General features: G+C 44.9%; 5 protein-coding genes across 8 annotated transcripts; 2 read left to right on the top strand and 3 right to left on the bottom strand.

Annotated features, from left to right (window-relative positions):
* Positions 1-32,061: 32,061 nt before the first annotated feature.
* LOC136578434 (carbonic anhydrase 13-like) lies at positions 32,062-70,160 on the bottom strand. Of its 3 annotated transcripts, none has more exons than XM_066578497.1 (7): positions 70,114-70,160; positions 43,128-43,336; positions 42,901-43,019; positions 40,382-40,477; positions 36,298-36,360; positions 35,747-35,902; positions 32,062-32,547 (listed from the first exon to the last, which is right to left on the bottom strand). In XM_066578497.1, exons 1-7 carry the CDS (start codon positions 70,143-70,145, stop codon positions 32,410-32,412), a joined length of 813 nt encoding a protein of 270 aa, XP_066434594.1. In that variant the 5' UTR covers positions 70,146-70,160; the 3' UTR covers positions 32,062-32,409. The 3 variants fall into 3 exon arrangements, with proteins under 3 accessions (XP_066434594.1, XP_066434596.1, XP_066434595.1); XM_066578499.1 differs by lacking the exon at positions 70,114-70,160 and adding an exon at positions 48,737-48,824; XM_066578498.1 differs by lacking the exon at positions 70,114-70,160 and adding an exon at positions 48,621-48,643.
* On the top strand, positions 46,463-74,546 carry RBIS (ribosomal biogenesis factor). Of its 2 annotated transcripts, XM_066578500.1 has the most exons (5): positions 46,463-46,513; positions 62,303-62,389; positions 72,355-72,493; positions 72,572-72,691; positions 73,957-74,546. In XM_066578500.1, the coding sequence occupies exons 2-5, from the start codon at positions 62,310-62,312 to the stop codon at positions 74,023-74,025; spliced, it is 408 nt and encodes a 135-aa protein (XP_066434597.1). In that variant the 5' UTR covers positions 46,463-46,513; positions 62,303-62,309; the 3' UTR covers positions 74,026-74,546. The 2 variants fall into 2 exon arrangements, with proteins under 2 accessions (XP_066434597.1, XP_066434598.1); XM_066578501.1 differs by lacking the exon at positions 62,303-62,389 and having other exon boundaries at positions 46,479-46,513.
* Positions 74,079-98,000, bottom strand: E2F5 (E2F transcription factor 5). The gene is made up of 9 exons (XM_066578496.1): positions 97,767-98,000; positions 91,266-91,375; positions 87,719-87,880; positions 84,616-84,659; positions 83,467-83,531; positions 81,847-82,087; positions 80,962-81,135; positions 80,784-80,828; positions 74,079-79,469 (listed from the first exon to the last, which is right to left on the bottom strand). Exons 1-9 carry the CDS (start codon positions 97,878-97,880, stop codon positions 79,360-79,362), a joined length of 1,065 nt encoding a protein of 354 aa, XP_066434593.1. The 5' UTR covers positions 97,881-98,000; the 3' UTR covers positions 74,079-79,359.
* A 7,051-nt stretch (positions 98,001-105,051) lies between these two features.
* Positions 105,052-121,658, bottom strand: DCAF13 (DDB1 and CUL4 associated factor 13). Its single transcript, XM_066578495.1, has 11 exons — positions 121,523-121,658; positions 119,175-119,374; positions 117,834-117,941; positions 116,082-116,171; positions 115,493-115,648; positions 112,479-112,556; positions 110,701-110,783; positions 109,413-109,577; positions 107,632-107,767; positions 106,665-106,828; positions 105,052-105,523 (listed from the first exon to the last, which is right to left on the bottom strand). Exons 1-11 carry the CDS (start codon positions 121,590-121,592, stop codon positions 105,436-105,438), a joined length of 1,338 nt encoding a protein of 445 aa, XP_066434592.1. The 5' UTR covers positions 121,593-121,658; the 3' UTR covers positions 105,052-105,435.
* A 136-nt stretch (positions 121,659-121,794) lies between these two features.
* Positions 121,795-131,682, top strand: SLC25A32 (solute carrier family 25 member 32). The gene is made up of 7 exons (XM_066578493.1): positions 121,795-122,032; positions 125,507-125,657; positions 126,838-126,923; positions 127,361-127,521; positions 127,603-127,716; positions 129,914-130,059; positions 130,806-131,682. Exons 1-7 carry the CDS (start codon positions 121,855-121,857, stop codon positions 130,939-130,941), a joined length of 972 nt encoding a protein of 323 aa, XP_066434590.1. The 5' UTR covers positions 121,795-121,854; the 3' UTR covers positions 130,942-131,682.
* The last annotated feature ends 1,268 nt before the right edge of the window (positions 131,683-132,950 follow it).

The following is a 132,950-nucleotide window of genomic DNA, read 5'->3' as shown; positions in this document are numbered from 1 at the left end:
TGGAGTAAGAGTGACATCACATAATATATCTCTCCATTGAACCAAATGGGATTCATGAAAACCTCTGATTAACCTCATGCATGTGAAGCATTTATGGTGCCGTTATGTGGCTTAAATGTTAGCATCATTACTAGAGATGAGCGAACGTACTCGTCCGAGCTTGATATTCGTGCGAATATTAGGGTGTTCGGGATGCTCGTTACTCGTAACGAGTACCACGCGGTGTTCCGGTTACTTTCAGTTTCCTCTCTGAGACGTTAGCGCGCTTTTCTGGCCAATTGAAAGACAGGGAAGGCATTACAACTTCCCCCTGTGACGTTCAAGCCCTATACCACCCCCCTGCAGTGAGTGGCTGGGAAGATCAGATGTCACCTGAGTATAAAAGTCGGCCCCTCCCGCGGCTCGCCACAGATGCCTTGTGACTTAGCTGAGGGAAAGTACTATCGTGCTGGAGCTGCTGTAGGGAGAGCGTTAGGAGTTAGTGTAGGCTTCAAGAACCCCAACGGCCCTTCTTAGGGCCACATCTACTAGTGTGCAGTACTGTGTTAGCACAGTATTTTTATTTTTTTTTCCAAAATTGGATCTGCAGAGCATTGCGCCCTGCAATAGGGACAGAAGTGGGGGTTAGGCAGGGAGAGTGTTAGGAGTTAGTGTAGGCTTCAAGAACCCCAACGGTCCTTTCTAGGGCCACATCTATCCGTGTGCAGTACTGTCCAGGCTGCTGTTAGCAGTGTTGCATATTTATTTTTTTTTCTCAAAACCGGCTGTGCAGAGCATTGCACCCGGCATTAATACTACAGGGATAGAATTGTGTAGGCAGGGCCAGAAGACATACATTATTCATTGAATACACGCAGTGTGGGTGTTCCTTGTAAAAAGCAGGGAAAAAATTCTATTTGGCCTGCCTCTGACAGTACTCAGGGCTCTGTGTACGTGTGTGCTGTGCGCTGAACGTTCAGAAAAAAATCAGACACAGTCAGCTACGTTTTACCGCAGGCGTGCGGCAATTTTTTTCCTGCATGGGAAATCCCTGATCTGCTGTAGGTAGCGAATTACTTTGCATCACTGCAGTTCTGGGACAAATTGGCAGGGCCACAACACAGTTATTAAACTTAGTATTCATTGAATACACGCAGTGTGGGTGTTCCTTGTAAAAAGCAGGGAAAAAATTCTATTTGGCCTGCCTCTGACAGTACTCAGGGCTCTGTGTACGTGTGTGCTGTGCGCTGAACGTTCAGAAAAAATCAGACGCAGTCAGCTACGTTTTACCGCAGGCGTGCGGCAATTTTTTTCCTGCATGGGAAATCCCTGATCTGCTGTAGGTAGCGAATTACTTTGCATCACTGCAGTTCTGGGACAAATTGGCAGGGCCACAACACAGTTATTAAACTTAGTATTCATTGAATACACGCAGTGTGGGTGTTCCTTGTAAAAAGCAGGGAAAAAATTCTATTTGGCCTGCCTCTTACAGTACTCAGGGCTCTGTGTACGTGTGTGCTGTGCGCTGAACGTTCAGAAAAAATCAGACGCAGTCAGCTACGTTTTACCGCAGGCGTGCGGCAATTTTTTTCCTGCATGGGAAATCCCTGATCTGCTGTAGGTAGCGAATTACTTTGCATCACTGCAGTTCTGGGACAAATTGGCAGGGCCACAACACAGTTATTAAACTTAGTATTCATTGAATACACGCAGTGTGGGTGTTCCTTGTAAAAAGCAGGGAAAAAATTCTATTTGGCCTGCCTCTTACAGTACTCAGGGCTCTGTTTACGTGTGTGCTGTGCGCTGAACGTTCAGAAAAAATCAGACGCAACCAGCTACGGTTGAGTGCAGCCTTGCGCCAATTTCTTTCCTGCCTGGGAAATACCTGCTCTGCCACAGTTAGTAACTCTGCAACAGTAAAGTTCTGTGACAGTTTTGCAGGGCCGCAACACAGTTATTAAAATTATTATTCAGTGAATAGACGCAGTGGGCCTATCCTTTTAAACAAAAGGGAAAAAAGTATATTTGCCCTGCCTGTGTCAGTCCTAAGGGCTCTGGGTACGTGTGTGCTGCATGGAGAACGTAAAAAAATCAGACGCAACCAGCTACGTTTGAGTGCAGCCTTGCGCCAATTTCTTTCCTGCCTGGGAAATACCTGCTCTGCCACAGTTAGTAACTCTGCAACAGTAAAGTTCTGTGACAGTTTTGCAGGGCCGCAACACAGTTATTAAACGTAGTAGTATTCATTGAATACACGCAGTGTGGCTTGTCCTTTGAAAAACAAGGGAAAAAATTGTATTTTGGCTGCAGGCTTGCGCCACTTTCTTTCCTGCCTGGGAAATCAAATCACTGGTAATACACCATGCTGAGGGGTAGGGGTAGGCCTATAGGACGTGGACGCGGGCGAGGACGCGGAGGCCCAAGTCAGGGTGTGGGCACAGGCCGAGCCAGGGGTAGAGGCAGGGCCAGACCGAATAATCCACCAACTGTTTCCCAAAGCGCCCCCTCGCGCCATGCCACCCTGCACAGGTCAAGGTGCTCTACGGTGTGGCAGTTTTTCAGAGAGACGCCTGACGACCGACGAACAGTGGTGTGCAACTTTTGTCGCGCCAAGATCAGCTGGGGAGGCACCACCAACAGCATGCGCAGGCATATGATGGCCAAGCACCCCACAAAGTGGGACGATGCCCGTTCACCGCCTCCGGTTTGCACCACTGCCTCTCCCCCTGTGCCCCAACCTGCCACTGAGATCCAACCCCCCTCTGAGGACACAGGCACTACCATCTCCTGGCCTGCACCCACACCCTCACCTCCGCTGTCCTCGGCCCCATCCAGCAATGTCTCTCAGCGTAGCGTCCAGACGTTGCTAGCGCCACAGTTTGAGCGCAAGCGCAAGTACGACGCCACGCACCCGCACGCTCAAGCGTTAAACGTGCACATTGCAAAATTGATCAGCCTAGAGATGCTGCCGTATAGGCTTGTGGAAACGGAGGCTTTCAAAAGCATGATGGCGGCGGCGGCCCCGCGCTACTCGGTTCCCAGTCGCCACTACTTTTCCCGATGTGCCGTCCCAGGCCTGCACGACGACGTCTCCCGCAACATTGTATGCGCCCTCACCAACGCGGTTAATGCCAAGGTCCACTTAACAACAGACACGTGGACAAGCACAGGCGGGCAGGGCCACTATATCTCCCTGACGGCACATTGGGTGAATTTAGTGGAGGCTGGGACAGAGTCAGAGCCTGGGACCGCTCACGTCCTACCCACCCCCAGAATTGCGGGCCACAGCTCGGTGGTGGTATCTGCGGCGGTGTATGCTTCCTCCACTAAAGCACCTTCCTCCTCCTCCAACGCAACCTCTGTCTCGCAATCAAGATGTGTCAGCAGCACGTCGCCAGCAGTCGGTGTAACGCGGCGTGGCAGCACAGCGGTGGGCAAGCGTCAGCAGGCCCTGCTGAAACTACTCAGCTTAGGAGAGAAGAGGCACACGGCCCACGAACTGCTGCAGGGTCTGACAGAGCAGACCGACCGCTGGCTTGCGCCGCTGAGCCTCCAACCGGGCATGGTCGTGTGTGACAACGGCCGTAAGCTGGTGGCGGCTCTGCAGCTCGGCAGCCTCACGCACGTGCCATGCCTGGCCCATGTGTTTAATTTGGTGGTTCAGCGCTTTCTGAAAAGCTACCCCCACTTGTCATACCTGCTCGGAAAGGTGCGCCGGCTCTGCGCACATTTCCGCAAATCCCACACGCACGCTGCCACCCTGCGGACACTGCAACATCGGTTTAATCTGCCAGTGCACCGACTGCTGTGCGACGTGCCCACACGGTGGAACTCTACTCTCCACATGTTGGCCAGACTCTATGAGCAGCGTAGAGCTATAGTGGAATACCAACTCCAACTTGCGCGGCGCAGTGTGAGTCAGCCTCCTCAATTATTTACAGAAGAGTGGCCCTGGTTGGCAGCCATCTGCCAGGTCCTTGGAAAATTTGAGGAGTCTACCCAGGTGGTGAGCGGCGATGCTGCAATCATTAGCGTCACCATTCCTCTGCTATGCATCTTGAGAAGTTCCCTGCAAAGCATAAAGGCAGACGCTTTGCGCTCGGAAACAGAGCCGGGGGAAGACAGTATGTCGCTGGATAGTCAGAGCACCCTCCTGTCTATATCTCAGTGCGTTCAGGAGGAGGAGGAGGAGCATGAGGAGGATGAGGAGGAGGGGGAAGAGACAGCTTGGCCCACTGCTGACGGTACCCATGCTGCTTGCCTGTCATCATTTCAGCGTGTATGGCCTGAGGAGGAGGAGGAGGAGGAGGAGGAGGAGGAGGATCCTGAAAGTGATCTTCCTAGTGAAGACAGCCATGTGTTGCGTACTGGTACCCTGGCACACATGGCTGACTTCATGTTAGGATGCCTTTCTCGTGACCCTCGCGTTACACGCATTCTGGCCACTACGGATTACTGGGTGTACACACTGCTCGACCCACGGTATAAGGAGAGCCTTTGCACTCTCATTCCCGAAGAGGAAAGGGGTTCGAGAATGATGCTATACCACAGGGCGCTGGTGGACAAACTGATGGTAAACTTCCCATCCGACAGCGCTAGTGGCAGAAGGCGCAGTTCCGAGGGCCAGGTAGCAGGGGAGGCGCAGAGATCAGGCAGCATGTACAGCGCAGGCAGGGGAACATTCTCCAAGGCCTTTGCCAGCTTTATGGCTCCCCAGCAAGACTGTGTCACCGCTCCCCAGTCACGGCTGAGTCGGCGGGAGCACTGTAAAAGGATGGTGAGGGAGCACGTAGCCGATCGCACGACCATCCTCCGTGACACCTCTGCCCCCTACAACTACTGGGTGTCGAAGCTGGACACGTGGCCTGAACTCGCGCTGTATGCCCTGGAGGTGCTTGCTTGTCCTGCGGCTAGCGTCTTGTCAGAGAGTGTGTTTAGTGTGGCTGGGGGAATTATCACGGATAAGCGTACCCACCTGTCAACCGACAGTGCCGACAGGCTTACACTCATCAAGATGAACAAAGCCTGGATTTCCCCAGACTTCTCTTCTGCACCAGCGGACAGCAGCGATACCTAAGCAATACCTATTATGCACCCGCTGATGGAAGCTACGTTCTCTCTCACCATCCAAAACGGGGACATTTCTGCTTCATCAATCTGTGTATAATATTTCTCCTCCTCCTCCTCCTCCTCCTCCTCCTCCTCCTCCTCCTGCTCCTCCTCCTGAAACCTCACGTAATCACGCCGAACGGGCAATTTTTCTTAGGGCCACAAGGCTCACTCATATAATTTTTCTAAACAATTTTTATACGTTTCAATGCTCTTAAAAGCGTTGAAAGTTTAACTTGAACCAATTTTTCGTTAAATTGGGCTGCCTCCAGGCCTAGTTACCACTTAAGCCACATTAACCAAAGCGATTAATAGGTTTCACCTGCCATCTTGGTTGGGCATGGGCAATTTTTCTGAGGTACATTAGTACTGTTGGTACACCAATTTTTGTGGGCCCTCGCCTACAGTGTAATCCAATTAATTTTTTGCCCACCTGCATTACAGCTGACGTTACCTCAGCTGTGTTGGGCACTGCAATGGAATATTTCTATGTACCGCCGGTGGCTTCCTGGCACCCACCCATGCTGTGGGTCCACAGGGAATTATAAATGCATCTGTTTCCACTTGTAAAGAGCCCCAGTCTGACTGGGGCATGCAGTGTGGGCCGAAGCCCACCTGCATTAAGCACAACATTACTACCTCAGCTGTGTTGGGCAATGCAATGGGATATTTTTGTGTATCGCCGGTGGGTTCCAGGGAGCCACCCATGCTGTCGGTCGACAGGGACTTCACAATAGGGAGTTGTACCTGCCTGTGTCTATGAATTAAAAAGCCCGGTCTGACTGGGGCATGCAGAGACACCTTGAGAGAATGAATAGTGTGTGGCACATAGGTTCCCCATTGCTATGCCCACGTGTGCAGCTCCTGATGGCGGTGGCACAGGATTCTATTTCTCATTGCTTCTGTACAGCATTGTGGGCTATCGCCCCGCCCCTTTTAAAGAGGGTTGCTGCCTAGCCGTGCCAACCCTCTGCAGTGTGTGCCTGCGGTTCCTCGTCATGGCAGACGCACTTCTAAATAGACATGAGGGTGGTGTGGCATGAGGGCAGCTGAAGGCTGCGCAGGGACACTTTGGTGTGCGCTGTGGGGGGGAGGAGGGGCGGTTGGGCAGCATGTAACCCAGGAGAAGTGTCAGTGGAGTGTCATGCAGGCAGTGATTGTGCTTTGTTGGAGGTAGTGTGGTGCTTAGCAAAGGTATGCCATGCTAATGAGGGCTTTTCAGAAGTAAACGTTTTTGGGAGGGGGGGGGCCCACTCTTGCCGCTATTGTGGCTTAATAGTGGGACCTGTGAACTTGAGATGCAGCCCAACATGTAGCCCCTCGCCTGCCCTATCCGTTGCTGTGTCGTTCCCATCACTTTCTTGAATTGCCCAGATTTTCACACATGAAAACCTTAGCGAGCATCGGCGAAATACAAAAATGCTCGGGTCGCCATTGACTTCAATGGGGTTCGTTATTCGAAACGAACCCTCGAGCATCGCGAAAAGTTAGTTCCGTGTAACGAGCACCCGAGCATTTTGGTGCTGCTCATCTCTAATCATTACCACCTTAGTATCAGTGCCTGGAACACGAAGACTCATTTGGGTGGTTTCACACACAGCATTTTAATGAAAGACACCATTTTTTCATGACTTTTTTCATGCAGCCAGACATTTTATATATTAAAGTCTACAGAGGAACTATGAAACTCACTACAAACAATACTCTGAGGTATGATTGTGACTTATATCACATCCAACCTGGACGCCCTGGCTCTGAAACCTAAAATCTTTGCGCAAACGCACACATGAAACACCAAGGGAAAGTGAACTGCGAATTGGACTCACAGGCAGACACACAAAAGGAATGAACTGATGGCCAAAACATGCACCAAGCATACCTGCACACATAACAGTGGAATTGCTAAAAAAGTACGAGGTATTGGTTTGTGAATTGGCCAAGTTACTTAAGCCCACAAGACCGCAGACAAGGGTCCTCGTTGTCTCATCGGTCCCTACTCTCACAAGACAACTTAGCCCAGGAGTCCTGCCTACAAGAGGGGGATCATTCCAATAGGAACAGCCCCACACTAGAACCTAAGGACCTGCCTCTCCCTTGATGGTAAATGATCCAAGCAGACTGGACACAGTTCACACCACACACCAGAGATGCAGCCCACACAGAACGGGACTGTTCATAGAGCATGTCTGGCCACCTGCACAGACCACAGAACACATCACTGTTCACACCATAGGAAAAAACATACATGGATGCAAACACAAGGGAAATGAGGAAACCAGCCTTTAGCCCGAGGGGCTGGTAAATATATGCAACAGACCAGTGGGGATTGGTTGGCTAGAGAAATCCACAACCGGCCAGCTAAAACATCCCATCTTCTTACTATAACTACGGCACGACTCCTCTCATACCTCTCTCTCTCCTTACTCCCCAGACCTGCACTATCAACTGCCTCCCAACTGTCACTCCAGTGTCTTGCAGCCAATCAGAGTTCAATCTGCTGGCAACCAATCAAAATTAACTGTCCACCTGGCAGATTATTAATAGCTCTGTCATAGGGCAAATTAAGTAGTGGTTAACCCCTACTGGTTATACATGAACTGAACACCGCCATTTAAAGGCAAGGCGATTTTGTAGGAACAATTTGGGCCACTACATATTATTAATACTCTTAAAAGAGTATTATGGTTACTTTGCATGATTCACCAATAAGATTTAGTCAGCCATAGCTAACAGTAGGGTATTCTATGGTATCAGTTTGAATTGCTCAATCGTTATTACAGCATCATCCACTTTCATTCTTTTGTTCATAAATAAAAATTGCAAATTTTTGTAACTCCCTCTGCTGCATAATATCCTAATTCTGCATCACAATACCACCCATCCACAACATGTTAATAAGGCTCTGTTCCCAAATGCATTAAAGGGGTTGTCTCGCGGCAGCAAGTGGGGTCATACACTTCTGTATGGCCATATTAATGCACTTTGTAATATACATCGTGCATTAATTATGAGCCATACAGAAGTTATTCACTTACCTGCTCCGTTGCTAGCGTCCCCGTCGCCATGGATCCGTCTAAATTCGCTGTCTTCTAGCGTTTTTAGACGCGCTTGCGCAGTCCGGTCTTCTGCCTGGTGAATGGGGCCGCTCGTGCCGGAGAGCTGGTCCCGCGTCATCATCGTAGCTCCGCCCCGTCACGTGTGCCGATTCAAGCCAATCAGGAGGCTGGAATCGGCAATGGACCGCACAGAGCCCACGGTGCACCATGGGAGAAGACCCGCGGTGCATCGTGGGTGAAGATCCCGGCGGCCATCTTGGAGAAGGAAGAAAGAAGTCGTCGCAGAGCGGGGATTCGGGTAAGTAATATATATATATATATTTTTTAACCCATCCCTTGGGTTTGTCTCACGCCGAACGGGGGGGCCTATTGAAAAAAAAAAAACCCGTTTCGGCGCGAGACAACCCCTTTAAGAGACTGGTAGGGATTCCGAAGACGGCAAGACCAGCATAGGCTGCATCAGTGTTCTTGATATCAAAATGACAGAAACCCTAATAGAACTCTTGTCAAACCCTATTATAGGTTAACTGGTTCCATCAACAATTCTGTTACACCATCATGATGCATACGCTTTCAATAGTAAAATAATTAAATTCACCAACAGGAGCCGGTGGATAGCAACAGGAAGAGGTTTTCTTGAAGGGATTATCCGGGTTGTAGAAACTGATTGCCTATCCTCCTGATAGACCATCAATATCATAGATCAGAGATTGATGGGCTAAGGCTCAGCAATTTGTACAACCCAGATATCAGTAAAGTTTAAAGGGGCTAAAGAAAATAATAAACATCACAAAGATACAAAATCTTGATTTCAATATTTGCTGAATACAAACATGAAAGTTAACCAATGGTGCAGTTTCATTTTAAAGTCAACGTGTGATCGGAAAATGACCTACTGCTAGGGACGAGCGAGCGTACTCGGAAAAGCACTACTCGCTCGAGTAATTTGCTTTATCCGAGTATCGCTGTGCTCGTCCCTGAAGATTCGGGTGCCGGCACGGAGCGGGGAGCTGCAGGGGAGAGCGGGGAGGAACGGAGGGGAGATCTTTCTCTCCCTCTCTCCCGCCCGCTCTCCCCTGCTCCCCACAGCGGCACCCGAATCTTCAGGGACGACCACAGCGATACTCGGATAAAGCAAATTACTCGAGCGAGAAGTGCTTTTCCGAGTACGCTCGCTCATCTCTACTGCATATACTTTATGTTAAAAAAATTTTTTTTTTTAATGTTAAGAATTTTTGGTCCTTTTTTTTTTTTTTTTTTTTATAAATCTTCAACATCAGGATCTATATTTTAAAAATTCCTAAGCCTAATAATGGGGCTTTTATACACGGAACGATTATCGCTCCAAAAAATCATTGGATTGTGCAAATTTGAATGATAGTCGTACAGTGCAAACACAGCCAACGATTGAATGACAAATTAAAATTTGTTCGCTTCTCACTCGACCTTCATGTTATGCAGGCATAAAAATAATTCTTCATTCACATGTTGTTGCACGTGACCAACAATCGTTTAGTCCTTCACATTCACTGATGCAGTGAATGACTGAATGATTTTCAAACGCAATTCTGAGCAAAATTGCGAATGATTTATCAGCCTATATACACATACTGCACAAGCAAACTCTGGCATTATTCGCTCATGTCATCAACCATCCCCCAGGTCCTCCTCGCATGTGTCTGGATCACTTTGCTGCCTGGCTCTCCAACTTCCTATCCTGCGAAATCCCAACCCTCATTTTAGGCGACCTTAACATCCCCACCAATTACCCCATCTCCCCAGCTTCTATTGCTTACCTTCTCCTTTGGTCTCTCAACTCAGTCTCTCCCACTCACAGCGATGGCAATACTCCGTATCTGATCTTCCTCGGTCTCTGCTCTGCTTCCCACTTCACTAACTCCCCTTTCCAGCTCTCGGACCATAACCTCCTCTCTTTCTCTATCAAGTTCCCTAGCATCCCCCATACCCTCCTACCATACGTACATACAGGAACCTTCAGGCCATTCAGACGCAAAACTTTGCCGAGTCCCTACAGTCATCTCTGTCCCCTATCGCTCTTCTCTCCTGTCCCAATCTGGCTGCCACACGTTACAATGCAGCGTCCCGTAGGGCGACCGTGGACACATGGCATACACTGAGGAGCTGGAAGGGCAGGATGCTAGCTTTTCACGGTGGCACTTACTACGCTCCCTCCTGGAGGGACGCATGCAGCCAAAGCCAGGGCAGCGCCGGGCCTCTTCTGGATTCCCCCAGCATGGGGATGCCCAATAAACATTAGGACAGGTGAAGGAGTTGTCATGGGTAACGCCACTGTTCTGGTACCCACCGGCATGATCATCCCTGGGAACGGACAGGTCCTGGAAATAACTACTTGGTAACTACTCCAACGGTACAGGACAAAAACAGACAATATTCCACGTGCAGGCAGAGTTAGGAATACATATATAGACAAACTTGAAGATTAGTACCTCTACACAGCGATCCCAGACTTCAGGACGCCTGTGTGTGACAATTGTAGACGCGTACCTCCACTCTGCAGGACCCAGACTTCAGAATGCTGGAGTGTGAACAATTGAAAAGAAGAAGAGTACCTCTGCACGGGGCCTTGTGCAGTAAAGACTTAAGGCTGGCTCACACTCTCTCTCTCACCCTGGGGCTCACTTACTGCTCATGCAGATCCTTTCACTCTGGAAAATCGCTCTTCCTTCTCCATGCTTCACTACATGAGGGCTGAAGATGCCCCCATGCAGCTGGACCTCCTGACTATGACTCTAGAAGACATGGAACTCTTTTTCCCTGCTCTCAACCACTAACATTTATATAAATTGATACATTTACAGACAGTCAGCTCACACTTTTCAGACATTAACCTCTCATTTGCTGCAGCTATGCAATGCACATAATAGAATGACAAGACAGTTTTGCACAGAGCATTTACATAAGACATACATGTATGACATTATGGAGGGCCAGGAAAGCATGAACTGGGCCAGTACAACACCACCAGTCTCAAACATACCCTGGATGAAGCAGCACCCCACGTGAACCAAGCCATCCATTACAGACCGCGGCAACCATGGCTCGCATCTCAGACGCGCTTCATCCGGTGGTGCTCTCTGTGTGCTAAACAGCTGTGGAAACTTTCTTCACTTCAAATTCATACTCAGAACTTACAACCTAGCTCTCCACCATGCCAAACAAGTCTATTACACCTCTCTCATCCTCTCACTATTTCACAACCCTAAACAACTCTGACACTTTTCACTCAGCCCTAAACTGCTGCTTCCTTCTGCTCGCCCAACCAACTGCGCTAGCGACCCCCTTCCTTCACACCTCCTCCGGTCCCTCTCCCCGGTTGTCATCTCCCACCTCACCACTATATTCAACCTATTTCTGACCTCGGGTATTTTCCCTTCTTCTTTCAAACACGCTATCATATCCCCACTGCTAAAAAAATTGACTCTTGACTTGTCCTATGCTGCCAACTACCGACCCATCTCAAATTCCCCCTTCATCTCTAAACTATTAAAACGCCTGGTTTGACTCTGATCTCTCCTTCACACCCTATATCCAATCTCTTGCCCCAACAAGTCACCTACACCTAGAGAACATCGCAAGAATCTGTTCTTTTCTCACCATGGACATGCTAAAAACGCTCACTGTTGCCCTCATCCACTCTCAACTAGATTATTGCAACTCGCTGCTGATTGGCCTCCCCACGCCAGACTTTCCCCTCTCCAATCCATCCTGAATGCTGCAGCCAGACACATTGTCCTGTCCAGCCGCTACTCTGATGCCTCTGCCCTGTACCAGTAACTGCACTGGCTGCCTGTCATATACAGAATTCAATTTAAACTCCCTACCTTCATCCACAAAGCCCTCCACAGCACTGCACCACCCTACATTGCTTTCCTCATCTCAATCCACCACTCAGCCCATGCTTTGCTAACTAAATCAGATTAAGTGCCCCTTTAACTCGAACCACCTCCAAGACTTCTTCAGAGCAGCACCAGTCCTCTGGAATGCGCTATCCCAAACTATCCGGGCAGTCCCTGACTCACACAACCTCTGGCGTGCTCTAAAAATGCACCTCTACAGGGAGGAATACTATACTCCCTAAACCAAACCCTTTTTTACTCTGCTTGATAACATGCTCCTTGTCCTTCTGACTGCAATCCCTGCTCGCAGTAATCAACCGCCCCTGTAGTCATCCCCTTCCCTCCCCGTCCCTGGCTCACCTCTTCTCTCCTCCCCATCAGCTGATTGCAATAGAGGGGGTGGAGCTAAGCACCGCTCAGCCTCTTCCCATTGCTGACTGCTGACAAGGGGTGGGAGCTTATCTCCACCCCCGTCCTACCCCCTCCCATTGCTATCAGCTGGAGGGGAGGAGAGAAGAGGGAGGGATTTTAGCAGTCATGCTGCTAAACTCCCTCCCACCTCTCTTCTCCGGCAGCTGTCATTGGCTCCCATAGGAGCCCATGCAGCAACCGACATATTCCGGCTCAAAAGATAGTTCCAGGATTATTATTTTTTGCCCGACGTAAAAACGCCCAACGCTATATTGGCCTGGCTGGGCGCTTTTACGTCACGAGGATTACGTCCATGTGATCTGATGTATTGGAATCCAATGCATCAGATCAAGGCATATATCGGCCGACCGTGAAAACGGTTGTCAGATATACGCTTGTGGGAAAGAGGCCTTACTGAGAACAATCACATTTGCTCCACTGGCTAACAATGTATTTAACTTTTTTAACTGTGACTGGCTCATCTTCCAATTCCTTCGTACTGTCCCATGGGCCGACAACCCTGTGATATTAGCTATTCAACAGATTTCCACAACCAGTGAACTTTCTATTTAAAAAAAAAGAAAAAAAAAAGTGTGCCTCCACTGCTCCTCCTGCCGTTGCTCCATCAGTAAGGCCAACTCCAAATAGAGACCCCTGGCTGAGGTTTTTTCAGTCATCCCATTTGCTCCCATATTAGAAAGCCTTTTAGTTGCCAAAGTTCACTTTAGTAAAACAATTCTCCATTACTCTGCAGAGTACAGATCCTCTTAGCTCATCATTCTTCCTACCCAATCTGGGCAAATTCAATATTTAACGATCATTTCTTAACAGCTAATGTCCAAGTTTATTCAGCAGATCAATACCATACTTTATACTGTATATACAGGGGAAGCATTATTATGAAGGTGGACTTTATTAGAATTGCTTTCAGGCATACAATATACATTGAGTAGATCACCGAGGGAACCACTAAATAATAAATAAAATATAACCTTTATTAATTAATATTAAAATATATGTACACAAGGGGCGTGATCAATCCTTTTATAGATATCGTGCCTGTCACGACCAATCGGCACCGTCCTAAAAATATGATACCTAGGACAATACACAGTTGTAACATCCGTTACTACATGCGCCTATATCGGTGAAACTTCACCCCACTTTTTAATCGTATCACAGTGTGTGTTCATCATATGCATGCATCCCCCATATATGTCCTAAAGTCTGTCAAGTCTCAACCACCAGGATAGGGATAAATCCCTTTATGGTAGCATTAGTATTAAATATAAATACTTATAGAGCACTCCCACTTACTACTCGATGGTTATATGCACCAACAGATGGACAGTGATGCATGGGCTCTCATAAGAATATTTATAATAGTATCACCATACTCCTATTCTGGTAAGTATACAAAGACCAAAATAGCAAGGAGCAAGAAAGACTATCTACCATATGATGAACCAGTGATAAGGAATAGTGTATTCATGTGATAATTATGCCATACATCAAATCTATCACTGTGTTTGACTAGTAGGACAATGGGATTGGATGTATCAACTGGCCAAGGTATCAGATCATATGGTGTATAACTGTTTGGCTAGGATGTACGACCAACAGTATACATACACCATGCTGCTGTAAGTACTTATTATAGTTTTAATAAACAAGCACTTAGTCAAAAACTCAAAGAAGATCCAATATTTGAGGCAGGACCGATTTATGGTCCATCAGTTGCCTATTAATTGACCTTCTGAGTATTTGAACCCGTTTAAGATGGCACAAATAGAACCAATAACTAGGGCAGGACTGATTGTTCTAAGTCCAAAATCAAGCCCAGTAGTTGGTCTATTCTATACAGTTTGCTCACTTATTCGCACAAAAGTGAAGAGACTCCAGCAAAAAGCCTTTAAAAGTCACATCACTATTTGTTTTGAACAGAAAAAAACCATCTACGCGTTTCAACAGCTCAATACTATAAGCTGTATCCTCAGGATGGTATACTGGAATGCAATCAGAGTAGGCACAATTGCATGAAAAAACAGCTAAGTATAGCAGCAGTCGTAGGATTTATAAGACTGTGCTATATAATTAGCTAGAAATAGCAGATAAATTCACTAGAATATTGCAACAGTCATGGATGTATAGAGACTGTGCAATGTAAGTAGCTAAGTCTAGCATATAGCGAAGTGAACAGCCTGACGGGCTGTGTGTAAATGAGCAGCGATGGTCAGTAGCCCGATGACAGGGCTTAAAAAGACCAAACCACGCCTCCCTGTCTGGAGGGCTCGTCCCCGCTCAGCCAATCCGCTTCATTCCTACACCCGGCACCTATCTTCCGAGATCTCGCGATATTAGAGATCCCGCGCATGCGCAGAACCACACAGCGTCCGTGGATGCCAACCAACGCCAACCAGGAAACCGGAGGACGCAGCGGCATCAGGACATCTGGCAGAACTAGCGCACATAGTGCACAGGGGAAAGCGAGGCACAATAAAGCCCAAACCAGGGCAATATCAATCTAGGTGTAAAATAAATATGACTCCGGGAAATGGATCAATCTGAATCATATAGGCAAGTATAGGACACATATCTGTATATGAGAAGAAGGTAAGTATATGACGCAAAGGGATTCCAGCATCTATATAAGTAGTTTAAATACCAGGATGATCAGGATTATCATATATAGAGAAAAGGTAATACAGCATCTGATGGTATATATATATTAATATATATATATATATATATATAAAATAATGGCCTCTACCTAATTATTATAACCAAGTAACAGGTACATAGTTGGTGTACACCATAAGTATGGTAGATGATATGCCAGAGGACCATTAAAACATCACCCAACATACAGTGCTGGTGAGCTAATCACTCAGCACCGTTATACTGTGGCAATGATGGACAACATAGCTATTGGCAATAAAGCATAGATAGTAGATGCAAGTGTGTTTAATAAAGCATCCGTCTCCAAGATAAAATAGGAGACGTGAAGATTACGCCAATCACCGGAAAACTTGTTATTAAACTAAACCTGATAAAGTAATGATGTAATCATATGAATGCAGCAAACGATAGCTGGTCATTCAAGCCCTTGGGACTACAGCAATCCAGGCGGTGAATCCACTTTGTCTCTTTTTGTAGCAACATTCTATCTATGTTGCCTCTTCTTCCATTGGACCTAAAGATCTCAATACCTTGAAACTGAATGCAATCTGGGTCATTATTATGTACGTCTCGAACATGTACTGCCAAGCTCGTCTTATCACCTCGATTGACGTTCCCAATATGTTCAAGTATACGTCTACGTAATTGGCGGATGGTTTTGCCTACGTAATCGAGTGGGCACGGGCAGGTCGCTTTATATATGACACCACTGGATCTGCAATTTATAAAATCCTTAATTTGGTATGTCACACCAGTAGAAGAACTGGAAAAGTTTCCACCCCGTTTGATGTACTTGCACGCCTTACAACCAGTACATCTGAATGTCCCCTTTGGAGGATCAGAGCCAAGCCATGTTTTCGTAGATGTCTGTGCTGAAAAATGGCTATGGACTAATCGATCCTTTAGATTGCGTCCCCTCTTGTAGGTAATCAAGGGTTTGTTCGGAAGGTATTCTACTAAATCCGAATCTTTACACAGTATGTGCCAGTATTTACTCAACACCTGTCTAACTTCGTTGGATTGATCATCGTAAGTGCCAATAATACGGATCTTTGCATCGCCATCATCTCTCTTTCTAGATTTCAAGCAATCCTCCCTCTTTACACTCTTAGCATGAATACTGGCTTTGTTCACTACCTCCGCTGGATAACCACGATTGATGAATCTGCGGCTCATCTCTTGAGATTTTATCAAGAAATCACCGTCAGAGGAACAGTTACGTCGGGTCCGAATCAACTGTCCCTTGGGTATTCCGCGTTTAAGTGAGGTGGGATGATGACTCTCCCAGTGCAGAAGAGTGTTGGTTGCTGTTGCTTTACGAAATATCGATGTTTGTAGCGATCCGTTCGGCATTTTGTTTATAACGAGATCCAAAAATGTAATTTTGAAAGAATCAATTTCGGCCGTGAAGTACAGTCCTAGATCATTGTTATTTAGATGATTGACAAATGTGTGAAAGTCATCTATTTCACCGGTCCAGAGGATAAGCACATCGTCAATGAACCGGACCCACAGATCGATACACTGGGTCCAGGTCTCATTGTTCTCATTAAACACGGTGGTCTCCTCCCACCAGCCCAGGTACAGATTGGCATAGCTGGGGGCACACGGGCTCCCCATAGCCGTGCCCCTGAGCTGGTGGAAGTACCTCCCCTCAAACAGGAAGTAGTTTTTTGTGAGAACAAAAGACAGCAAAGTCATCAGCAAGTTGTTATGCTGTTTCAAATGAGTGCCCCTCTGGTTCAGATAGTATTCTACGGCTTTGAGTCCCCCAGTATGCGGTATCGAACTGTACAAGGCCTCAACGTCGAGGCTTGCCAGTTTCGTACCCGGGGATAGGACTATGTCCTCCAATTTTTTAAGGACATCCGTTGTATCCTTAATGTAAGCCGGTAGCGATTCCACAAATGGTCTTAATACAATGTCTAGGTACGTACTGATACCTTGTGTCAGGCTGTCATTGCCTGCAACAATTGGTCGGCCTTTTAGCGGAGTCAGGCCCTTATGGACTTTTGGTAAACCGTAAAATGTCGCTATTTGCGGTGTAGGAGAGAACAGGTACTGGAATTCTTTATCATCAATTAAGTCATCCATTTTAGCTTGCATCAAGATGTTCCTAAGTTCCGTGAGAAAGGTGTCAGTAGGGTCTTCCTTAAGGATCTGGTAATTAGATTTGTCCAATAGTAATCGATGGCACATTGCCCTGTATGTATCACGATCCATCAAGACTATATTGCCCCCCTTATCGGAGGGCTTAATAATTATGGTTTCATCCCTCTCAAGCGTTTGAAGGGCCATTTTCTCATCAAAGGTAAGATTTTGATGTTTAAATTTCTTGTTTTTGGACAACCTCTCGAGATCCTCTAACACCATTGTTTCAAAAATCTCTACATATGGAGAATCACCAGATGGAGGTAAGCTCGTGTTTTTTGATTTCAAGTTGGTAAACGGACCCTTGCTAGGATCTCTCAAGTTCTCGTTTTCCAGTGCTTCCAGAGCCAAAATCGCTTCCAAGTCCTGACCATCAAGCCCCAGGTCTGCACATTTTTTTCTATCACGGATTGCAAAGAACTTTTTCCATCGCAGCTTTCTTAAAAATAAAGAGATGTCCTTGGTCCATTCAAACAAGCAAAATTTATTCGTTGGAATAAATGACAAACCCTTCTTAATCACGGATTCTTCTTGTTTTGTTAGGTTTCTAGATGACAAATTGATGATTTGTAGCTCGTTCTCATTAGTGGTTGACACTGCGGCATTTTCGGTTACATCTCTCTCTAACATTAATGATGTATCTAAGTCTGGTGGTATGCTGACGTTTCTACCGGGCCCCGATTCCGCGTCATATAGTGGGTAATGGGTTGCCCTAAAAAATGATGGCTCTCACTGTTGTTACCTCTGCCTCTACCCCTAGCTCTTATTCTTTGGCCCCCTCTACCTCTTCTTCTATCACTCTGACCCCCTCTCTTAGTATAGTCATTAGTAGAATGTTCACTTTCAGATGAACTTAATTCACTCTCAATGGGTGGTCTCACTTCATACGCTCTATTTTCTGTAAAGTCTCGCAGGTCCCTTTGGTACTGATTATGCTTCCGCTCCTTGAGGAATCCAGTGTACCTTTCAATCGTAAATTTTAGAGAGTTCTCTCTTTTCTCATAATCCGCCTCAGCGGAGAATTTTTTCCCTTCTTTGATTAATTCCTCAAGGGTTTTACCTGCTTTTTCAAGATTGATTTTTTCCTCTTCCAAGAGGAGATTCATCAATCTGAGCGAGCTATCTGTGGACTCCTTCTCCCATCTACTCATAAAGTCTATAGTTCTCAATTTAGGCGGGGGCATAATATGAATTCTGAGGCCTCTGGGGACGATTTTATTCTCCAGGTAATTAGTGAGAGCCTGCACTTCCCACCAAACTTTAACAAAGTCTTTATAAGCTCTTGTTATATTCTTAAAGGCCTGATTCAAAGAAGTAATTTGTAATGAAGTATCCATTTCCCTGTCTGAAAACACCATTTTCGCCTCCGTAAGCCAGGAGGCCGTATTAATCGTGCTAGATAAAAAGCCTGCCATTCTTCAACAAAATTCGTCACCGAGACAGAAAAGTTCCCTGAGGAACAAAGAGTAGATCACCGAGGGAACCACTAAATAATAAATAAAATATAACCTTTATTAATTAATATTAAAATATATGTACACAAGGGGCGTGATCAATCCTTTTATAGATATCGTGCCTGTCACGACCAATCGGCACCGTCCTAAAAATATGATACCTAGGACAATACACAGTTGTAACATCCGTTACTACATGCGCCTATATCGGTGAAACTTCACCCCACTTTTTAATCGTATCACAGTGTGTGTTCATCATATGCATGCATCCCCCATATATGTCCTAAAGTCTGTCAAGTCTCAACCACCAGGATAGGGATAAATCCCTTTATGGTAGCATTAGTATTAAATATAAATACTTATAGAGCACTCCCACTTACTACTCGATGGTTATATGCACCAACAGATGGACAGTGATGCATGGGCTCTCATAAGAATATTTATAATAGTATCACCATACTCCTATTCTGGTAAGTATACAAAGACCAAAATAGCAAGGAGCAAGAAAGACTATCTACCATATGATGAACCAGTGATAAGGAATAGTGTATTCATGTGATAATTATGCCATACATCAAATCTATCACTGTGTTTGACTAGTAGGACAATGGGATTGGATGTATCAACTGGCCAAGGTATCAGATCATATGGTGTATAACTGTTTGGCTAGGATGTACGACCAACAGTATACATACACCATGCTGCTGTAAGTACTTATTATAGTTTTAATAAACAAGCACTTAGTCAAAAACTCAAAGAAGATCCAATATTTGAGGCAGGACCGATTTATGGTCCATCAGTTGCCTATTAATTGACCTTCTGAGTATTTGAACCCGTTTAAGATGGCACAAATAGAACCAATAACTAGGGCAGGACTGATTGTTCTAAGTCCAAAATCAAGCCCAGTAGTTGGTCTATTCTATACAGTTTGCTCACTTATTCGCACAAAAGTGAAGAGACTCCAGCAAAAAGCCTTTAAAAGTCACATCACTATTTGTTTTGAACAGAAAAAAACCATCTACGCGTTTCAACAGCTCAATACTATAAGCTGTATCCTCAGGATGGTATACTGGAATGCAATCAGAGTAGGCACAATTGCATGAAAAAACAGCTAAGTATAGCAGCAGTCGTAGGATTTATAAGACTGTGCTATATAATTAGCTAGAAATAGCAGATAAATTCACTAGAATATTGCAACAGTCATGGATGTATAGAGACTGTGCAATGTAAGTAGCTAAGTCTAGCATATAGCGAAGTGAACAGCCTGACGGGCTGTGTGTAAATGAGCAGCGATGGTCAGTAGCCCGATGACAGGGCTTAAAAAGACCAAACCACGCCTCCCTGTCTGGAGGGCTCGTCCCCGCTCAGCCAATCCGCTTCATTCCTACACCCGGCACCTATCTTCCGAGATCTCGCGATATTAGAGATCCCGCGCATGCGCAGAACCACACAGCGTCCGTGGATGCCAACCAACGCCAACCAGGAAACCGGAGGACGCAGCGGCATCAGGACATCTGGCAGAACTAGCGCACATAGTGCACAGGGGAAAGCGAGGCACAATAAAGCCCAAACCAGGGCAATATCAATCTAGGTGTAAAATAAATATGACTCCGGGAAATGGATCAATCTGAATCATTTAGGCAAGTATAGGACACATATCTGTATATGAGAAGAAGGTAAGTATATGACGCAAAGGGATTCCAGCATCTATATAAGTAGTTTAAATACCAGGATGATCAGGATTATCATATATAGAGAAAAGGTAATACAGCATCTGATGGTATATATATATTAATATATATATATATATATAAAATAATGGCCTCTACCTAATTATTATAACCAAGTAACAGGTACATAGTTGGTGTACACCATAAGTATGGTAGATGATATGCCAGAGGACCATTAAAACATCACCCAACATACAGTGCTGGTGAGCTAATCACTCAGCACCGTTATACTGTGGCAATGATGGACAACATAGCTATTGGCAATAAAGCATAGATAGTAGATGCAAGTGTGTTTAATAAAGCATCCGTCTCCAAGATAAAATAGGAGACGTGAAGATTACGCCAATCACCGGAAAACTTGTTATTAAACTAAACCTGATAAAGTAATGATGTAATCATATGAATGCAGCAAACGATAGCTGGTCATTCAAGCCCTTGGGACTACAGCAATCCAGGTGGTGAATCCACTTTGTCTCTTTTTGTAGCAACATTCTATCTATGTTGCCTCTTCTTCCATTGGACCTAAAGATCTCAATACCTTGAAACTGAATGCAATCTGGGTCATTATTATGTACGTCTCGAACATGTACTGCCAAGCTCGTCTTATCACCTCGATTGACGTTCCCAATATGTTCAAGTATACGTCTACGTAATTGGCGGATGGTTTTGCCTACGTAATCGAGTGGGCACGGGCAGGTCGCTTTATATATGACACCACTGGATCTGCAATTTATAAAATCCTTAATTTGGTATGTCACACCAGTAGAAGAACTGGAAAAGTTTCCACCCCGTTTGATGTACTTGCACGCCTTACAACCAGTACATCTGAATGTCCCCTTTGGAGGATCAGAGCCAAGCCATGTTTTCGTAGATGTCTGTGCTGAAAAATGGCTATGGACTAATCGATCCTTTAGATTGCGTCCCCTCTTGTAGGTAATCAAGGGTTTGTTCGGAAGGTATTCTACTAAATCCGAATCTTTACACAGTATGTGCCAGTATTTACTCAACACCTGTCTAACTTCGTTGGATTGATCATCGTAAGTGCCAATAATACGGATCTTTGCATCGCCATCATCTCTCTTTCTAGATTTCAAGCAATCCTCCCTCTTTACACTCTTAGCATGAATACTGGCTTTGTTCACTACCTCCGCTGGATAACCACGATTGATGAATCTGCGGCTCATCTCTTGAGATTTTATCAAGAAATCACCGTCAGAGGAACAGTTACGTCGGGTCCGAATCAACTGTCCCTTGGGTATTCCGCGTTTAAGTGAGGTGGGATGATGACTCTCCCAGTGCAGAAGAGTGTTGGTTGCTGTTGCTTTACGAAATATCGATGTTTGTAGCGATCCGTTCGGCATTTTGTTTATAACGAGATCCAAAAATGTAATTTTGAAAGAATCAATTTCGGCCGTGAAGTACAGTCCTAGATCATTGTTATTTAGATGATTGACAAATGTGTGAAAGTCATCTATTTCACCGGTCCAGAGGATAAGCACATCGTCAATGAACCGGACCCACAGATCGATACACTGGGTCCAGGTCTCATTGTTCTCATTAAACACGGTGGTCTCCTCCCACCAGCCCAGGTACAGATTGGCATAGCTGGGGGCACACGGGCTCCCCATAGCCGTGCCCCTGAGCTGGTGGAAGTACCTCCCCTCAAACAGGAAGTAGTTTTTTGTGAGAACAAAAGACAGCAAAGTCATCAGCAAGTTGTTATGCTGTTTCAAATGAGTGCCCCTCTGGTTCAGATAGTATTCTACGGCTTTGAGTCCCCCAGTATGCGGTATCGAACTGTACAAGGCCTCAACGTCGAGGCTTGCCAGTTTCGTACCCGGGGATAGGACTATGTCCTCCAATTTTTTAAGGACATCCGTTGTATCCTTAATGTAAGCCGGTAGCGATTCCACAAATGGTCTTAATACAATGTCTAGGTACGTACTGATACCTTGTGTCAGGCTGTCATTGCCTGCAACAATTGGTCGGCCTTTTAGCGGAGTCAGGCCCTTATGGACTTTTGGTAAACCGTAAAATGTCGCTATTTGCGGTGTAGGAGAGAACAAGTACTGGAATTCTTTATCATCAATTAAGTCATCCATTTTAGCTTGCATCAAGATGTTCCTAAGTTCCGTGAGAAAGGTGTCAGTAGGGTCTTCCTTAAGGATCTGGTAATTAGATTTGTCCAATAGTAATCGATGGCACATTGCCCTGTATGTATCACGATCCATCAAGACTATATTGCCCCCCTTATCGGAGGGCTTAATAATTATGGTTTCATCCCTCTCAAGCGTTTGAAGGGCCATTTTCTCATCAAAGGTAAGATTTTGATGTTTAAATTTCTTGTTTTTGGACAACCTCTCGAGATCCTCTAACACCATTGTTTCAAAAATCTCTACATATGGAGAATCACCAGATGGAGGTAAGCTCGTGTTTTTTGATTTCAAGTTGGTAAACGGACCCTTGCTAGGATCTCTCAAGTTCTCGTTTTCCAGTGCTTCCAGAGCCAAAATCGCTTCCAAGTCCTGACCATAAAGCCCCAGGTCTGCACATTTTTTTCTATCACGGATTGCAAAGAACTTTTTCCATCGCAGCTTTCTTAAAAATAAAGAGATGTCCTTGGTCCATTCAAACAAGCAAAATTTATTCGTTGGAATAAATGACAAACCCTTCTTAATCACGGATTCTTCTTGTTTTGTTAGATTTCTAGATGACAAATTGATGATTTGTAGCTCGTTCTCATTAGTGGTTGACACTGCGGCATTTTCGGTTACATCTCTCTCTAACATTAATGATGTATCTAAGTCTGGTGGTATGCTGACGTTTCTACCGGGCCCCGATTCCGCGTCATATAGTGGGTAATGGGTTGCCCTAAAAAATGATGGCTCTCACTGTTGTTACCTCTGCCTCTACCCCTAGCTCTTATTCTTTGGCCCCCTCTACCTCTTCTTCTATCACTCTGACCCCCTCTCTTAGTATAGTCATTAGTAGAATGTTCACTTTCAGATGAACTTAATTCACTCTCAATGGGTGGTCTCACTTCATACGCTCTATTTTCTGTAAAGTCTCGCAGGTCCCTTTGGTACTGATTATGCTTCCGCTCCTTGAGGAATCCAGTGTACCTTTCAATCGTAAATTTTAGAGAGTTCTCTCTTTTCTCATAATCCGCCTCAGCGGAGAATTTTTTCCCTTCTTTGATTAATTCCTCAAGGGTTTTACCTGCTTTTTCAAGATTGATTTTTTCCTCTTCCAAGAGGAGATTCATCAATCTGAGCGAGCTATCTGTGGACTCCTTCTCCCATCTACTCATAAAGTCTATAGTTCTCAATTTAGGCGGGGGCATAATATGAATTCTGAGGCCTCTGGGGACGATTTTATTCTCCAGGTAATTAGTGAGAGCCTGCACTTCCCACCAAACTTTAACAAAGTCTTTATAAGCTCTTGTTATATTCTTAAAGGCCTGATTCAAAGAAGTAATTTGTAATGAAGTATCCATTTCCCTGTCTGAAAACACCATTTTCGCCTCCGTAAGCCAGGAGGCCGTATTAATCGTGCTAGATAAAAAGCCTGCCATTCTTCAACAAAATTCGTCACCGAGACAGAAAAGTTCCCTGAGGAACAAAGAGTAGATCACCGAGGGAACCACTAAATAATAAATAAAATATAACCTTTATTAATTAATATTAAAATATATGTACACAAGGGGCGTGATCAATCCTTTTATAGATATCGTGCCTGTCACGACCAATCGGCACCGTCCTAAAAATATGATACCTAGGACAATACACAGTTGTAACATCCGTTACTACATGCGCCTATATCGGTGAAACTTCACCCCACTTTTTAATCGTATCACAGTGTGTGTTCATCATATGCATGCATCCCCCATATATGTCCTAAAGTCTGTCAAGTCTCAACCACCAGGATAGGGATAAATCCCTTTATGGTAGCATTAGTATTAAATATAAATACTTATAGAGCACTCCCACTTACTACTCGATGGTTATATGCACCAACAGATGGACAGTGATGCATGGGCTCTCATAAGAATATTTATAATAGTATCACCATACTCCTATTCTGGTAAGTATACAAAGACCAAAATAGCAAGGAGCAAGAAAGACTATCTACCATATGATGAACCAGTGATAAGGAATAGTGTATTCATGTGATAATTATGCCATACATCAAATCTATCACTGTGTTTGACTAGTAGGACAATGGGATTGGATGTATCAACTGGCCAAGGTATCAGATCATATGGTGTATAACTGTTTGGCTAGGATGTACGACCAACAGTATACATACACCATGCTGCTGTAAGTACTTATTATAGTTTTAATAAACAAGCACTTAGTCAAAAACTCAAAGAAGATCCAATATTTGAGGCAGGACCGATTTATGGTCCATCAGTTGCCTATTAATTGACCTTCTGAGTATTTGAACCCGTTTAAGATGGCACAAATAGAACCAATAACTAGGGCAGGACTGATTGTTCTAAGTCCAAAATCAAGCCCAGTAGTTGGTCTATTCTATACAGTTTGCTCACTTATTCGCACAAAAGTGAAGAGACTCCAGCAAAAAGCCTTTAAAAGTCACATCACTATTTGTTTTGAACAGAAAAAAACCATCTACGCGTTTCAACAGCTCAATACTATAAGCTGTATCCTCAGGATGGTATACTGGAATGCAATCAGAGTAGGCACAATTGCATGAAAAAACAGCTAAGTATAGCAGCAGTCGTAGGATTTATAAGACTGTGCTATATAATTAGCTAGAAATAGCAGATAAATTCACTAGAATATTGCAACAGTCATGGATGTATAGAGACTGTGCAATGTAAGTAGCTAAGTCTAGCCGCTGCGTCCTCCGGTTTCCTGGTTGGCGTTGGTTGGCATCCACGGACGCTGTGTGGTTCTGCGCATGCGCGGGATCTCTAATATCGCGAGATCTCGGAAGATAGGTGCCGGGTGTAGGAATGAAGCGGATTGGCTGAGCGGGGACGAGCCCTCCAGACAGGGAGGCGTGGTTTGGTCTTTTTAAGCCCTGTCATCGGGCTACTGACCATCGCTGCTCATTTACACACAGCCCGTCAGGCTGTTCACTTCGCTATATGCTAGACTTAGCTACTTACATTGCACAGTCTCTATACATCCATGACTGTTGCAATATTCTAGTGAATTTATCTGCTATTTCTAGCTAATTATATAGCACAGTCTTATAAATCCTACGACTGCTGCTATACTTAGCTGTTTTTTCATGCAATTGTGCCTACTCTGATTGCATTCCAGTATACCATCCTGAGGATACAGCTTATAGTATTGAGCTGTTGAAACGCGTAGATGGTTTTTTTCTGTTCAAAACAAATAGTGATGTGACTTTTAAAGGCTTTTTGCTGGAGTCTCTTCACTTTTGTGCGAATAAGTGAGCAAACTGTATAGAATAGACCAACTACTGGGCTTGATTTTGGACTTAGAACAATCAGTCCTGCCCTAGTTATTGGTTCTATTTGTGCCATCTTAAACGGGTTCAAATACTCAGAAGGTCAATTAATAGGCAACTGATGGACCATAAATCGGTCCTGCCTCAAATATTGGATCTTCTTTGAGTTTTTGACTAAGTGCTTGTTTATTAAAACTATAATAAGTACTTACAGCAGCATGGTGTATGTATACTGTTGGTCGTACATCCTAGCCAAACAGTTATACACCATATGATCTGATACCTTGGCCAGTTGATACATCCAATCCCATTGTCCTACTAGTCAAACACAGTGATAGATTTGATGTATGGCATAATTATCACATGAATACACTATTCCTTATCACTGGTTCATCATATGGTAGATAGTCTTTCTTGCTCCTTGCTATTTTGGTCTTTGTATACTTACCAGAATAGGAGTATGGTGATACTATTATAAATATTCTTATGAGAGCCCATGCATCACTGTCCATCTGTTGGTGCATATAACCATCGAGTAGTAAGTGGGAGTGCTCTATAAGTATTTATATTTAATACTAATGCTACCATAAAGGGATTTATCCCTATCCTGGTGGTTGAGACTTGACAGACTTTAGGACATATATGGGGGATGCATGCATATGATGAACACACACTGTGATACGATTAAAAAGTGGGGTGAAGTTTCACCGATATAGGCGCATGTAGTAACGGATGTTACAACTGTGTATTGTCCTAGGTATCATATTTTTAGGACGGTGCCGATTGGTCGTGACAGGCACGATATCTATAAAAGGATTGATCACGCCCCTTGTGTACATATATTTTAATATTAATTAATAAAGGTTATATTTTATTTATTATTTAGTGGTTCCCTCGGTGATCTACTCTTTGTTCCTCAGGGAACTTTTCTGTCTCGGTGACGAATTTTGTTGAAGAATGGCAGGCTTTTTATCTAGCACGATTAATACGGCCTCCTGGCTTACGGAGGCGAAAATGGTGTTTTCAGACAGGGAAATGGATACTTCATTACAAATTACTTCTTTGAATCAGGCCTTTAAGAATATAACAAGAGCTTATAAAGACTTTGTTAAAGTTTGGTGGGAAGTGCAGGCTCTCACTAATTACCTGGAGAATAAAATCGTCCCCAGAGGCCTCAGAATTCATATTATGCCCCCGCCTAAATTGAGAACTATAGACTTTATGAGTAGATGGGAGAAGGAGTCCACAGATAGCTCGCTCAGATTGATGAATCTCCTCTTGGAAGAGGAAAAAATCAATCTTGAAAAAGCAGGTAAAACCCTTGAGGAATTAATCAAAGAAGGGAAAAAATTCTCCGCTGAGGCGGATTATGAGAAAAGAGAGAACTCTCTAAAATTTACGATTGAAAGGTACACTGGATTCCTCAAGGAGCGGAAGCATAATCAGTACCAAAGGGACCTGCGAGACTTTACAGAAAATAGAGCGTATGAAGTGAGACCACCCATTGAGAGTGAATTAAGTTCATCTGAAAGTGAACATTCTACTAATGACTATACTAAGAGAGGGGGTCAGAGTGATAGAAGAAGAGGTAGAGGGGGCCAAAGAATAAGAGCTAGGGGTAGAGGCAGAGGTAACAACAGTGAGAGCCATCATTTTTTAGGGCAACCCATTACCCACTATATGACGCGGAATCGGGGCCCGGTAGAAACGTCAGCATACCACCAGACTTAGATACATCATTAATGTTAGAGAGAGATGTAACCGAAAATGCCGCAGTGTCAACCACTAATGAGAACGAGCTACAAATCATCAATTTGTCATCTAGAAATCTAACAAAACAAGAAGAATCCGTGATTAAGAAGGGTTTGTCATTTATTCCAACGAATAAATTTTGCTTGTTTGAATGGACCAAGGACATCTCTTTATTTTTAAGAAAGCTGCGATGGAAAAAGTTCTTTGCAATCCGTGATAGAAAAAAATGTGCAGACCTGGGGCTTGATGGTCAGGACTTGGAAGCGATTTTGGCTCTGGAAGCACTGGAAAACGAGAACTTGACAGATCCTAGCAAGGGTCCGTTTACCAACTTGAAATCAAAAAACACGAGCTTACCTCCATCTGGTGATTCTCCATATGTAGAGATTTTTGAAACAATGGTGTTAGAGGATCTCGAGAGGTTGTCCAAAAACAAGAAATTTAAACATCAAAATCTTACCTTTGATGAGAAAATGGCCCTTCAAACGCTTGAGAGGGATGAAACCATAATTATTAAGCCCTCCGATAAGGGGGGCAATATAGTCTTGATGGATCGTGATACATACAGGGCAATGTGCCATCGATTACTATTGGACAAATCTAATTACCAGATCCTTAAGGAAGACCCTACTGACACCTTTCTCACGGAACTTAGGAACATCTTGATGCAAGCTAAAATGGATGACTTAATTGATGATAAAGAATTCCAGTACTTGTTCTCTCCTACACCGCAAATAGCGACATTTTACGGTTTACCAAAAGTCCATAAGGGCCTGACTCCGCTAAAAGGCCGACCAATTGTTGCAGGCAATGACAGCCTGACACAAGGTATCAGTACGTACCTAGACATTGTATTAAGACCATTTGTGGAATCGCTACCGGCTTACATTAAGGATACAACGGATGTCCTTAAAAAATTGGAGGACATAGTCCTATCCCCGGGTACGAAACTGGCAAGCCTCGACGTTGAGGCCTTGTACAGTTCGATACCGCATACTGGGGGACTCAAAGCCGTAGAATACTATCTGAACCAGAGGGGCACTCATTTGAAACAGCATAACAACTTGCTGATGACTTTGCTGTCTTTTGTTCTCACAAAAAACTACTTCCTGTTTGAGGGGAGGTACTTCCACCAGCTCAGGGGCACGGCTATGGGGAGCCCGTGTGCCCCCAGCTATGCCAATCTGTACCTGGGCTGGTGGGAGGAGACCACCGTGTTTAATGAGAACAATGAGACCTGGACCCAGTGTATCGATCTGTGGGTCCGGTTCATTGACGATGTGCTTATCCTCTGGACCGGTGAAATAGATGACTTTCACACATTTGTCAATCATCTAAATAACAATGATCTAGGACTGTACTTCACGGCCGAAATTGATTCTTTCAAAATTACATTTTTGGATCTCGTTATAAACAAAATGCCGAACGGATCGCTACAAACATCGATATTTCGTAAAGCAACAGCAACCAACACTCTTCTGCACTGGGAGAGTCATCATCCCACCTCACTTAAACGCGGAATACCCAAGGGACAGTTGATTCGGACCCGACGTAACTGTTCCTCTGACGGTGATTTCTTGATAAAATCTCAAGAGATGAGCCGCAGATTCATCAATCGTGGTTATCCAGCGGAGGTAGTGAACAAAGCCAGTATTCATGCTAAGAGTGTAAAGAGGGAGGATTGCTTGAAATCTAGAAAGAGAGATGATGGCGATGCAAAGATCCGTATTATTGGCACTTACGATGATCAATCCAACGAAGTTAGACAGGTGTTGAGTAAATACTGGCACATACTGTGTAAAGATTCGGATTTAGTAGAATACCTTCCGAACAAACCCTTGATTACCTACAAGAGGGGACGCAATCTAAAGGATCGATTAGTCCATAGCCATTTTTCAGCACAGACATCTACGAAAACATGGCTTGGCTCTGATCCTCCAAAGGGGACATTCAGATGTACTGGTTGTAAGGCGTGCAAGTACATCAAACGGGGTGGAAACTTTTCCAGTTCTTCTACTGGTGTGACATACCAAATTAAGGATTTTATAAATTGCAGATCCAGTGGTGTCATATATAAAGCGACCTGCCCGTGCCCACTCGATTACGTAGGCAAAACCATCCGCCAATTACGTAGACGTATACTTGAACATATTGGGAACGTCAATCGAGGTGATAAGACGAGTTTGGCAGTACATGTTCGAGACGTACATAATAATGACCCAGATTGCATTCAGTTTCAAGGTATTGAGATCTTTAGGTCCAATGGAAGAAGAGGCAACATAGATAGAATGTTGCTACAAAAAGAGACAAAGTGGATTCACCGCCTGGATTGCTGTAGTCCCAAGGGCTTGAATGACCAGCTATCGTTTGCTGCATTCATATGATTACATCATTACTTTATCAGGTTTAGTTTAATAACAAGTTTTCCGGTGATTGGCGTAATCTTCACGTCTCCTATTTTATCTTGGAGACGGATGCTTTATTAAACACACTTGCATCTACTATCTATGCTTTATTGCCAATAGCTATGTTGTCCATCATTGCCACAGTATAACGGTGCTGAGTGATTAGCTCACCAGCACTGTATGTTGGGTGATGTTTTAATGGTCCTCTGGCATATCATCTACCATACTTATGGTGTACACCAACTATGTACCTGTTACTTGGTTATAATAATTAGGTAGAGGCCATTATTTTATATATATATATATATATTAATATATATATACCATCAGATGCTGTATTACCTTTTCTCTATATATGATAATCCTGATCATCCTGGTATTTAAACTACTTATATAGATGCTGGAATCCCTTTGCGTCATATACTTACCTTCTTCTCATATACAGATATGTGTCCTATACTTGCCTATATGATTCAGATTGATCCATTTCCCGGAGTCATATTTATTTTACACCTAGATTGATATTGCCCTGGTTTGGGCTTTATTGTGCCTCGCTTTCCCCTGTGCACTATGTGCGCTAGTTCTGCCAGATGTCCTGATGCCGCTGCGTCCTCCGGTTTCCTGGTTGGCGTTGGTTGGCATCCACGGACGCTGTGTGGTTCTGCGCATGCGCGGGATCTCTAATATCGCGAGATCTCGGAAGATAGGTGCCGGGTGTAGGAATGAAGCGGATTGGCTGAGCGGGGACGAGCCCTCCAGACAGGGAGGCGTGGTTTGGTCTTTTTAAGCCCTGTCATCGGGCTACTGACCATCGCTGCTCATTTACACACAGCCCGTCAGGCTGTTCACTTCGCTATATGCTAGACTTAGCTACTTACATTGCACAGTCTCTATACATCCATGACTGTTGCAATATTCTAGTGAATTTATCTGCTATTTCTAGCTAATTATATAGCACAGTCTTATAAATCCTACGACTGCTGCTATACTTAGCTGTTTTTTCATGCAATTGTGCCTACTCTGATTGCATTCCAGTATACCATCCTGAGGATACAGCTTATAGTATTGAGCTGTTGAAACGCGTAGATGGTTTTTTTCTGTTCAAAACAAATAGTGATGTGACTTTTAAAGGCTTTTTGCTGGAGTCTCTTCACTTTTGTGCGAATAAGTGAGCAAACTGTATAGAATAGACCAACTACTGGGCTTGATTTTGGACTTAGAACAATCAGTCCTGCCCTAGTTATTGGTTCTATTTGTGCCATCTTAAACGGGTTCAAATACTCAGAAGGTCAATTAATAGGCAACTGATGGACCATAAATCGGTCCTGCCTCAAATATTGGATCTTCTTTGAGTTTTTGACTAAGTGCTTGTTTATTAAAACTATAATAAGTACTTACAGCAGCATGGTGTATGTATACTGTTGGTCGTACATCCTAGCCAAACAGTTATACACCATATGATCTGATACCTTGGCCAGTTGATACATCCAATCCCATTGTCCTACTAGTCAAACACAGTGATAGATTTGATGTATGGCATAATTATCACATGAATACACTATTCCTTATCACTGGTTCATCATATGGTAGATAGTCTTTCTTGCTCCTTGCTATTTTGGTCTTTGTATACTTACCAGAATAGGAGTATGGTGATACTATTATAAATATTCTTATGAGAGCCCATGCATCACTGTCCATCTGTTGGTGCATATAACCATCGAGTAGTAAGTGGGAGTGCTCTATAAGTATTTATATTTAATACTAATGCTACCATAAAGGGATTTATCCCTATCCTGGTGGTTGAGACTTGACAGACTTTAGGACATATATGGGGGATGCATGCATATGATGAACACACACTGTGATACGATTAAAAAGTGGGGTGAAGTTTCACCGATATAGGCGCATGTAGTAACGGATGTTACAACTGTGTATTGTCCTAGGTATCATATTTTTAGGACGGTGCCGATTGGTCGTGACAGGCACGATATCTATAAAAGGATTGATCACGCCCCTTGTGTACATATATTTTAATATTAATTAATAAAGGTTATATTTTATTTATTATTTAGTGGTTCCCTCGGTGATCTACTCTTTGTTCCTCAGGGAACTTTTCTGTCTCGGTGACGAATACAATATACATTAATATAAATATCTGCAATGTTGGGTGTGTGAAGTTCAGTTTTCACCTTGAGGTAAAGTCTATTGAGGATCTTGGTTGTTCCATCAGCAATGCCCATTATAACCAGTAAGGAAAGGTCTATGGGAAAGAAAAAAATCCAAGACTGGCTGTACTGGTAATCATCCAGTGAAATGAATAGTGTGTGACCATGTTCATAGACGGCAATGTCAGAAATGTTGATTTAGGGCTTGCGGGTCTTCTTTTTGAATGAAGATCTAACAACTCTGGCCTCAATAGGTTGAATTGCTCTATGATTTTCTAATATGAAGGCGGGATCTTCAGCCTCCGAAGTGCAGTGTAAGCTGCGAAAGTGCTGAAGCTGGTGACAAAGAAGAAAACGTAAACGGTTAATCACACATTGCATACATGGTCTATTAATTAAAACACGAGCAACAAAAGGAGCATAATCAAAAGATAATCTACTCCTCAAGTGAGTCAAAGCAATGCCTTTTGAATGGGACTGTACTGAAATATTAGCCTATCGGCACGAGTGGCGCTGTGGACTTCAACTTCAGGGCTCTTAAAAATGAGTAATCTAAAAGATTAAACAAAAATGAAGCTGCGTATAAGAGAAACAAATCTGTATCATCCAGAGACTAACAAGGTTTATTTTATTGTGAACGTATATTTTCTTAAAGCAACTGTCCAGTCAGAAGCTTACAGTAGTGATATGTAAGTTAGTACCTATGTTACATGCCATTTATTTTCCTTAGGTATTGTGCCTTGTTTGTTTTTTTAGCTCATTTATAGCAGATCTGCAACTAGAGAATTTACTCAGTGTCTACAGTAGTCTGAGCCCCACCCCATGTCTCTTTATTAGCTTAGGCTGTTTCCTCTGCAGCTTTGCCTCCTCTGATTGGCTGCTGTATATAACCCAAGTCTATTACAGGATCACCAGGTAGTCAGTAAATGTAGAGATTATTTGTATTACAGCAAGGACAGAATGATTATAAAAGTACAGATTACTAAACTACCAGTGAGAAAAAGGACGATCATCAGATAATTGCTGCATAAGTGCTGAGCATTAGTAAGGGGGAACCTGGAGGGTCAACAAGAAATTCATTTAATTTCCTCCCCTACCCACCTTAGGCTAGTTTCACACAGCCAAGAATGTTATCGGGCAGTGAAACTTGGCCCAATATCGGGCGATGTACCTGCAAATGCGAGGCGTGTGTCAAAAAAACGCCTCCCATTACTTCAATACGGTTTTCAATGGGAAGCCTTGCATCGCACACGCTGTGTGATGTGTTTTCTATTCCAAGGGAACGCTCAAAGATGGGACATACTGCAAATTTTTACCAGTTATGGGATGTAAGCAAAAAATTAAATAAAAAAAAGAGATTGCTCATGTATGCGTTCAAAAGAATGGGATTTATATTAGTGAGATTTGTGTGTCACGGAACAGACAAATCTCGCACGATTATCTCAACTGTTTAAAAGCGGCCTAAATGTAGACCACATGACCATTACATATGGGATAGAAGACATGGCTTACGTGCCTTGTACTCCACCATAAACGGAATTATTCTGTGTAAACACTGGCAGCCATTGGACGAATAATAACTCATTGACTTATTGTTCGGTGTTCAGTTTAGGCAGGCATAAAAGTCAAACGATCAACCTGTTTAAATAGGTAGCCATTCATCTATAATTGGCTGCCCGTTTTCTGTAGATGGAAGTGGGCAGCCAATTATGCCTGTTAGAACCCCTGCCACAAGAGGCAACACATGTGGCCGCAGGATTTCAGGGACATATCACTGACACTAAGAGCTACTAGAGGGTGACCAACTGTGGTATACAATGGCTCCCTAGATCATCACAACAGCAGTGGTGGCAGTGTGCCACTCAACAGCAAAGGCAGGATTGAAGCGCTCACCATGAGGTCTCCATACTAGAACACGGCCCTCGTCAACTCCCAAACAGAATCGTGAATTGTCACTAAAGACAATATTGTTTTAGTTTGTGGCAGTTCAGGTTTCTCATTCATAATATCACTGCAAACGAAGGTTGGAGTATTAGTGGCAGGACACAATTGTTGTAGAGATATCAAATTTCCTTCTGCCAAGGTCCTGGAAATGGACCAGAAACAGGGGGCTGTAACGATGATGCCACCCGTGTCTGGATGGTGGACAACGAAACTGTTGGATCTGCTCATGCTTGTCGAAAAACTATCCCTACTCGTGGTCTGTCTGGGCTGTCTGCTGTATGTGTGCCCTCACATAACCACTGCTCCCAACAGCTTGGTCAGAAAGGCCTAAATGGTGGGCAAGTCATCAAAATGACCATCCTGCTTTTCTCATTTCAATGAGGCCCCCTTCCCACTCAAGGTCTGTTAACTGGGCAAAATGTCTTCGGGCGCATTGTAGGCATGTCTTTAAATTAATGAGCTCTCAACAAGAGATACACAGCATACAAGTGTTAGTGATTTGATGTGGATCCACTGTTGCCCAACCAGTAGATGGAAAAGACTGGCAGGGCAGACAGCAGATTCTGGAAAATTGGATGCTCACTGCTGGATGGCGTGACTTGGAATACAAGGTGACCAGGGAATCTAGCCCTATGCTGGAAGCAGGAGATGGAAAGTCCCTGCCTATCAACAGCAGAGAATTCGCCCTGACAAGGGCAGCCCTGAGCGGGAACCTAGGCGCTGATTAACCCTGTCAGGGCTGATCACCAGGAAGCTGGATAACCCCACGCCGTCTGCAGAACCAAGGAATGAGCAGGTTCAGGACCAAGCTCGAAGTACTAGAGCAAACTGTAGACCAAGCATAAACTGCAAACACAGGAACAAATCTGAGGCCTCTATATAGTGATGAAGAGATGATCAACAATCTGCAGCTAAGTGGAAGAGGCAGAACCAAATTAACCATGGCAGTGCTGGAAAAAGACAATCACAGATTCAGAGAATAATGCTCTTGTCTGCCAGACCTAACAAGTAGCCTTTTAAGTCCCATTTACATGCAATGATTATTGCTCAAAATGCAGTCAAACGATGGCGATAATAGTTACATGAAAATGCTACGATTGTGCACTTTTTCTTCTGAAAGAGAATTTTAAGGGGAGCTCAAAAACCATTGTTCAGACCACATGCTGTCTTCTCCATGGGAGCAGGAGATAACATTGTTTTTTCTTAACAGACAGTGCCTAAACAATGGAGCTAATTTCAGAGATCAGACCACCTGCTGAGTCTTGCAAGCAGCTCTTGGAGGCTTATTTGCATGCAAATGAAGCTGATAAAGTACTAATGGGCATTAGTGCCCATTAGTATTTTATGCAAAATGATCTCTAAAACTTTAAATTATTCAATCGTTTGAAAGATTATCTTTTCAGGTTAATAAGCCTTAAGAGTCTTCTTATAAGACATTAGGGGAAGGACTTTTACAGCTTCTGGTGCCAAGTACCAGGGTCTAATCAGACCACAACTGTAAGCATTTACATATCTGCAGGCCAAGTTTTGCAGCAAAGTACTGTAATGGGTGCCATACATGGGCTAAAAATAATGACTTTGTATTACACACCTGATCTGAGTCGATAGGTATCGCCTCCTGGAAGATAATCCATGTCACGCATTCTAGATAAGGAGTTGTTGTTAGGGACCCTTGATATGTCCAGTAATTTCGGTCATTTGGTAGCAAACTTGAAAGATCAAATTGGGTGAATGGACATTCTTTATTCTTGAAAATATAAAACATGGATATTAAAATAGCAGCGTCTGTTATTTATATAGGATTTAGAGCCAATACTTTACATTATCTGTTTTGCTTAAAATTACATTTTAAAACTATTTTATTACAATTGACTGGTTCAGGTCACATCACATTTGCGAGAGAGACACACACAGACACACAGAGAGAGACATACAGACACACAAAGAGAGACAATGGGCTTCGTTACTCGAGTAGAGCTCTCGAAATTTTACGAAAAGCTTGACTCGAATAACGAAGACCCGAGCATTTTGGTGCTCGCTCATCTCCATTATTTACCCAAATCCTTTTGCTCCAGGACCGAATATCCAACCATTCAAAAATTAACCAATTTACTCTTGATAAACTGATATTTTGGCACATACCTTTTCCTTTACCTGGTCCAGACTGTCAATTATACTTTGTATTAATGGATTTGTCTCTCCAATCTGTTAAAACACAATTTAATTCATTTAGTGTGCTTTGATAATAGTTATTGATCACATAGCCTTGAATAATAAGACAATCTAACCTATAATCATTCTACAATTATACAGTTTAGATTTGGGAAACTATAGATATGGAAGAGGGCTTCAACCATTAAAAATAACAACTTTATTGATTAAAATGCATACATCCAACAGGAAAACGCTGAACGTGTTTCAACCAGACAGTGGCCTTTGTCAACAGCATTCAGCGTTTACCTGTAAGATGTATGCGTTTTAATCAATAAAGTTATTATTTTTAATGGTTGAAGCCCTCCTCCATATCTACAGTTTCTCTCATGAAGTTTAGCTGATTGCCAATGGCCATCTGAGGACGGAGCTCCCGCTGGGAAACAGATATTGTTTTTTTCCCCTGTACCGGAGGCACTGCTGGTTAGGTGAGCCCCTATTCATTTTTTTACATTTTTCCTTAAGTTTAGATTAGAAACTGATTTAGTGACCTCAGGTTTACCCAAGGGGTATTCAGATCTCATACCATTCATAGCATATCCACAGGATACACTAAGTGTCTGATGGGTGCAGCTCCCAACTCTGGAACCCATACAAAATCGCCAGAACAGAAGACCCCCTAATCCAGTCCTGGTACACTTATGTTACCCCAGACTACAGAAACCATCAAACTGGCAGTTTAATTCTATTTCCATATAACCAGCTGTGACCTTAACAGTGCCCCTAGCTGGTTCTTCTGTGACCCAAGTGATGCCACACCTGGCCACCAACAAGTCATGAAGTTAGGCCACCTGGGCGGTAAAGCACCAGACTGGTATTAAAGTCAGGAGATAGGTGCTAGGATTTCATTTGTACAGCTTAATCGGAGTATTGGTAGCCATGCGTACAGTTTCCTCCTTCCTCAGCAGCAGGCAGCTTCCCAAGTAGCTCTGGAGCAGGAGAGTGACATGGATTTACTTCATTACCGGCATTTTTGAAATCTGAGACCAAAGTGGTCTCTGACACTTGAAAGACTATCCAGTGTTCCACCCATATGGAGTTTAGACATTCTCATGTAAAAAGCAGACATGGAACCCCACAGCAGAAACACTATGTAAAGAGAAACTAACATAGGATAGCTTCACATCACACCACGTTTTAAAATATATTCAGATGCACTGTAAGAGCAAGGGGACACAATTGTAGGTCTATGATATGCCATTTTGTATGGATCTGGCAGTAAATACATTTCTCTCACAGAGCCAAATGTAAGCTTAGTCCCAGGGCTGCATATATGTTAGGAGCTTTGTTCTAGTGTTCCATTTATGTGATGAGAAATTTTTTCAAAATTTCAGTTTGTTCAGTTTGCCGAATTTCGGCAAAAAAATTTGGTTTGGTCTAAATAAATCTGAACCAAACTTCATCAATACTCTTAGAACTGATGTCCAAGAGTTATAAAAGCCATGTATAAACACTCTTGGATGCATTCCTAGGTGACTACCCAAGTAGATTTTAAGGGGACAGAAAGGGAACAGTTTATGGTTTGGTCAAGATGGACCGACCGAGGTTCCAGTTTCCACAGAACGTAACTTTTAGAAAAGTTTGACCCAAAACAGATTTCAGTTTGCTCAACACTATTAATGAGCTTCATTCTAATTTTATATAGAAATTTTATTGTAAACTAATTAGTTTAACAAATTTTCTTCCCCGCACTACACAGTGAGCATCTCACGTACACATTCCAGTTAGTCAAGTAGGGAATGCGATATTAACTTTTTATTTTTAGAGTGTTTGGAAGCAAAACCCATCATCCCATTGAATAAACTATTAGCAGTTTTCATAGAACACTGCTCACTAGTGCGATACAATATCTACAACTAATGAGGGGACGTTTCTCTGCACTTTATGTGCAGAATAATCTGCACTCGAAATGTCCAGTGTTAGATCGCATAAAGAGGGTTACATATTTGGTTTACAGCTGGGCAGATGCATTGCCTCTCATATTAATCATTAATGTCAGAAGATTGTTTTATGGACTAAAACTTGAAAGACAAGCTATTTATTCCACGGTCCGAGGTCATTTACAGATAATGCTTATGTTTAATCTGTTTTAGATTACAAATGTAACATGCAATAGAAAAACAAAGATACAAAATCGTATATTTTTAAGGCATGACCATGAGCTTCGCAGCAAGGAGTGTACCAATAGCCCTTATCTGTACATAATGCTTTTTTTCAGCGCCTCTTAATATCCTCCCAGGATAATAACAGCATGTAAAACTAAAAAACTGCTGAATTGGAATTTCTAACCATATATCTTTTGGTAGGGAGATGTAGACTTACCTTTATACTAGGAAGCACTTGGCAAAGCAAATTGCTCATCAAGAGGTTATTTGTTATGTATAAGCACTTAGTGTGATTGTTCTCAGTGAGAGAACCCAAGTAATCCTGTAGATAGGATACCTTTTAATGGCTAACATAAATACTTGTTACAGCAAGCTTTTGGGGATATCTGCATATAACAATGCTCTTAGCCTGTATATGGATTCCTTAGATAAGAGAAGGTTACTGATCCCCTATGGGGAGGACTCCATCTTGCCCACTTTAAGTAGGATAACCTCAAGCCCCCGCAGAGTCCCCATAATTAGGTTAATATTCCTGCAAAGGAGCTCGTAGTTGTTGGGTTCGGCCTCTCCAAGCGCCCCTAAATGCAATCAAGGGCAGACAACAGGGCTATCACAAGCTAAGCAGATGGTAAGTGGGCTACTGTCTGGGAATCTGCTGGTCTGACTCCTTCACTATTTTCGCTTTAGGATTGTGGCAAAGAATCAGAGTTGCGGTGAAGGTAGAGTAGACCAGAGTGGCGAATCTGTGGAAGGGCTAGAGCAGTTAAAAAGGCGGGAAAGTCATCTGGGTCATGGCAGACCTGCAAACAAAAAGGGAATCCCCAGGAGTATCTTATGTTGCGGCATTGAAGCTCTTCCAGGAGAGGTCATAAAGCCTTTCATTTGAGAAGCACAAGGTGGGAGAGCATTTGTAATTGGTTCTCCTGAAATAGGATGGTGCGTCGTTCACATGCCCTGTGCATGATAGAGTCCTTTATTTGATATCTATGAATGCGGCATATAACATCCCCAGGGTGCCCTGGGTTTGTAGATCTAGGGACTGATGACACCTGTACATCTCAGAGGAGCTTATAAAATAATAGGATGATAGAGTTGGAAGGGACCACCAGGGTCATCGGGTCCAACTCCCTGCTCAGTGCAGGATTCACTAACTAATCCCTGACAGCTCTCTGTCCAGCCTCTATTTGAAGACTTCCAATGAAGGAGAACTCAGCACCTCCCATGGCAACGTGTTCCACTTATTGATCACCCTCACTGTCAAAAAGTGTTTTCTAATATCTAATCTGTGCTTAGAAGAGGCCATTAAATAAGTGATGGAGGGCTCCTCTAATTATTGATCAGTGGTCTCCAAAAGACCACTAATTCAGATGTGGTTTCGTTGGCCTCTGTTTTCTATGTAGTCTAGGGAGTCCACCAAAAGTTGGAGTTAAGTTAAGGCCTCGGGCATAATTGAATTGCAGACAATCCACAGTTCAATATGCCCATTGACAATCATTGGGCATCCGCAAGTAATTAAATATATGGTCTAATTATTGGACAGCGAACAGCATACAACAGCAGTGTTTTGCAAAATTGCAGCATGTCCCATTTTGGTCCTTATGACGTACCAAATTCAATGTAAGTCACAAACCAAATGCAATATGAAAATGCTCATATGAAACAGCCCTTAAAATGTAAACGATTAGACCAGCTGCACACGAACGAGTTGGATTCCACATGTAGGAGCCCAAAGCGGAATCTGGCTCGGACCCCGGCCGGTGACCCAGTTTACCTTCTTTCTGTATTGCAGTTTAAAATTTTTATTTTATGGAAAGTGTTCTTTAAAATCTTAGTGTCTATAGAGAACCCAGACATTCATAAATTATTAAGTGAGCAGACTACATGAAACACAACGACAATGTACAGAGTACCTTCAGTAGCACCCCTATTACAGCCACACCATCTGGATGCTCCAGAGCTTCATCAAATGTCGGATACTTCTGTGCATTCCAGTGCACAATATGCAGCTTCAAAGACACAGTGAAAAGACCCTTTATACATTATGCATTATTTTATACATTATCACTGTTACTGCACAGAATACATACAAAATAAAATGTTTAAATATGGTTAAATAGTAGTTTCCTAATACAGGGTAATCACCACAATTCTTAAATGGTTTTCTATTGATGACTTGATCCACAAGGGATCCTCAGTGATCACCCGATCGCCTAGTCTGCTGTCACTAGAGATAAAAGCGGAAGTCGACTAGCTGACTTCACTCCCATGGAAATCAGCTGAAGCGGCAACTACACTTCTGTGGCCGATTCTGGTGTCGGAGATGGAAGTGTAATTAGTCGCTTCAGCTCCCATTGAATTCCATGGGAGTGAAGTCAGCTAGCCTAAGTCCGCTCTCATCTCCTATGGAACGATGCTGGCGTTGCGGAGTCCGCATGGAGTTCGTAGGTTCTTCCTGCCTTTGTGTGGGTTTTCTAGCACACTCCAATACTATACTATTAGGTGAATATAGATTGTGAACACGAGTGAGGACAGAAAATATAAGTGATGTAAAGTGCTGCATAGTATATATATACACAAGTTTTGGTTCAAACGAATTCAGAGTGAACTAGCCAAACTTTTCAAGAGTTAGCTCAACATTAGTCTGCATTGTGTTGTGGCTATGAGGTTTCCAGTGGCCTTAACTTTTTTTTTCTAAGGCCACGGTCACACGGGGCGGATTCCCCTACGGAAATGTTGCGGTTTGGCCGCAGCGAAAAACCACTACATTTCCGACGGGAGAACCGGCGGCTTTGAAGTGGCCTAGCCGCTCGCTCTTCCGCTGCAGCCGGCACTCCCATAAAGGAGAGCACGGCCGCAGCGGGGAAAAAAAAAAAATAGACATGCTGCGGTCAGCAAATCCGCGCCGCAGCAGCGGCTTCTGCCGGCTTAGCCGCAGCGGATTTGCCGTCCCGCGTGGACGAGATTTCTGAGAAATCTCGTCCACATGGCTGGCTAATCCCGGGATTAGCGGCTGCATGCGGATTTGCCGTGGCGGAATTTCCGTGGCAAATCCGCCCTGTGTGAACCCAGCCTAAGAGTGCATTAGTTCATTGTTTAATATTGGGTGTGTGGATCAAGTCTTTTTGCTGTCTTTGAATGATAGGTTATGGATTTCTTTTCTCTCTACTGCTTATAAGAATTAGATTGGGAAAATATGTTGCAACTGAAGGAAGCTAGGGACTGAATCAAGGTCAAGTTTACACTGAATGGTCACTTTATTACAGATATTTAGTAGTGTGTTGGGCACCTTGGCCTTCAAAACCACAGTAGTTTGTTGTGGCATAGAGTAGATGAGGTTTTGAAAATTGCTCTGTAGGAATATTGGCCAATGCAGATAGGAAGCTTCTTGTAGTTGCTGCAAGTAAGATGGGGTACTGACATGCTCTGACCAGCTGACAGGAAGGGTTCATAGACTCATGCCGCTTGTGCCGAATTCTTACTTCCCATCAGCAGTGCAACAGAAATCTGGATACCTCTGACCAGGTGATGTGTTTCCACTACTCAGTGATCCATTCTTAATATACTCATCACTGCATGGAAAAACTCAACAGCACTAGGCCTCATCAGAAGTCGCCCAGATGGCTCAATTATTACTCATCATTTGGTCTTATGCTGCACTCCAGTGATCACAGGTTTACATTTCCATAGAGGGAAGCTCCAAAATGTTCACCGTTACCAGTGTGTTCTACTACCTACTAAGGATTACAGGCTATGGTCTAAAACGTATTTTCCTGACAACCCAGCAAAGAGAATAAAGGCTGGTTTGGTCATGAAAACAGGTCTGTCATTATGGTTTCTCCTGTACTGAGGAGGTTGGAATCCTGATGGTTTGCAGACTACACGAGAAGAATTGCACTTTATATGCAAATAATCCACTCATTTTACCTATAAGTAGGGCAGAAGTTTCTCCATTGCTTGTATTTAACGCAGCCTTTATCCAGAATAAAGGTCTATTGCAGTAAGGCTAATCCTGCACACTGCAATTTCTCTCACATCAGGGAGTATCCCTTGCTCTTCACTCCACAGTATAACTGCACTGGCTCAGGGGAGCATCCCCAGCTCCTCACACTGCAGCATAGCTGTACAGACCAACTACTTCCTGCCTCTTTTTCTGGCTCAGAGAGATGCTCCTCATTCCTTGCCCCCACTTTAAAGTCACCGTAAATTTACAAACCAGAGAACAGAATATCAAATGAGCAATAAAACAGTCAACAATGATATACCCTTCCATATACTACTATATAGTGATCCAGAACTTATTGGGGTTTTCATACAGGTGTATGCAATGAGCTGCCTTAGCGGTGGTGGCATGTAAACTAAAATTTCCTCTCCCTTCTCAAATCACAATCAGAGCGTGAAGGTTATGACACCTACTGAGACCACATCTTACCTCAGCAGGATACTCAAGTCCATCTATTACATGCTCAGAGCCATCTTTGTCAGAAGCTCCCCAGTGAAAATGGCACTGACGTAAGCGATAATAGCCAACCAATGGTCCATCACTTACAACTAAAACACAAAAAGAAGGATAGTGGTCAAACTGTTTGTAAAATGGTGGTTTTCCTTCTATCAAATTGATTACCGATGACATGTACAGTGATTTAGTCTGTGACATACCTGACTTATCATTGGTGTCTTCAAACTCCACATTAAAACAGTGACCCACGTTGACAAGTCTTTGGGACGATTTCGGATCATAGTAGATATACAGAGGCTTTAAAGAAGAATCGTATCGGACTTTCTTGGTATAAATATTAATTGGGGACTGACGAGGTCGGCATTGTCTATGGCGTGAGGTAGATGCACCCATTTTCGGGCTCTTTTTTCTGAAAAGTAAAACATGGACACAATGAATACAGGATTTTGTATGTATTTTTCTGTAGGAGGTGCCAATTAATAACCCTCAAAGCTACCATGATTCCAGCAGCTATGCTGAGAGTTATTGAGTATTGTTATGAACCAAGGCATTCATGATCCACAGTTTACTCAAAGCTATTTGGACAGACCATGTGCCATCCTGGTATTACAGGACACCCATTCATGTGAAAGGTTGTCCCATCATACAACATTTCCCTTTCAGCAAAAGGTCTCATTGGCTGCGGCTTTCTCCAGCAAAATCAGCTGTCTGCTGGAAGTGGGGTCATCAGCTGATCACACTGGGCCCCATATTCTACAAAGGGGTTGTGCATGTGGGCACAATACCTTTAAGGGGCCCTATAGTTTCACATATGCAATAGTCACACGCACACGCACACGCACACGCACACACATTTTGCTGCCTCCAAGAAATACTTGTTCCTGTAAAGTAACAAGCATGCAACATTCTAGTGGGGTGTAACCCCTGCACATGGTCACGGTCACTACAAGCCTAGCAGCTCACATTATACAAAAATGTATTTGGTCACGTAATCACAGTAAAAACAGCAGATCAGGACATACATGTTTTGCTCATTACTTCTTAGGGTACTTTCACATAAGACAACTGTCAAGCACTAAAAGGGTTGTAGCAAAACTGGTAGCCGGGTTCAATGCATGGTTTAGGTAGCTGGCTCGAGGTTGGCTCAGCCTTCCATCCTTCCGAGGTCGGTAAAATGAGTACTCAGCTTGCTTAGGGGTAAAGAGGACTGGGGAAGACAATGGCAAACCACCCCGCAAAAACAGTCTGCTTAGAAAACGTCATGATGTGACATCACCCTAGAACCCCGCCTTCACCAGGGGACTTTACCTTTTTTACCTAGCAAAACTGCAAGTTATCACCTATCCACAGGAGCATGTGCCACGCAGTAACACAGGACTTCTGTTCTCAAGATCAGGAAGGGGTCTCAGTAGACTCTGGATAGGGGACAACTTGCAATTTTGGTACAACTCCTTTGAAACACTAGACAACTGTTCCAAAGATTTTATTGCTTCTGTACTTTTACCCAGAAGCTATAAATCACTTACTGAATGGAGACTGAGCACGATGAGATCTCTTCTGGCCAGCCATCTCCACTCAGAGTAATGACTTTGTGTTCACTCAGGCCAACAGTCACTTGGTTTTTTGACTAGCCAAAAACCAAGCATTCCAACAAGTGAGCAATTTTCGCTCATTTGCCCTGTTGGGACTTTTGAGCGATCACTTGGGTGGCTATCTGCTCTAGTAGAAGTACCTTCACTCACAGGATGAAGAGAGTCCCTAGATCAGGAATAACCATATAATTCTGCAGAGAACATATAGTGGGGTGGATTACTATAGATACGCTTAGCACATTCCTCAAAGGCTAAATCACTGCAGCAATTATAGCTTTTCTCTGTAACAAGTCAATTATACGATTTGTTTCCCTTCATTATCCTTTACATTGCGAAGGATATTTTTTGTTTAAAAAAAATTGTAACTCCTTTATTTATCCATTAACGTCGCTGTATAAGCGCTTGTTTTTTGCGGGACGAGTTGTATTTTTCAATGGTGCTATTTAATATACCATATAATGTACTGAAAAACCTTTTTAAAAGTTGTAAGTGAAGTAAAATGGAAAAAAAACAAAAAACAAAAACACGAAATTCCACCATCTTTCGGTCGGTAAGTCTTGTTTCTACGGCGCACAAGCTGCAACAAAAATAACATAACTTTATTCTATGGGTCAGTACAATTACTACTTTTTTTTTTTAAACATTTTTTTTTTTTAATTATTTTCTGCTCCCACCTTCTGTGCGCAATATTTTTTTTATTTTTCTGTCCACATAATTGTGCAAGGGGTCATTTCTTGTGGGACATCCTGTAGTTTGCGTTAGTACCATTTTTGAATACATACGTCTTTCTAATCACTTTTCATTGCATTTTTTTCTTGGAGACAGAAGGACCAAAAAAAACGCATTTCTGGCGTTCTTAATATCTTTTTCGGACAACCTTCACCGAGCGGAGTAAATAATGCGTTACTTTGATAGATTGGACTTTTATGGGTGCAGCAATACCAAACATGTGTTTTGGTTTTATTATTTTGATTCTTTTATTTAGTCCAACCAATGACCTGTAAAAACACAGTTCATTAATTACACCTTACTGGTGGATGATCCGCAGTGTTTCACCACATGGAAACATACCCTACATGTTACATAAACCAACCCTTAGGGCTATTTCAGACGACCGTATATCGGCTCGGTTTTCACGCCGAGCCAATATACGGTGTCCTTGTCTGTAGGGGGGGGGGGGGGGTGAGGGTGGAAGATCCAGAAGAAGGAACTGAGCTCCTGCCCCCTCTCCACTATTTGCAATAGGAGGGGGTGAGACAGGGCGGAGCTAAGTACCGGCGCCTAGCTCTGCCCCTCCCATTGCAAATGGTGGCGAGGGGCGGGAGCTCAGTTCCTGCTCCTGGCTCTTCCATCCCCCCCCCCCCTGCAGACAAGGACACCGTATATCGGCTCAGTGTGAAAACCGAGCCGATATACTGTCGTCTAAATAAGCCCTTATAGTGTTGAATCAGTGTGCGGTGTGTAACAGTGATTGCAAAATAGTTGCTCAATCACTTTTGTGATCTTGTTTTTTATTAAGCAAGGTTAACGGTGAGCCTACTGGATTAATTATATAGGCAGATTTCCAAATAATGCAATACAACGGCAATTGGATTACATTATTCCCCATAATAGGAAAATGTTATGTGGCAGAAAATAAACGGATATCATATTTGAATTCAGTGGACTAAAGTTACTATGAGCCGCCTATCTGCTTATCTGTTACAAAAATTGTGTTGCACAGTGTAAAATATCCCCATTTGTCCAACTAGCTTGATTATTCTCCCCAATTGTCATGAGCTCTAGTGGCACTTAATATGAACACTAATCAAAACTCGTTCCCCACGCTGTGATAATCACATGTGGCCAAAACCTCGCCCACCGGAAATGACTCATGGCTGCCTCTGATTAGTCACAGCGCTCAGCCAATCAGAGGCAGCGCTTTCAATCCCCGACCACCAGAAGACAGATGAAGACTGCTGGGGACAGGGAGAAGAGCTGCACAGCGCTTCTAGGTGAGTTTCTCTTTACTACAGCTAGGAAGAAGTTTCAGGGAAAGGCTTATATTTAAAGCCCTTCCCAGAAAATCACTGCAGGGTTGCCTGAATCCCATTGCTTTCAATGGGACAGGCAGCAGTAGGGCTGGTCTAATTGAAAGCAATGGGAGAACATTGTGTTCTTTTGCCACGTGGGATGAAGGAATACCTTGCCATAGCTGTCATAGCTGTGGCAGAGGATCACAATCTTCTCTATAGGTTTTCAATGGGGCTGGCGTTGCAGACGCCAGCCCCATTGACAACAAGGTGATCCTTTTCCATTGCTTTCAATGGGGCGGCAGTAGCTCCGGACCCATTGAAAGCAATGGGCACGGAGCTTTGGTCACGCGCATTTTGAACATGCGTAGAGCGTTGCTTTTTTTGTTTGTTTTTTTTGGTGCACATAGGTGCGCAAAAAAGAAAAACACTTGTTTGACTGAGCCCTAAGACATCAATATTAACCAGGTTGACACTCTGTAAAGATGTATTTGCAGAGACATTATCCCAACATAGCCTCAGGCACAGTCTTAAGTAGTACAAGACAAACTACCTGCAATTCCTATACAGGTAGGGAGTTTTTTTTAAAGCTAAAAACATGCAGTTTCCATTAGATTTACATCTGTCTTTTATACGCCAACCCCTGTGAAAGTTTAATGGTCACTAAATTGGCATTAGGGGGTCACCAGGGCTTTGACACATCCCTTATCAGTAAAATAAGTATTTACTCCTCTACTCATCCTGTTCTGGTATGGTTTTAAATGCAAATTAATCACACCATGTCTGTGCCCGCTGGTTCATTCATAGGATGTTATCTATAGATATACACATGCTTTTTTGGAACTATATAATGGAATTGTTATTTCAGCAATTTTATGCTTTCCCAACCATTAGCCTTCACAATTGTGTTACTGCAACAGTTTTTCAATAGTGTTCTATACATTTCCAGCTTTTATTGAAATACAATCTGCACCTTTAGGCTGGGTTCACACAGGGCGGATTCCCGTCGGAAATCTCGCGGTTTGACAGCAGCAAAAACCGCAAGATTTCCGCCGGGAGAACCGCGGCGGCATGCTTTTCCGTTGCGGCCGGCGCTCCATAGAGGAGAGTGCGGCTGCGACATAAATAAACAAAAAAAAAGTAAATAGGCATGCTGCTTCTTTTGAAGCGGCGGCCGCAGCCGTGGTTTCAGCCGGATTTACCGCAGCGGATTAGCCGTCCCGTGTGGACGAGGTTTCTGAGAAATCTTGTCCACAAGGCTGGCTAATCCCGAGATTAGCGGCCGCGGGCGGATCTGCCGCGGCAAAACCGCCCTGTGTGAACCCAGCCTTACTCCCTGGAAAAGCTTTTCAGGGCATTTAAAAGAGGTTTTCCAGGACAAAGTTAAACAGGCTTAAAATGGAGAAAAATTGAATACTTATCTATATCAGCGGCTTCCCATCCAGTGTTGTATCCCCAATGCCCGCTGCACTGCATCGGAAGAAAGCAGCAGGAACTCCCGTGCCGTTCATTAGGCAAGCGATTGCTCAGCCAAGCATTGGCTTCATCTGTGATTCTTCTATGGTTTCTGAATCCTGCGAATGGCTGAGTGGTCACATGCACAATGAACGGCACGCGACCATCCGCGGTTTCTTATGAGGTCTGTGTGGCGGGCACTGGGGAGGGGATTAGTCAAACTTTCTTCAGCTTAGGCCAGTTTTACTTTTTTTAGTGTCCTGGAAAACCCCCTTAAGATGAACAGTGTTGGTCTAGAAATGTGTTGCAGATGTCCGGCATGTAAAACAACGCACCCGCTGGAGTTACATTAAATAGTTGGACTATAGTGGTTACACTGTTTATTCAAGTAGCTGGCTTATTGAATTCCCATCTAGTATAATTGTCATTAGCAGGGAACCGCAACGTGCATATTATTGGCAGTTGTCCAATACTGCATCACCGCTCCTTCATATTCTATTAGAGTTACTATGCATAAGGAAAAAGATAATAATCACTTTCCATATAAATAACTAAACCTCATCGCCATTTAATAAAATAAGTGAAAAATAATATATATATGTAATATATAGATCTACAAACAAAACAAACACACAATTCCATTAGTCATCACTGAAGACCATTATCCAGTCGCTACCATAATAGCCATGCATCAGCAGATTATACTATATACAGACACACGTATACGCTCATAATTTTATCTATACTCACAGCTTGCAGGTCTGAGCACTTCTATCTCTTCTTCTTTGAACTATCTGGTCATTACAACTCCTAGAGCCGCTGACGTCACCAGCACAGCAATAACACAGTAAGTCAGACTGGTTCTACAAGCCAAGCCCAGTAGTGGAAGTGGGTGGAACACCATAAGATAATAGGGCTGCTATACGATAAATAGGGATATGTAAATGCCGGATGCTGGGATATTTTTATAGCTGGGAATAGATCATTTCCTCTTTGTCAACCTTAAAAGGTATCAGAACTGCAAGATTCAATTTGCTTCTGTTACTGCGAACAGTGGTATTTTATTCTACCGGGTAATACGGTGCCAATTTTTTTTTTTTTTTAAGTCATAGATTAATGACAGACATTTCAAAGTAGCAACAGTCTTCATTCATACATTATATAATGGCATATGTAAGTAAATGTACTGTCACCAGAGTGCCAAAGAACTTTGGTTCCCATGTTCTCAGTATCAGCGAGAGCCCCAGAGGATATCTTAACATTAGAGGAATACCCCTATATCTTATATATGTAATTTCTCCCTCTACGAGGTGATAGGCAGATGTTTATTTGCTTTTCCCTTTGAAGCCGGCCTTCGGGCTTATTCAGACAGGCGTATATCGGTTTTCTCACGCCCAGCCCTTATACGCTGTCCCCCTCTGCAAGAATTAATCGTTAGAATTAACAGATTTTTGTCAAATTGACAGCTGTTGCTTTTTAGCAGCTCTTCGCTTTTACTCAGATTTGCAAAGAGGCAGAAAACCCATCTACAAAATCCACATCAAAAAGTCTCTATTTAAAATTATTTTTCCACCATAATTATAGCAGCTCTTAGTTTTATGCAGTTTCAACAAGCCAAAACAAATGTAATAGGAAAATCCCACTGTTGGGTCCTCTGTTTTTGTTTGAACATGCCGCACACATGTGCAGTACTTTTTCTTTTTAACTCCTGCTTTCCCGCAGATCCGCGTGTCAGCTGTAGGTGTGCCGCTGATCGGACGGCTTCCATTGACTGCAAAGGAAGCCGTCTGCATGGGATCCGTATGGAGCATGATGCGAATTCTTCCCACGCATATAGGAAGCCGACAGCTCGGCTCTCACTGCAATGGCCAGGCTTGGTATTGCAGGCCAACTTCCGGTTCACTTCAATGCAAGCTGGGCCTCCAATACCAAGCCTGACCACTACAGCGAGAACAGAGCTGTCTGCTTCCTGCAGAAAGTCAGCTCAGTACACAAGCACACTGACCCAGCAAACAGCTGATCAGAGGGGGCCCCAGAGCGCAGACCCCCTTCATTCTGCTATAGATGGCCTTTTTGTAGATTATGATAATTAATAATTTAGTTGCCCGTTTCTTAAAGGGGCTGTTCAGTTGTCGTGCCAAAAATAAAGTGGCCCATATGCAAATGTGTAATTATAGTAATAGGAAATCTAGAGCGCACGTTGTTGCTGTACATTGGACTGACAGAATAACTATGAAATGCTTTCACAGCCTACATACCAGAGGTGCACTGCCGAGTCCTTGTAGTCAGTCATTTGAGAGGCGTCTACTTACATAAAATTATGTAGTTCCTTCTATACAAGCATGCTGCCATAGTCATCTTTTTACGCAACTTGTAACTCTAGCATCATTTTTTAAAAACAAAAATAGCGGTCTTGAAATACTCGAAATATAAGCATATATATTAAGAAAAAAAAAAGTACAGGACCGCTACAAAAATTCAGTTTTATTCACAGGAGTGTTTTTACGCTGCTATGTTTTCACACCCGACCAAATATCGCTAACCATATGAGGCATTGGATTGCAATGTATTCGTTCACATGGGCGTATTTGTGGCGCGTAAAAAGGCCCACCTGGAAAAAAAAATAGAACGTATGCGACTAAAATCGTCGGGCACTTTTACGCAATGCTGGGAAAGATAGAACCAAAACTATCTTTCCACTGATATATGCTGGCGGCTCCCATAGACTCCCATGGGAGCTGGGGGAAAAGGGAGGGGGGGAGGCAGTTTAGAAGCGTCCAACGTCAGGAATAGCCTACAAGTTTCTCGATTTAGCCATATGAAGTCATTCTGAGGATTAATGCTGAGCGAAGGATTCTTGGGTTGCGACATTTTTTGCACCCAGCCGTGTGAATGAAAAAAATGGCAATTAAGCTCGGGACTTGATCACGGAAATTCATCTATTTATGCTAATTAACACTGCGCATGAGCGAACGTAAAAACGCATATCCTCGTGTGAAGGAGCCCTTATGTTCAGGGCCTCTATGACATATGACATCCTGTATGAGGCAGCCTGTCCATACAAGACAAAGACCACAGTTTGGTGGTCGAAACGTCGTCTGTGAACAGGTCAGAAGTTTGGAAATAAAGCATGGAGGTTTTTTTTACTTTTGCCGGGTCATTCCTCTTTTTCCCCTAGTGCTGCCTGCTTCCCCCTTTGTTCGGACTTTGCTTTGGGGATCCTTGGTGTCCGGATCCTGGATTGGGCGTGCACAGTTAAGTACTCCCGCACGTGATGTGTGTTTATTATATAGTGCTGCTGAATGTCTGTATTTTCGGACTGTCCATACAAGACAGACAGGTCTGTTAACCAGCAGTGGTGAAATACAATTGGACCATTTGGTTATTGGCAGCAGGTGAGACCTGAATATGCAAGGCCATAGCCTCCTGGATGGCCTCTTTCGTCAAGTTGCAGCATCCCGTAGAGTAACCCTGGTCATATGGCATACGCTGAGGAGCTGGAAGGGCAAGATGCTGACTTGTCACACTCCCTCCCGGAGGGACGCATGTAGCCAAGGCTAGGGCAGGGTAGGGCCTCTTCCAGACACCTCTGGCATGGGGATGCCCAATAAACTGGGGAATAGGGGATTGTAGTTGTCACGGGTGACGCCACTGTTCCAGTACCCCCCGGCATGAACATCGGCGGGGAAATAAAGGAGCTACAGACAGTAGTATAGTAACTCAGGTCCCCGGGAACGTCAGGGCCTGGAATAACTTATTTGCCAACTTCACTTTAGCAATACAAAAAAGGCACAAGTGACAGAATTTGAATAGTGCAGGAATTAAAGAAACTAGAGTACCTCCACATGGCAGACCCAGACTTCAGGACGCCTGTGTGTGACAAATTAAAGATGCGTAACTTCACTCAGTGGGATTCAGACTTCCGGACGCGCGGGTGAGTAAAACAGATAATTGAGTACCTAGGCCTTGACAGACTGATCAGTGCATCAAGACATGACATGTATGACATTATGGAGGGGGCCAGGTAAGTATGTACTGGGCCAATACAAAGTGAAGGGCTAATTGACACCACTTAGTAAAGATATGGAAGGGAAGCCCCTAAAGGAGAAGTAGTGACTAAAACAAAGAACACTCCATAATGTGAAGGGTACATAGGGAGTAAGTTGGGAAAGATTACACATGGGTATGTCCACATTGCGAGGATGCACCAACTCCGGAAGCAAAAACGTTCTATTTTTTTCTCGTGTGATGTTTCACATGACAATCCTCAAGCTTCAGCACTACCTGGAGGAGTGGAGTCCCATCGCGGTCTACAGGAGGATTGTAGTGGAGGTCGCAAAGAGGTCCAGGAGGTCCAGGTGGTGTATTCAAGAATTTGATATTTTTGAGGCCTTTCAGTAGTGAATTGGCCTCACAGGCCGCAATTTTGAACATGGAGATTCTAAATCAATTTGCACCAAAAGCCAGGAAGAACAAGTTATGCCTCAGTCCACTATGCAAGTGTCTAGAAAAGGAAGTGGAATTTGGGTGGAGTGAGGTTTTTAGACAAATTTAGGCTGCATTCACAAGAATGTATATCGGCTCGGTTTTCACGCCAAGCCGATATACGTCCTCCTCATCTGCAAGCGGGGGGGGGGGAGGATGGAAGAGCCAGGAGCAGGAACTGAGCTCCCGCCCCTCTGCACTATTTGCAATGAAAGGAGGTGGGACAGGGGCAGGGCTAAGTTCAGCAAATTAGCCCCGCCCCTCCCCATTGCAAATAGTGCAGAGGGGCGGAGAGGAGGCAGAGAGGGGGCGGGAGCTCCGTTCCTATTCCTGTCTCTTCCATCCCCCCCCCCCCCTGCAGATGAGGAGGACATATAGCGGCTCGGCATGAAAACCGAGCCGATATACGTTCGTGGGAATGCAGCCTTAAGAAAAGCAACATTTGTGAAAAAAACATTAACACAGTGATAAAAAAAACACAAGTGTGTGGGAGCCCTTAATATAAAATAAAGGGCCCTTATTTTATACATAGCCCACATTTATAAAATAGGACCTTCAATTTTGTGTTTTGATTTGCAAGAATGACATGTTTGGTCTAAAAATTTCAGAAAAGCCTCCTCCAGTGAATGACTTGACTTTTAGGGCCTCCTGCACATGGGCGGATTTGCATTGCGTCTGCCTCTGTACTCTGCGGCAAATACCGCCCCATAGCATGCAATGGCAAAACGCCATTTCATCTCCACGAGTAGAAATAGATTGCGATTCTCTGCTTAGGGAGAAGAAAATCACAGAATGCTGCGATTTTGTGCAGGCTACGCATGGCTTGCTTCCATTGAAGTCAATGAAAGCGATCCATCCCACGGAAGTGAGCCCTGCGGAAGTATTGCGGGATCCGCGTCATCGCAGAGCGACGGCATCTACTGCGCATGCATGACAGAGTGCCAGCCTGCACATCTGCAGCGCTGAACAGAAGACACCAAACAAGTACACAGGGATCACGGGGTCAAACTCTGGTGCGGGAATCCTGCATGCTGTGTCCGACCCACCCGTGTGCAGGAGGCCTTAAAGAAAAATGAATGTACTTTCTACTACATGAAAGCAAGAGAGAGGACAAACTTTCCAAACAACGCTTTCATATAACAGAATTGAACATGCATAACACGTGCCTGAATCCGCTGCTGCGGAAATCCTCAGAGTCTCACAAACTCAGTGTATCTGAAAGTGTAGTGGCCCTGAGTTAGCGGGGCCCCTCCATAGTGTTGAATGTGTTTGTCTGCTGCAATCATATTGTCAAGAGTCTATGATGTTTATTGCACATCTGCAGCACTGAATGGAAGAATATCTGGGTTATGCCTGAAAATGTATCATGTTGTGTGTCATGTGACCTTGTGTTATATATGTGTGTGCAAGGTGAATGTCTAGAGAGTGCTGTTCTGTCTTCTGGTAAAAGAAAGCGGAGTCTGTGAGTCTGCCCACACAGACACTGCCTTATCGGTCTGTGTGAAAGCATGGAAGAGGCTGAGCAATTTCCTGTTGTGCGGCCCTGGATTACTCCGCCTGGGATGTATCGGTGCTACCACCAAGTACCGAGTGAGGAGTGGGGTCATTGCCTGGCAAGAGTACGGCACAGGAAGCGCGAGCATGGACCGGTAGAGACTTGAAGAGTGAGAAAGAAAGTCGCCGGGAGCAGGATCACACAGATAACTAGACTGTTGATTGTCCGAATTCCCCCTGAGTATCCTCCCTGTCACACCACCTCCTTCCATTGTATCTGTGCCAATTCTGCTGTTGAACCATTAACAAGTTACAGTGGACGGACATTACTGACAGTTCCCGGTTTGTCCAGAAAGTTATCCCTGTGTGTGGACCAAGTTATTTCCAGCAACCAGTTTCACCGCAGAGGACAGAATGGTGGCGTCACGAGTGACAAGACGTTTTAAGGTAACCTCTGGTTGCATATTCCCTGTGACCTCCCCCAGCAGTAACTTGGACAAGTCCTGAGTTACCCTCAGGGGAGGAGATGGTAGAATCACCGTGATAGAGATCTTTAATTATCCCCACAATCTCCTTCTCTGTGGGCCTGCTCCTCAGATGCTGCATAAGCACACATCATTCTGTTTTCCAAAAGGTCTGATGCAAGATACACACTGCAATATTAACCCTTTCCCAGCCAATTTCCCTGCCACCTGCAAACTCCTCAGCTCTTATTTATTTTGAGTGGGAAAGCGCATTGTGAATGTCTTGGAATTACTCTTGAAATCCATCAAAAAAATTGCTAATAACATAATCATGACAGTTAATTTTTAACATTAACTCTTTCCAAGGCACTGTTGGCCATTGTCCAACATCAAAATTTCTCAGCCTAGCTCTGGTGTCGGACGAGGGCCGACACATTTCTAACAGTATGCAGGACAGCACTCTAATGTCGAAGCCTGTTCTGCATATGTATATTACAGTATGCAGGACAGCGCTCTAATGTATATTACAGTATGCAGGACAGCGCTCTAATCTCGAAGCCTGTTCTGCATATGTATATTACAGTATGCAGGACAGCACTCTAATGTTGAATCCTGTAATATACATAAAACAGCCTTTGAGATGGGAGCACTGTCCTGCATACCGTTAGAAACATGTGTCGGTCCTCATCTGGTACTGGAGCTATACAGGAAAATATTAATATCGGGCGAAGGCCGACACTCATTGGAAAGGGTTAATTGGGTCAATTATTACCTTACCAAGGCTTAATGTGAAAGTATAAAAAAAATAAATCTCACATTCTCATTAAGCAGCGCCTCAGCAGTAGCAAAATACAATTTCTAAAAAGTTCTTCATGTGACAGATGTCCTTGCATTGTTCCTTCTTATCTGGCTCTCAAGGCAACAGGTCAACATCTTGTAAGGAATCGTTCTTCTTGCACTCATGTACCGTACTGGCATGGTTCCCAAACTAGGTTTCTAAATTATGTCAGTTACAATGTATGTCTATTAAGGCTTCATCTGCTACTTGGATTACTTTATGTTACATCACGGATAAGAAACTCGCTGTGAAATGCTTATTATATTTTGATGCTGATGAGGCGAGCAACCTGAAAATGTCAGCACCAATTTTACTATATAACATGTACTTAATGAAAACATACTTCAGAAGAGAACCTTGAGACACCGTACTGGTTTAAGTGTATTCTTCTCCGGTGCACCGCTGAATCAGGCATACTTGACTGAGGAGTCTTCGATATCCCTTGAGTATCACCTAAAAGTGGCTGATTAAATCTGTATTGCTATTGTTAAAGTATAGGGTTGGGAGGACCAGGGAGTGAGCAATGGTTATTCCAAACTGAACTGATTCACCTTGTATGCACGTTTCAAGGATATTTAGGGGGCAATTATTTGAGACTTTGCATTAATAGCAAGCACAGGTCATCATCTACCGGTCTAGCAGGAAAAACAAAAGAAAAAACGCTCATAAATTGCGTCTTGCCACTCCTCCACTTCTCCTGCATTACAGGTATGTTTAGCAACAATGGGTGGAATCCAGCCTTCCTGACATTGCTGTAGCTTCTGTAGACTCATTAGTCACCTCCTAGGTAATTTACAGTGTTGGTAAAGTCAGTTACTATGTCATTTCCTTACAGTATACAGTAACAAGACTTCCGTGAATACATTGCTCCATGAATCACTAAGACAATCAACCAGCTAAATGTACGAAAATATTTGGAAATGATTAAGTAACTATAAAAGCAGTTTTACAGCAAAGCTGAAATAAACTTTAGTAAATCATAAGACTCAGATTAATGTGCAACAAGTAAGAGACTATAATGTGATGGTACGGCGCTCACATACCTCCAATATTAGTCATCTGAACTCATTCAACAGATATTGTTCCCAACTGCCATGTATACACGACATTCGGTTTAGGGCACTTTTATTCGAAGCATTAAGAGTTCATTGCGTGAAACTGAACACCACCACTAATCGAAATTTAAAGTTTTTTTCTGTATTTGGTTTGCAAATAGGTCAATTTGCCCAATTTTGGGGGTGCAGAATTTAGTGGTAGAATCAGATTCTATCAGGTCACATTTCGGGTTGTCCCGCGCCGAAACGTATTTTTTAATTTTTTTTTTTGCATAGGCCCCCCGTTCAGCGCAGGACAAACCCAAGGGATGTGGTGAAATTAAAAAAAAAATTTTTACTTACCCGAATCCCCTCTCTGCATCTTCTTCTTTCTTTTCCTCCAAGATGGCCGCCGGGATCTTCACCCACGATGCACCGCGGGTCTTCTCCCATGGTGCACCGTGGGCTCTGTGCGGTCCATTGCCGATTCCAGCCTCCTGATTGGCTGGAATCGGCACACGTGACGGGGCGGAGCTACGTGATGACGTGTAGAAGGGGGCGGAGCCAGAACGCCGCTCGTGCCCGGACCGACCAGAAGGGAGAAGACCCTTCTGCGCAAGCGCGTCTAATCGGGCGATTAGACGCTGAAATTAGACGGAGCCATGGAGACGGGGACGCCAGCAACGGAGTAAGTGAATAACTTCTGTATGGCTCATATTTAATGCACGATGTATATTACAAAGTGCATTAATACGGTCATACAGAAGTGCTGAACCCCACTTGCTTTCGCGAGACAACCCCTTAAAGTATAAAGAATGGTCCTACTACGCTCCAAGCAAAAACGAAAAGGATTGTTCTCACTCGGGAGAGGGGAGAAAGAACCCAGTGTAAACCGGGTAGATGACTTCTCTTAATCCACAAATGCCTTGTATAATGGTACTGTAGGTCCTGCGTCCTATGCCAGGTCCATCAAGGTCCACAGCCACTCCATAAGGTCAAAAACTTGATTTATTGAAAAGCGACAAGACGCATTCCTGTTAATTAATGTCCAATCCTTTGTTTTCAATTCCCAATCATTGTTACAAAGACCTGTATAAACAGTTGGACATTAATTTGCAGGAATGCTGCCATCCAATAGGTGGTGCTGGGGAGGAACTGTTCCATCTTTCTTATTTACATATATTTCCCAGAGGAGCAGGCATGGCCTTATAAGTCTCCTCACACCTTCAAGGTGCACTCTTTAAGTAGTGACGATACCCCTCTCGACTCGCTTAATAGGCCTCTCACTAGTCAAGCCAGAATCCTACTGCACACCGATGAGGGGCAAAAACCTGCCCATGTGTGGTTTTCTGGCTTGGTTTTCAATTCGCAATCATTGTTATAAAAACCTGTATGAAAGGGTTGGACATTGATTTATGGGAATGCTGCCATCCAATAGGTGGTGCTGCAGAGGTATTGTTCCATCTTCCTTATTGGCATACAAGACTGAGATACACTGCACTAATAGAGGCAATTAAAAAAATAAAAGCACTCTAATTTACATATTGCAATGTTCAAACTGATTTGCTTTGGTAAAATGGAATGAAACTTTTCTCTTGTATGGAGTCCCATTAGTCTACCTAACCAAAAACAAACAGTAATCCCCATCATTGAAGGGCTCCTTGAGAACGATGCTCCATACTAAGTATATCTTGTTCTTCACGGAAGACACCACCCAAGTTTTCTGTGCGAATGTAAAGAATTTTTAGACATTCTACACCCCATATTCCTTTAGCTGTCTGATAGATCACTCACTATGGATACATAGTTCTTGTCTTTTCTGTTGCCCATAAAGTAGTGTGCAGTCACTTTGAAAGAGGACCACCAAACAGTTAATGCAAGATTTGTGAGACTAGTATCAAAGGTTGGAGCTTTCAGTAATTTTCTGATTTGTGGCCCAACAAACATGCCCTTTTTTACCTTCCCGTCGCTCAATTTGGGAAAACATTTCTCTCAGATGATTGGATGCCTGATCTTCTTTATCAAGAGCTTTTACGAAGTTCTTCATCAGGCCCAACTTGATATGAAGTGGAGGCAAAGTGACTTTACTCGGCTTAACCAATATGTATTCTTCATATTTTCATATATATAGGGTTGGGAGGACCAGGGATATATATACAGCTTTTTTTTTTTCCACAAAAAGGACACAGGGTCTTATTTTCAGGGGGAGTGGGGAGCTTTTACTTACCTGGTCTGCGGCGTCCCAATGTCCTCCTTGTATCACAGCTGCCTTCTACTGGCGATGGGGCTTTGAATACCCCACCTCCAGCAAAGCGAGTGCTGTGACTGGCTAATCAAGTGCTGGCAGCCAGTTACAGCACTCACTTTGCTGGAGGTGGGGTATTTAAAGCCCCGTTGACAGCAGAAGGCAGCTGTGATACGAGGACGCCATGCCGCTGCAGAGCCGCCTGAGACCATCGGGACGCTGCAGATCATGTAAGTATTGATTTTTTTTTTTGGGGGGGGGGGGGTCCACCGGACATAGGTCCTATTTTCAGGGGAGGCCTTATATTTCAAGCCTCCCCCGAAGACCCGATAGGTTTTACTATCAAGGTAGGATCTATTTTCGGGAACACCCAGTATACTGCCACTCAATCTTTTATATTTGATTGCCTCCAGTATTGCAGCCATGCTTTCATAGGTCTCCCATGTCCAGTGAATAGGCCAAAGGGAGTGACGGGCAGTTGGTTGCTATTATTTAGTAGCACCCCTTTAAAGTAGGTCTCCAACTCTGTGGGTTATGCTGAACACCCAGTTCCAAAATCCAACCATTTATGTTTACATACACAATTCTGCATTTCAAAATAGTCACATAAACAGCTACTGCTTGATCTAAAAGTTGAAACCTTTCTCCCTTCAGCTAGAAGGTTCCATCGCTTCAACCTAGAACCCAATAGTTCAGCTCCCCATTTAGCAAGTTGTAAATCACGGACCAAATAGTTTAGCTCCTTCTGTTCTATGAGGTGCGGCGGTCTGCCATGAGATTCAGGGTCGTGCTTTTCTCATTAGCTTTCCTCTGATGGGGACGATGCTGTGGTTTGCACGCTAGGAATAGGCACAGGTTTATGCACTGAGGACACATCTGGAGATCTTCTTTTAGGTCTGGCTTTATTGGAACATCCTGCAATATTTGTGAGGCAAAAATAATAATCCACATGATTAGTTGGCTCCCACCAAACGGCATGGCTCGGCGCTTCCATCAATTTTGTTAGATTAGTTGTACTGGCTATGCAAGCCATATGAGGTGCAAGGTTTTTATCCTGATCCCAAGAGCACAAAATAAATCAGTGATTGGCTTTCTTTGGATTTTTTGGAGTGATTTTATCGCACTTTAAAGCTATCATGCTGGTTTACACAATAAAGTTTACCTACTGCCATAGTATAAATCTTATTTGTATAGCGCCAATTTATTCCACTAAGCTGGGTACTCATTTTACCGGCCTCAGAAGTCAACCTTGAGCCAGCTACCTGAACCAAGCAGGGATTGAACTTGCAACCTTCAGCTCGTGAGCAAGAGCTTAGGACTGCATTTCTGTTGCTTTAACACTCTGTGCCACAAGGGGCTCTACTAACTATAAATGATATGCCAGAAAGTTTTACAGGAAACTCAAAAAACAGATACCTCAACGGAAACAAAAAAAATATATATACCCATACGCTGAGGTAACAATGAAGAGAAGTGCTTCATGCAGGTTACAACAAGCATTAAACAGCATAACATCAATAGTCTAAGGCCGCCTGCAGACGGGTGGGATCTCCGCCCGTGGAAGCTGACATAGGATTGCGTTAATAAACGCAATCCTATTCAGACGGCCACGATTTGGCCGCATGAAATTTCACGCGGCAAACAAATTGCAGCATGCTCTATTTCTGTGCAGGCCTTACAGAGCCCTGCACAGAAACGTCACTCACCTGCCACCGGCTCCGCTCTGCGCATGCGAGGGCAGCCGGCACATGAAAGAGGCGGGGCCGCGGGAGAGGCGAGTGCCCGCGCTGCTCTCTGCAGATGCTCGGGTTGGGTCCCGCTGCAAGAATTCTCGCAGCCGGATCCGACCTGGCCGTTTGCAGGCGGCATAATGCTAGTACCTTTCCCACACAACTACGTTGTCCTGCCATCTAGTGACCATTTTTAGAACTTCATGCAGTGTATTACATCCAAATAAAGAGTTTAGCATAGTTACTGATTTATTTTATCTACATAATTCACCAGAAAAGGAGAGCACAAACACAAAAACCTTACGTCTAGTCGGATTCTACACCCAAAATTCCATAAGAATTGATGTATCACCTACCAGATGCAAAGTAGTTGTTGACTAGTGCAATCATTCTGTGTAAACAGCCAATAAATGATGATTCGGGCATAAAAGTCAAACGATGATCGGCCCGTATAAACAGGTAGTCCATCATCTATGTACGACTGCCTGTTTACTCTGAATGGAAGCCGGCAGCCATCTCCAGCCCGCTCCATCTTCATTCAGTAAGTGATTATTATCGCTCATCTGAAAGCACAGGAGCAATAATCTTTAGGATGACCGTCAGACACTTAACCCCTTCCCCACATGTGATGTACATTATTAGGTATTGTGTTGTATGATTATTTGTCTTACAAGCAGAGAAATTCAAAGTTTAAACGTTGCAAATTTTTCCAAAATTTCTGTAAATTTAGAATATTTTATAAAGAAACACAAGACAGACAAAAATTCACCACTAACATTACGTACAATGTGTCGTGGCAAAGGTGACAGGGGGCCAGGTGATATACTGTATATACTCGAGTATAAGCCTGGTTTTTCAACACTTTTTTGTGCTGAAAAAGCCACTCTCGGCTTATACTTGAGTTAGGGAAGGCTTAAAAAAAAAAAAAAAAAAACTCCATACTCACCTCCCAGCCGGGATCTGTGCTTCCGGCGGCAGTGCGGCAGGCTGCTTGAATTCTCTCTGCTGTCATCCCCTGCCATCCCCCACCGTCAGTGCTGTGTAAGTAAGAGCTGTGATTGGATCGAGTGTCAGCCAATCACAGCCGTTGCTTGATCATTCACAGCCAATCAAGCCGCTTTAGAATTCTCCCCCCTGTCATCTTCCTGCTCGGCTTTCAAATCCCCTGCTGTCAGTGCTGTGTAAGTAGGCGCTGTGATTGGATCGAGCGCTGGCTGTGATTGGCCAATCACAGCGCTTACTTACACAGCGCTGACAAAGCCAAGCAGAGAGGATGGCAGGGGATGACAGCAGGGAGAATTCAAGCAGAGGGGAGTATGGAGGCTTTTTTTTCCCTAGTATATACTCGAGTATAGCTCGGCTTATACTCGAGTCAATAAGTTTTACCAGTTTTTTGTGGTGAAACGTATTGTCTCGGCTTATACTCGGATCGGCTAATACTCCAGTATATACGGTATTAATTTTTAATACAATTGTCTGGGCCCTGCACTGTCACCCGCCTTAAATCACTAGTCGCTGAGCAATGTGACTTCATGATTACCAAGTGTGCTTTCCCATAAATTTGTATGGGAGAGTGCATAGATGGCAATCTGAGAAGCATTACATGGCTATTTAACAAAAAAAAAAAAGATCCATCACCTGGCTCCGTCACCTTTCCTAACAGCGCTATAACCTAATGCCGTAAGGAGGTGACATTCACTTTAAGCACATGACAGTTGCCCCTTGTAAAAATGCCCTTAGGATAGGGAGTAACCTGCTGTCCAGCACCTGTCTGGTTTAACTCTGATGGGAACAAAGGATCAGCAGGTTCAAATGCAACATGCCATATACCCCCCCCCCCCCCCTCGACACCTAGCTATCCTATCGAGGGAGTGGGGACAACACCATACACATGGGATAATCAGTTGATTTTGCCGAATTCATTCCGTTGAGCCTATCTTCCTCTAATATGTACAGCGACCTTTTGGGCTCATTCACACGGGCCTATTTACAGTCTATATTACATGCTTTTTTTTTTTTTACACAGGCGTAATATGGACAGCATAGCCCCATTGGTTTGCATTGGGGTATTCAGACGTGAGAAGATTCAAAAAGATCTAGGCAAGCTTGAACGGTGGGTGACAACTAGCAGAATGGTAATTAACAAGGAGAAATGTAAAGTCCTACATCTGGGCAAGAAAAATGAAAAAAAGCACATACAGAATGGGAGGAATTGGGCTAAGCAGCAGCACATGTGAAAAAGACTTGGGTATACTAATAGATCATAGACTGAACATGAGTCGACAATGTGATGCAGCAGCAAAAAGGGCAAACACAATTCTGGGATGTATTAAGAGAAGCATAGAGTCTAGATCACGTGAAGTCATTATCCTCCTCTACTCTTCCTTAGTCAGACCTTATCTGGAATACTGTGTCCAGTTCTGGGCACCCCAATTTAATAAAAAACTAACTAGAGCAAGTTCAGAGAAGAGTTACCACGATGGTGAGCGGTCTGCAAATCATGTCCTATGAGGAACGGTTAAAGGATCTGGAAAGGTTTAGCTTGCAAAAAAGAAGGCTGAGAGGTGACTTAATAGCTGCCTACAAATATCTGAAGGGCTGTCACAGTGCAGAGGGATCAGCCCTATTCTCATTTGCACAAAGAAAGACTAGAAGCAATGGGATGAAACTGAAAGGGAGGAGACACAAATTAGATATTAGACAGGGAGGGTGATCAATGAGTGGAACAGGTTACCACGGGAGGTGGGGAGTTCTTCAATGAAAATGTTCAAAGGCCGGACAGACATCTGTCTGGGATGATTGAGTGATCCTGCACTGAGCAGGGGGTTGGACCCGATGATTCTGGAGGTCTCTTCCAACTCTACCATTCTATGATTTCACATGCGTGAAAAAAAAACAGCACGTCCATTTTGGCCTTTATTACGGACCAAAATTGCCCAGTTAAGTCTATAGAAATAAAAATTAGGGAGAGCGCCATTGCTCAGGGGAAAGTAATGAAAAATAAATACACCACTATACGGATTCTACTCACCAGGTGCCAGGCGGAGCAACAAAAAAGGTTTCTTGTGTTCCGTCAGCACCGAAAGTCCACGTTCACCTTTCAAGGTTTCTTTGCCAGAGAGTCTATGGCTTAATCCAAAATAGCCTAATGATTCGACTAAGCTATAATGGAGAGCAGCAGCTAGAAAAGTGCCCCAAAGTTCAAAAGAAAAAAGGGGAAAATGAAAATGAAAAAAGCACAGAAAAAAAACTCTTCTTTAAGCTGCGCTACACCATCAGCTTGATAAAGACGTCAGGAGACGTTGAAACGCGTTGCTTTTAACATTTATGTGTATTTTTGAGGGAACAATAAATTTAGCCTGCTATTTACTATGGTTTTAGAGGCTTATTCCCTATTGAGACCTAAGGACTGATGGTGTAGCGCAGCTTAAAGAAGAGTTTTTTCTGTGCTTTTTCCAGTTAAGTCTATGGGATTGTGTAACAAAAAGGAAGTAAACATGTACAATAGACATGTATTAATGCATGAAGGTCAAAGAAATCAATAGGTTTTCTTTTTTTAAAAACACACGTGTGAAAAATGCAGTGAATGTGTGCAAAGAAAGCTCAACAAAATAAGCAGTAAATTTTCCCATTTTCAGTGCATGAAAACAGTTTGTCATGATGAGCACCAAGGCTGTATACGCCTGTGTAATGGGCCCTTACTCTGTGTATACGCCTGTGTAATGGGCCCTTACTCTGTGTATACGCCTGTGTAATGGGCCCTTACTCTGTGTATACGCCTGTGTAATGGGCCCTTACTCTGTGACATCATTATGGTTATACCACATCATGCTTGTTTTCAGACAATAGCACTTAACCCTTAAGAAACAAGCGCAATAAATATGTAGTACTTGGTCTTTAATCCTGGCAGATGGCAAAAATAAGGCGCAGGATTAAGGCCTCCCGTCCACGGGGAAATTATATTTAGTAAATCCGCTCGTAAAAAAAACGCAAATCCGCACCCCATAAGAAAGCATTGACCATCCGCAGTTAATTAAAAAGCCACGGATGGTATTTTAAGTGATTTGTGGATTTCACGCGTGTGAAAATAAAAAAAACAAGCAGCGACATGCTCCATTTTATCGCGGATCACGCGTGCGGGAGCTCATATCTCAATTGATCTCCTGCATGAAAAAAAACACCACAATAAGGGCGGCTTCAGACGACCGTATATCGCTGTGTATTCACGCCGGCCGATATACAGCGTCCCTCTCTGCAGGGGTAGGAGGCTGGAAGAGCCGGGAGCAGTGCTCTGAGCTTCCGCCCCTCTGCACTAGTTGCAATAAGAGGAGGCGGGACGAGGCGCGGTTAAGTTCCGGGAATTAGCTCCACCCCTATCCCGCTTCCCCACATTGCAAATAGTGCGGGGGGTGGAGAGTTGGCGGAGACGGGGTGGGAGCTTAGAGCACTGCTACCGGCTCTTCCACCCTCCTCCCCCTGCAGAGAGGGACGCCGTATATCGGCCGGTGTGAATAGGCGGATGATATATGGTCGTCTGAATAAGCCCTTATAGTGCATCTGCAGCAGAAATCTGCACAGGCCTGATTTTTCCCGTGGACATGAGGCCTAAAGCCTCAGCTGCCGCAATGAAGCAGGAGCAGGTCGTGTTCTCAGTTGTTAGTAACAGCTGAGAACCCCAAGGAGAGGGGAGAAACAGTTTACCTGCTTCTACCTCTTTCTTTCCTGTGTACATAGCGCTTATTGAGTATTATGTACCAAGAAGCAAAAGCTGAAGGGTTTCTTCTACTACGTGACCCAGGGATCACACGACAGGGTTCCCCTGTTACAGCAGAGCTGCAGGGTCCTAGTAGACCCTGATCAACTCCACCAGTTACTAACTGGGGCTCCTATGGATGCCCCAGCTACAGTGAAAAAAAAAAACAAAAAACACGACCATGTCAATGTCCCCCAGAGGTATTCGGGGTCATAATAAAAAAACAAAATACACAAGTTACAAAAATAAGTAAAAACAAAGAAAAAAATTACAGAATAAAATAAAAATACATATACATTATAAAAAATGACCCAAAGCAGATGCCCACCAAAACAGTCGCCGTGTGCAACCTATACTCTGAAGCCATAGATAGTCTACATCAAAACGTCCAAAACAAAATGAGGAACCCGTTCCCATACTTTATTTTAGCGTAAATATACTAATAAAAAAAAACAAACTATAGGCGTTTTAAAAATAAATAAATAAATTAAAAAAAAAGGCAGTGAAAACAAAATATAAAAAAAAATTGCCCCATTTGTCACGGAAAAAAAACAAAAACACAGCAAAAATAGTTTTGGTAGCTAAAGCAAAAAAGAAAAATAAAGCAGTAAAACCACCACATGGGAAAAATCCCTAAAAAGTATCTGGTCCTTAAGGTACAAAACAGCTGGTCCTTAAGGGGTCCTTATGGGTAATATGAAGGCATTATTCTATCGTTATGATGTGCATTATTTGGTCCTCATATTTTTGGAGAGTTGGTGTTGATGTAGTGGATTTTGTTCAGTGACGGTATGGCGGCAGTAGGAATGTAGTATATGCACCTTGTATACACAGTATACGATATTATTTAACTGTTTGTTATACCGTTGCTAATCAGCAGGAAAATGTGACCTTACCTAAACTTTTGCACTAATCACATGTCTTCAGCTACCAAGATCCCATTGACATCCAGGGCAGAATTGAGATAATCTTGATGGTTGGTAACAGAAATTAATAGGAGGTGACTGAAACTTTCAAATCAGGAACACCGAGAAAGTAAGTCAGGAAACTTCAGAGAGTCAGGGAAACTGGTAGTGTCCAGGACAAACCGAGAACTGGTCTTCTGAGCAAAGAGTCCCCAAAAATGCTCCAGGAAATTGTATTGGAGCGAGTCACGTTCTTGGTTCATCAGGGTGATCTCAATTCTGTCCTGGATTGTTAACGGCACCTTCTGGTACCTGAAAAACCACACGATGCGATTACGTGGTATGGAAGACACTAGTATAACACCACTTTATTAATACTCAAATCGATAGCTATTGGATCTATCAATTTCTGATGACCTTCGAACCTTACATCATGGGTCCCATGACCCCCTCTTCCCATTGCACTTTCTTGGGCTGAAATCCAGATGGCTGCCAGGCAGCATTGTGCCAAAAGGTTTCTCACCACCCAACTAAGTGTTCTGCAAAGTTTCCATCTTTACGTTCAGAAGATATTCTGTGCAGCCATGACTTTTGAATCACCCTGTATCACTGAAATGCAACCATACTGGATGTCTTCAATGCATTATGAACATCCATTGTGCCATCTCTTTGCCCCGATTGGATTGGCACAGGTTAGATTGGGAACTTTCTCAGTAATTGCCTAAGCAGCCAGGATATATAAACTACATATAGTAACTAAAAAGCCGATACATTTGGCAAATAGCCAAACTGACCTTACAAATGAATTGCCTGTTAAAGGCTGGCTGCACACGACCGGGTCAGATTCCGCATGCAGGAGCCCACTAGGCAATGACGCAGGTACCAGTGACCTTTCCACTATGTCATTGCGGACAGGCCGCGGGGCGGACGGCTTCCATTGACTTCAATGGAAGTCGTTCGTGCGGAATCAGCAGCAAAATAGAGCATGCTGCGATTTTTCCTCTGCAAGCGGAAATCGTAATTGATAGTTGTGTAAACCCGCTTTTCCATAGCATGGTATGGGCGGTATCTGCTGCGGAATCCAGAGGCGGACGCCCGCTCTGGATTTCACAATGCAAATCCGGCCGTGTGCAGCCGGCCAAAATCAGATCAAAAGTAACAAAAAACTGTAGTAAAAATAAAAACTAAACTAAGTGACTAAAAGGACTTCACAGTGAGAACACAAAAAACCCCAAAACCATGCAAACCTACTATCACCAGATGTAAGGACCACTTACGAGAGTTCATCACACATCCAGCTGACTTCTGCATCGTCTTCTGTCTGTGCCTTACATTCCTACAGCTTGTATATTCCTACTACAGTCCTAGCAACTGAACCCTGGGAGAATACGTCCCGGAGGCGGACAATAGCAGCGCAGGCCTCATTAGAAGCTCCATGTTTCCTCCCGCTGGGGCAGCGATAGCTACCGGTAGTAGAAGTCGTTGCCCTTTCGATGCTTTTCCTCAGATGACGGTTTAATCGTTAGATTTTTGTTAGTTATAATGGAAAAAGCGGTTTGGTACCGTGTCAGCCAGTAGAGCAAAATGGGATTGTTCTCAGCAAATTTTGAACAACTTTTGGCACTTTGAATAGAGGGTTAAATTCTTCACGAGGATTCATGCATGACTGGGAGGTATGAGACATCTATAGCACAGATAAGACTGCTGGCCTGGTGACCCTCTAACACTAATTCAGGGACCATGAAGCTTTCTCTCCCTTATCAGGGTCTAGTTAAAAAGGTGTGTGTTTCTGTTGAAGCATTCCTTTAAGTGCTAACCAATCACATCCATGTCTGCGCCTTGTCATATGTGTGTGTCTTCGGATCCTGATGAAGAACCAGAGAGGTTTGCAAGCTCGCTATAACATCATGTATTTTTGTTAGCCATTAAAAGGTATCATATCTCCATGATGTAATTGTCGGCATTTGTTGAATGGATGACTAAATAAAATCTGTTTGAACCATAAAAGGTATCACATCTACAAGATGACTTGGTGTCTCTTGCTGGGAACAACCACATTTTTTGTTAGTGTAACACTTTCTTTATTCAGTTGTATGCAGTCAGATTTTGGACTCCCTTTATTTGTGTAGATTTTAGTCTCCATTGATAAACACTAATTACCTGACCACCACCATGTACGTCCAATACTACAAGCATTCCTCAGATTAATCCCCGGCCACAAATAATTTGTAAAAACCCTCTTGAAAATGTGACTTTGATTGTAGATTTTAAGCGCATGTCTCAAGTAAACATTCAATAGTAGATGTTCGCGGGTCCCATACGGCTTCCCCCGCAATGAGATAGCAATGAGCCGTGCGGGTGTCATGGCAGCCGGGGGCTTTCTGAAAGGCCCGAGGTCAGTCTTGGCAGTATGCCTATTAAAGGGGTTGTCCCGCGGCAGCAAGTGGGTCTATACACTTCTGTATGGCCATATTAATGCACTTTGTAATGTACATTGTGCATTAATTATGAGCCATACAGAAGTTATAAAAAGTTTTTCACTTACCTGCTCCGCTGCTGGCGTCCTCGTCTCCATGGTTGCCGTCTAATTTTCGCCGTCTAAAATGGTCGAATGGCCAAATTAGACGCGCTTGCGCAGTCCGGGTCTTCTTCTTTTCTGAATGGGGCTCCGTGTAGCTCCGCCCCGTCACGTGCCGATTCCAGCCAATCAGGAGGCTGGAATCGGCAATGGACCGCACAGAAGAGCTGCGGTCCACGGAGGAAGAAGATCCCGGCGGCCATCTTCACCGGTAAGTATAGAAGTCACCGGAGCGCGGGGATTCAGGTAAGCGCTGAGCGGTTTTTTTTTTAAGACCCTGCATCGGGGTTGTCTCGCGCCGAACGGGGGGGGTTGAAAAAAAAAAAAACCTTTCGGCGCGGGACAACCCCTTTAAGCATTCCCCGTGGGGGGAGGCTGGATAGAATGCCTGTCAGATCGCAGTATGATGTAATGCTATGGCATTACATCATACTGCAGGAGGGATCAAAGCGTTGCTAGTTGTGATCCCCTAGGGGGACTAAAAAACAAAGTGAAAATAAGAATAAAGTTTTACTAATTGTTGAAAAAAAAAAAAGTAATGAGTCCAAAAAAAACTAAACAAAAAACACCTCTTGCCATATTTATAATAAAATAGCCTAAATAAAACAAAAATACATATTTGGTATCTCTGTATCTGTAAAAAGTCCAATCTATCAAAGTAATGCATTATTTACCGCAAACGGTGAACTTTGTTAGAACCCCTCCAAAAGAAAACGCAGAGACGCGCTTTTTTGGTCACCCAGTCTCGAAAAGAAGTTGCAATTAGACGCGATCAAAAGGTCGAGTGAATTTTAAAAAATGGTACCAGCGCAAACTGCAGGACGCCATGCAAAAAATGAGCCCTCACACAACTGGGTGAACGGAATAACAATTAAAGGAAAAAGTTATGCACAGAAGATGGCGGCAGAAAATAAAAATAAAAAAGACATAAAATAAAAACTATAAGTTTGGTATCGTAGTAATCGTACTGAACCAGAGAATAAAGTTATCAGGTCATTTTTGTTGCAGTTTGTGCGCCGTAGAAACAAAACGAAAGACGGCGGAAGTTTTTTGTCTTCATTTTACTCCACTTTGAGTTTTTCCGTACATTATATGGTACATTAAATAGCGCCATTGAAAAATACAACTCGTCCCGCAAAAAACAACCCTCAGACAGCGACGCCGATGGATAAATAAAGAAGTTTGATTTTTTTTAAAGGGAGGGGGTGGGGAAAAAAGGCTGTGTCATTAAGGGGTTAAAAACAAAAATTAATTAAATTAAAAAAAAAAAGAAAAAAAACAAAAACACAAAACAGGTCATTCCAAAATAGGAAGCAAAAAAAACCCCACCCCCCCCCACTTGCACTGCCGTTTTATTTAATTTACTCCCATAAGAAATTACAGGCAATTTATGAACAGAATTGTCTAAAAACAGCGCGGGAACAAAAACAAAAATAACTTTTTTTTATATATTCGCAGCACGTCCCATTGGTGCAAAAAAGTTGCCCATGTAAATGAGCCCAGTGCAGACAATAGTTTCTACTCCGTGCGGCTTCCGTGCGTTTCACCACATACAGAACTCACGCGAAAAACCGCCCATACACCAAGTGCAGCGCAAATACCGTCCCAAAGCAGAACATCTCGGTCCCCTCATTCTCCAGCGAGGTGATCGTATACTGGAGGTGCCCCCTCGCCCGGTGCCCTGCTGGCACTGAGCCCTCACGATGCCCTGGTGGGATGTCATCTGTCAGCTCGGAGGCATAACAGTGAATGAGTCCTCCCAGCACCAGCGAGACGCCGCCGGCAGAGCGAGCGTCTTCTGCCCCTAATGTTCTCTATGGTTCTATTTCCGGGTCGCGCACTGATGACATCACTACACGTGGAGAATCTTCTGTAGCAGGTAGCTGTGTGTTTCTATGGCTTGTGCCAGTGATAATGTTACGTGCCGTGTAGCCCGAGCACTTGGGTTAGTCTGTTAGTCGCTCTACACAGCTGGGGTCACTTCTGGAGCTCTTGGTGCCAATGTCAGTAGTTGGTGCTGGAGGGTATTATAGGGTCTGCAAGTAGGGGCTCATTCACACGACCCCACGTGACAGTGGGGTCCCGATCAGCTGACTCCCAGCCAATCAACTATTTAAGCCCTATCCCGAGGATACATCATTAATAGTATTTCCCTATAGGCGGTAATGGGATTTTTTTGTCGCAGCCTACAATGTAGTCTGCTGCCTGCTAGATATCAGCACAAGTAATTACTGCAGTACTATTAGGTATTTGCGAGTGCCATTAACCACTTGAGGATTTTGACCATTTTGCATTTTTTGCCTCCACTCCTTCAAAAAAAAAAAAAAAAGTTAACTTTTATATTTTTCCATTGACCTAGCCATTATGGCTGATTCATACGGGCGTATATCGGCTGGGTTTTCACGCCTCTCTGATGCTTTGGTTTACAATGCATCAGTGCACGGGGGTGTATTTTCGCGTCGTGAAAGTGCCCGACCGGGCGACTGCATGCCAGTGGCTGCAGCTGTATAGATTCCAATGGGAGCCTATGCTAGTTGCTGGAGAAGGGAGGGATTTTAGCAGTGTGCCACCTTCTCTTCACCTCTCCGCTCCTTGCTGCTGTTTGCAATGGGTGGGGGTGGAGCTAAGCTCCACCCCTCCCATTGCTGGCTGCGAGGAGGGAGCTTAGCTCCGCCCCTGTCCCATCCTCTTCCATTGCAAACGGCCGGAGGGGAGGAAAGAGGAGGTGAGACGGGGAGGGAAGGGGGAATGTCGCCCCAGGGCATTGTGACCTTGGCGTGTATGCGCCACGCCCTTTGCCGTTCAGGTGTGTATTTTTTTACGCCTACAACCGTGTAAATGGGCCCTAAAAGAGCTTTTTTTAATAGGATAAGTTTCTTTTCTTTATTGGCACCTTTTAATGTACCCTTATAATATATTGAAAAACTTAGAAACTTGCTTTCTGTCATCTATAACTATTGTCTTCTTCCGTCGGTGGGGCTGTGTGAGGGCTTTCCTGTTACCATGTTGGGGTATATACAACTTTTTCATAATTTTTTTGATTCAGTGTTTCTTGGAGATGGTCTGAACACAAATAACCCACAATTCTGACATTATGTATTTTTTGGTGGCATTTACAATGCAGAATAAATAATGCGATCTTTTCTTAGGTTGGACTTCTACAAATGCGCCGATATTGATTTAGTTTTTTACTTTAGATTTTTTTTTACATTCAATATTGGAAAGTTTTTTTAAAAAAATGTATATATCTGTAGTATTTAAAAGTTTTCTATGCTAATATTATTGATGATGTATCCTCATAATAGGTCATTTTATTGGCTAGGGTCTGCCAGAGTGGAAGCAGCTGTCACTGATTTTAATAAGTGCTGCACTTGCAATTACAAGCATCGGCCCCTACACAGGGCAGAGCAGCGACTTCTGCTCTAACCCCGGTGTATTGTAGCGCTGATAAAGCCGGACCCCAACTGATCATCTGTTGGCGACCTATCCTGAAGGTACATTATCAATAGTATTTGTGTGGAAACCGCCTTTAATAAATCTTTGTTGAACTTTTTTTTGTTTGTTCCCTCCCTGGGACTTGAACTTGCGATCATCTGATCACTTCTATAATATACTGCAATAATTCAGTATTGCAGTATATTGTACATTTAACAGCATCCGATCAACCCCTGCCACAGACAGAGCTTAATAGGCTGAAATCCATGCCTTAAGGCCAGGCTACCATGGCAAGAGCAATGGAACCCCACAATCCCATCCTGTGAGGGGGGCAGCAGGTGATCGGAGACGGAACAGATCTGTGCTCAGGACACAGAAGAGCTAATGCCATGCCATTCGTTTTCTAGGACAAGATCAGAAGCACTTTCAGTAATGGCCAAGAATAAAGGAAAAGGACCGAAACCAAAGAACGTGTTTCATGTTGCAAACACTAAAAGTATAAAAGCAAAAAATAAAACGAAGCCGGTAATGTCCAACCTGAAGAAGGTGAGCAGCAGGACTTTTCATCTTACTTTGCACGGATTCTGTATTTCGTACGTTTCATATGTTTTCTTCTTCCTTCAGATTAATGCGGCAACAAGTGATAAAGTCAGCAAAGTGAATAAGGCTTTTACAGCGCTGCACAAGGATGTTGCCCAGATGAAAAAGAGGTCTGCAGCAGCGTCAAAGGAGACTCCAGGAAACGTACGTAAGATATTCCGCCGCACAATATGTTTTATTTCATTGAGTTGTTCCTTCTCATCTAGACCTACTTAAGAGTATCTTCACACGGAGTGGAAATTTTGCTGCAAAATCCGCAGCATTCCCTTAAAAGACATGCATTCACAGCCGATTTCAGAAGATACCGCGCTCCGCCTCCTCTACGAAGTCTTCACGCTCTCAGCGCTTCCTTCACCAGGCACGTGGCAGCCTCTAGTGAGCGCGGTGCCGCTGATCAGTTCCGCATTCCCTGACCAGCGGCGCTGAGCTCACTAGAGGCCGCCCAGTGAAGGAAGCGCAGAGAGCGTAAAGCCTTCATAGGTAATGCGGAGCACGGATCTCTTCTGAAATCGGCTGCGGAGGCGCAGTGGATTTCGAGTCAAAATCCACACCGATTGTTTTGGATGCGGAAATACTGCAAAAATTCTGCAGCATATCCGCTACATGTAACCATACCCTTAGACAATATTCTACAGAAATGCCAAATGTAAAGGTGATCCAAAAAGCCATGGGGACCTCAGAATGGTAGTAATAAAACCTACAGCTTGTCGTGCAAGTAACAAGCCTTCACCAAGCTCCAGCCATGGGGAAAAAAAAAAAAAAAAAAAATTGAGAAATTGTTATAACATTAAAAAAAAAAAAAAAGTTTGATTGTACCAACCTCCTCCAGGAGAAAAGAAAAAAAAAAGTATGCCATTTATGCTGCGCGGTTAATGCTGTAAAGGCCCCTCTAGAGAGGGCGAATGTCGGGCAAACTATGCCAGACTCGTCCCCGCACATACTCACTCTGGGGCTGCTGCACGGAAGCTAGTATCGCTGGCTCACAGCGGAGCGGCTGCAGGAGATTTCTCTCCTCGCTCTGCCCCACCCCTCTCCATTAACTTAACATAGCAGCAGTTCAAGACTGAATGGCTATTTACACTGAGCGATTAGTGTTCAGCTCATCGTCCATCGTTTTTGCTGCATGGACTGTGAGTTGATTACTCAGTGTAAATAGCGGTCGTTCAGTACGGACTACCCGCTTTGGGGGGGGGGGGGGGGGGGTGCGGGAGGAGAGAAATCTCCTGCAGCCTCCCCCCTGAGAGCCAACGATACTAGCTCCCGTGCTGCACAAGAGCTAGTATGTGCGGGGATAAGTGTTGGGCATCGTTTGTGTGACCTTCGTTCCATCTAAATGGGCCTTAAGAAAACCAATGGTGATCAGTCTATTGCAGTGTTGGGTTCACTTTGTAAACTGTTTTTCTTTGTAGATTGCCCGCCCGGCTCCAGAAGCTCCAGTGGATGTAGAAACCGCCGCAGCCCTATTTTCTCAGCTGTGATTCACCTCCATGAACAGAGTCCAATGTATAAAGTATATAAAAGAACCACCGACTCATTTTATGTACATTTTATTCAAAATGTTCCCAGAAGTACAAAAATACAAAACAAAGGTGGTTACACAAGAAGGAGTCACACGTGAGGATGGCGGTTTATTACAGATCTGTATACACAGCCGACCAAAGGGGAGAAAGTGCTACTAACTACAAGGCACTTGAAGACGGCCGTGACCAAAATGTATTCACTCGAGAAAGTTGGCAGTGATCATTCACAGACACCAACAAAACGTAGCAAAGTAAAGCGCTTTGGCACAAAATGCCGTAAGGAGGCAACATTATGTTAATGACTAGGACCCAATAAGGCCTTTGCCAAACACCACTGGTCCGGTTCCATGCCAGGAGACTACCAAATAAATGTAGACTTTGCTGCCGCTTTCCTCAGTGCTGCCCCTGGTTTGTTTTTGGCAGGAAAGACATGGATGCAGCAGAGGATGATTGAGAAATAAAAACGGCATGTAAATACATAGACGTGGTTGTATACCTTGTGCCTGGTGGGATGTGCGCCGACCATCAGATACAGGATGTCCCTGTAACACCATTGGAAGATATGAAGCTGAAATGCAAATTGTAATGTCCACTTGCTAAAATAGAACTTGTTCAATTCCTGATTTCCAACAGCATAAAAGGGGTTGTCCAGAAACCGGCCACCCCCTTTAAGTGCTTGTTAGATCCTTCCCTGTAGAATAAGGGGGTCTGCATAGTAACACATGGGGTAAGACTTACAAACAGCAGGTAAACTGCAGCACAAGTTGCTACCACATGTACGGTGATGCGAATGTGGCACAGATCTAGGTCAAATCTGCACCAAAATCCACACCGATTTCCCTTCACTTGGAGAGGTGAATTCTGCAGCATAAGGGTGCATTCAGACGAACGTATATCGGCTCTGTTTTCACGCCGAGCCGATATACGTTGTCCTCGTGTGCGGGGGGGGAATGGAAGAACCAGGAGGAGGAACTGAGCTCCCACCCCCTCTCTGCCTCCTCTGCACTATTTGCAATGGGGAGAAAAAAAATGTCTTAAGTAAATATATCCCATTGTAATGAATAAAAAGGGAAGAACCCAGTGCACACTCCTGACCTTGCCCTTTAGGGCATGTTCACACGGGGTGGACCCGCCGCACGGAAAATCCATGGCATTTACACTAGCACAAAGTGGATGAGACGTTCAAAATCTCATCCATGTGCCGTAGAAGACATCTGCACAAGACCTGTGCTAAAATTGGCACGCAGTGCAGATTTTAAGTCAGCATGTCACTTATAGCCCCAGATACACTGCGGAATCCACCTGATCTGAATGAGGGGGTGAATGTTGCATCAATAAAATTTTGCTGCAGATTTCCCCCTTATTTTAGTCAATCACAAGATGACTTGTTCGATAGTAATGGTAGCATTTTAGCCTAACGCATCCCCTGCTGTTCCCCCTCCTAATGTTGCTTCGGCTCTCCATGCACATCTCATAGGGAAAACAAATTTTGCAGTCAATGGAAGCAGTCCTTCAAGCAGCAAGCCGCCACGTTATCGCCAGCATGTCATTCTCTGCACTGTGCATGTGCAGCAGCACACCAGCTGGCACATCCGCAGAGAGAAGAGGACAGGTACGCGGGGCTCAATGCCGGGGCACAGAGTTTGATTCCGGTGCGAGATCCTGCAGTCAGAATGCGACCCGGACGTGTGCATTTGGCCTTAGCCACAATTTCAGCTTAATGAGCCAATGCTCTGATCTATTCACTCACTGACAATGTAACCCAAGAAAAAGCCTGCAAATAGCCCGCAGTGCAGGCCCAAAGACAGGTCAGTTCTTTATGCTACTATATGGATGATGGACACAAAAAGGACTGGAAAAGAAAATGAAATCAAATCCAAATCTCTGCAAGCGTGATGTAAGAGCTATTGAAAAGCTAAAGTAAACACCCAATATACGTTCAAAAGTCACTGAGGGCAGCAGAAAGGGAAATCACGGGCTTATATAAGGGAAATTTCACAGGTAGTGGATTTTGGTGCAGATTTGCAGCATATTTCACTCTCAGTTGAAGTCTGCTGCGGATCCTTGTCAACATCCGCACCAATGGCTTTTAGCACAGATTTTGGTACTCATTGACTAGAATGGTTCTGGCCGGTTTAGATCATTTTACTGGAAAAAAAAATAGTGCACCATGGACGGAAATGTTAATAGAGACTCAAGCTAGAGCTGCATAGCGCTGCACCCTCATACTGTCATTGAAGGCAGTGGGGTTGTGGTGCAAGTCACACGGGAAAAATAAAATCCACCAAAGTTGGCTTTTTGCTGGCTAATAAGTTGTGACTTGCAGCGTGACCTCATTAACCCTTTTCAAGCCACTGTCTGACAGCATTATGATTTAAGGCTGTACAGCTCCGATGTTGGAAGACGTCCGTCAGGGTTCTCTTACTGTATATTGCCAGCCTCTCTGCTATCAGAGCCTATCCAACGTGTCACCTCGTGCAGTACTAGCTTTAAGCAGCAGATAGCGCTGTTGTATTACGGCAGAAAGAGAGTAAGCCCCCTAGGAAAACCAGGATGCAAATTGGATTGGAAAGGGTTAATGTAAAGGTCAGTATGAGGTCTCAGGGTTGCATGCACCAGGGGTCACCATGTAGTCCTAACTTTGGTCCTTCCTTTATATTTCCCAATCCTTTTAAATCCACTTCTGGCTTCAACTAAAGAACACTGCATGGGACACGGTGGCAGGAATTTTTAAAGACAAAACCCAAAACCCTGTGTGTTCAAATACAGATGGTCACACTGCTTCTGTGACTGCATTAGTGGTCTTAAGACACTACATGCTGATCTGATTGGGCAGCACTAGTTAATCAAGGCAGGTGTAGCATCTTAGACTAATGACATCTTGAGCCACACTTTGCATCGGGCAATCAGTAAAGTTGGTGGGGCCACCTTTGTGTCTCCAGGCCGAGAGGGTCGCTTTAAAGGCGTTTGCCAAGTTCTAGCTCCTGTGTAAAATCCCTTCCCAAAGCAGTGACATAACAAATAGGATTATACTTATCTCTCCCCTCTGACATCATATTTACAGCCAGCAGGCTCAGTAGCCAATAACAGAGCTTAGCTATTGGCTGCAGAGCCTGTGACATTCTGTAAACTGGGCAGGACTGCAGGCTATAAACGAACACCAGAGCGGGGGAACCAAGCACTGGCATCGGCAGGAGAGGTACTTATAAACCTACTTCTGGAAGGGATTTTACACAGCTAGAAGTTGGACAACCCCTTTAAGAGCACTTATGTTACCTGCTGTCTTCTCCGCTAACAACTAGCGGACGCTTCTTTACGCAAGTGGACGAAACACCGACAAACAAGAATATTTAGGTCATCATAAGAGAGTCACCCAACAGCAAGCAAATTCTCGCTAATCATGCAATCGTCTAGTCAGAACATTTGCTTAATATAAGGATTTTGTTTTAAATCACTATAAAAGTCCCTGTATGGAAGGCCTTTAACGCATGGATCCAACACACTCATTCCATCTGTAAGCATCGGTCTACTGACAAGTAGTTTCAGCTCCAGTTTGTTAATCAAAAAAAAAAATGTCACTGTGAGATGACAAACTAGACCTGGAACCCAAGAATACCTTAAGGAAGGCGGTCACAAGCTTCATGCCCAAATAGAGAAGGAGGTGTCACTCTGGATGAGCTGGGCAATAAGGTGACGCCCGACAACTCTTCTAGGCACCTTTTTGAACCAGTAAGGCTGCACCTATATACTGCGTTTGTGTGCGCCTCTCCATCCCAGGGTTCCATCTGAAATGGCATTCTGAAAGAATCATTCTTTCATTAGTCAAAACGGAGACAAAAGGTGCAAAGCTTTGTCTCTGTCTGACCAGGATTCCTGTCTGGCATTTTTGCTGGACCGAACAGCACAGTCAACTAAAAATGCCAGAAAGAAAACGGAAACTGGGTGAAAAAATGAAAGCCTATAGCGCCTTCTGAATGTAGTTTTTCACTATTCAGATGAAACCCAGCCTTAAAGGGCCACTCTGGCGAAAAATAAGTTTCTCCATCCCTGCAACCCTCAGCTGATGTTCTGTCACAGTCTTCCATGCTGTACAGCCTCCTGTCTGATACCCATCAGGCACTATCTTGATGGTGAGATTTTTGCTTTGACATCAATCCTGTGATACATCAGCCAAGCATCAGCTTAAGGCTATACCATTTCTGCCTGCTAAGTGGACAGTTTAATAATAGTTATCTTCTATATTCACCTAATTGAGCTACAGGTAGTCGAGTTGTGATCTCTTCTATTATACTTGTGTGACAGGAGCTACATGATCATGATCATCATCATCATCAACTGTGATAAGAGATTCTGTGTCCTCCTTTAAGCAGTTTCAGTAATACACTCCATGTAATAGCATCACACAGAGTGGCCCTTTAAAACGAGTTGTCTCACCACAGCCAAAACCTAGAATGCAGCCCCAGCACACCCAGAAAATGGTACAGTGGACACATGCACCTCCACTCTGTTGGGGCTGACAGAAATAGCCGAGTGCTTGAATTCTGCCATCACTGTTGGCCCTGTTGAAGTGAATGAATGGAGGTGCGCATGCATGTCCCCCACTGTACCACATTTCTGGATGTGCTGAGGCTGCATTCAAGGTATGGGCCCTAGCAAGAAAACCAATTTTACTATACTTCTCTGTAGATCTGTGTGCAACAAAGAGGCCAGGATATACAATTTTCTATTCTTTGATTCACGTATAAGTTTTTAAAAACTTAGTGACCTTTAGAAGTTTTGATCAGTGGGGGTGTAGTTGCTAAAATGAACAGGCAGAAGCACTCATCTGAGCGTTGTGCCCAGTCATTTCCGTTACTGCTCAGAGTGGTGTATGGGCTTCATAGAAAGTCTATGTAAATCGGTACACTGCCAGCAATGACAGCCTAACAGGCAGAGCGCTCAGCCCATTAGTTTTAGTGATCGGTGGGAATCTCAGCACTCACACCCCTACTGATCAAAACCTCGCACCAGATCTGGCAATGGGTTCCCTGAAACAAATTCCTGCACTTTGCCAGTAGTTTGAGTGTTTTTTATAAAAACTTAGTCACTAAATAAAATAGGACTTCTGTTCTGCAGAACAAGTCTGGTAATAAAGAAGAAACAAAGTATTTATAAAATCTACTTCACTGTACATTAAAAAAATTATATAAATCCAAGTGTAAAATTAAAAAAAAAAAAAAAAAAAAAAGAAAAAAAGGACGCTACTGTAAGGCAGACGGAGGTAGAGAAAAGTGCGGAAAGGAGGGAATAAACCTAATAATTTAGTATCTGCACATCAAACAGATCGCACACTCCTTCACTGTCATCCAGGTTAAAATTATAGTCATCTCCGGGGGTTGGAGAAAGTCGCAGCAGAGGGAACACTGATAGGAAGAGAAAAAAAAACTGAATATAGTCACAGGAGTGGAACTGTTAATGCTAGGTATACATTGTAAGTCAATATAACAGTGCAGATGTACAAAAGCACACTAACGAACAGTTAGCATATGCGAGTGCGGTCTGTGGATTTAAAGCGTTTGTACAAGATTTATAAACCTAGTACGGTTTGTTCGTTCCTTCCAGAACCAGTGCCCTCTGTTGTCCATTGATGATATCTGGCACTGTGGATCATCCCCAGTTGCTTGAATAGGGCTGAGTTGCAACATCACTCAACCCATGGCAGTATATCTGACAATGGGACAGAACAGCCCTACAGAGTTAACCCCTTAGTGACGGCCCTACAGTGCTTTTACGTCCTGCATATGTAGGACATGTATGAAGGGAGATTGCGGGGCGACGTCCCTTCATGCATACCGGGTGCCTGCGGTTTCTTATAGCTGATACCCGATTGCAACAGGTGTTGCATCGGGGCTGTTAACCCTTTAAATGCCGCTGTCAATACCCCCACCCCCTGCAGAAAGCCCCAGGTCTATCATGGCAGAATGCCTATCAATCCCCATGGGGTAGCTTGACAGAATGCCTGCCTGATCTCAGTATGGAGTGCAAGTTTCACCTGGAACCAACAGTAGGCCACAGAGAAATCCTAGTAGCAGGGATCAATGTCATAGGTTACTTGTGAATGAAGAGAGTTCAAAAGTGAACAATACTTTGAGAAGTTGCAGCATTACATGCCTACACTTCATAAAGGCCAGTTTACACGCAAAGACAATCTTTCAAACAATTGAAAAATTTACAGTTTAAGCAATCATTTTGCATAAAGTGTTAATGGAAACGGATATCCATTAACACTTTATCAGCTTCATTTGCGTGTAAAAGGGCCTCTGCGAGCTATTTGTAGACCCCAGTATGTGGGTTGGGCTCTGCACACAGCTGTTTTGTTCTCGCATGGGCTGTCGGCAGAATACAATGCAATCTCCCAGCACCCGCTGAGAACACAGTGTGTGGTCTGTGCTCTCTCTGGCTGAAAGATGAATTTTAAGCTCACCTTAAGAGAGAGAGGGCTCCCCTCTGTTACCTGCTGCTACCCCCCGCTCCGCCACGCTTCCCGAATACGGAAGTACTCTAAAATCGCGGTGCTCGATCGAGTAATGACTCGAAAGGAGTATATTCGCTCATCTCTACTCATATGCCATCGTTTGAACAAATTTTGAGTGATAATGGTTGCGTATAAATGAGCCTTAATGAACAAACTCATTGACCATTGAGATAAGCTGGCAAGGTGAGAAGGTAATACCTACCATCAGAAGACATTAGTTCATCAATTAAGTCTCCACTTATCGGTCCTAAAAAAGGTAAAGTTTTCAGAGTTATAAAGCACACTGCTTACTGTCTGCATCTTGCCTGTGATGTTATGTAATAGTTATTAAAAGGACTTTAGTGAAAGCCTTCCGGTATAACGGACCAGTGATCCCTTACCTTCTGTATCCTCCAGCTTTGCAATGTCAAATGCATTAGGCTTAAGGAGATTATTCACATCCAATGGAAGGAAGTCACTGGAGCTGGCAGTAGATTGTGTCAAATCTGTTGTCAGGTGGGGATATAGGAGGGAGTCTGGAAGTTCACAGAAAGCTGCGTTCTCTCGCACATCATCTAAAAAGAAACCAGGAGAACAGACCAATTAGGCACATGCCAAGTAGTCCTCCCATTCTATGTGCTGAAATAAGTTGTCCGCTCAACGAATTGAGTAGCTGGTTTGAGCGCTGACAATGAAGAAACTGCAGGGACAGTAGTATAAAACTTACATCCCTGGACTCAGCCACTGCCAAGATCATCCCCTCTCCTTGGACATGCCATCCGCTGTCACAATGGACCCAGCGAGGGGATTGAGGCGGAATGTTTAAAATTCTCACCGTCTTACCCAACCTCTCCCGTACCCCTGCGACAACAGAGGACTGAAGGGAGAAGATTAAGCCCAGTGCTACTGATTTCAGTAGCCTTTGCACGAATCCCCCCCTCACCCACCCTACCAAAAGGGCAAAAGGAGAACAAGAAAGGCAAGGGGAAGTCGCTGACGGCCTTCCAAACTCGCTCATGCCATCCTTATGTTCCCCACATGGGCCAGGCCTCTTCCTCTCCAACACCCAAAGGGCCTTCCGAGATGCTGTCTGTGGCAACATAGGGCTGCCTACAGGAGGTCATATCATGTGGGGGGGCCTCCATTGTGGACATTGTGGCATTTCAGTAAATCCTATCGAGACCATTACAAAGGAAACATCCAGTTGACACCAATGTGCCCCCAGCAAGAAAGGCCATTGTACATTTCAGTTTAATTTATACATCTATATATCAAAATTTACTCACGAGTGCTCGATGCTTCTGAATCCTTTGGATTTCCCTCTGTCTGCTGAGGTTTATTCTGTGTGGACGGTTTCTGTGAACAGGATGGTTCAGCCTGAAGTTGGGGTTGTGTGATGTCATCAGGCGGAGGAACAGGGAAAGCGACGGGCTTGGAGGCATTAGATTCCTTATTGATCAGAAGCACGTTGATGGGCCCAGAACTGCTCTTCAAACTGATCTGGTACTTTTTCTGTCCATTTTGGCCCTTAAGAAAAGACTTTGTATTAAGGTGGTGAAATCATAATTTGGGCAATCACTCAGGAATAAAACCTTAATTATCTGACACTATTGAAGTTCTGGAGATAAGAACCACCCACATGTATCAGACCCATATCCTGGAGATACAACATAGATGTACAAGATCGGAATACCCTTTGATTACACAAATTTAATTTATAAAAATCCCTACACTCTCCTCAGTACAAAATATGTACATTTTGCCCCTCATACCCCATAGAACGCCCATGAACAGGTCTCCATTTTTTTTACCACAACTCTTTCCCTCAGGTGGTATGTGGGATCTATAAATGACTGCAAAGTACCCTTGTCCGAAAATGTTTATTGTAGGTACAAGTTCTTACAGGGGCAGGGCTACGGAGACACAAACTAGTGACAGCTAATCGTTTGTATGAATTTGATATACAATATATATTTTATGATATGGATACAATATGTCCATGTCACAGAAAAGAGTTCCCGACGATGCGGGTGTTTTAGTCTGACCTCTTTAATGGCAAAACACCAAACATCCTAATCTGCCCTTATAGAGGACCATTATATATATATATATATATATATATATATATATATATATATATATATATATATATATATATATATATATATATATATATATATATATATATATATATATATATATATATATTTTTTTTTTTTTTTTTTTTCACATTTCACCTGTATAGAGCATCAACAGTTGGTATACAGTAGCAGTAAAGCAAAATGCACCAGGGCTCAGCTTATTAACACTGCATGCAATTACCCCCACCCCCAAAAACAAACAAAAAAACCCAAAAAACACATCTCTGGCATGGTTTAGATCACTTTTTAGAGGCAGAGGATTGGCAGAAATATTGCTAAATGAGTGCTACTACTATACTCACTAATCTATGCGCCCCTATGGTTTAACCCCCTAAGGGCTAAGCACAGTAAATATATGGTGCTTGGTCCTGGGCTTTTATCTGGTAGTCACAGCTGAGAATGCAGAGGAGAAGAGAGAAGCGTTTAACAGCGTCTCCTTTCTCAAGTACATAGCGCTCAAAGAGTGCTATGTACTAAAGAGTAAAAGTGGAAGTGTTTCTTCCACTATACGACCCAGCGATCATGTGACTGTCAGAATGGATACTGTGATAGACCACACACTGTAATAGCGCCAATGAATGGCCAGGAAGCCCCGTCCACTTTCCTCCAAACAATCACATGAATGTAGTGAAAAGGTAGAGTAGGTGCTTCATAAATATGATCACTCCAAATACCATATTTATTAATGCAAGTGTTCCACAAAAAACAAACACCCTGAAGTCTGCCATACTGAGCAAACAACTTCGCAAGTACTCACAAACTCACCACTTCTGGAATTGGAACCTCCAGCTGTGTCCCAGATGGAGCCTGAACGGCCAGTAGAGTGTCGCCTGTAAAGTGGAGTACATGTCATTAAGGCTGGCGTCACAGTTCCCCCACCCCCCCACCCCTCACACCCTCGCCTCTTTTAAAAACACAACACCAGGACTTTTCTTGCTTTCCTGGGATCTCAGATCTAAGTCAACAGGAAGTTATAAAAACACACAAGTTTTTTGTAGCAGCGCCTTTTGGGTCCAGCTCAAAACCTTTTTGCTAGAGAATACAGCCACTTCACCTTAGAAATGGCCACAGACAAAGGGGCGTGTATCGGAATACCAACCATAAGTGCCACCCAAGCTCTGTGCCAGTTTCCTGTCATTTGGCTCCATGTCCAGGAAGTAAACTGGCACAGAGCATGGAAGACGCGGATATGGGGGGGGGGGGGGGGGGGAGGGGTTCGCATTACAAGCCCCTCCATCAGCAACCATTTCTAGGACAGAGCGGCTGCGCGCTCCAGTAATAAGATGGGACATGGAAGCAAAATATATGGTACAGAATGACTATATATTATATATTAGTAAGTTGCACACATACCCATCATACACAGTCTGGCACTTTTTAGATATGAGGTGGCCAACCCCTTTAAACCAAGCTGTATACTGGATGCACTACAGGCTATTCCCAACACTGCAATAGTTAGTGAAAAGGACTCCAGTTTACCAACTACAGACTCCACTAAATAGACTACTACATATACTACTTAAAATGACCCTCTGGTTTTGGGGCAAAATTCTGTCTTGGGACTGGAGGGCTGTCAATGATCTTCTCGGAGGTCTCTGTTGTGTCAATTCAAGACTACCAAAATGGCGGCCACCTTTAGACTACTTAATCACATATACTGCATTGGTAGCTTTATACCTGCTCAGCGATTGGCCAGCAGTGCACAGGGAAGTTAGAAGGTGTCGGCAGCCATCCCGGCCACCCGCAAACGGCATCCGAATCAAGTGGAATGGAGAGATCACCGAGAAGATTATCTACAGGTAATATACCCCTCTCGTCTGAAGGGTCACTTTAATGTAGTAGCCTGTTTGCATTGTTGCGGTGCAAAGAGAACATCGCTTCCCTTTATTTGCCCACCATCAAATCCAAACTTACCATTAAAGCAACTGCAGAGGTCATCGTGGGTTACAAAAGAGAATGTACAACCGCATTAAGGAATACAATATCATCTGTGTAGATTTTCTTTGTGTTGCAAGTCCCCTGCCCGTTCACAGACCCCCCTCTGCTAGTAAAGGCGATATTGAATGAAACTTAAAGGGGTTGTCCTGTTAAAAACTAATGACCAAATATGGTTAGACCATCAATAATAGATCAGCGGGCGTTCCCCCACCAGGAATACAGCTGATCAGCTATACATTGGGTCAGTGTGCTCATGCATGGAACCTATTTCTGCAGGGAGCAGACAGCTCCATTCTCTCTGCAGTGGCATGGCTTCAAAGTGCAGGCTGTATCTCTATTCAGTTCAATGGGAACTTAATCTGCAATACCAGGTCAGACCACTACAGCGAGAACAGAGCTGTCAGCTTCCTGCAGAAATCTGCTCGGTGCATGAGCACACTGGCCCAATGTATAGCTGATCAGCTGGGATTCCAGGTAATGGAGCACCACTGATCTACTATTAATGACTTATGCAGATAGGCCAACAATAGTTTACAAATGGACAACCCATTTAAAGTAACCCTCCAGTTTTGGGACAAAATTCTGTCCCAGACCAAAGTGGGTGCATTACCTGCAGTTCTTCCCTGATAGCTTTCTGATCAATCAGTTTTAAGTCCTGTTTTTCAGAATGGCCAACAATTTTCAGCTTACCCAATCCCCACAGTGCATTGATAGTGTTAGACTACCAATGCACTATACCTGTCCTCCGATTGGCTAACTCCGATTACACGAGCAGCCTTAGCCAATCATAGAGCAGTGCACAGACCACATTAGATATTTAAAACATTGGGTGAACAACAGGACCTGGAATTGGAAAGATTGTAGGAGAAGAACATCAGGTGATATACCCTCTTCCCCTTCTTGTTCCGGGACAGAACTTGGTCCCAGAATTAGGGGGTTGTTTTAAAGAGACTTTTTAAGTCGTTTGTAATCCTGCAAGTGATCTAGAAAAGCGGGGCTCATTTATGTGTTTTATTTTCAGGTTTTTTGGGGGGGGGGGTGGTTTTCTTTTTAAGAGGCCCGCTGCACACAATCAGATTTTAATTGCGGAATCAGTGATAATCACCGGCGCAGGTGATCTGCGGGATTCTGCACCTATTAAAAAGAAAAAAAACACAAAAAAAAACAAAAAACCACTCGCTGGTCTGCTCCGCTGAATAAATAGCAATTGCAATTTCCGCAAGCGGATTTAAATTGCGGCATGTTCTATTTTTGTACAAAATCCACAGGACGGCTTCCATTGAAGTCAATGGAAGCCGTCCAACCCGCAGCACATTCACAGTTGACAATGTGCATAGTACCCACATCATCGCCTAGCGATGGTGCAAGAAAAGCAAAGAAGAAGAAGAAGAAGGGGAAAAAAAAAAAAAAAAAGCTAAAAACTCTGTACTTTGCATCACTGACGGCAGGAAAAAATGATTAAATATAGCTGGGGGTTTAGTATAGAATTGGTGGCATATGCAAGTCAAGTGGAGCCTATAGATTTCTATGGGTCACAGCATACTGCGTTTTTTTTGTTCAGTTTTTTAAAAAACCCATTGAAATCAATGAGGGACAAAAACTGATAAGTTTATTTCAATTTTACTTTCGTTTTTCTCTGCTCTGAAGAAAGATGGAAACCTAAACAAGGGAAACCAGTAGTGTGAACTCACCCTTAATACTACACAAGCTACTAGAGCTCCCCCTTGATAGCGCTTCCATCCATAAGGCTGGCTTCACACGGGGCAGAATTGCTGCAGAAATTCCACCTGCAATCTTTAGCCCGGGACTGAGCAGCAAAGTGGACGAGATTTGTAAAAATCTTGTCCACAAGCTGCAGACAGCCCAAGCCACGCTGAAACTGACATGCCATGCGAAATTCAAAGCCGCGGCATGTCAATTGTATCACCGTTTCCACTGTGGACTCTCTTCTCTCTATGTGGAGAGATGGCCGCAGCGGAATAAGCCGCTTTTAAAACCCGCGCCAAATGTCTCGGGACTTCAGCTGCGGAAATCTCACAGAATGTCCGTGCAGTCCTACTGTGGACATTCCGCAAAATTTCCGCCCCATGTGAACCCAGCCTTAGATAGCTGCAGATGGAGCAGTTTGGGATGAGACAAGCATTAAACCTCTTCCGCTGTGTCTGCACTAGTTTCCTGTGGGCTACTATGGAGGAAGAGGATATTGTGCGATATCTCGTCACATGCTGCTACACTGCGGTCATCTAATGGATGGCAGTGCCATCCTGACAGGTCAGAAGGATGACAGAGCAAAGGGACGCGACTTTGAAAGTCTAGCAAATGGGATGCAAATTCATAAAAAGAATATACTAGTGAGGAGCATATACTCATCATTAATATACATAATATAAAGCATTGTGATCTACCCAGGACCTGTCAAATCTACCACTGGATCTCAATCTACTAGTTACCTACCCTGTTTTCCCAAAAATAAGACCTGATTTTTTGAGGTGGCTTGAAATATAAGCCTTACCCTGAAATTAAGCCCTAGCTAAATTTATAAAAAAAAAAAAAAAAAAAAAAAAAAAAGGGGGGCTGGGTCCGGGTCCTCTCCTGCTGCTGTCCAGAGCTCCGCTGCGCCTCCTGCAGTCCTCATTTACCCACAGAAGATCACTTCCTAGTTACAGGATTCATAAATCCCACCTCCTGGAAGCAATGGCTCTGATTGGCTGAGCAGCATTCGAGAACCAACCAACGCAGTAAACCAATGAATTGCCTGCGATTGGTTCTTCAACCGCTGCTCAGCCAATCAATGCAGCGCTTGATGAACCAATCACAGCCATCACGTTGTGGATGGGAGATTTATTAATTGGCCAATCAATTCCACATCTCAGCGTGTCTGAGCTCCGGAGAGCAGCGAGAGGCACCTAGACCAAGCCTGCTAGGCAAGTAGAATAAGACATCTCCCAAAAAATATGACATAGCACCTCTTTAGGGCAAAAATTAATATAAGACAGGGTCTTATTTTTGGGGAAGCGCGGTGTTTCGGGTCTAATACAGTTTATATCGGCTCTTCATAAGAGTGCAGTTAAAAGGATATATTTGATTTTCAGAGTCGTCCATAACATTATTGATGCTCTGCTGCAGCCACACTTTCTGCTGGTCCAGCTCCTTCTCCTTCAGCTCCAGATCTCCAATCTCTGCCTTAAGATTCTTCAGTCTATCCAAGATTTCTTTTGTGTTGCACCCAGCACCTACACCCCTAATAGGGAAAGGAAAGGACCTCAGACCGCAGCGTGACAAAGAAAAAACCCTGCAATTTGCTTATTATTCTCTTCCTTTCCTTCAAGGCAATTTTGTCACATACCGTGTTTCCCCGATAGTAAGACACCCCCGATTGTAAGACGTATCGGGGGTGTCAGGGGGGTCAGCCAATGTAAGCCGTACCCCGAAAGTAAGACATACCGTAGAAAAAAAAAATCATTACTCACCTCCCCCGGCGTTCTGTCGCGCTCCGGCAGGATGTCGCTCGCTCCTCGTCCCCGGCGCAGCATTGCTTTCTGAATGCGGGGGCTTGAAATCCCCGCCTCCAGAAAGCTAATACACACGCCGTCAGCCAGTTACAGAATGGCTGTGATTGGCTGAAGGCGCACATGGCTTCAGCCAATCACACTATTCAATGACATCATTGAATGGCTGTGATTGGCTGAAGGCGCACGTGGCTTCAGCCAATCACACCCATTCAATGATGTCATTGAATAGTGTGATTGGCTGAAGCCACGTGCGCCTTCAGCCAATCACAGCCATTCAATGCTGTCATTGAATGGCTGTAACTGGCTGACGGCGTGTGTATTAGCTTTCTGGAGGCGGGGATTTCAACCCCCGCATTCAGAAAGCAATGCTGCGTCGGGGACGAGGAGCGAGCGACAGCCTGCCGGAGCGAGCGACATCCTGCCGGAGCGCGACTGAACGCCGGGGGAGGTGAGTAATGATTTTTTTTTATTATAAGACATACCCCGAAAGTAAGACATAGTCTGGCTTTTGGGGATAAAAAGAAAGTAAGACACTGTCTTACTTTCGGGGAAACACGGTATTACAGTTGAGAGACAGAAAGAATTTTCAGTCTTGTCAACTTTTACAACTATCCCTGCCATCACACAGCTATAATGGTTAGCTCTTCAGCGGGGCGCTGTCACAGTGTACGGAGCAGCCATTCGCTTCAATACCACGCCAAGCCACCGCAAAATGAATGTAGCTATCCGTATGTGGCGACATCCGGCCTGCAAGCAGCTGAATGGTGGAGGATCAGCTGCTGGTGATCTATCCAAAGGAAAGTGCATTCATTTATTTTAGAGCTGGAAACCCCTTTAATGTGATTTTGGTAGGAAAAGGGAGCGAGCAGGTGTGGATCATGTTAAAGGGGTAAACTATTGAGGGCCTTTCTGCAGGACAGGTCATCAGCAGTAAATCAGTGCGGGCTCACCACCTGGGATCCCCTGATGATCAGCTGTTTGCCAGGCCAAGCTGATCTCTGCAGAAAGAACACCGTTCCAGATTTCTGCAGAGCTCAGGTTGCAAAGGTCCTATTGAAATGAACGGTCTATATTATCCCGCCTGGCCGCCTCAGTGGAGCACACAGGCCTGACAAGTAACTGATCATGGTGGATCCGAAGCAGCAGACCCCCGACGATTAACCCTTGGGGACCTGTCATAAGGATAAGCCATCAATAGTTGGCAACTGGACAATCCCTTTAATGAGGGGGACGTTAGAAGATTTGAATGTAATTATAACTACAGGGCAAGATTCTCTGGGTTGGATAATTGGAAGATTGAAAAGTTTGTTCCATGACGGACCTCTCCTTTTCAGAGCACGGCGCCAGGTCAAGTCCCCGGCAAGCAGCGATTGTGACGAAGGAAGCTGCAGCCCTCTAGAGGGGAGATGTGGTATTACATAATGACCATTTGACTGAATGGTATCATTGTAGTACAAGGATGGCTCAAGTCTGCCTGACTGGGGGCCCCGCTATGACATCCATAGGCCCTTCTAGGACAACCCATTCCGCCCCTGCGCTGTCTACAAGGCTATTTGGCAGTCTGCAGTTAGATTTGCTCCGTCCTGCGGTTCAGTGCCTGCAAAATGGAACTATTGAAAGGACTTTTCATAGATTTACAGAACCAAACGCATCTGGAGGATTGACAAGGGGCAACATGTGAGCGATGCAAGAGAGTTTAAACGCAGAATTATGAAACCAATGATTTTTCAGTTATGGAAAAAATATAAAATACAGCATGTCCTTTCTGCGCTTTGCGGTTTTTTTCATCTCCCATGTTTCTCTACAGAGCCTCCTTTATATCGCAACGTATGAACTTGCGATTTTTGCGATGCGTTTTTTGACATTAGAAACTCCTATAGACTTTTGCGGGATTTTATCGTTCAAGGGGGAAGGAGGGGGGGGGGGGGGGGGGGGACAAAACGCTGGAGGCAGCGATGTGAAATTATTCTCAGGACCGAGCATTGCTGACACTCAAAAATCGTGGGTATAAAGATGCGATTTTGCCGCGATCGCCAATATGAAGGAGCCCTTACTTATGACTGCACATTACCTACAGCTAAACAGGAAGCCCAATATTAAAGTTACCCTCCGGGCCTGGACAAACAAAGATGGCCGCACCGCTTCTGTGACGCACACGGTACATTAGTAGTCCAAGACACTACACGCTGATCTGACCGGTGCTACTCATGTGGGCAGGACCGGTTAACCAAAGCAGCGTGTAATGTCTTAGACCATCGAAGCATACTAATGTACAGGGTGTATCGGGTAGTCAGAAGAGGGTGCGGCCATCCTAGATTGGAAGCAACCCTCCGGTCCTGGACAAGTGCTTTTTTGGGACTTATGCCCCCATTCTCGCTTAAACAAGCGCACGAGTGACGTCACCGCTAGTTGATGACGCTTGTGCAGTTTATTGCTCACTTCTCGCTTAGTGCTTCACATTCTATGTGAAAAATACGGAGCGGGGAGCGTTTACACGTAACGAGAAGTGAGCAAATCCGCGATGATTTTTATGCAGGCTGCAGGTGAGAAGCAAACGACATTGTTACGTGTAAAAGCGCTATTAAGCCATCAATATCAGATAGGACAGCTGTTTGATAGGACCAAGACACTTGGATAAGTACTGAAGCCTCTTCATTGTATATCAGGCACAGTGCTGTACATTACATAGTGGCTGTGTCTGGCATTACAGTTAAACCCCATTCACTTCAATAGGACGCAGTTGAATAGAGGTCATGTGACCAGTGAACATGACTTTATAGGCTGGAGGTCACTGCAGTTGCCCAAGTGCTGCAGCCCCTTCAAACAGCTGATAGGCGGGAGTCAGCCTCCCAATGATCTGACAACCTATACTAAGGAACAGCCATCAGTATCCGAGTCCCCTGAGGGCTCCTTCACCCGCAGAAAGAAAGGGCATGCTGCAATTTATTAGTTTTTTTTCACACAGCATCGCTTGAGTGAAAACATCGCAAATGTGAAGGAAACCATTGAAAAATTATTAGTTTTATAATTCTGCGTTTTCACGAGATTTTATTGCCAGCGTGATGGCGCCCTTATTGTAAGCTGCCAAATCAGAGGCTCCTCAGATGTTCTTACTTCCACTGGATGCTGTTCTTGGACTTCTTCTCTATAAGCCCGATCCCCTCCAACACGTTAGTGATATCGTATATTCTGCGTTTCTGCCTCACGGCCAGGGTATCCGCAGCCTGGAAAGGGGAAGAATTCACTACCAGTTAGTATAGCAGTACAAATGCTACATGCAAGGCGGAAAACTTCTGAGAGCGGGAATGTCCGAAGTAGGACCACCATAAGGGCAATCTGCCGCCACCGTTATACTGCCCCACACATGGTGGTAGACCCCCTATTAACAGTATCTATCACTTCACCCGAAATGTCCATTTCAGTAACTGCTCAGATTTCCCATCTTTTCTTAGAACTTCGTTTTGTTATTCCTCTGTTACTCCTACTGGAAAAGTATAGACAGACAACTGGGTGTTACCATTCCCTGACAATCGTGGTGTATCCCTACAGTGCCTGATACTGTCAGCACCACTTGGATAGTACTGGACTGTAAGGACACCCCCTACTGGTAACACTCAGCTATCATATACACAACCTGCACCTCTGTGGCGTACATGTATGACGTGGGTTTGAGAGCCGAGCCCATTGCATACCTGGCAAGGGTCGGCTGACACCCACCGCAAACCACCACAATCACGGCTAGCTCAGCTGTTTGATAGCTTAGATGCGCTGTCAGTCAAGACTGCAGCATGTAAAACATTAGTCGGAAGGTGGGGGCCCCAACAAACTCACCATCGGCTCCCTGTGATGCAATGGGCTACCATGCATTTAACCACTCAGGCCCCGCCTGTGATAGGGCTTAATATGTGAAAATACAATATACTGCAATAATTAAATATTGCAATACATTATAGAAGTCAACCAATTGCAAGTTCAAGTCCTCTAAGGGAATTAAATTAGGTGCGGTGTCAAATAAAAAGTGTTTTAAATATTAAGAAAAAAAAAAATCCTTTTTCCCATAAAACTAAACATAATTGGTAACACCACATCCAAAAAAATCTGAACTCAGTATTGCATTATTTATCTCACATGGTAAAGGTTTAAAAAAAATAAAAACAGAATTGCAATTAAAAATTGAATAAAAAAATGACCAAAGCCATACATACCCATGATAGCAATAAAAACTACAGCTCGCCCTGCAAAAAACAAGCCTTCACACCCCCATCGATGATGAATATGATGACGAAAAGCATTTTAAATGTTTAATAAAAAAAACATAAGAAAAATCTCTAAAAGATAGTAATGCCATAATGGTACGGACCCACAGAACAAAGACAATGCATGTTAACAACACTACCAACACCATAAAAGCAAAACCTTCCGGGAAAAAAAAAAAAAAAAAAAAGCAATTGCTGTTTTTCTTTGACATTTCACCCTACTTATGTGTTTGAAAAAATTTTGTTTTATTTTGTTATGGTACCATTAACCCTTTCCAATCCAATTTGTACCCTGGTTTCCTAGCTTTGGAAAGCTTACTCTTTTTCTGCAGTTATGCCACGGCGCCATCTGCTGGCTAAAGCCAAACCTGCATTACTGCATGAGGTGACGTGTCAGATAGGCTCTGACAGCAGAACGGTACGGGGCTTAAATCATAAGGTTGGAAGACGGCCGACGTTGGATTAGAAAACGTTAAAAAAAAAAAAAAAAAAAAAAAAAAGATAAATCTCGTCCTGCAAAAAACAAATTCTCGTCGTCACGGCTCTTGAGAAAAGGATGAAAACCAGCTGCCAGTTAGGGGCTCATTCATACATTGAGGCGGAACAGAGGAACCGTATGCTGCAGACTTATAAGAAAGGTCGCTCCGTTATCTACGACATTGTTACATCCACATTTCTTCTTGTTCTCGGGTGACAACCAGAATTTCCATACATGTGATTGGTACGTGGCGGCACCATTTCTTAGCGCCGTCGGGTCTTGTGCGCAGCAGGCGGTTCCCTACCAAGTAGGGTCTCCCTCTACAACTGACTGCATCCTCAAACACACCAGTGGGCACGTACACTAAAGGGGTTGTTCCTATTCCCTATCCACAAGATAGGGATAAGCTGCTGACCGCTGGGACCAGAGTCTGAAACATCCCAGGAATGACTAGAGCGGTGGTCATGTATGAGCCGTGGTGCTTCATTCAATGTCTATGGGGCGGACGAAAGCAGCCAATCGGTGGGCAGGTGATCAATGTCCGTTATGTAGAAATCCCTTTAATGCCATAAGGCAAATATCAGACAAAAGGAAAAAACAAACAAACTAAATTTCCCCTTTAATTGAAAGTTGTCAAATTCCTCATTTGTCTTCTGGACTGCATGATAACAGAAGCTGGTGGATCAGTAACACTGTGAGAATCCGATCAAACCCCCATTCGGTTTACAGGGGTGTAATTGGCACCATTCTTTGAGGTTACGATTTAGTGAGTTACTATATCACAGATGTCACTAGATGGCGGCACGTCCAGAAGTGCTAATAAGCATTAAATGTGTTGTACCAAAAATGACTTGTCTGCCCATAGGATAGGTGAGGAAGGGTATGGCTTCTCCTCAGGGAGAGCACAAAGTCCGGAGACCTATGAGGTCGTGCATGCTCCTCTGGGAAATATGTAAATTGGAAGTTGGAACACTGCTGTAGGGGTAGGGAAGCATGCACGGCCTCATAAGTCTCCTCACTGGGTGCTCTCCCTAAGGAGAAACCATACCCTTGATGACCCACATCTATATGCCTCACCCAGCCAGGAACCTACTGCGCCCCAAGACAGTCCGTCTGTACATGGTTTACCCTCTCCTTCTGGAGAAGGCTCCGGATTTGGCTTATAGTCCCAATCATTGATACAAGCCTTGTTAAACAGATCAGACACTGACTTGCAGAAATGTTGCCTGCCGGGGGGGGGGGGGGTTGAAAAAAAAACCCGTTTCGGCGCGGGACAACCCCTTTAAGTAATGTGAAGAAATGGACAACCTGCGACCCAAACAGTGGTACAAAACTCCCCAACTGGATTAGGCTGCCTGTCCACGGGTATAGCGATGTCCCGCCGCGGGAGCCACCGCCAGCTGATGGATCTCCGCGGTGAGCCTATCAGATAGGCTGACCGCGGAGAATCTACGCAATTCGCAGCATGCAGCGATTTGCCATCTGCGAGTGGAGAATTGCTACGATTCTCCGCTCATGGACAGGGGGGCTGCGCTTCCTATAGCGACGCTATGGAAAGTGTTCACTGCGTTCCCCGCGGCCGGATTATTGCTGCGGGGAACGCAGCGAAAATTGGCCTGTGGACAGGAGCCCTAAGGCAAAGCGCTAAACCCTGAAGCACATGCAATAAACCCCTGGAGGTGGGCCATTCAGGTACTACCTCCAGTATCACAAGTGTGAACTGCAATTATGCTTGGTCCCAAATTTACAACCCCTGTGAAAAGGGAAGACCCTCATCAAAGGTCAATCCCGACCCCGCACATGTACCCTCTCTATTCCTCTATTCTCTTGATAGAGAAAGATTACCTCCTACCCCGAACCACCGAGGGGGAAAAAAAAAAAAAAAAAAAAAACAAGGGAAAGCAAAATCTCAAAAGGGGAAGAATGGAAGTGAGGAGGAACCCATCATGATGCAGGGTCTTGCGGTTATCCCCATACTATTTTCTGAACAGCACTAAGGCCCAATGTCCCCTGCTGCATCCCGCAGCGGAATCCAGCCGTGCCCGCGGACATTGGGAGAAAAACACATTTTCTTACCTGTCCAGATCCAGCGCGGGTCTTCCCCGTGCCGGCCGGATCTTCTTTCTTCAGCACAGTGGATGTGTCGGCGACGTGCCAGATTCATGCGCAGTGCAAATTTTTTATTTTTATTTTTTTAATCTCCTTTTTTCCCCTGAACTTCCACAGTGACAGCTGTGCCGCAGAGCTGACAGCTTCCATTGACTTCAATCGAAGCCATCCCACAGGATCCCCAGAAAGATTGAGCATGCTGCGATTTGTACGCCGGGATAAAAAAAAAAAAAATAATCACATCAATGCTTTAAATTGTCCTGCGGATCTATTGCCTCCCTATGGGCGCCTAGAGCTGCAGATCTAATGCCTCCCTATGGGCGCCTAGAGCTGCAGATCTAATGCCTCCCTATGGGCGCCTAGAGCTGCAGATCTAATGCCTCCCTATGGGCGCCTAGAGCTGCGGATCTAATGCCTCCCTATGGGCGCCTAGAGCTGCGGATCTAATGCCTCCCTATGGGCGCCTAGAGCTGCGGATCTAATGCCTCCCTATGGGCGCCTAGAGCTGCGGATCTCTCGCCCGCAGACATTGGGCCCGAGAGCCGGATCACTGATCGGATTTTACATCGGTGATAGACGACTTTTTTGGGTATTGATTGATAAAGCAGCAAATAGCACTCTTTTAGAGCGCAAGATCTCGTGGTAATGTGTACCACCTCACGTCCTGAGACAGACTTATGGTACCAGGGTGCTGAAACCGGGAAGCGTTTGGCTGACATCTTCCTCATGACTCCCACTTTGAGTCTCCTGAAGTAGAAGTTTTTCTATTGAGTTGTAGAATAAATATGGGTAGGTGAGGCAATAGGTCCTCTTTAAAAGATGTTACCCAGGACTCAGCAGGGGCCCGCTGTTTGGGATATCCACAGAGCAGCCGATTCCCGACACTGCTGACAGCGCTGAAGACAAATAGCGCTGTCCATATTGCAGTGGCCTAGTTTGGTACTGCAGGTGCAGCTCCCAATGAGTATACTTTTTGTCCGTTTTATAGGATTATCTCTACCTGGGATTTAGCTACAGATCCACAGATGATCACTGGCAAAATCTGCCCCAACAGGACAGCAGGCGGGTTTTCTTTCTCATTGAAGTCAACAAAGAAAATCTGCAATAAGTCAATAAATAAACCACAAGAAAAGTTTGACTCGCTAACGATTTACAGATTTCCTTACAGGTCAATTTCTGCCTGGAAGGTTTTCACAGCGAGTGGATGGGTCTGTAAAGATCTCTCCAGGAAAGACCTGCAGACTTTCCGTCTTGTGTGAAGTCGCCCCACGGCAGCATCTTCCGTTTCCTGCTGAGAAGCATACCAGAAACTGGATAGTACTTAAAGGGGTTATCCAGGCAGCGGCTTCCGGGGTCAGAGTGGAGGCGCTGCACCGACCCGTGTAGCAGTCGGCACTCATAATTGCAAACGTAGGTCTTGTTGAAGTCAATGGGAGCTGCAAGTGCGACTACAACCGCTACACTTTTTAAAGTGGGGCGCCCAGAACTGGACACAGTATTTCAGATGGGGTCTGACTAAGGAAGAGTAGGGGGGGGGGGGGGGGATAATGACCTCACGCGATCTAGACTCTATGATTTCCTTAATACATCCCAGAATTGTGTTTGCTGCTTCATCACACTGCTGACTCATGTTCAGTCTGTGGTCTATTAAGTCTCTTCTGAGCCGTCTATTTTACAAGCTAAATATTCCTAGATCCTTTAAGGCTAATGTCACACGGACGAGTGAGATATCGGGCCGTGAAACTCAACTCATTATCGCACTTGCCAACATGCAATGTCACCGCAGATGTCAGGTATGGTGTTAAAAATGCCTCACATCACTTCAGGGAAGCAGGGACCTCAGTGAAAACAATGGGCGAGGCGTTCCAAGACAATGCCCAAAGACAGGACATGCCATGCTTTTTTCCTGCAACGCGATGTGGAGGGGGGGGAACCGTTGATGTGTACGACCTCGTTCAAAAGAATGGGGTTCATATCCATGTGTCTCACAACGCACAAACCTCACACGGTTTTCTCAGCTATGTGAAAGCAGCCGTTCCTCATAGGATTTACAGGCCGCTCACCATCTTGGTAACTCTTCTCTGAACTTGCTCCAGTTTGTCGATGTCTTTTTTAAAGTGGGGTGCCCAGAACTGGACACAGTATTCCAGATGAGGCCTGACTAATGAAGAGTAGAGGGGGATAATTACCTCACGTGATCTAGACTCTATGCTTCTCTTCATACATCCCAGAATTGTGTTTGCCTTTTTTGCTGCTGCATCACATTGTTGACTCATGTTCAGTCTGTGATCTATTAGTATACCCAAGTCTGTTTCACATGTGCTGCTGATTAGCCCAATTCCTCCCATTCTCCATGGGCTTTTTTTTTTAATTGCCCAGATGTAGGACTTTCTCCCTGTTTAATACCAGTTAGTCGTCGACCAGTGCTCAAGCTTGTCTAGATCTTTTTGAACTTTCTCTCTTCTCCAGTGTTTATCATCCTACCTAGTTTTATCAGCAGATTAGATCATTGCCCCCTCCGTTCGCTCATAGCGCCCTAGTCTCGCTATCCGGAGACCAGTGATTGGTTGGCACAATCCCGCACCCCATCGCGACAACAACCAAACCCAAATGGTTCTGCTGATCCGAACTCTGCCCTCCATCACATCAGGCGACCCCGCAGTTTATTACCCCTGAGAGCAGCTCCGGATCAGGACAGCAAATGTAAACAAGATAGTTCCCATTCACTGACAGCAAGTAAATACAACTGACAGCAAAGCAGGCGGCACTCACCACTTTCAGGTCCAGCACTCCGTCTTTCGCCTCTTGCAGGAGGGACACAAACTTACTGGTGAGGAGTCCCAGACTCTTCTCATGCCTGCTGGACACGCCCGCCGGCTCCGCCATATCCACTAGCCGTGATGCCGGGGGCAGGCGATGCAGCCCACCCCCTCTACCTGGTAATACCGCGGACTCTCCACGGAACACGCGGAGCACCACGAGAGAAGCGACTACACGGGAAGTGACGTCCTGTCGCAGCGTTGCCCTGGAGACCGAAACTTGAAGGAAAAGATGGTGCCGCACGGCGACCCGGCCCCTGACGTGAGGCATCGGCCGCCATTTTGGATGATGGCAAGACTCCAGGAACGCTGTGATAAATAGTCCCACAAATACACTTACATTCTCCATACTGCTGTACACATTGTCTCCCTGACAGAGTTTGCTTTATTTATATACAGACACTGTAAGGTTTACATTTCGTAGATATATGGTTTCCCAATTCCAATATGGACTCCGGTCACCCCAGAGGCTGCGCTCTGTGTAATGACGTCAGACGGACGCGACCAATCAGCGTCTAAGGGCCATTGAGGAAGCGTCGTTCATTGGAGGAAGGAGAGAACAACATAGAAGCACGTGTTCTACGGGATGGGGACCAGTTGGGGGGGGGAGAGCAGAGTGAATGTGCCCAGTGGTCTTCACAGGGGGTATTGTGGTCACACTGTGGCACTCTACCTGTTGGGAGACTACAACTCCCAGCAAGCTTCGGCTGCCCAAACATCTGGGGGTTGTAGTTCCACAACAGAAGAGCTGTCGGCTCAAATAGGAAGCACAGTATAATGTCCCAGAGCGGTTATGTTGTCTGTGCCATATGCAGTAAAATGTGCTGATGCATAGTGCCCCCATACACAGCTCCTACCACAGAGTATTCCCATACACAGCGCCTGCAACAGAGTTGTCACCACACACAGCACCTGCCATAGAGTACCCACCATACACAGCGCCTGCCACAGAGTGCCCCCATACACAGCGCCTGTCACAGAGTAATCCCATACACAGCACCTGCCACAGAATACCCTCCCATACACAGCGCCTGTCACAGAATGCCCTCCAATACACAGCGCCTGTCACAGAGTGTCCCCATATACAGCGCCTGCCACAGAGTAGTCACCATACACAGCACCTGCCACAGAATACCCTCCCATACACAGCGCCTGCCACAGAGTAATCCCATACACAGCGCCTGTCACAGAGTATTCTCATACACAGCGCCTGCCACAGAATGCCCTCCCATACACAGCGCCTGTCACAGAGTATTCCCATACACAGCGCCTGCCACAGAGTGCCCCCATACACAGCGCCTGTCACAGAGTATTCTCATACACAGCGCCTGCCACAGAATGCCCTCCCATACACAGCGCCTGTCACAGAGTATTCTCATACACAGCGCCTGCCACAGAGTGCCCCCATACACAGCGCCTGCCACAGAGTACCCACCATACACAGCGCCTGCCACAGAGTGCCTCCATACACAGCTCCTGCCAGAGTGCATCCATACACAGCTCCTGCCAGAGTGCATCCATACACAGCTCCTGCCACAGAGTGCCTCCATACACAGCTCCTGCCACAGAGTGCCTCCATACACAGTTCCTGCCACAGAGTGCCCCTATACACAGCACCTGTCACAGAATGTCCCCATACACAGCACCTGCCACAGAGAACCCCCCATACCCACCGCCTGCCACTGAGTACCCACCATACACAGCGTCTGCCAGAGTACCCACCATACACAGCGTCTGCCAGAGTACCCACCATACACAGCGACTGTCACAGTGTTCCCATACACAGCGCCTGTCACAAAGTGTCCCCATACACAGCGCCTGTCACAGAGTGTCCGTCATACACAGCACCTGTCACAGAGTGCCCGTCATACGCAGCGCCTGTCACAAAGTGTCCCCATCTGGCATAAACAGCATGAGGCCGTATCCCATGGGTGGACCACTGGGGTTCAGTAGGCCAATGGTGGCAGTATCATGTCTGGGGAGCATTTTCCTTGCATGGCCTGGGACCATTGGTCATCATACAATAATCCTTGAATTGTGAATGCTCCAGGAACCTATTAGCTGGCCATATGCACCCATGTCTTCAGGAAGTCTTGCACAATCACAGTGTCATCTTTAACCCCTTAATGCTCCAGGACGTACATGGAGGTTCAAGGGTTCCAGCTATTTCTTATAGCTCCCGTGCTGTTACACAGTAGCGAGTATCGTTGGCTCACAGTAGGGAGGCTGGAGATTTCACTCCTCGCTCTCCCCCGCCCCTCTCCATTCACTTTAACACTGAACGATCATCGTTCAGGATTTTAAGCATCCTAAACAATGGACGATGATCATTCAATGTAAACAGCAGCCAGCTGCTGTGTTAAGTGCATAGAGAGGGTCGGGTGAGAGTGAGGAGTAAAATCTCCTCCAGCCACCCCAGCCCCCTGCTCTTTATCTCTCTCTCTGTTTCTCTGTCTCTCTATTGCTATCTCTCTCTATTTGTCTCTCTGTCTCTCTACACTCTCTCTCTGTGTTTCTCTGTCTCTCTATCGCTATCTCTGGCTCACTATTGTTCTCTCTTTCTGTCTGTCTCTCTATTGCTCTCTCTCTCTCTCTGTCTAACTCTCTCTTTCTGTCTCTATCGCTCTCTGGTGCAGCTTAGCAGTGTATGCTGTTGCTTAGCAACACTTCACTCATTCCAGCACATGCCTGAAGCACAGCAGCGCCGCCCATAGACATAACATTGTATCTTTCACCCCGCCTGACAGTCCCTGACTGTATTAAACTCACATTTGATGATTTTACGGCACCGGTGAGCATGTGTGTCATCTAATGACACCAACATCATACACCAAAGTTAAAGCAAAGGGGTCAAAGTGCTGTGCAAGACAAAGCATGTAGGCTTATTTATATTAGATTTCATACTGTTTGTTTGTTAAAATGATATTAGTCCTGCTACATTATCCTCTACATATGGGATACCGTTTTTCTTTTCCTTCTCTTTCTCATGCTAGATCGTTTTTGAATGTGTGCAGAATGCCTTATAAGTCTCCTCACTTACCTTCTAGATGCTCTTCTTAAGGATCCCTCCCGACTCACATCATAGGCCTCTCACTAGCCAACCGAAGATCCTACTGCAGGCTAATGAGGGACAAAAACCCTGAAACAGCTGTCTGTGTATGGATTCTGGCTTGGCTTTCAATTCCCAGTTATTATTCTGAGGACCTGTATAAAGGGTTGGACGTTGATTTGCAGGAATGCTGCGATCCAAGAGGGGGCGCTGCAGGGGTATTGTTCCATCTTCCTTATTCGCAGACTGAGTTAGTTACATTCCCAGCATTGGCCTCTTCCTCTTGGCTGGAGTTTTCCACACTAGATTGGTTATCACCTGTGTCGGATGATACAAAGGCCGCCTGCAGACGGCCGGGTCGGATCTGGCTGCGAGAATTCCGCAATTCAAATCCAGTCATGTGCAGCTGTCCTAAGGCAGAGAACAAACTGGTATATTGAAACACTTAGAGCTCCTTCATACTGGCGAGGGCGATATCGGGAAACAGCCTCGCATCACTGCGGGATGAAGAGATCCCCTGCCGCCACGGCTGTCAGAGCCGCAGCAGAGGAGCACAGTGTTTTCCCATTGTTCACATTCAGACCGGCGCTGCTGCCACCATCCCCATAGCAAGCAATGGGCGATCTCACAGAAAGATAGGACATGCTGCGATATGTTTCCCGCCTCACATCGCGGTGCCATGCAGGTAAACATCGCGGTGCCATGCAGGTAAACCATCCAAGAGAATAGGTTTTATATTTGTGCGAGATTTGTATCTTGCAACACACAAAATTCGCACGTTCTTCTCACTGAAGGATGGCTGTCTATGGGTGATTTGTCATAGCATGATCCACGGCGATAAATCGCACGCATGACACGCTTTCCATAGGATAACTATGGAAAGCGCAGCCCAATATACACAAGCGGAAAAATCGCAGCATGCCGCGATGAACATATCAGGTTAGACAGGTTCATCGTGGAATATCATGCGGAAAATCATGGTGACATTAGCGCGCGCTCGCGATATTCCATCCTGCCCGTGGACACTCAGTCTAAGGCCCCCTGCACAGGGCCGGAAATTCCGCAGCAGAATTTCCGGCCGAATTTCCGCCCGTGGAAGCTGCCATAGGATTGCGTTAGTAAATGCAATCCTAGGCAGACGGCTGCGGTTTGTCTGCACGAAATCACGCGCAGAAAACAAATCACAGCATGCTCTATTTCACTCCCAGGCCGCCGGCTCCGGTCTGCGCATGCGTCGGCAGCCGGCACATTAAACAGCTGGAGCCGGGGAAGCAGGCGTGTACGCGCTGGTCCCTGCAGTGGCGCGGGAGGACCGGATCCAACCCGGCCATCTGCAGGCGGCCTTATAGTACCAATTTTCAAACTGTGCAGCCATTGTTTTTCTCTTATCTACTCCTCCTAAAACAGGACAGAATTTTAAAACAAATATTAGAAAATGGCATACATGTCTTCCAAAGAGAAATAGAAGCTTTAATAACTCTCTGCGCTGGTTATCCCTGAGGGGCTATTTTACGTGTCGTCGCGCTAGATGTGGAGCTCGTAGATACGTGATTAAAGCTAAAGGTTTTAAAAGTGCAGAAGGAAAATCTGAGATTAAAAAGGTCATCAATTGTGACAGGGCGTATTCCCGTCGGAAATCTCGCGGTTTGGCCGCAGCAAAAACCGCGAGATTTCCGCCGGGAGAACCACCGCTACGGCTTTGAAGCGGCCCGGCCGCTCGCTTTTCCGCTGCGGCCGGCGCTCCATAGAGGAGAGCGCGGCCGCGATGAAAGTAAACAAAAAAGAAAAGTAAATAGACATGCTGCATCTTTTGAAACCACGGCTGCGGCGGTCGCAGCCGCGGGTTCAGACGGACTTTCCGCAGCAGATTGGCCGTCCCGTCTCGACGAGATTTCTGAGAAATCTCGTCCACATGGCTGGCTAATCCAGAGATTAGCGGCCACGGGCGGATTTGCCGCGGCGAAATTCTGCGTGGCAAAACCGCCCTGTGTGAACCCAGCCTAAACGTGTTATTTACAGCATATTTTGCACTAATTGTAATAAAATTTGCACAAGCTGCACTATTCGCAAGTTAAAACCACGTATCATGGAGCTTATTAATGGCAGAAACCAAAATGACTCAGGAGTTGCAAGACAGTTTTTGGAACATCATGCAGCTCTTTGGAGTCAGTCACATTCTGCGGTACTGAAGCTGTAAAAACAAAGAAAACCCTTTAAAGGCTAACTTCACATGTGTGAGCGCGATCTGGGGCTGTGAATCCCACCCCCATATCACGCTTCCCAGCGTGTGAATTCCCCACGGATGCAAGGTGTTTATGTTAAAACAGCCTCGAATGACTTTGGGGATGAAGGGATCCTCCGGCGCGGAGTTTCTCCCATTGTTAGTGGGAGACCTCACATCGTGTCATGCGCACTCAGCATGTGTCCCATTAATAAACAGTGGGCTGTGCGATGCGAGAGCACACACAAGACAGAACATGCTGCGATGGTTCCTGCATCGCGGTGCCATGCAGGAGGACATCGCTCATGTGTAGGACCCCATTCAAGAGAATGGGGTTCATATCTGTGCAAGATTTTCTCGTCCACAAATGATTTTAAGGTGAAGTACCAAACATTTGTAGACACGGTGTCACACGGTACCAACTTATCATTTTGTGGATTACATTGTATCTGCAGGTTTAGGGGGCCTCGTGTGGCAAGGCAGCAGAAATGCAGTCCTAAACTCTCCTTTTTGACCTGAAGGTTGTGGATTCAATCCCCACTTGATTCAGGTAGCCAGCTCAAGGTTGTATCAGCCTTCCATCCTTCTGAAGTCGGTAAAATGAGAACCCGGCTTGCTGGGGGATAAAAGATGACTGGGGAAAGCAATGGCAAACCACCCCACAAAAACAGTCTGCCAAGAAACTGTGACCATATGACATTACCCTAGGAGTCAGTCAGGACTTGGTGCTTGCACCAGGGGACTGTCATTACCTGCAGGTTTTAGAACTACAGCACATGTGGCTCCAGTACACACAACTCAAGCACCAACATCAGTAACTACGGAGCACCTTGTGGATTTTGGATCCTCCTCTTTATTGAGACAATTTTCTGGCGCCATTGCAGGTTTGCAATGGTTTTCAGATGAGGCTACATTTGTAGAGCACATGGAGGTGGCGAGTACATTGAAACCCCCTGAAATGTGACCACATGTTAGAGACCATGTCCTTTAGGGCTCATACCCATGGACGGAGCGAGGTACACCCATGGATTTATGCCGTGGGAATACCGCAGTGGTAAGCAAAACACGCCTTTATTAATGCTGTATTAATGGAGACCCCCCATGGCGTTAATCCACAGAAAATAGAACATGCCCCATTTTTTTTTTCCCCTGCTGCGGATATCCTCTGTAAAATTCCGTGCGTAGAGATTGGCAGGCAGAAAAGCCATTAGGTTCAATAGAACCTAATAGCGGAACAGCGGTACAAATCCGTTCATGGGCATTTGGCCTTAAGAGTTTTCATCTAAGGTTATAGGAAAGATTTTTGTTTGGGGTCTTACTGATCTGCGCCCATAGGCAAACATTGGACACCTGCAGGTAATTAAATACCTGCGGATGTCATTTTTCCCTGGCACACGAATTGCACATGCGGGAAAGCACCCGCAGCATGCTCTATTTTGTACAGCTTTCCCGCCCGTCGGCCCCCATTGAAGCCTATGGAAGAAATCCGGTTCCGCGGGACAGAGGCAACTGTCATGGAGTCCGTGCCGCGGACCGTAGGAAAGCAGGAGTTTAAAAAAAAAAAAAAAAAAAAAAAAAAAAAAAAAGAAAAAATGTGCACGGCGCATGCGTGCAGCCAGGCAGAAAAAAGATCCGGACGCGATGGACAGGATACTGGCAGTGTCCGGACAGGTAAGCATTATCTATTTCTTGGCCTCATGTCTGCGGGCAAGGAGGGACCCGCTGTGGGATTCTGCACAAGGAATCCACGCGGGCCCGAATTTCCCCATGGCCTTATTCTCAGGGTTCGTATTACTACAGTGATACTAAAGTCATAGTTTGTAGTTTTACTATTGTTGATCATAAAAAGTAATTTTTCAGCACCATATTTAGAGAACCATAACTTACCTTTTATTTTTGTACAACAGATCTTTTTATGATGACACCTCCCTCTAAAGATAACTGGACAACCATTAAATAACATGAATGTTCTGTGAAAATTATCACTTTAATTCAATAGATATGCTTTTTATTTGAAGATGATGTTCAAAAAGAGTATAAACAGGTACACAAACTTTATAATCGAAGGTGGAACTTATTTCTATAGTCTGTTATAATATCCTCATTCATCTGTTTGTGTAGAGAAAATCCTGTTCGTGGATCATAAAGCCACAACCAGATCCTTCTGCAATACACGAGCCTGCCAATAGTATCCAGGTCAGAAACACAGTGTTCAGAGCCGTACGGAGATACCGCATCTCACAGGCGGATCTTCGCTGTAAATACGGTGTTGTGTCCCATCCGGTCCGCTATAAATAAGAGAAGGTTTCCATAATGTCTGTTGGAGTCCTGGACAACACAGAAGGATGGATTCTATTCCAACACTGCCACAACATGCTTCTCCTTCGCCCGTACATTGGGCACTGCGTTCGGTTTACTGTGCTTGCGCCGATTCAAATCCCTGGAAGAAAAAAAAAATAAAGTTATAAAAGTTATTACAAGCTTTATCATGTAGTAGATACGGCTTTAAAAGGTAGAAGGATACAAATATTATGCACCATCAACTAAAAAGGTGAACATACATTATAGGGACTGCCTAGCTTTATACTTGTAATGCTTAGAAGGGGGTTGTATGGGGCTAGAAGAACATGGCGGTTTCAGTGTGTTGTGTCTGGTATTGCAGCTGAACTCACATTCACGGTCTCATTTTCGGGGAAACGGGTATGTGCCAAAGCAGAGACCTGCTAAGTATTTGTGGCAGACTCAAGCCATCCTGGTTTCATTTCAATAGACACCATATAATACTACTTACACCCTGCAGCGGTAGTTGCAGGAGGTCGGACCACGGGGCCCCGTGTTGGTTGCTGCTTTCAGCAGTAATACGCCATTAATGTCTGTGATGGTGCAGGGTGCTATAGACTCTTTAGACATTAATGGCGTATTACTTTAATCCCATTAAGTGTTTTGGTCCTTTGTTTTAATTAGGAGTACTGCCCGCGGATCCGCATCCCATAGGGATGCATTGACCACCCGCGGGTAGATAAATACCCGCGGATGGTCAATAAAAGTGATTTAAAAAAAAAAAAAAAAAAATGGAGCATGAAAAAATCTGGACCATGCTCCATTTTCGTGCAGGTCTCCCGTGGGGACGGCTCCCGCGGGCTTCTATTGAAGCCTATGGAAGGGGTCCGGATCCGCGGGAGACAAAAATCGGAATTTACTCACCCTCTCCGGTTCTTCCCTCCGCCGCGGCTCCATCTTCTCTCCATCGCGGCCGGATCTTTTTTTTTTTTTTTCGGGCCAGCGCATGCGCGGGGCACGTCACCAACGTGCCCTGCGCATCCGCCGAGCCGAAGAAAGAAGATCCGGCCGCGGCGAAGGGAAGATCCGGAGCGGGCGATAGGTAAGTTTATTCTGATTTTTATGCCTCATGTCCGCGGGGCAGGAGGGACCCGCTACGGATTCTCCATGGCCTGATTTATTGCCGTGGACATGAGGCCTTAGGTTCATGCTTCAAACTGTATTGATAGCGGATTTTGCACAATATTTGGCCACCATTGCTGCTCCACACTTTTACAATAGATGGCTGCACAGATACGTACTTCTTGCGACGAGCTTCCCTCATGATGCGCTGCTCCTTTATCTGGCTGTATATGGATTTGGGGAGGTGTCTATTTCTGGCAATTCTCTTGATCTGTGGATGATGCTGAAATTTTTCTTTTAGCTTCTGGTTGTAGTTTTGTGCGTCCTTCTCTCTTGACGATAACTGAAAGCGAATGATACAAATGTTGTAGCCACAACCACGTGATTCAGAGAATGAAAGTACTGCAGACTGCATCTTCTAAGTTTTCCCTGCTCCATGGTGGGCCTCGCTACCAGGCTGTGCAGGGAACTGCAGCCAACTCCCCACTCGCCCCGCGGCCAGCCGCCCCCACTCGCCCCGCGGCCAGCCGCCCCCACTCGCCCCGCGGCCAGCCGCCCCCACTCGCCCCGCGGCCAGCCGCCCCCACTCGCCCCGCGGCCAGCCGCCCCCACTCGCCCCGCGGCCAGCCGCCCCCACTCGCCCCGCGGCCAGCCGCCCCCATCCCCACTCACCCTGCGGCCAGCCACCTTCCCAAACAGCATGACAACCTAGTTTAAGGTGATGTTCCAAGGAATTTCGTTTCCCTCATTTCACTTAGAATTTTTTTTTTAGTTTTTCAGTACATTATGAGATACATTAAATAGTACTATTGGAAAAAAGAAAAAAAAATACTCGTCCCGCCTAAAAGAAGCCCTCAGACATCTACATTGATGGATAAATAAAAGTAATGACTTTTTTTTTAAATTGGAGAAGAAAATCCAAAAATCGAAAAAAATAAATAAATAAAAAGCTTGTATCCTTAAGGGGTTAAAGCTTTGTGGAGGTATAACCATGAACTTTTGGTACTATACTCCAGTTGGCCTAGCCCAGGCATATGCCAAATTCTCAGCAAACAGGGAAATTGCAGCAGTAGAGGCGTACTGCTATATGGACCTCTGCAGCTGCCATTAATGAATTGCATTCTGGGACAAAAGCAGCGGACTTACCAGGCCAAGTTTCTCGGAAGCGTTTGCTTTCCAAATCCGGATGTTCATTTCGTCCGAGCCGCACAGAATGTACTTATTGTCAGAAGACCAGCGGACACAAGTGACGTGCTGCATCCTCTGTGTGTGATACACTTCCCTGGGATCAATCATACAGGTCACCATTAGTTCTGAATACACAACATCTACCATAACACCGCCATTACCGCCATGGGCTGCAGCCACAGACCTTTTCAGTGCATTCAGTCCATTGCTATTAATGCTTGTCAACACACAAGATATCTCCACTCTCCTGATGGTGGATACCATTGTCTCTATAAGCTATCAGTATAAAAAGCTACCTGTCCCCAGAGAAGTGACTAGGTCTGGGTACAATTAAGTTGGAGGTACAACTACATTACACTGCCCCCCTATAAATATCTGACCACCCGGTTTCTGAAGAGTTGGAGGTCCAACTGAAATGCATTGAACCCTTTTTTCCATGTAAACCTACAATTCTTACTTTGAGCGCACTCTGGTTGGATTCCTTCTTTAGGAGTGATCTATAACCAGACATCCATCTACGCTCTTTCATCAGGCTATCATTTATCAGTTATGGCTTGTCAAAAGCAGTACTGAAATCTACTACTAGTCCACATGGATTGATCGATTGAGAGGATAAGTCATTGAGATTTCCACTACAATAGGCCCCATTTGCAGTCGGGTTAGACTTGATTAAGGGGTTTCCGAATAGCTTATCCCATAATAACCTCGGCAAGGGTAGATATATGTACATCGGTGACCGACTGCCTTAGGGTCCGGTACTAGGAGTCATGACTACATAGTTATATAACCACATATCTAGTATGCTGGGTGACTGTCAACTGGGTATCCTAGTCATCTACTTTGCCTAGTTACTCATAACAGAAGGTTTCCCACGGGAATATATTGGAGCGTTAGATTCTCCTCAGTCTGCATGTACCGATGTCCCTCTGCAGAATGTGCCACCCCTCCCACAGGACCTAAAGAATGGTTGCACCAAATTTCACACTTGTATGACACTGGGAAGTTACCCTACATAGGGGAGCACTAACCTTTACAATTAGCATGGAATAATTGAGTTGTGACCCCTTTACTTTTCTTATTTAGGACCTAAAGAATGTTCATGCCAAATTTCATGATTGTACAACAACGGGAAGTTAGAGAATTAGTGGCGAGTCAGTCACTCAGTCCTTTCACATACATACCGGTACATACAAATAAGATATCTAGCACACTACGGCTCCGCCGCCGCCGCTCTCCCCTGCCGGCGAGCCGCTGTTTACATTGGCTGTAGTGGTGACATATTTTAGACCCACGTGAACATTGTAGCCAGTGTCCTGCCTTGGAATGTCAACAGTGATGTACAGTATACAATACTGGGTCTATTAACTACAAGCCCATGTGACCTGTACACGGAACGTCATTGGGCCTAGATAAGGGGGTGACGTCAGTCATCTTGAAGAACGCATCCAAGAAACCCTGAAGCGAATTGCAAACTTCCTTGGCACAGCACAGTGGTAGATGAAAAGAAGAATAAAATGTCGGAAGCCATGTTTTAGTGGCCTTAGGGTGGCTGCATGCTCACATTTATTTTGCAGCTCTAAGTATGAATGTTACCCCCCGCAGAGATCCTGATCCTGCTTCTCTCCTTACAGACTGTACGTTTGGGGGTTATACTGTATAGTCACCCCCCTTGTAGCAATCCGTTGTACAACTAGATGTTTAACTGTATCCTTTATCACTAGTTCTGGGGAGAAACTCACCTGCTGCTCCCACTTGTAACAGGAAAGATGCGGATAGATTTATCAAAGCTGGCAGTCACAAATTCCTTCCCGGTTGGAGAGTAGTCTACATCCAGGACGGCCGACACATGGTCCGTGTGCATCCTTATGGGGACTTCCATACGCCGCATGTCGTAGGTGTACAGCCTGCAGGACGACATAACACAGTAAGAACAGTTGTTGGGGGGGGGATTCAGAATGAGATATTAAAGAGAACCTGCCATCTCCTAGAAGCACCAGAAACTGAATTTTTTTTCCTTCATCTAATCTGTGTCTCCTCCCTTTCAGTTTCATCCCATTGCTTCTAGTCTTTCCTTGTGCAAATGAGAATAGGGCTGATCCCTCTGCACTGTGACAGCCCTTCAGATATTTGTAGACAGCTATTAAGTCTCCTCTTAGTCTAATTTTTTGCAAGCTAAACATTCTCAGATCCTTTAACCATTCCTCATAGGACATGATTTGCAGACCGGTCACCATCTTGGTAACCCTTCACTGAACTTGCTCCAGTTTGTCTAAGTCTTTTTTTAAATTGGGGTGCCCAGAGCTGGACACGGTATTCCAGATGAGGTCTGACTAAGGAAGAGTAGAGGGGGATAATGACCTCACGTGATTTAGACTCTATGCTTCTCTTAATACATCCCAGAATTGTGCTTGGCTTTTTTTGCTGCTGCATCACATTGTTGATTCATGTTCAGTCTGATTTCTTAGTAGATGCAAGTCTTTTTCACCTGTGCTGCTTAGCCCAATTCCTCCCATTCTGTTTGTGCTTTTTAAATTTTTCTTGCCCAGATGTAGGAATTTGCATTTCTCCCTGTTTAATTTTGTTAGTTGCCAACTAGTGTTTAAGCTTGTCTAGATCTTTTTGAATCCGCTCTCTTTTCTCTCGTGTTGGCTATCCCTCCTAGCTTTGTGTCGTCGGCACATTTATTAAGTTTCCCCTCATCTAGATCATTTATATCTAGATGAGGAAATCCTAGTCCATGTAATATATGGATGGTCTGGGTCCGCTAGACTGGATGCCACTGATACTTATTGGCTCTTTCTCCAAACTCATAAAGGAAAAAGTATATGGAAAGCGGCTGTCTCAGCAATTTCTCATTGGTGTTACACTGGACGAGGTAATGGTGGCACTTTCACATTCATCAGTTCCTCCCTTACCTGTAAACGTACCTCCCACAACAAAACGATTTAGACAGCTCTGTTCAACCCAAACGGAATACGCAGCCTGAGGGCGGCCAAGTCACACAATACATGTGCTATATACACTTACTTGTAGTTCTCATTGGCTGCTGTAAATATAAAGGCTTCCATGGGGTTCCAGCACAAAGCATTTGTCCTCATTTCTAGAATCAGCTGTCCAACAGGAGAAAAGCCTGGATTATTTTATAAGTAACTTAAAGAAAGAAATACACATTAATTTGTTTTCGTAGCAAAGCCCCTTTTAAGATAGTGGACCAGCAGATTCCTGAATGAAAGGAGTAGCAGTACTACATGCACACTGCCCCTCCATTAAAAAGAGTAACTGCACTTTTTAAAAACTTTTGACATATCAGAGCAACATGTAAAAGTTTGGATCAGTAGGGGTCCAGGTGCTAAGACCTTCCCGATTGCTGAAATGAAAGGGCTGCGGTGCTCACGGGAGTCCTGTGCTCATTTGGTTGCCTTTGTTGCAGTTCGGCTACTAAAGACACAGTCATAACTGTGGACAGCAGTCTGTGTGTCCGTCTACTGCTCTCAAGGAAAGCCAACAGACAATGAAGAGAGTTGAAGAGGTACAGCGTGCATTTGAGCAATGCGGTCCCTCCATTTCAGCAATCAGCAGGGGTCTCTGCACCCAGACCCCCCACTGAAGAAAACGTAACATTTGCTCAGACACGTCAAACTTTTAAAGACTGCCAGAGATAGTTGAGTGCTTGAATATAACCATCTCCAGTGGTTCCGTTGAAAAGAATGGAGCCACTGCACAAATGTGCAGCTGCTACTCCATTCATTCAGGCAAGCATCAAATCAGATCTTAGTGTTGGTAGGGGTCCCAGTGGTCTGACCCTCAGCAAATTGTGCTCTATCCACAGGATAAGAGAACAACTAGTTTTCTTGGTATAACCCCTTTAAAGAAGACGTGCCAACTAGAGATGAGCGAGTACCAAAATGCTTGGGTGCTCATTATTCGAGTCGAGCTTTTCGTAATATTCGAGAGCTCTAGTCGAGTAATGAACCCCATTGAAGTCAACAGCTGGGACCTCCAGAAATCATGACATATCTGTGCAGCCCAAGTTCCCCATGTGAATGGGGAGGTGGTGCGCTTGTGTCACCACTTCACTAGTCACCTCCATGAGACGGACAGAAGTTAAAGGGGTTTTCCAGTGAAATACTATTGATGGCCTATCAGGATAGGTCATCAATGGTTGATCAGCCGGGGTCCGTTGCTTGGGACCCCGGCCAATCAGCTGAGCAGGCGCATGCTGTCAGCGCCACAAATATACAGGAGGTCGGAGTGGAAGTCTGTGTAGTAACACCTATAATGACCATATCCTGCTGGATAGAGGGAAAATGTCAGTTAAAAACCCCTGAAGCCACAACTCCACTTAAAGCCGGTGTCACACGGGCATAATTGCATCTATGCACACATTTGCACAAAGGGCTTTGCATATCACACTGTACTTCTTGAGCGTGCAAATAATGCGCATTAGCATGTGCGAACCCCCTCCCCTCCCCCCAAAACCATGTTTCCCATTCAGTGAAATGGGCCATTTGTTCAATGTATGACCTTTCCTTGTGCAAATAAATGTGCAGGAAAATAGAACATGCGGCGTATTCTTTTGCGTAAACACTATGCGTGCGCAAAATACGCTTATGTGAATGAACCCATTGAAATCAATGGGTTCAAGTTAATGCATACGCGTGAATCCGGCTTAAGGGTTAAAATGTTCCTTAAACCACTCGGGTGATCTTGAGGCACCACAGATGAGCACATGTGAAAAGTGGGATGGAGGCAGAACACAATCAGGGTGCTCACACCTAAGGGGAACGGTCATAGAGGGGACTTGCCTTTTTCAGTGGTGTGGGCTTTCGCAGGTCGTACAGAACAATACTCCTGTCAGCAGCGCAGCTCCCTAGTACATTTGTCTGAAAAACAATTTATCACATAACATTTATAAGAGAACCCCAATCAAAATTTAAGAAAAAAAAAAATTTTTTAATAAGCATCCAATCTACAACATCCCACAACGAAGGGAGTGCGGCACATGACCGCTGCGGCCACCGATTGGTTGCGGTGGCCACCAATAGTAGGATACATCTAAACAGCAATACAGGACTTCAGAGAGCGCTGGGTCGCTATGGCACAAAAGTGAATCTTTTTTTTTTTTTTTTTTTAAATCAAGATATAACACCTCTAATATCTGTCATGTGATGACATTCAGGTGCATGGCTCATTGCATTATAGCTTAAGGGTGCGATCACACATTGCGGAACCACAGACCATGCTGCAGAATTACTGCAGCGGTTTTTCCCCTTTACACATGAGCAGGATTTGCTTTGATCCCACTCACTTTAGTAGTGAAGGTTTTTGCTGTGGTTTTTCCGTAGCATTTCTGCTATGTGAGAAAACTCCCATAAAAGTCACACACCAGCGTCACATCACATGGCTAGGACGCATCATCATCATCCATGGGAAGTAAACAAGGGTTCACATTGACTTACAGCAAGCAGGAAACAATACGCACAAATGGGAAAACTGCAGAAAGCTTTTCATTATACCGAATAACCCAAAACAGGAAACCAGCACGGCCAGGAGCGGCTCCCTCCGATAGAGAGGAGATAGACCTGCTTCTATTTCGAAGGCCTCATGCCCACGACCGTGATGGACTCCGCCAGCGGAATATTGCAGCGGAGTCTGTCATGGCGCCCCCCAAAGACCCCATACTCACCTCTCCAGATCCCCAGCTCAAATCCCGTCCGGCGAGCATGCGCAGTACAGAGCTGCGGCATAACGCCACGGGTTCCACACGGCAGAAATCCGGCCGCGGGCATTAGCCCTAAAGGGATTGTCTTCATGAGACAGCCTCCTTACAGAAGGCCCATCACCTCCCCAGATATAAAGTTTTACTAAACCCATGTAACAAGAATAGCGGAGCATTTTTTTTTTCTTAGAACTCTGTTGTGCCGTTCCTCTGTTATTCCCCATACAAATGTATGAATAAAATTGGCAAGTGGGTGTTACCATTACCTTTGACAAAGAGGTGTGTCGCAACACAGTCTGGAATGGTCAGCAATGTGAGTGTACAGAGACCCTTAACTGGTAAAACCAGTCCGTTTAGTCATTAATTTCTAGGAGAAACAGTGGAACGGCACAACAGCTCTAAGAAAAGATGCTCCAGAATCGCTATGCTATGGGTGAGGGGGGGGGGGGGGGGGGACGACGACAAGTATTTAGCACAACAGATAAGTCAGGAGTGGTGATGGATCCAAGAATGACAAGCAATTAGTGGAATACTTGGTTTGTATGGATATCGGAAGGATGTCACGAAAATCATGAATAGAGACGGCTGATTTCGACTCCTATTAAAGTGAATGGGAGTAAAAATGGGGTTTACGAATTTGCCCTACTTAAGGTCTCCAATGCATACAAAGCCCCCCAAAATTGTGTGGGAATACAGTCATATCTGGGGAGCACTGGGCTCCTCTCAAAAATTGGTCAAAATAGTGTACAGCGCTGTAGGGGGTCAATCATCGCACCCAGGTGTCACGGAAAACAAGAGAAGACTTTTAATAGGGCCTCTTGGATGAAAGATTGTGCCAAGGAAGACAGCAGGAGCGCAGCTTGTTTTAAACGCAATAAAGCAATGTCACAAATTTTACAAGGAAATATTCTGCCAGGTGAAGACCACACTGAAGCACGGGCCCGCTCCAAGGATCGGCAGGTGCTACCAAATATTTCGCCATAGAAGAGAGCAGCTGCTTGTTCTTAAAAACAAGGTCAAAGTTTGCATATTACAAATTCTAGCAGGTGAACAGAACAGCCGAGCACGGGCCTCATCCAAGGAACAGACGGCTGTCTGTACTTTGGAAAATTGTTGTTTTGAGAAAATGAGGTGCAAACATAGCGGAAGCGTCATCGCGTAGCTCCGCCCCCGTCACGTGCCGATTCCAGCCAATCAGGAGGCTGGAACCGGCACCCGTCATGGGGCGGAGCTACGCGATGACGCGTACAAGGGGGCGGAGCCAAAACGCCGATGCTGCCGAGCGGAGCCGAATGGAGAAGACCGCACAGCGCAAGCGCGTCTAAAAAAGCAAGAAGACACCGAAATTAGACGGAACCATGGAGACGGGGACGCTAGCAACGGAGCAGGTAAGTGAATAACTTCTGTATGGCTCATATTTAATGCACGATGTATATTACAAAGTGCATTAATATGGCCATACAGAAGTGTATAACTCCACTTGCTTTCGCGAGACAACCCCTTTAAGGTTTCACACCAGCAGCAATATATCCTCTGTACAATATCTGTTCCTATTAACAGTAGACCATATATGTTATATAGGCATATAAATGGGATGCAGCTTCTCTGTCATGTGCTGAACTGTAAAATGGCCACCGATTACACTGTCACTATATATATGTCATGTGATGCAGTCATCCAATAAAACTGCTGCCCATGTGCAAGATGGAGGACATTTGTTGACATCAGCAAAGCACTCTGGCTACTGATTGGCTGCACGCCGACCCCTGCAGCAGATCGTGTGGGAGATTTTTTCAGCAAAAATCAGTTCGTACGATTTTATCATCCGACTGATCAAGACGAGCAACTAACCTCATGAGTGAGAATACTTTTATAGTTTCTTCCAAGCAGCACTTACTCAGAACCTTTTCCTTTTTTACATAAGTCATACAAGGACAGATGCAGTTTTCTACCTAATAAGCAGTCCCGTCATGTCCACGAGCCGTCGGGTATTGCACTTAGGCACTACTCATATGAAAGCGGCTGAGCTACAATACAGAACAGAGTGGAAATTCTAGTTTTCTATAAGCAGTTGCCATCAAAGAAGAAAACCGGTCTTACCTCGACAGGATTAAATTTGACAGTAGAGATGCTGTCAACTCCCCAGGTGTAGGACTGCATCGGACTGGTCCTTTGTTCATCCCAGATATCCACTTGTTGCCCACATGTAGCAAAAATAGCATCCGTCCAGTGGTGATCCACACCGGTATACACTGTCTGCAGAGAGGGAGATGAAAAATTAGTATTTGAACAAAAGTGAAGCAGGTGGGGGGGGGGGGGGGAAGAGAATAGATCAAATAAAAAATATAAAGCACATTTTGGTGCGAAAAAAAAAATGAAAAAATTAGGGCCATTTAAAGATGTTTTATTCGATACAGGTATTCAGTGGGTAGTTTACTTACATTAGGTGGAATATAGCTGCAGATAACAGGGGGAAGAATAAAGCTGCCAGACTGCGGGTCACATGACTAGTTAATGGCTGACAGAGCGCAGGCGCATTAAGCTCAAGCAGTCGGCGCAGGTCCAGGGGGCCGATAGTACGCAGGCTACTGCATTATTCATATTGGAGGTAGATTGCAATATGAAAACCCAACAAGTTCCCCTTACAGCTCTAGGGAGAGCTGATCCCCATCAACCAATCAGCATGTACCTTTCCCAGAACCGTATGGATGGGCTCCTCTTTCTCGCCATATCCCGGACTTTCCATCTTCCACTGCTTCACGGTCCTATCATCACCAACCTGCAGCACAAATGAGAGCTCATTATAAAATATATGCAGCAGTGGGGCGTGTTCACACCTCTAGATTTCTAAAGCTTTAGCAAAAAATAGCTACCAGTTATCTTAAAAGTAGAGTCTAAGAATAATTCATTTTCTATAAAATAAGGTTTTTTGCTGTAACAAGTTTTAATTTTTTTTAGCCTAAAAAAAAAACAAAAAAAACCACGTTCATCCAGTTCATTTTCCTGCAATGTTGATCCAGAAGAAGACAAAAACAACCCAATGAGGTACAAGCCAATTTTCCTCAGTTTAGTAAGGGAATCAAAATAATCCCCTGATCACCGACCCATCTGAAGTAATCAGTGACTAATGTGTAATATTGTGTCACTAAGAAAGGAGTCCAGACCCCTCTCTTGTACCGTTTTATCAAGTTCGCCATCACCACGCCCTCAGGCAGAGAGTTCCATAGTCTCACTGCTGTTACAGTGAAGAACCCCCTTCTATGTTGGTGTAGAAACAGCCTTTCCCCTAGACGTGGAAGGTACCACCTTGTTACAGTCACAGTCCTGGGTATAAACAGATGATGGGGGAGATCTCTGTATTGTCCCCTGATATATTTATACATAGTTATTTGGTCGCCCCGCAGCCCTCTTTTTCTAAACTAAATAACCCCAATTTTGATAACCTCTCTGGGTATTGTAGTGCACCCATTCCATTTATTACTTTAGTTGCTGCCTTTGTACCCACTCTAGTTCTGATATGTACTTCTTGAGTACCGGTGCCCCAAACTGTCCATATTATTCCATGTGTGGTCTGACCAGAGACTTGTAAACCGGAAATGAAAGACTTTACAGCAAGTACGAAAATCTTGTTTTCTTATCCGTGTCATTGGGAGACAATGCAAACTGTGAGATGTTCTAGAGCAGGAAAGGAAAGAAGTGCTGAGGTCAGGAGCAATGAAGAAAAAGCCCCAGTGTGGGCCTTAACCCTAGGGAGCACAGGAGCCAAAAAAAGAGCAGGAAAAGGCGCCAAAAGACGTGACGGGGAGGGTGGGTGGGGTGCGGCGCATTAAGGCCCAATGTCCACGGGCGGATTGGATTCTGCATGCAGCAGAATCCAACCCTGCCCATAGCTGAGGACATTGCTCACCCCTCTGGGTCTTCTATTTTCTTCACTGTAAACGTGTGCAGAAGCGCCGGCCGCCGTACATGCGTAGTGGAGGTTTTTTAAAATAAAACTGCTTTCCTACAGAAACCGCGGCTCATCTGACTTCAATGGAAGCAGTCTGTGCGGAAACCGCACTGAAATGAAGCATGCCGCGATTTGTTTTACAGACCAAAAGGTCTGCAAAACAAATCCACATGCCTTAATTCATGTGCGGACACCTCTGCTTCCCTAAGGGCGGCTTGATTTGCAGATCTTCCACGTGGGTGATCCACATGGATTCCGTAAATCAATGGACATTAGGCTTAAGGAGTACCTCCTCCCTGCAGGATGCCCAGGACAGGCTGTATTTATTTATTTTTAGGCCCGCCCCCCCCTTGTTGCAGCCTCTTATTGGATGACTGGTGCTGCAGCCCTCCTATTTGGTGTTAGACTGATAATTTTCGATGGTTTTCATGTTTCAAGGCCGTCATACACATCTGACTGTTATATTAATGTATCACAATCCCACGCACGTACCGTGAAAAAGGAAGTCCCACAATGCCGGACACACATTCCCCGGACAAAGCCTTCGTGCGCCTGTACTGTTCGCGTGCATTTTCGTGTTGTCAGATTCCAAATCTTCACCTGCGGAAATCATTTTCAACAATACTGTATTAAAATAAAGCAGAGCAACAACCAAAGTGCCCACTGGGGTGCCTGTTAAATTACCATAAAGGGGTTGTGTCATTAAGGCAAACTGGTCAGAGTGCGGTACAGGAAAAAGCAGATAACATCTACAGACATTTGAAGGGCCATTGTATAAGGCTCGCTCACACCGGCGCCGTGGCTTCTGTTATAAACTGAAATCACGGTACCGTGCCGAATATCACAGCAGTACCCCTCGCACCATACCGACTTACTGTAGCATAAAATGGGTTCCATTGATCTATCAATCATCTTGAAGGGAAAACCAGCACTACATGCAAAGCGGATTCCCATCGAGAACAAAGCTGTAAAGATTGTACCACGATTAGCGCGGCGCTCAAGGCGCCTCGTTAATCGCAGTCGGTGTTAGAGCGGCCCAACCCTACAGCAGCTGCGCAACTTTTTTTTTTGCAATACATCTTAAAGGGGTTGTCTGGTTCTGACAACATTTTCCCTATAGCTCCAACTGTGGTATGATAAAGAAATGAGCTGTAGGTATCCGTCCAACATTGTAGCCCAGCCACCCTTCCGGGGTTTGTGGTGGAAGGTGATGTCACTGAATATCACCTGACTGCTGGCACCGCTCGGAGCTCCTGGCATCACGGCGACGCTGCAGCAGTCAGGTGATATCCGGGGACATCACCTTCCACAACACTGGGAGGACAACAGGGTTGCAGCGCTGGATCATTGTGGCAGAGGAGGGGCAACTACAGCTCTTTCACTTATTTTAGCACAGTTGGATCTATAGGGGCAATGTCATCCGGTAAGCGGACAACCCCTTTAATTATAAAAAGAAACAAACAGTTTGGTTAAAAAAAACAACAACAACAAAAACACTTCTGTTTTTGCGTATACAGCTCTACAGTCTCAGATTATTTCAACCTAATCTAATGGGGGTTTGCTTTGTGTTACAATGAGAGCCCCTCCCTCTACACCTCCTAGATGCCATGGTCAGTACTGACTGAGATCTAAGGGGTTAAACAGCCAGGGTTAGAAGTGTCTCCAACCCAAGCCATTACTGTGGGAACGGTTGTGCCTGTGATAGCGCCGTACGTGAAAGCGGTTACACCAGACTTTCAATACTGCTTCAGTTTTAATTCGATTCATAGCTCAATATAAGAGCGAAACCGGTTGCAGAAGCGTTGACCCCCCACGGCTGCACCAGACGCTCACCTCTCCATCACAAGCCCCCGACAGCACCGTGGACAAGCTCTTCGGATGTTTGGCCATACAGTTGATCCCATCTCTGTGACCTTCCAGTGCCGCGACAAAAGGCTTGGCGAACACGCGCTCCAGCTTGGTGGCATTCAAGGCTCTGGTGTATTCACGTGGCATCTCAAATGGGTGCAGCGAGGGGTCGTAGTTACGTGGCACTGGAAGAGAAAGCATTTATGGTTAACAGAGTGACAATTTACCCCGCAGCCAACTTAATGGTGACAACCAATATGGCCGCAACTCCTGCTCTCCCTTTTGGGAGACTGAGAATGCCGCTGCAAGTAGAAGAAACAAACTAAAAAAAGGTTGACCGTTTTCCGATATATGTCCTGCATCCATCAGCTGCCACAAGATAGGCTAGGTGCCACACGACATCAATCATCACGCTCCGCCCCGTGCCAGCAACGCTTCTAGCGATACTCGCTCCTGTGTAACAGCAGAGGGGGAGCGAGCGTCACTGGGACGAGTGTCAAGCATCATTTGCCCGACGGCTCATCCCGTCTAAATGGGGCAGAACACCCACTCTGCACGAGCGCCAACTACCACCTTAGCGGTGACATCAGCGCTCGTGTAGTCGTTTACCCAACAGTCATCTGTGCGGGCGCAACGGCGTGCGTGCCCAAAGAAAGGGCTCCGAGTGCCTCTCTGACACATGCCATAGGTTCGCCACCACTGGCCTTGAAGTAAAAAGGGTGATTAACCCCTTCGTGACCAAACTTTTCAGTTTTTCCATTTTTGTTTCTTCCTCTCCCCTTTTAAAAATTAATACCTTTTTTATTTATACATCGACATGGAAGTCTGAAGGTTTTTTTACGGGACGAGTTGTATTTTTCAATGGTACTATTTAATGTACCTTATTATGTACTGAAAAACTTTTTAAAAATTCTAGGTGGAGAGAAATGGAAAAATAATAAAATTCCGCCATCTTTTGGTGCGTCCTATTTCCACGGCACACAAACTGCAATAAAAATTACATAACTCTATTCTATGGGTCAGTGCGATTACTACGATGTCAGACAGTTTTTTTTTGCTGTACTACTTGCATTTTTTTCAAAGACATTTTTTTCTGCCGCCATCTTCTGAGTGCAATAACTATTTTTCAGTCGACATAGTTGTGCCAGAATTGACAGCAGCATTTAAAGGGTTAACAGCTCCGCTGAGCTGCATGGCTTATCAGAGCTGTTGCTGCTGAGTGTTAGCTGTAAGAGACAGCCAGCAGCCACGATGAATGGAGGGAGATCGCCCCGCAATCTACATTCATAAATGCCCCGACGCCGCAGACCGTCAAAAGATGTATCGGTGCTCATTAAGGGGTCGGTCCAGAGTTGGAAAAACATGATTGCTTCCTTCCAAACACAGCGCCACCTTTGTCCATTCAGCTCCATTGACGCGAATGGGACAGAGCTGCAATACCAAGACACAATCCACGAACGAGGGTGGTGCTGTATTTGGAAGAAAGCAGCCATGTTTTTTCACGCTGGACACCCCTTTAAGCGCCCCTATGCTTCTGTAAAGGAGCGCTGATCGCTCAGCGAATGAAGGAGAAGCGGGTCGGAGATCATTCTGTCCATCCGCCTCCATTCCCAGTAAACAGGCAGCCGCTGATCGATGAATGACCTGTTTACCAACCGATCGCCGCAGAATCCAGCTATAAACTGAATGAACCGTTCTATGTAAGACGGCCCTGAGACAGATCGGAGGAGGCTTCATCGCTTAGAAACGGTGGATTCACTGACTGCTAGCAGAGATCTTACATACTGTGAGAAAACACTAAATATACTGGGAACTGATATGACTCTACGGGGAATACCCTTCAGTAAAGCGGTTTGTCCGCGGGCACACGATTACTTAAAACATTACTACAAACACGATGAAACAGGCGCACTCTGCCCGCGGCGGCAGCTCCAGCGGTATTTGTTTACGAAAGGCTGCAGTCTTGTGGCCAGAGGCATCGGGGTCGGTGGTGGTCCCCTGGCTTCCAGCATCTGAGATGTAGTACGCCAACAGAACAGCGTGGCCTCTAGTTCTACGCATCCGCCTGTGTGAGACAGCCATAATACAGACTGCTCAAGCACCACTGATTTGCATAAAATGACACGACGTGCCAAGTTTGGCCTGCGGGCCTTGGGTTTGGCACATGTGTTCAAAGCCATTTGCTGCAGTGTTTTTTTTTAATCACCCACACCCAGGCAACCCCCCAACCCCTCCAAATGATCTGAAAAGGAGTAAAAAAATAAAGTTGGGGTAACTTGAATGACTGCCAGGAATCACGTGACGCGCGCCGCACACTCTCCGTTCAGCCTCACCTTTTGATATATCATTCTTGGTCTCCCTCGCATAGTCATCGGGGTTCCTACACAGCACCTTCACCTTCATGGCGAGTCGTAACAGCCGCTTCTCTTCCTCACACGCGTAGACCGGAAATGAAGAGCTCGCTGCGCATGTATTCTACGTCATCGAGAAGTCCGCCATCTTTACTTTGGTCTGCCCATACTTTATTTTCGTTATACTGTAGCTATTGACACCGCCATCTTTGTTACGGGCAACAACACGCAGCAGATGGAATAGTGAGGCGGAGCTGTCACTAGAGGTCACCGTTGAGCCTGATGTAACGTGTATATGGTGGCAGGACATCCACATGGCCGCCCCGTCCGGAGCGGCTCCTCAGCCGACCTTGTCCTCCTCCTCCCCGGTTACCATAGTGACGCAGCTCTTCGCACACGTGCAGTATGAGAACCTGGTGGCCGGTCTTAGCGGCGGCGTCATCTCCACCCTGGTGCTGCACCCGCTGGACCTGGTCAAGATCCGCTTCGCAGGTGATAACTATATAATGGGACTGCAGCTGTATGGTGGGCATGCTGGGGTTTGTAGTGCTTCCTCTGTATTATAAGTTCTGTAACTTTCATGTATGCCTTGTACTTTCATTCCAAGATCTCTGCTTGCTGTCAGGAAATATAGACTTTTTAAATATCTGAATAAAGATGCATAACAGTTGTATGCCAACCACATCACAAGGCTCATAGCGCACACTTTGATCAAAGCATGTGGGCCCATCCGCCACGTGCAGGGGGACCGATCCTAACCCTGATGCCAGCAGATTGAACTCTGGCTGCAAGCCATTGGAGTGACAGTTGGAGGCAGGTCTGAGGAGTGAGAAGAAGAGGAGTCATGTCTTAGTTAGGCCCTATTCAGCGCAGCGTCAGCCAATGAAAGTCGGCGCTGCGTTAACCAATCACAGCCATGATGTCATTGATTGGCCGTGATAGGTTAACCCAGCGTCGGCTTTTATTGGCTGACGCTGCGCTGTGTTAGCCAATCGGAGCATTAGCTTTCTGGAGGCGGGGCATTCAAGCCCCACCTCCAGAAAGCAATGCTCTGTCGGCATTGAGCAGGGAGCGACAGCCTGCAGCAGCGCCGCAGACCATAGGGAGGACGACACGCCGCGGGTGGTGAAAATAGACGCCCCCCCCTCCCTGCTTCATACGGGTGCCGCATACGGCGGGGATGCGGCTGTTTCTGAGCTCCCCCACCGTATGCAGCAACCGCAGATTCTCTAGTCCGGTGTATAAGACGACCTTCGACTTTTGAGAAGATTTTCCAGGGTTAAAAAGACGTCTTATACGCCGGAAAATACTGTAGGTTTTTTTTCTTTTTGCTGTACCATTTTTTTTTTTTTTAAATTCTTTAGAAAATAATACTTTTCTCCCCCCGTCTCCTGACAGCCAGAACTTTTTTGTTATTCTTCCATCAACATGCGAGGACGTATTTTTTTCCGGATGTCTTGTCGTTTTTTATTGGTATCGCTTTGCAATTTGTGACTTTTTGATCGTATTTTAGTACATTTTTTTTCCTTGGAGGCAGCATGATCAAAAATGTGCAATTCTGTCGTTGTGTATTTTATTTACTTTATTTATTTATTTATTTATTTATTTATTTATTTATTATAACATTCACCGTGCTGGAAAAATAAGTTACCGGACATGGCCATACGAAAAGTGCTCTTTTTTTTTTTTTCTTCCTTTATTTTGTCCCATAATTAAATTATTTTTGTTTTACTTCCCATTTGGACCGGACCGTTTGATCCCTCATACAATATAATGTAATACCACAGTATTACTTTATACCACATTTTGACAGGCAGTCTATGAAGGCGTGCCACAGGCACATCTGTATAGCATTTATTCATGGCAGCCCTGGAAGCCTTCAGAAGGCCCCCGGTTGCCATGCCAACTGAGCGGCACTTCGCGGTTTCATTATGATGGGGCTGTTTGGGACCCCCAGAAAAGGATCAGCGCATTTAGAGGGTTAACTGCCACAATCCCGCTCCATATAGACTCCGCACACCCAGGACATAAATGTATGCCCTGTGATGTTAAGGGGTTAAATGACTTTGGGTAGAGGGGTTTCCTACCTTTTAGGCCTGAGCCTTCAAATGGCTAAAAAGAGGCCCCAAATAGATGTACCTACTAGCGATGGGACCCTTCTGTAAGCCCAGTCAGCTGGACGGGGCGGATGGGCCCACATGCTGTGATCACAATACGTGTTTTGTGGTTGGTATATATAAGAGTTATGCCGCTGTTATTACATATATATGGGTGCTGTTGCCACGTCTTCCTGATTGTCGCAGCTGCGGTTTACGAACACGTATGGATTTATCTATATGTTGGTTGTGCAGACCTTGTGATTTAGAAAAAAAATTTTTTTTTGCTCTGTTGCCACTGACTTAAAATTTCCCCCACGGCCATGATGGATTTGGGATCTCTGTTCTAGAGGGGGGCCCGGACTTTGATCACCTGAATTATTTCATCCAGCCTTAGTGCTGCTTTGAACCCTCGGGGCGCGGTGCCTTTTTTATGCAATCTGTGTATACCCTTGTGAGCACCTGTATCCCGACTGCTCAAACAGCTCCAGGTGGCTCTCCAGTTTGTTGGACCGGGGACAAAGACCTTCTTTATACGCCACTAGGACGAAGGGTGACGGTGACCTAGCCCTAATCAGGGTTAACCCACTGTGCGCCGGGTGAGTAAACTCTCCCGCTTCCTATGTCCTTTTACCTTTATAATTCAGTCGGCGTTATTCTCATTGGGTTTTCTTTGTCTGGATTATTTCGGGAGGTAACCCATTTAAAATTCTTTTCCGGTCCCTTAATGAGACAGCAGCGACATGTTATCCAGAACGATGTCCCTTTTCTGAATGTAAGCAAGACTTTTTCCAGCCATTGACTGAAAGCAGAGATCTTGAATGGTGGTAAATTGGGAGAGATTCCTGCAGTCTGACTAAGATGCGCCATTCGTTGGCCGAGCCCCGGAGGGTCCCCTCTGCGTCAGCCAGAGCTTAAAGGGGTATTCTGGAGCTGTAACTATTGGTAGGTCATCACTAGTTGAATAGTTTGCCACTCGGGACCCCCGCCGATCAGCTGATGGTTCAGCCTGCTGTTAGCGCAGCGGGCAAGAAGTCATCATCATGATTTGTATGCGAGTGCAATGCGTATTGTGAGAAAAACATATCACCCTCGCATCGCAGCACTTCTCTTGCATGAAAATCGCCCATTATTCCCCATCAGAGCAAAATAAATTGAATGAGTCACAAAATCGCATGAAAATCTTAACTTTTTTATTCTTCCATCGCCAGCTGTCTGAGCTTGCTTTCTTCCAGGCCGATCTGTGGTCTCTATTGGTATCATTTGGGGGAACATTTTATTTTATTTTTTTTTTTTTTAATAATTACAAAAAACTTTAGTGCCCTTATTCTTTATTTTTTAGTCCCCAGTATTTGATCGCTTAAACAATATACTGCAATACTTCAGTATTGCATGATATTATACTTCTGCAGACATTCTATTAAAACAACCCACTGGGCCTGGAGTAACAAAGATCTGCGTAGTATGCATTGGCAGTCTAAGGCCGCATTCACGCGGCTGAGAAAATTGTGCGAGATTTGAGGGTTGCGAGACGCACAAATCCCGCTCGGATAGGAGCTTCATTCTTTTGATTGGAGTCATATACATGAGCAATTTTTTTCCCCGCACTGCATCACAGCATTTCCGTAACCCCCGTAGAAGTGCATTAGATATCCCATCCAATACAGACGTAATACAGTCACGGATAGATCGTGTTGTTCTGCCATACAGTGCCTGGACATGGTCAACAAGTAATAGTGCCACACACCAGGTGAATAATACCGCCATATGGTCGGGGTCTGGCAGCTGTATGGGCGGCACGACTACTTCTGTACTGCACCCCCCACTGGCTAATGGAAACTAATATCTGTCTTGTGTGCTTGTTTTCCAGTGAGTGACGGCTTGGAGCTGCGACCTAAGTACAATGGCATCCTGCATTGTATGTCCACTGTGTGGAAACGGGAGGGACTGCGGGGCCTCTACCAGGGGGTAACCCCAAATATGTGGGGTGCAGGCGCCTCCTGGGGACTCTACTTCTTCTTGTAAGTCAATGCAGAAGGAAAGCTTTGAAAATACTAAAGGGAACCTGTTGCCAAGATCACGCTGTCTGAACCGCAGACAGCACGAATGCGGGAGCGGACAGCCGCATGCCAGAAAGCCGTAGTATGAACATCTGCTGAGAATACGGCTCGCAGTTGTGGAGGCCGAGCCGGCCGTCCTCTCCCTGCCCATCACCCAGACTGACGACTAAATGAATAGGGGGAGAGCCGTCAGTCCAGGCGATTCGGGCGTTTTCCTGCTCACAGAAATGCATTGAAAATGAAGACCTTCTCAGTTTTGTTTCCATTCCGTTTTTTTTGCAATTGTACAATAGCAGACTGCAATATTTTTTTTTTCCAGATCAAAAAGATGGTGGAAAAAAAATCTTTTTTTTTTCTTTTTTTTTTTACATTCTACTCTGTAAATGACTAAAAGCGGCCCATTTTTCATCCAATTTTACTTTCTGTTTTTGTATCCGGTTTTATCTCTGAGGGCGGGAGACAATGAAGACCACAATGGATCTGTTTCAAAATGCTTTTTTTAAAGGATTCGTTTGATGGATCTGCCAGAAATTGAAAAGAATGTTTTTTCATTCATTTGCAGTTTTTGTAAAACAGCATCTGCTGAAAAAACACTAATGTGAACTCCGCCCAAAGGGGGTCTCACAAAAACGGATTTTATTGCAGAATCCGCAATCGCCACCCATGTGCACTTTCCACAGGCAAACGCAGGCATGTCGTTTCGATTTTATTTTTTTCCTTTCAAACCAATGAATATAAATTGCGCACTCCGCAAGCGGAATAAAAACCGCAACGTGTTTCGTTTGAAGTGAATCCAGGCATCTGACCCGCAGCCCATATGCAATTAATTACGTATGAACTGCGGGTACTCGCGTCATTGTATTTCCCGCACCGTTGCTTAGAAAACGACAAAAAAAAAAAACTAACCTGCAATGAGCGTGACTGCCGGCGACCCTATTCAAGTTAGTGCCGTGTGCAGGGTCGCCAGCTGGGCTCACAGCCGGAATCCAATCCGTTCGTGTGAGCCTGGCCTAATGGATTCATTGGTGCCCGTGTAGTGACACTGGGGTGGCTGGTAAAGCAGTTGTGATGGAGGGTGTGCCAGCGGTGAAGACTTGCTGATCTCACTACATACTGACTGTCTCCCTTATCTGTCTCCCAGTTATAGCGCAATTAAGGCCTACAAAAAGGAAGGGCGATCGGAAAACCTGACGGCAACAGAACACCTGCTATCCGCTGCTGGCGCCGGTGAGTGATTCCCCAGCGTGCAAGGAAAGCTGAAGCAACCCCTAAAAATACCGTCTAATGAGACGCTGATTAGCAGGCTGCCGCGAGAACGTACTTAGTTTGTGTGTTCAGCGGAGAGGAGGTCACGCGTGTCAAGTACCCAAAGGGGTTGTTCACACGCAGTAGATCTAGGGATGTTTTGGTGGCAAGCTGCGTGTAAATAATGGAAACTCGGGAGAAGAGACAAAACGTCAGGAGTCCTGGTCCGGTTATAACCTATGGCCACAGAGTAGCAAGGCAGAAGTGTTAACCACTGAACCACCATTATTATTAACCACTGAAGCGCCATTATTGTTAACCACTGAACCGCCATTATTGTTAACCACTGAACCACCATTATTGTTGCTCCCGGTTTGTATCACCTTAGGATTTTTTCCTGTCTCGTCTCTTTAATGCAGGTGCCTTAACCCTTTCTATTACCAACCCAATATGGGTTACAAAGACTCGTCTCGTTCTGCAGTACGACGCCGGTGTTGACCCCTCTAGAAGGCAGTACAAAGGCATGTTCCACGCTCTGGCCACAATTTATAGGCAAGAAGGAATTCCTGGACTCTATAAGGTAATCGGCTTTTAGAATATCCTACGATTATTATTATAGATGTCAGGTTTTCCATTAGTAACCATCATCTTATAATTGTAGGGGTTTGTACCAGGCCTGTTCGGAACGTCACACGGCGCCCTCCAGTTTATGGCCTATGAGGAGCTAAAGATGGATTATAATAAGCATTTAAATCGACCCAGTGACACAAAACTGGTAATGACCTGCCGTTCCTTATTTAGACAGGCCTCAATATCTATATATCTTTTTGGAGAGGGAGAGGCTCAGGGCCGGACAGCCTTTGTGGCGTGCACCGTGTGCGCTAACCAAGTCTGCTGTTGTTGGCCTTATTACCGGATGTTGCCATACTATAGGGCAGTGATGGTGAACCTTTTAGAGACGGAGTAATCAGACTGCGACCCAGAAACCCACTTATTCATCACACAGTGGCAACACTGTTATTTACACGGGACGATTAGCGCTCAAAATCTGTTCAAACAAATTTCAGCAATTATTGTGCAGTGTAAGTGCAAAAGATCGCTCACAAGTTGCTCGCAGTTATCACTGACTTTCAGGCTTAAACAAATGGGCAGAGCGTAGTTGTGCATGAACCGGGTTTTTCTTTTCTTTCTCTCAATCTTTTCAAACTCCACACTAGTGCGTGCGAGTTTTAAAAAAAAACAAAAAAAACAACAGGTACCGTATATACCGGCGTATAAGACGACTTTTGAACCCCGAAAAATCTGCTCTGAAGTCGGGGGTCGTCTTATGCGCCGGTAATACAAAAAAAAAAAGTGTAAAAAAAAAAAATCCTTACTCACCTCCCCCGGCGTTCTGTCGCGCTCCGGCAGGATGTCGCTCGCTCCTCGTCCCCGGCGCAGCATTGCTTTCTGAATGCGGGGCTTGAAATCCCCGCCTCCAGAAAGCTAATACACACGCCGTCAGCCGGTACAGCTATTCAATGACAGCATTGAATGGCTGTGATTGGCTGAAGCCACGTGTGTTTTAGCCAATCACACTATTCAATGACATCATTGAATGGCTGTGATTGGCTGAAGGCGCACGTGTGTTAGCAATCACACCCATTCAATGATGTCATTGAATAGTGTGATTGGCTGAAGCCACGTGCGCCTTCAGCCAATCACAGCCATTCAATGATGTCATTGAATGGATGTAACTGGCTGACGGCGTGTGTATTAGCTTTCTGGAGGCGGGGATTTCAAGCCCCGCATTCAGAAAGCAATGCTGCGCCGGGGACGAGGAGCGAGCGACATCCTGCCGGAGCGCGACAGAACGCCGGGGGAGGTGAGTAAGGATTTTTTTTTTCTCCATTGTAATACCGGCGTATAAGGTGAAAGTTGGGGGGTCGTCTTATACGCCCCGTCGCCTTATACGCCGGTATATACGGTAGATAGGTCCTGCTCCATCTTTCTCGCATGTGATATTAACATACAAGGATCCCACTAGTGAAAAAAAAAGCATTGAAATCAGTGGTTTTGTTTCATCCCATTATGTAGCCGTGATTATCACACCCGCATAACGGGACGAGATCACGCCCATGTTTTAGCAGAAAAACAATTGCTGGATCGCTGGCTTGTCCTTCAGTGTAAATGCTCCCCGCTTCACATTAAGGGGAGAAGCGCTGAACAAGAAGCCTGTGATCCAGTAGCAAAGGGCCACCTACTCGGGATGATTATCGTTCAGAATTCCCAGGGTATTTTAGCGATAGTCGTCCGTTGTAAATACATGCAGCGACTGAACGAGAAGTGTTCAGTTTCCGTGTGCAGAAAATTGAATGACGAGCCGTTCAGTGTAAACTGCAGTCAGTCATTTCTGAACAACTGTTTAAAGTGAATGAAAGCGGCGGGGGGAGAACACTCCCTGGCCACTAAGCCTCTCTCCCGGCAGCGCTGTGAGCGATACTAGCAATGTGATACTCCTGTGTACCAGCTCAGAAGCGGGTATCACTGGGAAGAGTGTCGGGCATCGTTTGCCCAAAGACTCATCTTGTCTAAATGTTGCAGAACCCTACCTGTGTAAACGCTCTGCACGAGTGCCAACTACCTTAGTGGTGACGTCAGCACTTGTGCAGTCATTTACCCAACTGTCGTCTGTGCTGGGGAAACGGAGTGCGGCCACAGAGAGGGTTCAGAGTGCTCTCTCTGGCACATGCCATAGATTTGCCACCACTGCTCTAGAGCCTAGATTTTGGGAAAAGTTCTGAGCCTTTTAGTCCACATTGGCTGTGATCCTGCATCCCCCAACTGATTGCTGATGAGTGCCAACGTTCTATAATGGGTCCGATCCACCTTTTCTATGAGTGTACAGTTTAGGGTGTTGCGCAGGAACAGCGTTAGTTACTTGGGTGTCATTACTGCATTACAATCCATCCAACACTGATGCTTTTCCACAGAACACCTTGGAATACATCACAATGGCTGCCCTGTCGAAGATCTTCGCTGTGACAGCTACTTATCCCTACCAGGTCGTCCGCGCTCGTTTGCAGGATCAGCATAATCAATACACGGGGGTCATAGATGTTATCAGAAGGACGTGGAGGTAAGTCCACCGGGGCTCTGCTCTGATGTTAAAGCAAGGCTTTGGCTTTCAACAACTTTAAAGGAACTTTTTAGGACAACCCCTGTGTTCTACGTGACCAGTTCCCCTGGTGATCACTACCAAGGGGTTTGCCGCAGGGAAAAGCTTTTCTTGGGTCCATCAACCCTTTAAGTGATTCTGGGAATATATGTACAGTACTGTACAAAAGTTTTAGGCCGGTGTGGAAAAAAAATGCTGCAAAGTAAGAATGCTTCCAAATATAGAAGGGTTAATAATTTTGCCAATTAATAACTGATGCCAACTTTTTATTTCCTGTTTAAAAGTTATTTCTTTAACCCCTTCCTGACCCATAACATACGAGTATATACAGCGTTTGTTCATGAAGGGCGTACAGAGTGGGCTCGGGAGCCAAGTCTGCTCCATACTCCGTGGCTATCAGTGGTTTCTGACAGCTACCGGTAACTACCGCCATTAGAGTTAGCTCACAAACGCACTATTACATAAGTAATTAAATTAGAGATGTTGTGAATGTTGTAGCAGTTTTCACTTGTTTTAAAAGAAGACTTCTGCAAGGACTTCACATCACAGCAGTCCCGCCATGTAGTTAATAGCACCCCCTAACTTTCCTTAACAAATTTTGGGTGGGGTGGGGGGTTACCAGACTACACAGATGTGCAGCGACCAGCAGGGGAAATGGCGATTAATCGAGAATATTAATTTATAGTTCTGTTTCTTCTCTCTTAAAGGAAAGAAGGTCTTCATGGCTTCTACAAGGGCATTGTCCCCAATATACTCCGAGTAACTCCAGCCTGCTGCATCACCTTCGTAGTTTATGAGAATGTCTCTCACTTCCTGCTAGAACCACGGAAACCCAAGGAGTAAAGAAATCCACCTTCATCCATACCCAGAATCTGCAGGACCTAAATATATGTCCGATAATGTTAAGGGGTTAAAGTGATGGATTTTGTCATCCTGGGCAGAGGAGTTTGGTGTTTGTTTTCTCCTCCACTCTCTTTTGATGACCCTTAAAGGGAAGCTGTCAAACTATAAGCACCATAAACTAAGTTATGGTGCTTACAATCTACCTGGTGATTCCCAGGAAATTCAGCGTGCACACAGCCATTTTGACTCTTTTCAGAAGGCTTTGCATGTAAGCTCAATGCAAGAAAAAGATTTCAGACTTAAGAGGAAAATGGTAAGCAGATGATCAGAAGAGAAGCCCGAAGATGTCATGGACAGAAGTGGTCCTTCTCAGGGGTAAAGTTGGTGTAACTCCCAGGGTAACCAGAGCAGGTGCTGGGGCCCACTGAGCCTGGGGGGCGGGGCCACTCAAGGGTGGGATTGATTCTGTCTTCATTCTTCATTAAATCAATTATAGCCACGTCTTTAAGACACAGATACAATTGAGTATGAAAGCAGCTCATGTAAACCTAGAGCCGGCCCAGACCAAGGGTCTGATTCACTCCTTCCTTGTGCACTCATGTCATAAACTAGAAGCACTCCCTCCTCCCATCATTTTGTACTGTTTTCATTGGGTAAAGTGTTTTGAGGGTGGGGAACAGGAGAGTTATGTGGATGGGAAAATTATTCTCTAAAGACTCTAAATAAAGAAGAAAACACAAACTATTGATGCCAGGTACTGCAATGAATGGATGAAAATGTATTCAATATTGTTTGACTGCCCCTTATCCCTCAATTGTGATTTCCTGGTGAGAGCGGTGGGGTGGGATGAATGTGGCTGAAGGGTGGGGGGGGGGGGGATAGGGGATTGGAGAGAGGGTTATGCGGGGGGGGGGGAGGAGAGAGGAGAGATTTATAGAGTGAGTGAGTTGGGAGAAGAGATTTATACAGTGAGGGAGAGGATAGGGTTGGGGGGGGGGGGCAAGACGTTTCAACTATTGTCATCTGAACACTTTGGGACACAGCAGGCAAAAAGTCATCTGAAGGCTCTCAATAAGGAAGAAACCAAATGTGACACTTTCATAAGAGAAGACAAGTTTTGTGAGAACAGTAGTGACTGGGGAAATCGGCTTTAAACCAAATATCCAAAAACAAAACTAATCCATTATATTCTGTGGCGTCCATGAGGTCAGGGGGGTGAGCAAGTTCCCCAGGTTCCAGCGTGAGTGCGTCCTTATCAGGACGGACGATCCACTTATTATTTAGGGAGGGATTATTTCACCTTTTAGATTCTTATAGGGAGAGTTCCTGTTTACTTTAGTTTCTCATTTTTTCCACCTTCTGATGGCTTTTTGGGTTAACAGTCCTTGTGTGTGTGTCCCAGGAGATTACTTTGTCCCCACGTGGTAGCAGACTCTACAAGGACAGTTGAGTCTATAATATTTCCCCGTTATGTCCGCCTCTTGTGTGTGATTTCTGATGAGGGAGTATGGGGGGGGGGGGTATGTCCAGGAGGATGAGCTCAGATATTGGGGTAACAGTCACTGCTGTGGGGTCCTACAATGACTTCCATCTCATCATGCCTTATCCTCCTCCTCATCACCCTCTAATTTCTCATTCTCCTCCAGGTTTAGCCCATCCTCATCCTTCTTCATCCTATTAGAGACATTTATCAATCATCAAGTAAATATCTCTAATGTGGTGTCTAATACAATAAGCCCATTTTAGATGATTCTGTACTTACACACTGATGGTCTCTGACTCAGCCATAATAATCTCGTCATCATTTTCATAGTTGTCTTCATCCAGAGGTACGGTATTGTAATATGTACGTTAATGAATGTATCAGTCACATTTCCAGCAACATCATCAATGCCGTCCTGCTCCTTGTCTTCTCTACTGAACAACAAATAACATATTACAGTTATAAATATCTATAATGTAGTGTAATATATGGTGTATTTATACAGTAGGCACATTGTAGATGGTTT

This window comes from Eleutherodactylus coqui, chromosome 9, assembly GCF_035609145.1.
Source record: "Eleutherodactylus coqui strain aEleCoq1 chromosome 9, aEleCoq1.hap1, whole genome shotgun sequence".
NCBI lineage: Eukaryota > Metazoa > Chordata > Amphibia > Anura > Eleutherodactylidae > Eleutherodactylus > Eleutherodactylus coqui.
The sequence above is the reverse complement of the archived record's forward strand: the minus strand, read 5'-3'. Positions and strand labels throughout refer to the sequence as shown.

What these genes read in the sequence shown, in the direction of transcription:
- RBIS (XM_066578500.1), top strand. Translation starts at nt 62,310, where the DNA reads ATGGACAGCATAGCCCCATTGGTTTGCATTGGGGTATTCAGACGTGAG. An exon ending in GATCTAGGCAAGCTTGAACG is followed by an intron (nt 62,390 to 72,354) that starts GTGGGTGACAAC and finishes TTCGTTTTCTAG; the next exon opens with GACAAGATCAGAAGCACTTT. An exon ending in CAAAGGAGACTCCAGGAAAC is followed by an intron (nt 72,692 to 73,956) that starts GTACGTAAGATA and finishes TTTTCTTTGTAG; the next exon opens with ATTGCCCGCCCGGCTCCAGA.
- LOC136578434 (XM_066578497.1), bottom strand. Translation starts at nt 70,145, where the DNA reads ATGAGGGGACCGAGATGTTCTGCTTTGGGACG. An exon ending in TGGACCAGGTAAAGGAAAAG is followed by an intron (nt 35,903 to 36,297) that starts GTATGTGCCAAA and finishes TATATTTTCAAG; the next exon opens with AATAAAGAATGTCCATTCAC. An exon ending in TACCTATCGACTCAGATCAG is followed by an intron (nt 32,548 to 35,746) that starts GTGTGTAATACA and finishes CTTTGTCACCAG; the next exon opens with CTTCAGCACTTTCGCAGCTT.
- DCAF13 (XM_066578495.1), bottom strand. Translation starts at nt 121,592, where the DNA reads ATGAAGGTGAAGGTGCTGTGTAGGAACCCCGATGACTATGCGAGGGAG. An exon ending in TCAAATTTAATCCTGTCGAG is followed by an intron (nt 112,557 to 115,492) that starts GTAAGACCGGTT and finishes ATTGTTTTTCAG; the next exon opens with ACAAATGTACTAGGGAGCTG. An exon ending in GCAGCCAATGAGAACTACAA is followed by an intron (nt 109,578 to 110,700) that starts GTAAGTGTATAT and finishes GTCGTCCTGCAG; the next exon opens with GCTGTACACCTACGACATGC.
- E2F5 (XM_066578496.1), bottom strand. Translation starts at nt 97,880, where the DNA reads ATGGCGGAGCCGGCGGGCGTGTCCAGCAGGCATGAGAAGAGTCTGGGA. An exon ending in AAGAACAGCATCCAGTGGAA is followed by an intron (nt 87,881 to 91,265) that starts GTAAGAACATCT and finishes TTTCCCTATTAG; the next exon opens with GGGTGTAGGTGCTGGGTGCA. An exon ending in TTCAGAAGCATCGAGCACTC is followed by an intron (nt 81,136 to 81,846) that starts GTGAGTAAATTT and finishes GTTTCTTTTTAG; the next exon opens with ATGATGTGCGAGAGAACGCA.
- SLC25A32 (XM_066578493.1), top strand. Translation starts at nt 121,855, where the DNA reads ATGGCCGCCCCGTCCGGAGCGGCTCCTCAGCCGACCTTGTCCTCCTCC. An exon ending in GGTCAAGATCCGCTTCGCAG is followed by an intron (nt 122,033 to 125,506) that starts GTGATAACTATA and finishes CTTGTTTTCCAG; the next exon opens with TGAGTGACGGCTTGGAGCTG. An exon ending in GCTATCCGCTGCTGGCGCCG is followed by an intron (nt 126,924 to 127,360) that starts GTGAGTGATTCC and finishes TCTTTAATGCAG; the next exon opens with GTGCCTTAACCCTTTCTATT.